The sequence below is a fragment of the Syzygium oleosum genome, unplaced genomic scaffold, assembly GCF_021117445.2.
Source record: "Syzygium oleosum isolate NSW1041296 unplaced genomic scaffold, Sole_v2.1 Sole_v2.03, whole genome shotgun sequence".
NCBI lineage: Eukaryota > Viridiplantae > Streptophyta > Magnoliopsida > Myrtales > Myrtaceae > Syzygium > Syzygium oleosum.
Window position 1 is genome coordinate 1,123,592 of NW_026607487.1, and position 122,155 is coordinate 1,245,746.

The window sequence follows — 122,155 nt, forward strand, 5'->3', positions numbered from 1 at the left end:
GATTTAGTTCTTCGGCTGAAACTTGTCTTGTGTAAATTAAGACATCTAAAGTGAGAAATGTAATAGCTATCAGGCATCTATAGTGTCAAATATTATTATTTATTTTTTGACATTCTTCTTTGTGACTTTCCTATAATATAAATTTGCATTGGCATTTTTCTTTCGCATTGAATTGGTGTTGTGTAATTGATTGATTTTTCTCGTATTAACCATATGTTTATTCCTGAATGCTCATCAAGTCTCCCTCCGGGGGAAGGATCAACATTGCCACACAAGCTTTACTCATCGTAGATGCGCACAGTGCTGGTACATTGTTCATCTTATTCTTTGTCAAAAGGAAAGCAGAATGTATGCGCTATAGATCCGTGCTCGTCTATTGCGCAGTCTAATGACGACGACCCAAGAGTAATATTCGAGATCAAAGCTAAGCGCCACATCCGAAAGAAGTTCATCAGGCGGTTCCACATCCCCATCAAGGAACTTCTCGAAGAATGCAGCCACATCGACAACAAGTTGGAGAAGCCGGCCATCCAGGCTAGCGTCGAGATGACCTGCCGTGTCCTGGAGTTCTCTTGCGAGTACATGAAGAAGAACGCATTGAGCAAGTTGGGAGTTGGAGCCGGCCTTTACGTCGTGGTCGCCGAGTCCGCGCAAGCGCTTTGCTTTGTCCCGTTCACCATTCATTTTCTACTGAAGTTGTCGCTCCGACTTTCTCAGTTTAGAATTCAACGCGTGACCAAGTTCACAAGGCACGCGGTTTAGTGGCACGGGAGACATCCTCATGGGCGAGATCTTAGTTCGAAACTCAAAAGGCGAAATAAAGCAAAAAGAAAAGGAGAGAAGCAAATGGGGTTGATTGGCAAGAGTCGCTGAGTCACTGGCAGTTAGCATAACAATGAAATGGGAGAAATTATCAAAAAAATCATAAACCTCTTGAATTTGTGCCAATTTTGTTTCAAACATTTCAATCTGGTCAATTGAGTCATAAACTTTTTGACAATTTGTCAATTCAGTTCTAAGTCTTTCAAATTGTTAGGGGAATTGCACGAAACCCTCTTCTCAACTTTTTTAACCATCGTGTCCTTTAATTTTAGAAACTTTGCATCTCAGACTAAAATTCATTCACTGAAAAGACCAAATCGCCCGCGTTTAGAAAAACCAATCCTCCAAATCACCCACAAATCCCAACACCCTCTCTCACTTGCAAACTCTATTCTTCCAAACCATCGCTCTCGACCTTCGACCACGGTCCTTGTCCTCGGCAGCGCATGGGGGCAGCCCTCCAAGCCTGCTCCTTGCTACCACACACTCTACACTGATCTGCTCTCACTCGCGACCCCTCATTGGCCCCTCTCCCCTCTCTAAGGCCACTCTCTGAGGCCACCTATGAGCATCTACGACCTCGGCGAGGTCACCAAGGTCATGGATGACCACAGATCGAGGTCACCAAAGTGGTGATGCTTGATCTAGATGATTTTTGGAATTTTTCGTGTTAATGTTGTATAGTTTTTACCTCTCAATGTTTTCCCCATGACCTATATACCTCTTTCGGTGGTGAACGTGAATAGAAAGATCGGCTACATTCACATCCCTAACTCGATTCAAACTCGATTACGATTCTGCCGGTCCCAAATCTCATATCTCCCCTTATATATTTTCACGAATTGCGTTATTTAAGTGATACGAACTTTATGATCCGATTCAATGCCATACCTATTAAACAAACAACGGAAAGAAAAGAGCCAAAATGAAGGTTAGATCCCAATTTTAGTCCCCAAAACAAATCCATTTCATTTCACTTAAAGAATGTTGGGGAGAATCGGGCAACAATTCACCAAGAACTAACCTAATCCATGATCAATTTCTTCCCTAAAACTAAACCAACCAAAATCGACTTAATCTCAGCAACAACTAGCTGTCAATCCCAAAATAAGTAAATATAATGCTAAAATGTTAAAGAGATAATCCTTACCAAAAAAAAATTGTTAAAGAGATAAGGCGGCAACAACACCAGGATTTTTCGTGGAAATCCCAATGACCGCTAAAAATACCTCACTAATCACCAATAATAGTAGGATATACAAAGGTTTTTCTCTAACCTCAATAATACTGGAATATTTCATCACCACAAAGAAGCTTGATCAACACAAATAGAGCAAGAAACCCTAACCGAGATTGGAGAAAATGAGATACAATTTGAAGAAGGTTTTCAACGAAAGAAACCGATCAACTCGTAGTTCTCAATCTCACAAATAACGTATTGAAATTTGAGCTAATTCCGACAACGTTTGGCTGTTGAATCTTTGCCGGAAGTCGTTGCCCTCACTACAAAAAAACAAGGATTTAGCCATGAAAATTAGCGACGAAAAATTATTCGTCGCTAATTTGCAACGAAAAGAAAATTTGTCGCTAATTTGCGACGGAAACTAAATTCGTCGCTAATTAGCGACGGAAAAAAAATTCGTCGCTAATTTGCGACGGAATTTGTGACGAAAACTAAATTCGTCGCTAATTTGCGATGGAATTTGTGAGGAAAACTAAATTCGTCACTAATTTGTGACGGAAAAAAAAATTCGTCACTAATTTGCTACGGAAAAAAAATTCGTCGCTAATTTGCGACGGAAAAAAAATTCGACGCTAATTTGCGATGGAATTTGCGACGAAAAATAATTCGTTACTAATTTGCGACGGAATTTGTGACGAAAAAGAATTCGTCGCTAATTAGCAACAAACCGTATTCGTCGCTAAATTTTTTATTTGCTGAATTTTTAATATAATAGGTCCGTCGCTAATTAGCGACAAACCGTATTCGTCGCTAATTAGCGACAAATGATATTCATCGCTAAATTTGTCGCTAATTGGAATATGCCCACCCTCACCCCTAATTTCTCTCTCTCTGTGCTTATTCCTCATATCCCCTCTCGCTGTTCTCCCTCCCTCTCCCTCTTTCATTTCTCTCGATAAACCTCTCCACGCGCGCGCAAATCAATCTCGATAAAGCTTTTCTGCCGGTAAGTGTCGTGGCTAATTTCGTCGCTAATTGGCGACGAAGACGGTTCGTCGCAAAACTATTCATCGCTAATTTCGGATTTTTTTATTTTTTTTTCTCTTTCTTTTTTTTTCCTATCTTCTTCTTCCTCGGTTGCCGGTTGTTGACACCTAAATTTTGGCGTATCATTTAGTGTAATTTGCATAGAAAATTAGGGATTAAATTTTTAACCCCTAAATAAAGATATTTAAATTGCATAAACATATAGTTTAGGTCCATTTAATTTAATTGCATTTTTTGCATCAGATTGGCAGTGGCGAATGAGCTTAAAATTTCATCGAACGAGACTCGGCTCGCTCGGAAGGCAAGGGCCGGGAATTACAAGTCAAACGGGCTCGGTTGTTTTAATTTGAGTTTAATTCAGCCCATTATGCTTAATTAAATAAAAGCCCAAGTTAAATCAGCCCATTTAAATTAAATTAAACCTAAGCCCAAGCCTAAGCCCATTAGGACTATTGAGCCCATCTAATTGACCTAGGTTAGCATTATATCAACATGTTTAGGTCAGATTTCAAAGAGAGGGGGGGGAGAAAAATTTTCAGATCTGATTTTGAGAGCTCAAGTGCGAGAGTGAGAGCTCAAGTGCGAGAGTGAAAGAAAGGGAGAGAAGGGAGGCCGGCAACACCACCACCCGTGGTCGTGCCTCCCATCGCGCGTCACCACCGCGTCGGAGGACCGCCGACACCGTCCCGGTCAGCCACCATCACTCCTTCCCTGTCCGCAAGTTATAGCCGTTGAAAGACCATCGTCGCTGCTTTGCCTCGCCGAACAGCCTGTCCCGAGAGGCTGTCGCTGCTGTATGCTTTGCTTCTCCATGCACCAGCCACGTCTTCTCCAGTCAACCGAGGAGCTTGTCAACGCCTCCTCTCCATCCTGTTGGTCCACGAAGCAGCAGCTACAATTTTGAAGATTCCCCATGCGGCGTGCATAAAGACGTCTTCGTTCAGCCGCTTTCCCTCGCCAAGCTAAAGACTCTTCCTGTCCGGCCAATCAACGAAGGCTGCGGGCGGTGCACGTCGGTGAGGCCCACGGCAAGCACCGTCCGGCGCAAGATCGGTACCACATCACCCGGAACCGTTCGTGCATCGCTGTGAGCCCCCGCCAAGTTGCTGTTCAGCCGTGTCGCGACCTCCCCGAACCGGCCCAGCCGCCTAAGGGGTTTTGGCTAATGGATTACTAAGTTAAACCTAGCTCGAGCTCTCCCAAGCACATACCAATTCGCGACTTAAGTTTAAGTTGTTAACCTGCAAATCGATTTTATCTAGGAGTCGCCACTAATCGATTTTTGGTGGGTCGATTAGACACCCAAGTAAAGCACGGGAGAAATGCTTTACTTCTACGAACCAGAGATTCAATGGGTACGGGGACTTGATTACACTAATTGACTAATTAGTGCCCTTTCGATACCTAATCTTGCTCAATTCACCACCTAACGTGCTCACACTAATTGGGAGTCTCAAAATTCCATTCCTAAATAAGCTAAGGGAGGCAAAAATTAATACCTAAACCTAACATGCATAGTTGACCACATGTGAGATTAAATTAAACGCGCAATTCAAGGCGTGTGAATCAAACGAGGTGCAATCAAACATAAGCTAATCACACAAAAAGGGAGAAAAAACAATTTTAAAACCGAATTTCCAATTTTTAATTTTAAAAAAAAAAGCTACCCCTCTTTGAAGGGGAGCTCGAAGAGGTTCATTTCAAAGATAAGAGACGCCTAAATTTTGTTGACAGAGGGCACGGGACGATGCAATGCAAGGAAGAGGAGAAAATAAAACGAAAATCATAGTTTAAAGAAAAATGTGGTTTAAGGTTGGACCACAAACCTTTGAGAAAGAGTGGTTTAAGGTTGGACCACAAACCTTTGAAAAACGTGGTTTAAGGTTGGACCACAAACATTTGGAAGCGTGGTTTAAGGTTGGACCACAAACCTTTTGGAAAGCGTGGTTTAAGGTTGGACCACAAACCTTTGGAAGCGTGGTTTAAGGTTGGACCACAAACCTTTTGGAAAGCGTGGTTTAAGGTTGGACCACAAACCTTTGGAAGCGTGGTTTAAGGTTGGACCACAAACCTTTTGGAAAAACGTGGTTTAAGGTTGGACCACAAACCTTTTGGAAAGCGTGGTTTAAGGTTGGACCACAAACCTTTGGAAGCGTGGTTTAAGGTTGGACCACAAACCTTTTGGAAAGCGTGGTTTAAGGTTGGACCACAAACCTTTGGAAGCGTGGTTTAAGGTTGGACCACAAACCTTTGAATCGTATCTGGGTTTACATACCTGTAGGTTGGATCGGATTGCTCAGAGGCTCTTTGCCAGCGATGCTTGAAAAGATTCAATGAATGAGTATACGGGGTTCCTCACCCGAGGATTTGATAGATTGTGCCTAAGTTTCTCACGAAGGACTTGAGGTGCCTAAGTTTCTCACAAAGGATTTGACATAAGGAGCATGGCTCAGGGACATACCTGTGAAGGCCTTATTTTTCTTTTTTTCTTTTTTTTTTCTCTTCTCTTCTTCTTTTTCTTTTTATTTTTAAAGAGAGTAAAAATACTTACCTGATGTTTACAAGAGAAATAAAGGAAATTCCGGGCTGCAAAAGTTCACCGTGCAAGGAAGAAGACTCTGGGCTATGAAAGCTTGCCAGGTCGAAGGGGTGCTCCGGGCTGCAGAAGCTCATCGTGCAAAGAGAAAGACTCTGGGCTGCAAAGGCTCGCCAGGTCAATAGGGTGCTCCGGGCTGCAAAAGCTCACCGTGCAAAGAAAAAGACTCTAGGCTGCGAAAGCTCGCCAAGCCAATAGGGTGCTCCGGGCTGCAAAAGCTCACCGTGCAATTCTGAGGCTGTAAACCTATCAATCAAGAAGATTCCGAAATGGCCACTGCACATCTAACGGAATATGTTATAATAGATGTCCTGGTAGGGAAAGCATACCGGGCGAGATTGATGTTATTCGAATGTCATGAATGACACTATCAAAATAATACATTCACTGAGAAAGTGTTGATCGCATGAGCGAATCAAACTAAATTCAATTGTTCGGAAAACATTCAATATCATTCAATATCACAAGATTGCCATCAGGCTTGAGAAGTGTCATTAATCATCAAACTCCCTTAGGAGAAAGTTTTTTTTTCAAAATGATCTTAACTCGTGAAAAGGGCTTGTTAAACATGCCAAACAAGAGCTGCATAGTCGGAAAGGGCTTCTCATAACTCTCAATAAGGCTGTTTGATCCCATCCATTAATGTGGGAAATAGTATGATCTCTCTGTATACCTCACATTATTAGTGTCGGAGGCTTCGAGAATCATTCGCAATAAGCACACATTGACCAATCCAAGAGGTCTTTTGTAAGGACTATAATGCGGGCTTGGTCATGGTTTCAACAACGGATAAGCATTGACGGCTAAGAAATGAAATAATCATTGATCATCATTTTCGCCCGGTTTACAAGTCAAGAAACCTTTAGATAAGATATGACAACATTGCCTCCACTTCTTCAAGCGACAGCTTCTTTGTAAAGTCCTTATTTTCACTTGAATCATCCCAATCAGAAGAGACTTTGGGAAATTGTTGTAATATTGGTTCAGTGAAAGTCTCAAAAGGCTCAGAAATTCTCAAATGGGATTTAGGAGTTGGTGATTATTATGACATCATTACCATATCATCTAATCTTTTTGAAGGCACTCGACTTTTGAAATCCAACTTGTCTCGAAAGTCCATTGACTAATCATTTTAATGTAAGAGCTTTGTTCTTTTCTCTAATGACTTTTGCATTTGCAATGATTTTTTTTTTGCAAGCATTTTGCTTTTGACATTCCCCCTTTTTTTTTTTTTTGAGAATTTTCCTCTTGATGCAACTTCTCTTTTTTTTTTTTGCTCTCTTTTTTTTACAATGGGCATTGGCCTTGCTTTTACCAGGCACACTGCTTTTTCATGCCCCCTAGTTTTCATTTGACTTTTGCTCTTTTCATTTTTTGAGCTTTTAAAACTTTCGAGATGTTTTTCACGCTGTCTCATGAGTACCAATTGTCTTGATAAATCACGTGCTTTGCCCCAGTGTAGTTAGATAATCACCATTCGGGCTTTAGAAATGAATATTCAGGCTCAACTTGGCTGAACAAAGCGTATGAGTGTTTGGATAGAGAAAGAAATGCTCATCTTTATTTTGGGATGTTTCAAGCTTCCATAAGGACTCACCTGAAGTTATCACAAAAAGATTAATACAAGTAAGGGCAAAGAAGTCTTTCTCATCTTTTCCTCCAAAGAACATCAACCAAAACCTCCAAATTTGCCCCGTTGTGGGGTGGTTCTTGATAGGGGTATTTTGTAGAAGTTCTCCATATGTAAAAGCTCAAATGGGTTAACTATGGTCACCTGTAGTGTATAGGATAGAAGAAGAAAAAGCCTCCTTTCATTTCGATCCATGTACCACTTGCGAATGAATCTCTTGCCCTTAAACAGCACGAGTTTCTCTTTTTCACTCCACTCTCAAAGTGTTCATAGGACGTGTTTAGGAATGGCTTGCCTTTCCTCATCCTAAGTGTTTCTCGCTTGGCATAATTAACATCTCCTCTCATTTTGTTGAGATCATTCGAGTAAATTAATCTCCATGGGGAATTTTGATTCAAAATGAATGATTCACCAAGCACAAAGACGATTTTTGAATAAGGATGATATTCAAAATTTTTGTGAAGAGCTTGCTTTCTCAGTCTCCACTTTAGTACTTGTTTTTTCTCAAAAGCATCAAAGACTTTTTCTTTGTGATGAAAATATCCATTTGATTTCCATTTGAATTTTGGAAGAATGGTACTTACCTGCGTCATGGCGACTTGGTAACCCTATAAAGAGTAAAAAAGAATGTGTTAGTTAAAGACCCTTTAAGGATTGAAAAATTGGGAACGATACATCATTACCCTTCACTTGCATTTGTCCTTCATGTTTTTGATGCTTCCTATCAAGGGAAGAGAGAATCATGTCAAGAATTGTATTAAAATGGACAGTTGGAAACAATACAATTTACCCTTCATTTGAATTCGCCTTCTTGGGTTTTTGACAACGCCCCTTCATGCGCTTTTGTTAACATTTCCTAAATGAATGATTTGGCCTCATCGTGTTTCTTTTGTTGGAGATGTTGCTCATGTGGTCAATGCACGCCCTTTTTGTGCTGAATTGAATGACTCCGCTTTATCATGCATCATGGATGAGGGTTACTGCCCTTTCAGTGACCTGCCCTGTTTATCACCCTGCAAAAAAAAGAAATGGAATATGTTATCTCCATTCTCGATTGAACTTAATTTAGGAACGATACATCCTTTTGTGCTAAGTTGGATGGTTTTGTCACGATTTGTTGACGGGAGGCGTTGCCCCTATGATCAGATACACTCCCCTTCAATGTGTGTTGCCTCATCATGCTTTCTTGGAAGAAGTTGTTGTCGCCTTTTCTTTTGGGATGGCGCAATTATGGACTAAGTTGTCCTCCTCATGCAATCCTGTCGATTCCCGGGAATTTGCCTTACATCAACTCTTTTTGTCCTTACGAATTCTGCACAAGGGGAGGAACAAGTCATTCTTTAAATAAATCGAATTTAACTTGGAACGATTACAACCTTTTACTCGGGGGCACCATTTGATGGTTGATTCTTGCTCGTGTACATCCATGCCTTGAAGGATCATTTCGCGAACCACCAATAATCATCTCCACGCTGGATTAAATGCCGAGAAGCTATTTGAAGGCGCAAAAATTGCAGCTACTAATGCTCAGCAATTCCAAATGGATCATAGCTCATTCCTCTTCTTGTCTTTTGACATTATCGTTTGGATAGTCCGCATCCATATATGTGGACCCGTCAAAGAGCTTCCCATGAGTTATAGATGTCACTAAACCAGGAAGTAGCCTTGGTGCCGAGGAATCTTTGCACATTTCTTCTTTTGATAAGGTTGTCAAATTGATGTGAGATTCTCCAAGATGAGAAATTTCTGTGGACTCTGCTATGAGAACAATGGGGATTACTTGAAGCACAAATTTTAAGAGCATTTTTTCATCCACGTTGACGATTGAAGAAAGAAGTGGATTCACAAATGTGACCCTAAGGTCAAATTTTAAATTTAGGAATGTTCTGATGTCATCCGTCCTCGGTCTCATTCCCGAAAATGGTGAAGCGTAAAGGTTAGTGGATTCTTGAAATGGAGCTCTTTATGAACACTAGGGTATCATCGTCTATGCCAAGAGCCGCAAGTCCTTTCATCCTTCATCAGTGGGGGACTAGCCTTTTCCATATTGCTTCAAGGCAAGCATGAGAGATCGTGATGATCTCCTACCCTCGAATTCTGGAAATATAATCAAGTAAAGCTGGTCTTCACTTGTGTCGGGGATCCCTATCAGGCGCAATGTCGTGGTACGTATCAGACCTTCATGCCTGAGAAGCTTTCTTCTAATGTCCACGATTGCTAGTAGCGGAAAGTTTCCCCGGTTTACAATGTCCAGAGAGACCTCAACAATGAAAATTATTCCTCCAATCTCGTGGTTCTTTGCAACAAAATGAGAAACTTTCTAATGAAACCATCGTGGAATCTCACTCCCAGCGATATTCAAGTTGTCCAAATGCTTTGGAGCAACCTTTTCAATTCTTCTCTTCACTGCTAGGATGCATGCCTTATGGAGTTTGAGAAGACGGGCAGTATACTTTGAAACTTCAAGAAATTGTGTCTTCTAGACCTGCCAATTTGTACTCTCTATGACGCAATTCCTTCGACGCTCATGCCTTGCTGCATGCGCCTCGAGTTCAAAGGGCCCACACTTTGGTTTTGTAGGGAAAGTGAATGCCAGTCTTGAACAACCCTTTCATTTTACCTGTTTTCATGAAGAAAATGGAAAACAAGTCAATTGCTGCATGAGAAGTTCTTATTGGAACGACGACATTTTACCATCCCAGAATGTTTCTCCCAAGTCTCCGTGGAAATTCAATCCATATGGGTGGATTGCAGCATCTCCAATTGGACCCAAGGCAAAAAGCTACTTATGACCTTGAATTTGAGTTGCATGATTTACAAAAACATTCAATTGGGTTCACAATCAATGCCCAAAACGCGAAACACGATTCCTACTAAGAATAAAGACGATGACAAAGTACAAAAAACTCTTGCATAGAAGAGTGCAAATCTCGTCCTAGCTTCTAAGTCCCACTTCTTGGCGTGATCGAGCGAGAAGATTCCAAAGAAGGGCCGTTGCGTATAACCTTCAAAAGGAAGACAATGTTAGTACGTGAATGAAAAAAGTGATCTTTCAATGAAGCCGCCTCTTATAACGAAAGCAAGGCGACGATACGTGCCCCCATGATCCCTATTTGCGAGGATTTGGTATTTCGCCAAGGTTTCGTAGTAAGAGGAGACATCATTAAAAGATCAAATCGTGGCTATCAATCGAATGCCCATTCTATTCCAAAAGTTTAATGTGCAAGATGTGGCATCAATTGTGAAAAACTGATTTGTGATTTCGGATTTTTGGAAAGACGAGACAATTCTTGTTTTAAGAAAAATACATAAAATGTGATTTGAATTCCAATTCCGGAATGTGAACAAGAAATAATTTTGTTGAAAATGTGATTTCAATTTTATGCCCCAAAATACAATCTTGACTTGGAAGAATTTCTATACAAACTGTGATTTTAAACCCATCATTGAAAATTTAGACAAAATCATTTGTTTTGTAGGGCCAAATCAGAGATGTTTGAGATTCATGCTCCAGGCTCACTATCAAGAGTGATTGCCCGAAATTTTCAATTATGAGCTTAGATCACCTAGGGCACTCGCTTGATTTCCACGAATTTCGAAAATGAAAGTTTCAACCAAAAGTGAACAAGTAAAGAGAGAAATCATACTTACAGTGGATGACAAACTTTCAATCACATAAACATGCGAATGTAACGTGCAGCTCAACTTCTACTCTAGATGGCTTAACAAATTGGAGTTACGAGGGTGGGATGACTAGTCGCGGCCTCGCGCACTAAGCCAAGTCCTCGTAACTCCGGCTCGGTCAAGAATGATACCCCGATGCGACGCGGCCTCGCGGGCAAAGGTAAGCATTCTTGACACCAAGAAAGAAGCTTTCGGGATTGAGTTGGGCAACCTCTACTACGCGGCCTCGCGGTCGAAGTCGTATCCAACTCAATACCATCCTAAACATTCCTAGTGCAGCCCAGGTCCGGCAGCATGGTTGTGTGTGCAACAGTGTAGTGCTAAAACATTTAAAGCATGCACAACAGTTTATAAGCAAACAATGCTTCAAGCATCCGAAAAAATAAACATTCATTCTCCAAATCCCAATCCTGCAAAATAAGGGGTCAATAGCAAAAACATTCACGTTAGGGATGTATTTGAACAAGATAAACGGCCTAAGTCCTCTAAAAAGTCCCCAGTGGAGTCGCCAAGCTGTCGCGACCTCCCCGAACCGGCCCAGCCGCCTAAGGGGTTTTGGCTAATGGATTACTAAGTTAAACCTAGCTCGAGCTCTCCCAAGCACATACCAATTCGCGACTTAAGTTTAAGTTGTTAACCTGCAAATCGATTTTATCTAGGAGTCGCCACTAATCGATTTTTGGTGGGTCGATTAGACACCCAAGTAAAGCACGGGAGAAATGCTTTACTTCTACGAACCAGAGATTCAATGGGTACGGGGACTTGATTACACTAATTGACTAATTAGTGCCCTTTCGGTACCTAATCTTGCTCAATTCACCACCTAACGTGCTCACACTAATTGGGAGTCTCAAAATTCCATTCCTAAATAAGCTAAGGGAGGCAAAAATTAATACCTAAACCTAACATGCATAGTTGACCACATGTGAGATTAAATTAAACGCGCAATTCAAGGCGTGTGGATCAAACGAGGTGCAATCAAACATAAGCTAATCACACAAAAAGGGAGAAAAAACAATTTTAAAACCGAATTTCCAATTTTTGATTTTCGAAAAATAAAAATTTAAAAATTTTCTTTTTTTTAAGAAAAATTTTTCGAATTTTTTTATTTTAATTTATATATATATTAAAATAATAATATAATGTTTAAAATAATATGAAACGGATCCGGGTCGGATCTCCACATCCGACCCGGATCAGGACTGACCCGGGCGCGCCGGCCCGGGTCCACCGCCGAACCAGGCTCTTTTGTTGAGCCCGGTAAGGCAAAAAAAAAAAAAAAAACTTTTTAAGAACAAAAGAAAAGGCCCAACCCAAATTTTTTTAAATAAATAAAAGCCCAAAACTCTAAAAGCTCCGGCCCACAACCTATTCGGCCCATTCGAATAAAACCCTAGAGCCAAACCCTACCCGGTTTCGACCCGTTCGCCCGACCCGGTTTGCGGCCGCTGACCCGGATCGCGCAAAAACCTACCCGACTACAGCCCGTATGCCCGACCCGGCCACTGGCCGCCGACCCGGCTCGCGCCTCCCTTTCGAGCTTGCGGCCGGCCATAACGCCGGCGACCGACGCCTCACCCGCCCGCGCCACCGCCGTGGTGACCGGCGACTGACCGGGACCGTCCAAGCCCTGACGAGGGGCTGGCTGGTCGCGGGTCAGCCAGATCCCGGCGAGGGACTGCCTGTCGTCGGTCGCGTCACCACCCCGACGAGGGGTGGCGGGCATTCTCCGCCTGCGTCACCTCCGCGGCGATCGGCATCCGACCGGGTCCGTCCGAGCCCCGACGAGGAACTGACCGACCACGGACCGAGCAGATCCCGACGGTGAACCGGCTAAACCGAGCTCCGCGCTCGTGTTGCCTCCCCGTAAACCTCCTTCGGTCGTCGGAAAAAAAACGAAAACGACTCAGCCGACCGGAAGCCGGCGACAGCTCAGCCAACACACCGCGAGTGAAGAGGACACAGCCAAGGCTCAAGAACGCATCATATACTAAGGGAAGGAAACCGGATCTCACTCATGCATAACATCGAACGGTTGGAGAGCGCAACGAAAACGGGAGATTTTAGGTGCGATCGGGGCTCAAACGTGTCCGGGATTCTCACAGAAAAACGCATCAACAGGCAGGATCAAGCACATGGTATCACGGGCCGGAACTCGCGCGAGCCGAACGGCCGCGAGCTCCGGCCAGTGAACCCGAAGAACAGGGGACGCCGACCAGCAAACCAAAAAAAACAGGGGAAGGAGGGGCGGCCTTTGTGGCGCTCCCTATCCGGCTTGGGGGGCGGCGAACGACGGCGAACTTGATGAATCGGACTACGTTCGGTCGCCTCGCACGCCCCCAAGCCGGAATCCTCGGGAAATTACCCCGAATCAAACCGAACAAGAAAACCCGACGAAGCTCGGAGCCGGGACCTACCGCGAGAATCGTCGGAGCTTCGCCGGCCGCGGTCGAGGCGCGACGGTCGTCGACGGGAGCCGGCTCGGCCTCGAATTTCTCTCGCCAACGCTCTCGGCCTCCCTCTCTCCCTCGGATCTCTCCCGGTTTCTGTTGCCTCCGGACCCCCGCTTGGTGTCGGTCGGTCTCTCGGCTTTAAGGCCGGCCAGCAGGTGCGCATGGCCTCTGCCACCGCCAGCCTGCTGCGGCCGGCCGATCGCCTGACCCGCGGATCACGCCGGCATGCCCCGCGCCTCTGGCTTCTGTTCCTCTGCTTCCTCTGGCTTCTGGCTTCTGTCCCGTTTCTGCTTCCTCCCCCCGTACGCTTCAGAAATGTTGACTGGGGAGGGGGGAGGTTGAACGATCTTGCGGGCCGGGCCATGGGAAATGGGCCGGCCCGCGCGAAAATAGAAAAGAGAAAACATGGGCCGCGCGGAATAAAAGAAAAAAAGGGGGCAAAAGGAATGGGCCGACGAACTCGGCCCGGAGATCTTTTTTTTGTTTTTGTTTTTGTTTTTTTGTTTTTGTTTTTGTTTTTTTGGTGTCCTAATAGGCCCTATTAATGCGAATGCACCTAATGTTTATATGCCATGCAAACTTAAAGAAAATATTTTTTTGTTTAGTGGTTTAAAAATTAAACCCTAAAATTTTTTATACGATAAAACCCTGAATGATTTGAGCAAAATTTAGGTGTCAACAAGCCGGTCATCGCCCCCGCCGTCTTCGACGCCCGTGAGCCACCGTGTCGTCGCCACCACCGCCGTCTCGATCCGCAAAGCCCGATCCCGATCCACAATTCGAATTTGGAAGTTATCTGCAAATTAGGTAATTCAACATTATCCGATATTTTCACAATATTTAATTTCCTAATATGGGTGTTTGAATATTTCGTGAATATCATGTGGATATTTAGATATCTTAGGATAATGTTCGATATATCCGCAATATTTTTAAATATTCAAAATTAGGAAAACTTCCTAATTTAGCAACGTATCTGGACGACTATCCGACCTTATCCCTAAGGTTCGATACGCGGCGATACGGAAAATTATTATCTTATCCATAACCACTTGGGTACGATAATGATTTTTATCCGCTTTCCAAATTTAAATAATCGGCTTTCCGTCGATATCTATAACCCTATAGATATGACCGATAGTTTGATTTGTATGCCTAATCCGAGTTTGAAACAAATATGGCGAATCGCGTGGACGTTTTGAATGTGGCTGCTATCCTTGTTTATTTAATTGCTTTCCTTTTTCAAATAAACAGAAAATTAAAAAAATATTAATTAGATTTGAATTAGAGTTTTTGCATGTCTAGGAATCCTAAATATATCTAGAAGATAGAGTAGTTATTTAATTTAAATTAGGACTTGAGATGATTTATTTCCTAGTTTAAATTAAGTAATATTATGATCTTAATAGATTATTCAGGTTATTTTATTATTTCGAATTTCCATGAAAATCCCAAGAAAAGAAGAATGAATTGTTTTAGGATAGATTAGGATAGATTGTATTCTTAATTTAAGTAATTCATTATTTCGAATTTTAACAAAAATCCTAAAAAGAAATCATGCTAGGGTAGATTAAGTCATCATAGTTTGCATGTTAATTTAGGCATTTTTATTATTCCGAATTTAAATTGAGAAAATACCAAAAATAATCATTCGTCTTGTCATTAGAAATAGGTCACGTCGTCGCACGACATATAGTTTGCATGCTAGGTTGCATTAATCGCATGTCATATTCGCATGTCATTGTATATAGGCCAGATTTCATTTAAATAAGTGAAAATCCAAAAAAGAAATTGAGTGAATTGCTTGTTAATTAGAAATCATATTAGGGTGTCAATGTGATTTTTTAGCTAACAATGCAGATGCTTACGTTGCTTCCAGGTAAGTAATTCTTCCAAACTTGCAATTTATTTGATGCTTTCTGGGTGTTAAATTGGTGGTTTGCGCACCCGCATGATCACCTCACATGCTAGTGACTAAGTTAAAATGAATCCAAACTTTCTGCCAAAACATTTTTTTTTTTGAAAAGAAAAGATACCGAAAGGGCGTTAGACTAGACCTAGCGTAACCAAGTCCCCGAGCTTAGAATCTCTGGTTCGTAGGAATAAAACATATCTCCCTATGTTTTATTTAGGTTTCTAATCGACCTACCACAAATAGATTAGTGGCGACTCCAAGCATGAAAATTTTTGCATGTTAAAAATTTAAACCCTAAGTTGCGAATTGGTAGGGCTTGGGAGGGCCCGATTTAGGCTTAGTCTTAACAATCCATTAGCTGAGAGAAATTTTAGGTCGTGATGACTTGGCGACTCATTTGGGACTTGAGTTAAAACTCTTAGTGGACTTAGGCCAGTTTTTCTTTTCAAAAAATATTTTTGTTTGGCAGCGAGGATCCCAGGTACGTCCCTAACATTTTAGGTGTTAAATGTTTTTGCAGAATGGGAGGTATAAGGGGAGGTGTGATTGTTAACCCTTGTTTTGCAGGGAGGTGTTTGGATGTATGGTTTATTTTATGCATGAAGCGCTGTTTGATATAACATGTTGTGCATGCCTTGCATTTACACTACACCGCACACACTACCCGCTGCCGGACCTGGGCGGCACAGGTTTAGGATAGTACTGAGACAGCGGACACCCCGACCACACCCGCGTGATACGGGTCGCCCTCCTTGGTCCCGAAAGTTCTTTCACGGTGTCATTGAGTTCCTACCACGGTTGCACCCTTTGCAACCCGGGTCGGCTCCTTGACTAAGCCGGAGTAAAGCGAACCCCGGCCTAACCACAACCATGACTGGTTTAGCCCGGTAATCCTTGCGTCTCCATTTTGCAAGCCAGAGTCTAGATAGAAATCGAACCTCACATTTCATGCGCATGTCTATGTGATTGCCGTGGTCCTATCGGGTAAAGTAAGTTTTCTGAACCTTTATTTCGCAATTTATTTATGTTCCGTATTTTCTTTGGTCGGTCCATGACATTAGGTTGGTCGTGAGTCTTGGTCTATACACTATGGGAGGAGCAGACATCCGGATTCTTGATGCTCCTAAGGACGAGCTCCGTGCCTGGTGGAATCTACTCAGTCCGACCAACCGCAAGCTAGTTGAGGGCCACATCGGGAGGCTGCTCCCCCTACTGGAGGTCAAAGTCCGTACCGGCCTCGTTCGAGCATTAGCGCACTTCTGGTGTCCCGAGACCTCTACCTTTATATTCGGTAAGCACGAGCTCACCCCGACATTGGAAGAATATAGCGTGCTCATTGGAAAACCATTGAGTCGGAGTTAGTCACACCACCTTTGGGAATTGATTCTACTTTAATGTTGGCTGAATTTTTGAATGTTGGAAAAGATGAATTGGGAAAAGTTTTAAAAGCAAATCGCGGCACATGTCCTTTTTCATTCCTGAGTCAGTGTTTTGAAAAAGCCACATCTTTTCAAAAGGGCAAAATCTTTTTGTTAGCATTTTTCGGGTTCTTGATTTTTCCTCACTGTAAGAATGCATGTAGTCCGTCAATCGCATGGTTGGTCCAACAAGTCTGTCTTGAAAAGAATTTTGGCAACACCATTTTAGCCGAGACTTTCATTTCACTCACTAAATTTAAGTAACATGTTGACAAAACGTTTCATGCCCCCTCGAACTTTTGCAAATTTGGTTTTTGTCTCACATAAAAGGATGTGGCGATTTACTCACAATATCCGAGCTTAGTGATTCTAGCTATCCCATTTTAAGCTATAAAGGAAAACAAGGAAATGCACATGATTATCATTATTCCGAATGGATCATTTTCATGAAAAACGCTAGACCCTAAGGTTTCCATTGGCATGCTAATTGGTTCAAGGTCGAGGAAGCTCGACTTACGTGTAATGGTGTTGGACCGGTGCCACTTTTGGGCTTCACTGGCGCAATCGAGTACTACCCTGCCAGAGTGTCCCGACAGTACCAAATTCTCCAGGGACTCCTCCGGCGTTACAACCGGAACTCCTCCGGGTCGACTTCGCCGATGATGATAAAGACCACGAAAGGACCGTAGCTCAACTCAATAAGATGTGGAAGAAGTGCCGTGTGTTAAAGATAGCTCGGCCCGAAGGAGAACTAAAGGGAGAGCAGAAGTCCTATTTCGCGACGACCCAGTACATTCGACGGCACAGAATCCCGCAGGATTTGCTCCCGAAGATACCCAAGGTGCCTCTCAAGTCCGCCAATCGCTCAGAGAACAATCGCCTCAAAAGGAAGGCCGAAGAAACTGAAGAAAAGGCAGCCAAGATAGCTCGAGCTTATGAGCAATTGAAGAAGGAAGTCGCCTCCCATATGTCTGTAGATCAAGCTAACTAATAAGCTCGAAGTTCTTTTCTCATTTCAGTTTCAGTTTTTAAATTTGTTTAGGAATTGAGTCATTTGTCTTTATATTCAGTTCAATTTCAAGTCATTAATTGGTGTAAAAATTTTCACCATTTCAATAAAGGGGTCTTTTCAATTCAAAGCGTTTAGACCAATGTCATGGATCGGCGTATGATTTTGCTTGGCACTTATGTATGCCTGTTTCGTTCCGAAATTAGGTAACTACGAACCGATCACGATCGCCCATTCGTACACGGTCGAGAGCCAGAATGGCCGATCAAACCGACTTGCAAGAGCGTGTTGTTGGTATGGAAGACCAGATGAAGCAACTTGTCATCGCGATGCAACAAATGTCCGTTGAGATCAAAGCTCTTTGGTCGATCCCTGTTCCGGCATCCCTCGAAACATCAGTCCCAAAGCAGAAAGTTAGAAAAAGTGTCGATGTTGACGGAGATGACGATATTCCTGATTTAGAAGATGACCCCGTCCAGATTATCGACAACAAAGACAAACCTGACAAACAAGTCAACAAGCTTGAAGAAAGAGTGAAGCAGCTGGAAAGTTCGCAGGATTCACCTTCGATCGATATGTCCCTGTACTCACAGATCAAAATCCCAAAGAAGTTCAAAATGCCAGATTTTGACAAGTACAATGGCACCACATGTCCAAAAGCCCACCTGCAGCTCTATCATGTACAGATGACTTCGTATGTTGACAACGAACTCCTAATGATCCATGCCTTTCAAGCAAGTTTGACGGGTCCTGCTTTGAACTGGTATCTCATGAAGAAGATAAATGGCCTCAAAACTTGGAAAGAAGCTAGTGAAGCATTCTTAAAGCAGTACAGATTCATAACGGACATCATTCCTACCCGTGATGATCTCGAACATGCTCAGATGAAAAAGACTGAGTCCTTCAAAGACTATGCTATCAGATGGAGGAATTTAGCTGCTCAGGTTGTCCCAGAACCCATAGACAGTGAGTTGAAGAGGATGTTCGTAAAAACTCTCCCGTTCGAATACCGTAATCGGATGGTTGCCATTCCGGCTGACAACTTCAACCAACTCATCCCCATAGGCGAACAGATTAAGATAGGGCTGAAAGATGGATGGTTTGTCGAGCCATCCTCCTCGACCAGAAGATTTGGTGCGAGAAAAGAGAAAGAACCGGCAGCTGAAGTGAATGTGGCTTATAACCAACCGAGCCGGCGGAATACTAACTACGCCCCAGCAATCCAAGTAGCGGAAGCTCAGCAACAAAACTCGGGTCGTCAACCTTTTCAAAGGAGGAACAACAAGAGGCAATTCACCTCCCTCCCCGGGTCGTTATCTCAAGTATTGGCAGTACTTCAGAAGAAATGATTGCTTACTACTGAGCCAAAGCGGCCCAATCCTGAGCGGTTCTATAACTTCGACCCGTCAAAGAAATGTGATTATCACATGGGTGAGTTGGGACACTCAACCGATAATTGCTATGTCCTCAAGCACCGAATCCAGAACCTCCTAGACACGAGGGCTTTCTCATTCCAACCCGCTAAGCTGAATGTTCAGAATAACCCACTCCCCGATCACGCGGGCAATGTGAATGCCATTTTTAGCTTCGATGCTGGTCGAATTAAGAACGTCAAGGTGTATACTACGGACGTCTATGGCGAGTTGGTGAAAGCCGGTTATTACCCGAGTAACGAGACTCTTCCCATTGTCATGAGAGAAAGAATCTCAAGGATGGTAGAAGCCGGGATGATTGTTTATGCTGACCACACTGGCATTGTTTCCACTATTTCTGAAGTGGTTATTAATTGGGAAGAAGAGTTTGCTACATTGAACACCGGGAAGGACAAGTTCGACCCTTCGACCCTTTGCTTGAAGACATGCCTCCGCTCGAAGACGCGTCTGATGATGAAGAGATTGTAGTAAGCACGCCTACAGCTGATGAAGGGATAGTGATCGAGATACCTCAACCACATGAGTACAGTGATAATAAGGCGGTCCCTTGGTCTTACAGCCTCGATGTCGACTTGGTTACTAGATCTGGGCGTACCTATAGCCAAGCTAATGCCCAACCCGCAAAACCCATTCTCGATGAAGAAGCCAAAGAGTTCCTAGGCGTGATTAAGGCTAGCGAATACAACATAGTTGAACAATTGCGCAAGATGCCCGCGCAAATCTCTCTCCTTGAACTACTCCAGACATCTGTCAAGCATCAGAAGGCCCTAATGAAGGTGTTAAGTGAAGTCCATGTGCCAGAAACGATCGATCATGATAAATTGAAGGAATTTGTCGGTTCTATACTCCTCAAGGACCTCATAGCCTTTTCAGATGAAGAGTTTCCTCTGGAAGGGAGGGGGCATACCAAGGCACTTTACATTTCTGTCAAATATAAGGCCTCGCATGTAGCCGGGTACTCATTGATAACGGATCAGCCTTGAATATCTGTCCTTTGGCGACTTTACACCGCCTCAAGATAGACCCTTCTAGGATAAATTCTGCAAAGACCTCTGTGCGAGCCTTTGATGGAACGAAGAAAGAAGTAATGGGAGAAATCCACCTTGACATACAGATAGGACCAACGATGTTCAACATCCTATTTCAAGTTATGGACATTCCCACTGCATTTAATTTTCTGTTGGGTCGTCCATGGATTCATACTGCGGGAGCTGTGCCATCCAGTCTACATCAGAGGGTGAAGTTCGTTGTGGAGAGAAAATTAGTCACAGTCCACGGTGAAGAGGAGCACCCAATCTACCACGCAACGGCTATCCCCTATGTTGAGCCGGATTGCAAAATAGAATCAAGCTATCAGTCGCTCGAGCTCGTATCAACCATACATGCATCGAGAGGATCATCACCGCCCATTCCTGAGGTGTCAAATGCTGCAGTCATGGTTGGAAGAGTAATGGTGTCCCATGGCTTTATTCCGGGTGAAGGTCTTGGTAGGAATGGTCAAGGTATCCGCCAACCGGTGGAAGTCTCTCGAAGGCCCCACACTACTGGGTTGGGATACCAGGGGTCAAGCGGGCCAAATAATAGGGGACGTGGACATGAACGTGGACGCGGCCGAGGTCGAGGTCGAGAAGATGGATATAATAGACAGCGATCCGAAGAAGAGCCGAATGGAATTACCCACAACAATGGAGAGCTTGGGCATAGTAGGTTGCTTCCACATATCCGCACCACATTTCCGGGCCCTGCAAGAATGATGCATGAAGAGAAAGAGGTGATCGACACTTTGGGGCAACCGAGCGGCAAGTTCGATTTTTATGTGAAATACTTGGCGCCCCCGAGCTTCTATGTTAACCCCTGTGACATTGTCCCGGATGGATGGGGAGGTATGGATGATCCAACACCTCTAATGGCAGAAGATTCTGATGATGCAACGGATGGAATCACTGCCCTGTTTGATGATTTCTTCGTTGGAGCTATCGAGGAAGGACCGTTAGAGGGAATGGGCACAGGCCCACAAGAGGGCAATCTTATGACGCGTGAAGGTATGGGAACGATCCAATCTGATGAATTATGTGCCGCCGAGCCTGATCTTGATGACACCAACGAACTCGAAGATTGCTCGGATCTTCAGCGCGATCTAGAGCATCATGAAAGACCTAAAGTCCTGACGGTAGACCAAACTATCACCGTCAACCTGGGTGATGCGGAGGAAACCAAAGAAGTGAAGAGAGGGGCACATCCCCCTGAGAGTGAGACGGAACGCTCGATCCAGTTGCCGCATGAGTAGGTAAGTCTTTCAACCAAAAAGTGCGTCAAAGACACTTCGAGGTAAATGATCTAGTCCTAAGGAAGGTATTGCCAGTCTTTCCTGCTCCTGGGGGTAAATTTGCCCTAAACTACATCGGCCCATATGTGGTCAAAAAGGTGCTTCCTGGAGGTGCCCTGGTTCTCGCAGAAGTGGATGGTCGTGAGTTTTCCATGCCTGTTAATTCTGATGCTGTGAAGATGTAATGTATGCCTTGGCTTTAAATTTTTGCGGCAAAAGTTTTCAAGTGTTTGGTTTTATACTCTGAGTCACAAACATTTCACTTATGAATGAATGGTTTCAATCAATTTAAAGATGGAATGTGTGCATTGGCTTTAAATTATGCTTGATCATTTTGTCAGTCTGCATCATCGATTTCAAAAGGGGAATCTATTTGGACAATCTGATAACTCATGTGGAATGAATTAATGTGTTGAATGAGGTACATCGGGATGATAAAAGGCAAGCCCTATCCTATATACAGTCCCATGCACTAATCCCCAGTGAGTTGAGCGGAAAAATTTCATGTCTGTAAGGTAAAGGGTTATCTCGCAAAAGGTACGGCAACCGAAATGACGAGAGGCGGTTCATTTCTCTATCCCAAACACTACAGGTTATCCATTGTTTTTCCACTTTGAGCCTAAACACTTGGAGAAATTCTTTCAAATTACCCCTGTCAAGAATTACCCCACATTGGGGCAAACTGGAGGTAAGTCAGTATTATAAGGTGAAAAATGAGTAGAAATTTTCTTGCTCTCACTTGCATCAATCTTCGAGTGTTGCTTTTTTCAGATGAATTCACACGAAATTCAAGTGCCTTAGGATGACGAAGAGCATTTCTTTCTCTATCCTATACACACTTTATCCTTTGCTAAGCCCAATTGAGCCTGCAAATTTGTTTCTTAAAACCAGTTGGTGATCATCCCCCACATTGGGGCAAGGTAAAAGTCGTCACCGCCGAGCAGCATATTCAGAATGTCAATCGAAGGCAATTACCCCTGGAAGTATAATGTTGAATCATTCAGTCAGAGTATAGTTGGCCAACATATGCATTGTAAACGGCGTATGTCAAGTGTAAAAAAAAAAGAGCTCAGTGGGCAAGAAAGAGCAGTGTGCCTGGTAAAAACAAGGCCAATGCCCAAGGATGAAAGATAAGTGTATCAAAATCATCCCCAGTGGGATAGTCATAGTCCTACAAATTTAAAGAAGTGGTGAATTCAAGCCCAATGAAGCATTCGTTGAAAAGACAACTCCCAAGAATGAACAAGAAGACCGGTGACAATGCCAAGATGATCACCAACTTATTCACCCCAATTATACACATTTTGAGCCTAATGATCTATTCATTTCTCAACCCATGAGCCTAGCCTACGTTACGTCCCTTGTAAAGTCTCTTCAGATTAGGGCACTTGAACTAACGAAGGATTCAGATGTTTATAAGCTTAGCTCGAAGAAGTGCGAGCAAGTCCATTTCTATCTCATTTTGCAGGGTTCTTGACTTGTAAACCCGGAGACGATTGCGGAGTATTGTTCTTTCAATAGCCTTATATCGTACCGCTTGCGAGAATACTCGGACCCTTGTCCACATGATGAAGATGAGATGGAGTGATTCTCATAAATCAGCCTTTTTCAATGAGAATGAGAGAAAGCCCTTTTAGATCGGAAGTCCCTCATTCGGTATTTTCAAGACACCCACTTGTAAGTTCGGATTGTCTTGTCATGATTGTTCCCCAGCGGAGTTTGTAATACCGATTTGACAAAACCATCGTGTATGAAAATCAGTTGAAAATCATAGTGCATGTGTATATGTGTTCTTGACAGTGTGCGAATGCATATTACATGTTACTTAAATCCGTGTCTAACAGGAGACATACCTTCAGAGTTGGAGATATCGCCAGGTACGTATATCTCTATCCCTAGGATGTCTATGACTATCTAGGTGTCCCTAACCTGTTCGAGCAATCGTCAAGACCCACATTTGATCATTTTTGCGATCTCTAGATGCCTTTGATGATGTTTAGGTGTCTATTGATCAAGCTTTTTCAGGTACCTCTGATGATATCCAGGTACTTTGTCAAGGAACCCTTGAACACTTGGGCTAGCCCCTTTGTTCACCAAATCACAGATTTTCATACAATCTCGAGAAGATTCCCCCGTTACTCACCTATGAGCAGGTATAGGTGAGGCGGCCAAATCCTTGCATATGAGCAGGTATATGTAAAGGTCGGAATTCTCCCCAAATCTCAGGTATTCCCCCGCTACTCGCCTATGAGCAGGTATAGGTGAAGTTGCCAAATCCTTGCATATGAGCAGGTATATGTAAATGTCGGAATATTCTTTCAACCCCAAGTGTTCCCCCGCTACTCGCTTATGAGCAGGTATAAGTGAGGCGGCCAAATCTTTGCATATGAGCAGGTATATGTAAAGGTCGGAATATCCACTTGACTTCAAAAGTTCTCCCCACAATTCACTTATGAGCAGGTATAAGTGAAGCGGCCAAATCTTTGCAAACACCTATGGAGATGTATAGGTAGTTGGTAAAGATCGGAACTGTTCTCACGAATCCAGATGATGATTGGATACGTCGAGCTTTCTTCGTGTGTTTTGACTTAACTACAGATCACCGAAGTTCATCAACGTATATCAGGCAATACCTATGGAAATGAGCCCAAACATTTGCCAAACAACATACAAAGTCCGAGTCGTGCCTCGAATTGCGCTATCTCACTCCTGTCAGGTAAGTAATTCCAGGTATGTTTTCCACTCATGTTAGCATGCATCATTTCTTAATGCATTTTAAAATGGGACTCATAATCCCGACAAAAACAACATTCATTGCATTTGCATGGTTGAAATTTAGGTATCATTTAGTCTTTGAATGCAACCTCTACGAGCTCACCTTCAAAGAGGGGCAGCTGTCGACACCTAAATTTTGGCGTATCATATAGTGTAATTTGCATAGAAAATTAGGGATTAAATTTTTAACCCCTAAATAAAAATATTTAAATTGCATAAACATATAGTTTAGGTCCATTTAATTTAATTGCATTTTTTGCATCAGATTGGCAGTGGCGAATGATCTTAAAATTTCATCGAACGAGACTCGGCTCGCTCGGAAGGCAAGGGCCGGGAATTACAAGTCAAACGGGCTCGGTTGTTTTAATTTGAGTTTAATTTAGCCCATTATGCTTAATTAAATAAAAGCCCAAGTTAAATCAGCCCATTTAAATTAAATTAAATCTAAGCCCAAGCCTAAGCCCATTAAGACTATTAAGCCCATCTAATTGACCTAGGTTAGCATTATATCAACATGTTTAGGTCAGATTTCAAAGAGAGGGGGGGGGGGGGAGAAAAATTTTCAGATCTGATTTTGAGAGCTCAAGTGCGAGAGTGAAAGAAAGGGAGAGAAGGGAGACCGGCAACACCACCGCCCGTGGTCGTGCCTCCCATCGCGCGTCACCACCGCGTCGGAGGACCGCCGACACCGTCCCGGTCAGCCACCATCACTCCTTCCCTGTCCGCAAGTTATAGCCGTTGAAAGACCATCGTCGTTGCTTTGCCTCGCCGAACAGCTGTCTAGAGAGGCATGTCGGCTCGGCTGCTGCTTCTCCATGCACCAGCCACGTCTTCTCCAATCAACCGAGGAGCTTGTCAACGCCTCCTCTCCATCCTGTTGGTCCACGAAGCAGCAGCTACAGTTTTGAAGATTCCCCATGCGGCGTGCATAAAGACGTCTTCGTTCAGCCGCTTTCCCTCGCCAAGCTGAAGACTCTTCCCTGTCCAGCGGCCAATCAACAGAAGCTGCAGGCGGTGCACGTCAGTGAGGCCCACAGCAAGCACTTCGTCCAGCGCAAGATCAGTACCACATCACCCGGAACCGTTCGTGCATCACTGTGAGCCCCCGCCAAGTTGCTGTTCAGCCGGTCATCGCCCCCGCCGTCTTCGACGCCCGTGAGCCACCGTGTCGTCGCCACCACCGCCGTCTCGATCCGCAAAGCCCGATCCCGATCCACAATTCGAATTTGGAAGTTATCTGCAAATTAGGTAATTCAACATTATCCGATATTTTCACAATATTTAATTTCCTAATATGGGTGTTTGAATATTTCGTGAATATCATGTGGATATTTAGATATCTTAGGATAATGTTCGATATATCCGCAATATTTTTAAATATTCAAAATTAGGAAAACTTCCTAATTTAGCAACGTATCTGGACGACTATCCGACCTTATCCCTAAGGTTCGATACGCGGCGATACGGAAAATTATTATCTTATCCATAACCACTTGGGTACGATAATGATTTTTATCCGCTTTCCAAATTTGAATAATCGGCTTTCCGTCGATATCTATAACCCTATAGATATGACCGATAGTTTGATTTGTATGCCTAATCCGAGTTTGAAACAAATATGGCGGATCGCGTGGACGTTTTGAATGTGGTTGCTATCCTTGTTTATTTAATTGCTTTCCTTTTTCAAATAAACAGAAAATTAAAAAAATATTAATTAGATTTGAATTAGAGTTTTTGCATGTCTAGGAATCCTAAATATATCTAGAAGATAGAGTAGTTATTTAATTTAAATTAGGACTTGAGATGATTTATTTCCTAGTTTAAATTAAGTAATATTCTGATCTTAATAGATTATTCAGGTTATTTTATTATTTCGAATTTCCATGAAAATCCCAAGAAAAGAAGAATGAATTGTTTTAGGATAGATTAGGATAGATTGTATTCTTAATTTAAGTAATTCATTATTTCGAATTTTAACAAAAATCCTAAAAAGAAATCATGCTAGGGTAGATTAAGTCATCATAGTTTGCATGTTAATTTAGGCATTTTTATTATTCCGAATTTAAATTGAGAAAATACCAAAAATAATTATTCGTCTTGTCATTAGAAATAGGTCACGTCGTCGCACGACATATAGATTGCTTGCTAGGTTGCATTAATCGCATGTCATTTTCGCATGTCATTGTATATAGGCTAGATTTCATTTAAATAAGTGAAAATCCAAAAAAGAAATTGAGTGAATTGCTTGTTAATTAGAAATCATATTAGGGTGTCAATGTGATTTTCTAGCTAACAATGCAGATGCTTACGTTGCTTCCAGGTAAGTAATTCTTCCAAACTTGCAATTTATTTGATGCTTTCTAGGTGTTAAATTGGTGGTTTGCGCACCCGCATGATCACCTCACATGCTAGTGACTAAGTTAAAATGAATACAAACTGTCTGCCAAAATAATTTTTTTTTTTTGAAAAGAAAAGATACCGAAAGGGCGTTAGACTAGACCTAGCGTAACCAAGTCCCCGAGCTTAGAATCTCTGGTTCGTAGGAATAAAACATATCTCCCTATGTTTTATTTAGGTTTCTAATCGACCTACCATAAATAGATTAGTGGCGACTCCAAGCATGAAAATTTTTGCATGTTAAAAATTTAAACCCTAAGTTGCGAATTGGTAGGGCTTGGGAGGGCCCGAGTTAGGCTTAGTCTTAACAATCCATTAGCCTGATAGAAATTTTAGGTCGTGACACCGGTCCAGCAACTAGCGAGAGGCTGAGGCCGGCGAGGACTGGGCGAGGCCTGGGCGAGGCCGCTGGACCTCGCACAGATTTGGGGGAGGCCAAGCGACCTCGCCATGGCCGCCGCTCGACCTCGCCGTTGGGCGACGGCCTGGTCGAGCGGCGGCCATGGCGAGGCTGCTCGGCCTCCCCCAGATTTGGAAAAGGTCTAGCAGCCATGGCGAGGTTGAACTTGTCGGCCTCAGCTGGTTGTCGGTCGCCAGACCGGCGACCGGTGAAGAATATAGGAAAAAAAAAGAAAGAGAAAAAAATAATAATATACAAAATTATTAAAATATTGCCATGTCAGCGCCGACCAACCAAAAGTGGCCGGATGGATTGAATTTGCCCGCTCTCTTCTATCTTCTCTATTCTCATTTGTGTCTTATGGTAATCATAGATTAAATTATTGTTTATTTCTCCATTTTCTTCTATCAATTGCCATAAGCCTCATGAATCTTAAGTAATTTTTCTTTTTTTTAGGTACGTGTCCATTTGAAGGTCCCGCAATCCAAGTGAACGTTGCAATTCTCATCAAATTGACCACTTTCTACTATAAAGATTTCAGGCAAATATTTGAGTAAGGTTTATTGACGTGGTAATTTATTCATTTTTTTTCAATTTCAAAGTAATTATTTCGTCAAAAACAAAATTTTAATTTTTAGATGGTTTTAATTAAGACTATTAAACAGTAGATATGATATTTTTAAGAATTTATGAGATTTTTAAATTTTTATGCATACACAATGCAAAGAGACAGGGCTTGGATGTATAATAAGAACTTACTTGGACGTCAAGGATTGACCGATGAGTTTCATACTGGGTTGGAATAGTTTTTGGACTTTGCTAGTAGTAAATTTGAGTTCATGGATGGAAATAAGTTAAGGTGTCCGTGTAAAAAGTGCAATAATAGTAAATTTCATGTGTGTGATAAAGTTATAGAACATCTTTGTAGATTTGGGTTTACTCCGAACTACTATAATTGGACTTGCCATGGTAAACCATTTATATCTGATGAAGGATATCGAAGAAATGACCAATTTTTAGTTAGGGAAAAATATAGCTATTATAACCAATTGAACCCATACCAGAGGATGGTGATTAATGCAGCTGGTCAGAATTTTGTTTCAGAAGTGAACCATGCAAGTACTAGTTTTACTCCTCCACTTGAACAAGTGGGTATTAGTCATGCATCACAGTTAGAAGAGATAGGAGTAACAGGTTTTGATGAGAATGTGTGTAATATAACTTTTTTATCTAATCAGTTCTGGGAAGTGTTGAAAGCAGCAAATGAACCTTTATGGGCAGGTTGTGACAACCACACTAAGTTATCAGTGACAACAAGACCGTTAAATATCAAGGCGGAGCATAATGTGTCTGAAAATTACTTCAACTCTTTTGTTGAAGTAATGCGGAAAACAATGCCTCGTGATAACATCATGCAAGTGATTTTTACGATATGAAGAAGCTAGTAGATAACTTAGGTCTTCCAGTTTTGAGGATTGATGTATGTAGTAGAGGTTGTCTGTTATATTGGTGAGATGATGAAAATGCAGAATCTTGCAAATTCTATAGCCAACTTAGGTACAAGATTAACAGGAGGCAGGGTCGTAATCAGAAGCGTAGACCATGCAAGCAAATGTTTTATCTGCCCTTAATCCCTAGATTGCAAAGAATTTATGCGTCTCAAGCCACTGCTGAACACATGACTCGGCATGTAAATCATGAAATAGAAAAGGGTCTAATGTGTCATCCTTCAGATGCAGAGGTATGAAAACATTTTGATAGAACATACCCTGATTTTGCGATAGTGCCTCAAAACATCAGGTTAGGTCTCTGTGCTGATGGATTTGCCCTATTTGGGAAATCAGAAAAAAGTTATTCATGTTGACCAGTTATCTTAACTCCGTACAATCTTCCACCTGGTATGTGCATGAAGACACCTTATATGTTTTTGACATTGATCGTGACTGGCCCGCAAAATTAGAAAAAGTTGATAGATGTTTATATGCAACCATTGATTGAAGAGTTACAATGGCTATAGGATGAAGGTGTCCTTACGTATGATGTTTCTACTAATCAAACATTTATAATGAAGGCTGCTATTCTTTGGACGATAAATGACTTTCCAGCTTATGGAATGTTATCTGGATGGTGTACAGCTGGGATCTTAGGATGTCTGATATGTTCGGAGAGATCAAAGTCATTTAGATTAAAACATGGTAAGAATGTTAGCTATTTTGATTGTCACAGACAATTTTGCCGATAAATCATACATTCAGAAGGAATAAAAAAGAGTTTATTAAGAATAGGATTGAAAGAAGACCTCCACCATTGACGTTGACCGGTGATCAAATTTGGGAGCGAGTGCATGACTTTCCAACTGTTGTTGAAAACCCTAATGGCATACTATTGCGTACGGAAGTACACATAAGTGGACTAAACGCAGTATATTTTGGGATTTACCAAATTGGAAGGCCCATCCTATTCATCATAATCTTGACGTCATGCACATAGAAAAGAATGTTTTCGACAATGTCATAAATACTGTGATGGATGTCACTAGAAAAACAGAAGACAATTTGAATGCAAGAAAAGATATGAGAGATATTTGTGATCGGCCAACACTAGATGTGGATGCAAGCAGCAAGGGACCAAAACCAAAAGCAGTTTATACATTGAACAAGGAGCAGAGACGGGTTATTTGTCAATGGTTGAAATCTGTGCGGTTTCCTGATGGATATGCTTCGAACCTCGGGAGATGTGTTGATTTGAATGAATGCAAGTTGACAAGTTTGAAAAGTCATGATTGTCGCATATTTATGGAAAGACTAATTCCAATAGCTTTCAATGAACTTCTACTAAACTTTGTATGGGGCGTCATTACAGAGTTAAGTAATTTTCTTCATGATATTTGCTCAACTGTGTTAAAAGCATCACACATGGAGAAACTAGAGAGAGATCTTCCAATTATTCTTTGCAATTTAGAAAGGATATTTTCTCCATCGTTTTTTTATTCAATGGAGCATCTCTTAGTTCACTTGCCTTATAAGGCCAAAGTTGCAGGTCCCGTCCAATTTCGATGGATGTATCCATTTGAGAGGTAAAATATTTTTTTAATATATTTCAAATTACTTTATTATATATTATGTTATGATAAACTTCTTTCTATTGCAACTAGATTCTTATATCATTTGAAGAAAAATATGAAGAATAAGACATGTATTGAAGCTTCAATTCGTAATGCATATATTGTGGAAGAAGGATAACATTTGCATCATATTATTTTGAGTCGCACGTGCAGTGCAAGAGGCGGAGAGCAGGAAGAAATGATGAGGGCCCCATTGATCCCAATTGCAAATCATTTTCTATTTTCAATTATCTTGGTCAACCAAGTGGCGCATGTAAGTTTCATTACTTAACATGCGAAAAATGATAGGCAGCCCAAACATATATTTTACTGAACTATCCAGAAGTAGAGCCATACTTTGAGTAAGTGTGCATTTGTAAATATATGTATTGTGTGTCAAACATTTGCTAATAAATAAATGGTATTTGTTAATAGGATTTTTCAAACTTCAATGTATAGACTACCACCAAATAAGTTTGACCGTTTGTGTGACGAAGAATTTGCAGCATAGTTCAAAACATATGTAAGTTGCCTATGGACCAAAACCAAGTTATTAATATTTTATACATCATTTATTAAAATATATATTATTGACTTTGCTTGTGTGACCTTAAATTCACAGTAATCATGATCAAGTTGAAGAGCAAGGATTGCTATATCATCTGTCATGGGATCCAAATTCAAGAGTACGAAGTTATCCAGCATATTTCATAAACAGGTATAATTTTCACACTCAAGAATATGGAATGGGAAAAGCCACAATGAATAGTGGTGTGTGTGTTCGGTCATCCAATGGTGGCAGTTCAAAAGATGATTTTTATGGCTTGTTGGATGAAATCATAGAGATAGAGTACCCCGGACCATTAATGCGGGTTGTGTTATTTAAGTGCATGTGGTTTGACCCCGTCAAAGGAATGAAGGTGCATACGAAGTTTAATTTGGTTGAAATAAATCACAAAAAAAGGTATATGAAATATGAACCATTTGTCTTGGCACAACAAGCAATTCAAGTACATTATGCATTATATCCTAATTTGAAACGTGACAAAGTTGATTGGTAGGCTGTATGTAAAATCAAAGCACGAAGAAAAATTGAGGAACATTGGAAGGATATAGCATATCAACAAGACGAAGTTTGTAACACGGTTAAAACTGAGGAATATAACATTCCAACTTTACGAGATCCATGTGGAGCAATGATAGATATGGATCCAACTGAAATTCGCGAATCAAATTTAGAAGGTGTTGAAGAATCTGATTTTGAGACAGAGGATGAAGATGATGCTCATAAAGAAGATGAAGATCAAGACGAAGACGAAGATGAAGATGAAGATGAAGATGAAGATTATGATTTTTGAGATTTTTTACTAATTATGTGTAATTATTATTATTGCGACATGTGTTATTGTTGTTGTCATAATAATAATAATAATAATAATTATTATTATTATTATTATTATTATTATTATTATTGTTATTATTATTGTTGTTGTTGTTGTTGTTGTTGATTATTATTATTGTTATTATTATTAATGTAATAGGTTGTTGGAAAATTCGTCGCTAAATGGCGATAAGTCAAATACTATTTGTTGCGATGACATTTATGATATTTTATTTTTCATTGGATTTGGATCGTCGCTAATTGACAAAATTAGCGACGAAAGTCATAGCTAATTTCGTCGCAAAAAAGTCATTGCTATTTTTGCGACGAAAACTTATTCGTGGCTAATTGACGACAAATAGTGTTCAACGCAAAATTAACGACGATATTTGCGACATATTCATCGCTAATTAGTGACGAAATTAAAAATAGTCGCGAAAGTTTATTTTCGTCGCTAATTCCGTCGCTAATTAGTGATGGAATTAGCAACGAACTAGAAAAAAGTCGCGAGAAAGTTTATTTTCATCACTAATTCCGTCGCTAAATTAGCAACGGAATTAGCGACGAACTAGAAAAAAGTCACGAAATTTTATTTTCGTTGCTAATTCCGTTGCTAATTAGCGACTAACGACGGAATTAGTGACAAACTAGAAAAAAGTCGCAAGAAAGTCGCTAATTCCGTCACTAATTAGCGACGGAATTAGCAACGAACTAGAAAAAAGTCGTGAAAGTTTATTTTCGTCGCTAAATTCCCGCCACAATTTTATAGCTCGACGCTAATTTGCTGCGACAATTTTATAGTTCGTCGCTAATTTCGTCGTTAATTAGCGACGAACTATAAAAATAGTCGAGAAAGTTTATTTTCGTCGCTAATTAGCGACGAATTTTAATCCGTCGCTAATTAGCGATGCAATAAAATTTGTCGCTAATTTGCAAAACGACGTCGTCTTCATTTGGGGGTAGAATTAGGACCTCTCTCTCTCTCTCTCTCTCTCTCTCTCTCTCTCTCTCTCTCTCTCTCTCTCTCGATTTTCCACGGCTTCCGACGAGTCAGCGACCGGCGGCCAGGCGCTCGTGTTCCCGACTATTCTTCGGATTCAGCTCGATTCTCCATGGCTCTCTCTCGATTCTCCACGGCTTCCGACGAGTCAGCGACCGGCGGCCAGGCGCTCGTGTTCCGGACTATTCTTCGGATTCGGTTCGATTCTCCATGGCTTCCAGCGAGTCGGCGACCGGCGGCTAGGCGCTCGTGTTCCCGAGCATTCTTCGGATTCGGCGTTCTTCAGCGCTTGTGTTCCCGAGCTGGGTGAAATTTCGAATTCCCAAGCTGGGTGAACGAATTTCGTGTTCTAATCGGTCACTCTGATCCCTTCGTCGCAGGGATTGATTCAGTGCAGCAGGCGTTCTTCAGCTGTCTTGGAGAGAGGAACCCCTTCGGCAGACGCTAGGAAGATCGTGGAGAACAAGAGGAACCTCAAGCGCGAGGACCCATCTGAGAAGGATCATCGTCCGAGAGTTTTAGAGGAGGTACGTTCGCGTCACGCGACGAAACAAGCTTCTGAATTTTTTGCACTTTTGGTCTCGGGCGCGCGTTAGTTTTTAGATGGGTAGGGCAGAGATTGTTGGGTTTTGGATTGGGTCTGCTACTTCTGTTTTTAAATGCTGTTTGAAGCCATTCTGTGGTGCTACACTTTCGGTTCTTGTTCAGTAGCATGATTAGCTTTCAATTTGTGACAAATTGGATTCGACTTATCTCGAGTTGAATGTACTGTTCGTGGTTCCATTCTGAGATGTCAGCATGGCTTTGAATTCCATTTATATGTTGTTTTAAGCCACTCACTGTATTCGACTCAATTTTAGCCAAGTAAGTACCTAATTGATCGGCTGTGTGGAAATTTGGCGAACTCGGAATGGGCTGAAATTTGGTCGGCTGTGTGGAAACGGGCTGTTGAGAAATACTCACAGATTCACCATGATGAACGTCGTTTTTTTTGCGTTTCGGAGTCGTTTAGATGGGTTTTCAAGCAAAAACATGCTTTGTTTCATAGAAATTCTAAAAATTGTGACAACTTTACCTTTCTTGATGTTCTTCAGGAACTTTATCTGCATGAGAAATATAAATACAAACTACATTTAGTAGATGAGAAATGTCAACAACAGATTAAGTGTCCTTATTTGATAATTTAATGGTTGTTTTGCCAAAAGACAAAGGGAAATGCTTCAATAAACAAGGCTTAGTGACCTGTCTAATGTCTGGCTTTTGCTTTGTAGCTCGTGAGGTAACTGCTTCAAAGCACAGCTTTTTAAGTTCTTTTTCAGTCATTGACTTTGGTAAATTATATATAACAAGTCTAGTCCTTGAAACGTGAAAATTTGGAGATTGCAGCTTAGTCATCTTCTCCCTCTCCAACCTGGAAAGAACCAAAATATCACTAACACAATTGCTGAAGACACATACTGAAATAAAATGGTAAGCTTCATGATGTACGTCATTATGTCTTCCTTATACATGTTCATATTTTTTAAGATATTTGTCTAACATTCCTACTTGTCAGTATAAACGTGGAGGTCACATGCATGATACAGTTTCACAAAGAAGACCAACCCCTTCCCCTTCCCCTTCCTCGTCCCCGTCCCTTTCCTCTTCCCCTGCCCTTTCATCTAAGCCTCAACCAGTACATGCTAATGTACAACATGGACACATTGGCCCTTCCTCTGACCCTCAAGAACATATTAGGGGACAACATGGACACATTGGCCCTTTCTCCGACCCTCAAGAACATATTAGGGAACAACTTGGACACATGTGAACTGAATTTTCTTCGGTTCCACCTTCTTTAGTGCAACACTCAAATGATGAGGGAAACACAGGTGAAAAAGATAGCCGATTTATGATATGCCCATAAGGAGATTCGTAAGTACTTCATTTTTTTAAGTATATGTAATTTTTAGGGTTTTAGATATGGATGTCAATTGAATTGTCTATGTTTCAGAATTTATTCAATCCTAGTTGCTGATTAGCACTGTTTACTTACATCTCCTTTTTATTTCACTGTTTCATTGTCCATATCGTTCTAACATGTTTGCAGATTCACGGATGCTACTTATGTTGTGAGGCAACTTAATAAAATAGTCAATAACTCTTGGAGGGGGCAGTATATTAGTTAGAGCAGCGCTTCAAAAGAAGTAAAATATTTATGGTGGAATGAGTTCGGGGTAAGTTTTGTCCTCCTATTTTCTTACAAACTAAGTTCGGTGTAAATAAAATCATTTGTTTTTCTATTGATTGCAGTGGAAGTTCAGGTGGGATGAAACGGAAGAGGATGAAGTTAAAAGAATTTTTAAGAAGAAAGCCAGTGATCACATACGAAATGTGATGAATAAAGCAAAGACAAGTCAAGTAAAGCTAGATTTTATTACATGTGACAATTGGACGGAAATTAAGAAAACTTGGGAAACTGAAAAGAATAAGCAAATAAGTGAACAGAATGAGAAGAATCGAGCTTTTAGTTCTAGTGAAGGGTCTGCCACATATGCTGGGGGCTCTATCAACATTGGGGAGCATAGAAAAAGAATAGTAAGTGTGTTAAACATGTTGTAAGTTACTTTAATTCAATTACTCATTTATGTTTATATTTTGTAGGTAGATGAATTGGGGACGAAACCAACATATACAGCTACATTTGAACGCACATTTCAAAAAAAAAAGATAAGACATAAACTGGCGATCGAGCAAAAACTATTAAGGTATGGTATGTAAGGTTATACTTTCGATTTTATGTAAGCTATTAAGCGATCGATAGGAACTATTTGGCGTCTGTAGGTATTGATTAGAGTGCATCATTTATGTTTTTGGGGACCAATTTGCCTGTGAATTTTTAATTCCTGTTAGCTTCGCGACTCACCTTGTTCTCTATTCGGCAAATTTTTCATGTCCCATTGATTTCATGATGAGAGACCAGCAGATTGTTAATTCGTAGTTCTTCTTCGACATGTTGTTTGCAGCCCAATGAATTTAAGCCTGGGTTCCACAGTTTCATCCACTTGGGGATACAATACCAGCAAAATGCCTGTGTCATGGTTAGAAGTGATGAGACTCAAGATATATGTTTGTTCGGTTAAGGCGATAGTTCATCGGAACTATTCTGCCTACTCACCCCTAGTTCTGCTATGGTAGTACTACTACCTCACAATGTCAAAACTTATTGGCAAATGATCTAGGTAACTTAGCGATCATTAGCAAAGTAGACATGGGCTTGTCTATATTGACTTTTACTTTTTACCTTCCGCTACTGCTTAATATTTATGGTAGTTATATATATGAAGTTATTTTATTTTCATTTATATTGTTAATGTAGGAAAGATATGATGAACTTTTAATGAGTACTGCTAGTGGTTGTGACGGTGTTGGTGGTGATGGTGTTGTTGCATCTGAGCCATCAGTTGATAGTATGGCATTATAGGTAGAGGCATCGGGTGGGATGAAAAGAGGAAAAATATTTGGGATGAGATCCTTGTCAAGGGTATACACAACGAAGGCTGCTGCAACTTCATCCTCCAATGTGGCTGGTTCAAGGAGGACACGACTTGAGGAGCAAATAACCCAAGAATTGAGCCAACTGAAACATTTACTTGTAGAGAAGGATGAAGAAATAAGGGTGGTCAAATAACAAATGCAATTGATCATGCGACACCTTCACCTCGATCACGATGAGGTTCCTCTTGTATCTCCCACTAATCCAATAGGTGATGGGCACAATGATGATGAGATTGCTAATGATGATGATGATGATGATGATTTTGTCAGTCCTTGCTAGTTAAAGATTTCCAAACTCGGGTTAAGCTTGCTTCAGCATCTTCTGTGCCATAAGTGCAGTTGGCCCAATAGGTTCTCTCATTATGTGTACTATAAAGACAAATATTCTTGTGGAAAATGTTGATGAATGTATTTCATTTTCATATCATTATAATATTTGATGTTATTAAGTGCTTAATCAATGTTAAATATAAATTCTAGAAATTAATTTTGCTGTTAATTAGATTTAAAATCGAAATTTGCGTGGCAAAAGTTAAAATTTTTCGTGGCAAATTAGCGACAAATTTTGCCACGAAATATAAGTTCGTCGCAAATTACTGACCAAAAAAAAAATTACCGACCAAAAAAAAAATTCGTGGCAAATTAGCGACAAATCTTGCCATGAATAATTAGCGACGAATAGATTTCATCGCAATTTAGCGACCTAAAAAAAATATTAGTCCAATTTAGCGACAAATTTTGCCATGAATAATTAGCGACGAATTTTGCCACAAATAATTAGCAATAAATTTTGCGACAAATATATTTTGTCACTAATTTTTGGGACGCCGAATTGGCGACGATTTTCGTCGCAAATTCGTTTAGTGACGAATTTTGCCAAATTTTTCGTCGCTAAAACCTAATTTTTTTGTAGTGCCTCTTTATCTTCTTCTTATGTGTTCCTCTCAGTGAATGCTCTCTTTCCTCGTTCTTCTTCTCCACGAACTGCCCCTTCTTATAGAATTTTTTTAAAATTTATGTCACAAGTATACCAGTTTGAATTTTTTTGTGATAAAAAAATTAATTTAAGGTAAATTTATTATATGTATACCAGTTCGAAGTTTTTCATGATATTAACCCAAAAAAGGGAAAATTAAATGGTACGGAGTGTTGCCATTGGGGGCGAACAAAAGGAACCGAACCGGGAGCCACCCAAACCGGCCGGTTTTGGGTGGTTCCCGATTCCGAAAAATTGGAGTTGTGGGTATCGGTCTAATTCGCGGTTCCGTATGTGAAATCACTCACCCAGATCACTCGGAATATATATATATATATAAATTTTTATTATTACAAATAAGAACCATAATTACTAAAATTACCCAATTATTCAACTGATTGTTCCGACGTTCTCTTCTCTCTCTCTCTCTCTCTCTCTCTCTCTCTCTCTCTCTCTCTCTCCTCTTTGCCCTAACCTTGCTCGTTTGCTCCTTTCTGCGATCACGCGGTCACTCTTTCTCTCGCTCGCTCGACTCGCGACCTCCCTGACTGGCAGCAGCCTCCACGCTCGTCGCTCACTCTCGGACCTCAGTCGCACTCACTTCTCAGCCTCGACGGTTTTTCAGGTACCCATTTGCCTCTCGCATCCCGCAGCCTCGACCCCTCTTTCTCTCCCGATTCTTGTTCATCTTTCACGCGGACGCCTATCTACTGTTGAGCCTGTTAATGGGACCTATCAAACAAGAGAGCATGGAATGTTCGTATCGTTTGAGTTTGTGCATGTCGAGAGATTCGGTGTGTGGAATGTTGTTTTTGTTTTCTTTTCTGTTTTTTCGATAGCTTTGCGCTGCGGTTTGTGAAATGTTGCTCATGTTTGTTCACAAAAAAAAAAAAAATCTTGCTCGTGGTTCTTTGCTGTTTCGCTGTTATTAAGCTAACTGTGGCGTGCATTTCGCTCCTATTGAGACCCCTAAGTCTCGGAGTCTCGGATTTTCATTGCCCTAGGTCTTTGTTGGCGGTCAACATTTACATGTTGCTCCTGTTGCACCGTGAACACTTTGAAAGAGCTCTCGAAATTGCATGTACAGGACAGCCAACTCAGGACACGGCCGGTTCCATGGACCCACCTGAGATCCGGACTGGTCCAGTTCCTAGGCGGTTCCAAGGAAATAGGGGGCGGTTTTTGGTTCCCAATTTGTGGGACCGGAATTTCGTTGGTGGTTCCCGGAACCAAGAACTGACCGATCACCCCGGTTGCATCTACCAGTAACAACCCCAATTGCCGTCGAATCTTTGCCGGAAGCCGTTGCCCTCATTATCTTCTTCTTGTGCATTCCTCTCAGTGAATGCTCTCTCTTTCCTCGCTCTTCTTCTCCACGAACAGCCCCTTCTTATTGAATTTCTTTTTTAAATTTACGTCACAAATGTATCAGTTTATGGTTTTTAGTGGTCAAAAAATTAATTTATGGTAAATTTGTTATACGTGTACCAATTCGGAGTTTTTCGTGATATTAATCCAAAAAAAAAGGGAAAATCAAATGGTATGGAATGTTGCTATTGGGGATGAGCAAAAGAAACCGCCTAGACCAGGAGCCATCCAAACTGGCCAATTCTGAGTAGTTCCCGATTCATAAAAATTGGAAGTTGTGGGTATCGATCTGATTCTCGGTTCCATATGTCAAATCACTCACCCAAATCACTCGGAATATATATACATATAAAACCTAGCAAGCAAGAGAGCGCGGAATGTTCGTATCGTTTGAGTTTGTGCATGTGGGGAGATTCGGTGCGTGGCATGGTTTTTTCGATAGCTTTGCACTGTGGTTTGTGAAATCTTGCTCATAGTTGTTTGCTGTTTCGCTGTTGTTATTAAGCTAACCATGGTGTGGATTTCGCTCCTATTGAGACCCCTGGTCTTTGTCGGCGGTCAACATGTAAATGTTGCTCCCGTTGCGCTGTGAACACTTTGTGGTTAAAAAAGAGCTCTCGAAGTTGCATGCACATGACAGCCAATTTGTGGTTTCTGGTTCCCAATTTGTGGGATCGGCTTTTCGTTGGTGGTTCTCGGAACCTGGAACCAATCACCCTCGTTGCCATCTTATGGCGAAGTTTAAGCGTGGCTTGAACTTGAAAGAAGTTTGTGAAGGGAGCCTATCTGGGTCTTTGGAAGAGTAGCGATGAGGTTCAGGTTTTTATAGAAGCGGTTGTGACTTGGCTATAACGTTGAGTCAAGGTGGAGATTATTGACAATATTCCATGAGTTTGAGCCCGGAAAGGAAACTTTCCTAATTTGAATAGGTTTTCTAGTTAGAGTTAGTTTCCTATTTGAGTGGTTATCTAATTTGAGTAGGTTTCATATTTTGGATCTACTCTTATCTATATATAAGTAGTATCTTATTTGAGAGGCGGCTTATTTGTGAATTACCCTGAATCAATTTGAGAATGTTGAAGCCAATTAATCTTGTGGTATGATTTGTATAATTCTTCGATGAGATTAAGAAATTATTTCGCGAGGTACTGTAAGGGCTAAACACTGTGTGACTATTTAAGTAACTCGAATGTGGTTGTAATCTCCGTTGTATCGCTTGATTTATAGTGATATTCATTGTCCTAACCGAATCACATAAATTTGAAATCCGATTTATTTTCTTATTTTATCTATTTAATTGTTCGATCACTTGCTTCCGCAACACATGTTAGTGCTTGTGGACGGTCTTGTGCTAATTAGATATTGCTGCATTAGCACACAACACAAACATAAGCTAGATCGACCAGAGCCACCTTGCCTTTCAGTTTTCCCCTCGTCATTGTCTTGATTGGCTTTTGAAACTTTGAAGTGCTTATGGACGGTCTTGTGCTGATTATTGCCCCATCAGTACATAACACAAAACATGAGCTACAATTACACGCCACTCTTTCTCTACTAGCTTTCTCTTCTTGCTAAGCTAGGGAAAGCTAATCCAAACTGTGGCATATTCATGTATACCGGTAAAAACAAAAGTTTTAATTCTGTCGGTCCGTTCCTCATCACTCTTTCACTAATTTTATGTCTGCTTAAGTTCCTCATCGCATGTTATGTCGTGTACGATGAACCGGGGGCCTTTTTGAGTTTGTAATAAGCAAGACCTTTCGAAAGTGGAAGGGATAATGACACAAACAGTTTTTAAATTTTGGCTCAATATGCAATTTGGTCCCTGAACTTTTAATTTATTCAGTGTATAATTTGCCCCCTGAACTTTTAGTTAGTTTAATATTTTTCTACTTGTAATTAGCTATATTTTGGTATTTAATTTTTTTTCTTTTTATATTCAAGAAATTTCGCTTACTGGAATCGATGAGGGTTCCCCTTTAGATTGGTCCTTCTTGCGCCTTTTTAAATCCTTTAATCTTAAATTAAGCCAAGAAAAAAAGAGTAACAATGGAAAGACAAAAAAAGCTTAAACCGGACAAAGCAGCGTGCAAGTTTCCTCCGTTAAAATTTGTGGCTAGTATTGCACCGTCAGAATTTTTTTCTTACGGCACCGTTATGGTAGCCGTAAACATTTCTTAAATCAAAAAGTGTTTGGTTGCACGAAATGAAAATTACTTATTCAAGATAATCTTCGATAAACAACATTACTCAAGTGTAATGAAATATAAAAGCAACACATATTTTCTTAATGTCTCAAGGAAACCGGACAAGCTAGTCATTCGGTTTCCTTACGAAAATGAGTGATGCAAACTGCACCGTTACTTTTGGAATAGTAACGGTGCCGTTATCTTATCTTTTCATTTTCTCCTTCTAGTAGAAGTTACTGAAACTTGCAAACGAAGGAGGAGGTCACGTCATGTTATTTTCTCCTTCAAAATAAACAAAATTAATTCGTGATATAAGCTTTTCCTTCTTCGAAAGAAATTTCTGCTTTTTTTCTTTTTCTTTCTTGTCCTTTACTGATGAGTTTCTATCGAACTTTCCAAATCCCACTTCAATCCCTCCTTTCCTTTTCCACAACCAAAGAGCCGTCGGTAGTCCGTGCGGGCTACGTCAATGGAGTCGCTCTATATATCGCCCCTCTCCTCAGTCGCTGCTGTCTCTACCACTCCCAGGTCTCTCTCTCTCTCTCTCTGGTGTTTTTTGAAGCAACGCAAAAATGGGTGGAGAAACCTCTTCAAGTTCTCCAGAACCATCTTCAAGCGCAGCCATGGAGTTCTGGACTCTGATGATAACCATGATCTCGGCTCCGAACCCAAAGGCCGACGATGTCTACCTCTTCGTCTCTCTCTCCGGCGACGAGAGCAACCCGAAGCAGCACATCCCCATCTACGAGGACCCCAGGTGGGCCTACACCTTCTTCTTCACCGTTGACAAGGCCGTGGCTCCCTCCTTCTGCCTCAAGTTCCAGATCGAGAAGGCCAACAGCACCTGCCTCGAGAAGGACGTCGGCAAGGTCGATGTGCCGGTCGGGGATCTGTTCGTGAAGGGCAGCGCCGGCGGTGTGAAGCCGGAGGCACTGAGCTACGAAGTGAGGTCGTCATCGGGGGAGACCAAGGGCGTTCTCCGATTTTATTGCCAGCTAGTGCCCCTGCAGCCAGTCACGAGTTATCCAGCTGCAGCAGCGCCGCCTGCCTCAAAATCAGTTGCTGCATACCCACCCCCAACGCACGGGGCACCACCGCTGCCTTCAGGATATCCGCCGGCGGGATATACGCACGGGGCACCGCCGCCACCTTCGGGATATCCGCAAGCAGGATATCCCCCGCAGGCGGCATATCCCCCTCCGCCGGCATATCCGCCCCTGCAGGCGGCATATCCCCCTCCGCCGGCATATCCGCCCCCGCAGGTGGCATATCTCCCGCCGCCGGCATATCCGCCCCCGCAGGCGGCATATCCGCCGGGGGCATATCCCCCACAGGCGGCATATCCATACTGGTACCCAGGCCCACCGCCAGTGGGCTATCCACATGTTGGTTATCCGCCGCCGGGATACGGGTCGGGCGTCGGCAAGCCCTTCGTGCTGGGGTTTCTGGGCCAGTTCCTCGGAAACGAGATATCGGATGCGTTGAACTTTTTTAATGGCGCCTGATACGATGCCGGGTTCGATAACGGTTTTGATATGTAAATGAGTTTTCTTGTTGTCCGTCTTCCTTCCTCTACGTTTTCCATTATATTGATGTCTTGAGCTATGAGACTGTCATTTTCCTTTGTTGGCTGGGTCGGGGGCACAGCAGGGGGGTGTAAGAGAGTGTGGTGTTGTGGTGCAGTGGGCGACGTGAGAGTGGCATGTCTAAATGTGAGAGTCAATTGTATGTTTTTGTGAGTAGTGTAATTAAGAGTGCTTGTAATATTAAGAGAGTGTTTATTATAGTCACTCTTCCAAAACTTTACATAGTTATTGCTGGGGTTAAGTCGATTTTGATTGGTTTAGTTTTGAGGAAGAAATTGATCATGGATTAGATTAGTTATTGGTGAATTATTACCCGATTCTCTCCAGCATGGATCCGTTTTAGGAACTAAATTGGGATGTAACCTTCATTTTGGCTCCTTTTTTTTTTCCGTTGTTTGTTTAATAGGTATGGCAATGAATCGGATCATAAAGTTCGTGTCACTAAAATAACGGATCATAAAGTTCGTGTCACTAAAATAACGGATTTCGCAAAAAATATATAAGGGGAGAAATGGGATTTGGGGCCGGCAGTACCGTAGTCAAGTTTGAATCAAGTTAGGGATGTGAATGTAGCCGATCTTTCTATTCACGTTTACCACCGAAAGAGGCATGTAGGTCATGGGGAAAATATTGAGAGGTAAAAACTATACAGCATTAACATGAAAAGTTACAAAAATCATCTAGATCGAGCATCACCGCTTTGGCGACCTCGATCTGCGGTCATCCATGACCTTGGTGGCCTCGCCGAGGTCGTCGACGCTCACACGTGGCCTCAGAGAGTGGCCTAGAGAGGGGAGAGGGGCCGGTGAGGGTTCGCGAGTGAGAGCAGATCAGTGGAGAGTCTGTGGTAACAAGGAGCAGGCTCGGAGGGCCGCCCTCGCGCCACCGAGGACCAGGACTATGGCCGAAGATCGAAGGCGACGGTTTGGAGGAATAGTGTTTGCAAGTGAGAGGGTGTTGGGATTTGTGAGTGATTTGGCGGATTGGTTTTTTCTAAACGCGGGTGATTTGGTCTTTTCAGTGATTGAATTCTGTCTAAGATGCAATGTTTCTAAAACTAAAGGACGCGATGGTTCAAAATACAAAAGTTGGGACGAGGGTTTTGTGCATTTCCCATGACAAGGACAAAAACCAGAAAGCAGTATCTTTCTAAGAGCATAAGAACCAGACCAAATAAGATGCTAATTACTCAAAACCTCTCTCCTTGCGGCGTTTCATTCGACTACAACAATCAAATCTGTTACAGTAGTATCCAAAAATACAGTTCCAATCAAGACTCGAATATAGTGAATTGGAACCCTAACGCGCGATGACATAAACATCATCCTAATTGACGGCATACGTTCACATCGTGCAAGATACTTAAGAGCTGTTTGCATATGCATATTCAAATGACCAAACGTCACAATATCAACGGTGTGCAATTCGCTAATGATTCGGAATCCACCTTATCGATCAAACCATATGCGCCCCTTTCATATCAACTAAATTGGTTGAGCTTCTTCCCCACTCATACAAAAGCCCCGGATCATCCGACTCTTTACAAGAGAATTATTATACATTGCATGCCTCATCCAGTTCCGTTGAGCAATTATTAGTTGTTCCAAGCCCAAAAGTTGATGATGGTCTGAAATTTTCGGAGTCCGCGACAATATCGATGGGTTTTACCACAGTTTCTTTATATATGAAGAGAATAAAAAGGTGATGCCTAAAATTCCTGCATGAATTTGTTGTAGATTTAGTTCTTTGGCTGAAACTTGTCTTGAGTAAATTAAGAAATCTAAAGTGAGTAAATTAAGTGAGAAATATAATAGTTATTAGGCATCTATAGTGTCAATATTATTATTATTACTATTATTATTTTTATTATTACTATTATTTTATTTTTTTTGGTAAGGAAATTACTATTATTATTTCGACATTCATCTTTGTGACTTTCCTATAATATAAATTTGCACTGGCATTTTTCTTTCGAGTTGAATTGGTGTTGTTTAATTGATTGATTTTTCTCGGATCAACCATATGTTTATTCCTGAATGCTAATCAAGTCTCCCTCCGGGGGAAGGATTAACATTGCCACACAAGCTTTACTCGTCGTAGATGCGCATAGTGTTGGTACATTGTTCATCTTATTCTTCATCAAAAGGAAAGCAGAATGTATGCGCTACAGACCCGTGCTCGTCTATTGCGCAGTCTAATGACGAAGACCCAAGAGTAATATTCAAGATCAAAGCTAAGTGCCACATCCGAAAGAAGTTCATCAGGCGGTTCCCTTGATCCCCATCCCCATCAAGGAACTTCTCGAAGAATGCGGCCACATCAACAAGAAATTGGAGAAGCCGGCCGTCCGAGCTAGCGACGAGATGACCTGCGGTGTCTTGGAGTTCTCTTGCGAGTTCATGAAGAAGAACGCATTGAGCAAGTTGGGAGTTGGAGCTGGAGCTGGCTTTTACGTCGTGGTCGCCGACTTTGTCCCGTTCCCCATTCATTTTCTATTGAAGTTGTGGCTCCGACTTTCTTAGTTTAGAATTCAAGGCGTGACCAAGTTCACTAGGCATGCGGTTTAGTGTTACAAGAGACATCTTCATGAGCGAGATCTTAGTTCGAAACTCAAAAGGCGAAATAAAGCAGACAGCTAAAAAGAGAAGTAAATGGTGTTTATTGGCAAGAGTCGCTGAGTCATAGGCAGTTAGCATAACAATGAAATGGGAGAAATTATCAAAAAAATCATAAACCTCTTGAATTTTTGCCAATTTTATTTCAAACATTTCAATTTGGTCACTTGAGTCCTAAACTTTTTGACAATTTGCCAATTCAGTTCTAAGTCTTTTAATTGTTATGGGAATTGCACGAAACCCTCTTCTCAACTTTGTATTTTAACCATCACATCCTTTAGTTTTAGAAACATTGCATCTTGGACTAAAGTTCATTAACTGAAAGGACCAACTCGCCCGCATTTAAAAAAACCAATCCTCCAAATCACCCACAAATCCCAACACCCTCTCTCACTTGCAAACTCTATTCTTCCAAACCGTCGCTCTCGACCTTCGACCACGGTCCTTGTCCTCGGCAGCGCATGGGGGCAGCCCTCCAAGCCTGCTCCTTGCTACCACACACTCTCCACTGATATGCTCTCACGCGCGACCCCTCACCGGCCCCTCTCCCCTCTCTAGGCCACTCTCTAAGGCCGCCTGTGAGCATTGACGACCTCGGCGGAGGTCACCAAGGTCATGGATGACCACAAATCGAGGTCGCCAAAGCGGTGATGCTCGATCTAGATGATATTTGGAATTTTTCATGTTAATGCTGTATAGTTTTTACCTCTCAATGTTTGCCCCATGACCTATATACCCCTTTGGGTGGTAAACGTGAATAGAAAGATCGGCTACATTCACATCCCTAACTCGATTCAAGCTCGACTACGATTCTACCGGTCCCAAATCCCATTTCTCCCCTTCTATATTTTTCAAGAACTGCGTTATTTTAGTGATACGAACTTTATGATCCGATTCATTGCCATACCTATTAAACAAACAACGGAAAGAAAAGAGTTTCGCGACCTCCCCGAACCGGTCCCGCCGCCTAAGGTGGTTTGGCTAATGGATTACTAAGTTAAACCTAGCTCGAGCTCTCCCAAGCCCATACCAATTCGCGACTTAAGTTTAAGTTGTTAACATGCAAATCAATTTTATCTAGGAGTCGCCACTAATCGATTTTGGTGGGCCGATTAGACACCCAAATGAAACACGGGAGGAATGCTTCACTTCTACGAACCAGAGATTCAATGGGTACGGAGACTTGATTACACTAGCGATCTACTAGTGCCCTTTCGGTACCTAAACTTGATTACTTGCAAATTAACGTACTAGGCAAACCTATCGAAAAAGCTAAAATTCCGTCTAACCATGCTAAAAATAGAAAATACCAACCAATAATTTAAAGACGCGCAACCAAATAATCACAAGGAAAACAAGCAACCAGGTGACCTAAGATCGTCTCTAAAAAAGAAAAGGCAATCAAAAGCCCTAAAGTAAAGCCCTCATGGCTTATCCGATTTTTGGGAATTTTTTATAGGGTTTTTTCTCATTCTTTTCATTTTTTTTGTTTTGAGTTTTTAACCTAAAATCTAGTGAAATTAAGCCCAAACTGATTTCTGAACATCTCCTAATTTTCTGATTTTTTTTTGAATTTTTCTGAATTTTTTAATATTTTTTAATTTTCTGAATTTTTTAATGTTTTTCAGACTTTTAATATTTTTTTGGGTTTTTAAATATTTTCGAATTTTTTGGAATTTTTAATATTTTAATATTTTTTTGAATTATTTAGTATTTTTTAATGTTTTAATATAATAATTCCGGACCGGGTCCCCTGACCCGATCCGCCCGACACATGACCCGGGATCCCCATTCCCTGCTCCTTTCTATTTTTTATTTATTTTCCCCTCTTTTCCTTTTCTTTTCTCTTTTTTTTGTTTCTTTTTCTTTTTCTATTATTTCTTTTCTATTCTTCATCCCCTACGTGCTTTTCCAGAACTTCTCCCCTGTTCTTCACCGAGAGCTCTTCAACACACCACGCCGGGCACGCCGCTCGGCCTCCGACCGACGACGCGCGTCGCGAACGCCGACGACCGACACCGGGCTCCCACTCTCACCACCGACATCCACATCCGCCGAACCGACAGCTAGTACCGAGCACGAGACGACACCGCCGACCAAACACCGATCTCGACTTCTATTTTTTTTATAACTCCACATCTCAACCAGATCTAAAACCCTAAACATATACTCACATAAAACACATGATGCAAGGTTGGGAAAAGAACTACGACGGCCTCCAACTGCATGCGTGGATCCGGCGACAAGAATGGCAACTCTGGCAAAGGCTTCATCAAAGGCCCACTCGGACACACGACCAATATGCCATCACAACAAAACAACACAGAATCAATCACCAAACACTAATATCAGAATAAACAAACGTGAATCTAAGATTTTTACGGGTCAACGTGGTGACTGCGGTTTAGGTTTTCATTCGGGCATTTCATCGAACAAGTGGAATGTGCCTAAAACTAAGGGTTCCTAAGTGGATTTCAGCGGGATTCAAAGGTTTTTCTTGATAGAAATCGCTCAAGAACACGTCCTGAAGGTGAAAAGAAGCATTTTCCTCGTCTTGCGGTGCTGGGCGACCACCGAATAGGCTCGGTGTGCCCGGCACCCGAGAGGCAGGGGAGGGGGAAGCGAAACGGGGGATGAAAAAGAGAGACCCACCTGGTTCAAGGCCAACCGGAGCAAGGCGCGACGACCGGGGGAGTTCGCCAACGGCTCAGGCGGCCCTCCGGCGAGCGGGCGAGACTCGGGTCTCCCCGACTCCCCTCAGCTCGCTCACGGTCTCCTCTTTCTCTCTTCAAACTCTCTCTTTTTCCTCCTTTCTCCTCTCTGTTTCCTCCCCGTTTCTCCTCTTCTCCCTCTGGAACTCTCCCTCTCCCTCTGGAACTCTTCCTTCTCGCTTCTTTCTTCAAGCCTCTGCACCCCCCTCTGAACGTCTGTCGACTGAGAGGAAGAAGAAGAGCTTTTTTCCTATTTTGTCTCTTCTGGTCAGCTTTACCCCTTTTTTTTTCATGAAAACACGCCAAGCCCTTTCTTCTGTGTCCGCTCTTCCTTTTTGCTTCTTTTGTGAAAGTGTGGGTAGAATGCCCGGAGGGAGAGGGAAGAGATCGCATTTTTGTCTTTCTTTCTTTTTTTTTTTCTTTTTTTGTTAAATTTTATAATGATAATTTTTTTACATAAAATAAAAAAGAAATAAAATAAAATGAAAATATGTTTCACTAAATTCTACTAATGCAAATACGCCTAACATCTATATGCCATGTAATTTAATGAGAATATTTTTGGTTTAGGGGTTAAAAAATCAATCCCTAATTTTTCATGCGATAAAACCCTAAATGATTTGGGCAAAATTTAGGTGTCAACAAAGAGCCGAAATGAAGGTTAGATCCCAATTTTAGTCCCTAAAACGTAATCCCAACAACAACTAATACAATCTCAAAATAAGTAAATATAATGCTGAAATGTTAAAGAGATAAGGTGGCAACAACACCAGGATTTTTTCGTGGAAAACCCAATGACTGCTAAAAATACCTTGCTAATCACCAATAACAGTAGGATATACAATGGTTCTTCTCTAAATCACCACGAAGAAGCTTGATAAACACACATAGAGCAAGAAACCCAAACCGAGATTGGAGAAAATGAGATACAATTTGAAGAAGTTTTTCAACGAAAAAAATCGATCAATTCGTAATTCTCGGTCTCACAGATAGCATACTAAAATTTGAGCTAATTCTGACAACATTTGGCCGTCGAATCTTCACCGGAATATCTTCTTCTCGTGCGTTCCTCTCAGTGAATGCTCTCTTTCCTCGCTCTTCTTCTCCATGAACAATCCCTTCTTATTGAAATTTTTTTTTTAAATTTATGTTACAAGTGTACCAATTTGAGATTTTTAGTGGTCAAAAAATTAGTTTAGGTAAATTTGTTACACGTGTACCAGTTCATGGTTTTTCGTGGTATTAACCAAAAAAAAAAGGGAAAATCAAATGGTACGGAGTATTGCTATTGGGGTGAGCAAAAGAAACCGCCCAGACCGGGAACTGCTCAAACTGGCCGGTTCTGAGTAGTTCCCGGTTCATAAAAATTGGAAGCTGTGGGTATCGATCTGATTCTCGATTCCATATATGAAATCACTCAACCGGATCACCCGGAATATATATATAAATTTTTATTATTACAGATAAGAACCCCAATTACTAAAATTACCCAATTATTCAACTGATTGTTCCGACGTTCTCTTCTCTTTGCTCCTTTTTCTGCGATCACGCGGTCACTCTCTCTCTCTCGCTCGACTCACGACCTCGCTGACGAGCAGCAGCGTCGACGCTCGTCGCTCACCCTCAGACCTCAGTCGCGCTCACTCCTCAGCCTCGACGGTTTTTCAGGAACCCATTTGCCTCTTGCCTCCCGCAGCCTCGAACTCTCTCTCTTTCTCTCCTGACTCTTAATTGTTCATCTTTTGCGCAGACGCCGATCTACTGTTGAGCCTGTTAATGGGACCTAGCAAACAAGAGAGCGTGGCATGTTTGTATCGTTTGAGTTTGTGCATGTGGAGAGATTCGGTGCGTGGCATGGTTTTCTCGATGGCTTTGCGCTGCGGTTTGTGAAATCTTGCTCATGGTTGTTTGCTGTTTCGCTGTTGTTGTTAAGCTAACCGTGGCGTGGATTTCGCTCCTATTGAGACCCCTGGTCTTTGTCGGCGGTCAACATTTAAATGTTGCTCCTGTTGCGCTGTGAACACTTTGTGGTTAAAAAAGAGGTCTCGAAGTTGCATGCACAGGACAGCCAACTCAGGACACGGCCGGTTCCATGGACCCACCTGAGAACCGGACTGGTCCGGTTCTCTGGGTGGTTCCAAGGAAATAGTGGGCGATTTCTGGTTCCCAATTTGTGGGACCGGCTTTTTGTTGGTAGCGCCTGGAACTAGGAACCGACCGATCACTCCGGTTGTCATCTACCAGCAACAATCCTTATAGACGCAATCCTGTACCCACTGTCGTAGAGAGGCCGGAGCAACAATTTTTTCATAGCTTTCTGGGAATTAATGTCTGAAACTATTTAGACATATTTCCATCTCTATCCAAGGTTTAGAACGCGCATCTTTCTTTTCTGAATTTTGAAGATGAGCCAGAAGGTTTTGTGGGTTTAGTCTCTGTGCAAATCAGGTCCTATTGTTTTGCCAACCTAAACGCTTCATCATCGTCAGCTGCCAAAGGCAAAAGCTTGAAGAATCCTCCTCCATACATGGACAGGATCGATCTCTCTGCCAATCGAAATCACCTACCGAAACGACCACGACCACCTCTTTCTTCTGATCGAGATGAAACCCGAACCCAGTGGATTACATCAGCCAATTGTCCGACGACCTAATCCTTCATATCTTCTCTTTTCTTGACCACAAAAGAATCCATCAAAACCAGTGTATTGTCCAAGCATGGCATTCCACTTGGACCTCTAATCCATATATTACTCTCTCTCTACCCGCCGGCAGTAGACGGAAGAACTTCATTGCTTTCATGGACAAGGTGCTGTTATCCTGCACCGCAATTAACGTAAAAAGATTCCTCTTTGATGCTCCTTTCCACGCCTCGATGCAATCAAGCATTGATAGGTGGCTCCACTTTGCTGTCCGGCACGACCTCGAAGAGGTGTCCATGACCCTGCATAGCTGGCGCTTCGACATTTATGCGTTGCCGCAGTTCTTGTTTCTCTGCACTACACTAGCAAGTTTTCATGTGTCCCGTTGCTGTTTTTCCATGATTGGTGCTGTGAACTGCTCTTCGCTGAAGAGATTGCACATTGAACATGCGGAGTTGAGGGAAGATGTGATGATGAGAGTTTTGAGTGGCAGTCCTGTTCTAGAGTTCCTTGAGTTGAAATGTTGCTGGGGCTTCATGCACATCATGATTGAATCAAGAGGTTTGAGAGAATTGGTGATTGATTCTCATGAATTTCGTCGAGTTCACAATCAGATATTGAGAATTTCAGCTCCTCATCTTCTCAAATTGCACCAATTGGGCGATTTTTGGGGGGGAGAGTTCGAACTAGACGGAGTATCTTCCTTAGTTGAGGCCGAGTTAAATTTCAACGTGGAAATTTTCACAATCAATCATTTCAAGGCTCATGGCGATCTTGTCAAGGGGCTTCTCCAGAGACTGCATCACGTCACGAAATTGGTGATGGGGAGCCTGCACCTTCAGGTGCGAGCTAGTTCTGGTTCAAGTAGCAGACGGACATTACATATTGTGCCATTTGCTTAGGATTGATTGGGGTATTGTTTGTTGGCTTGAGGATACCATAGTTCGTTTTGTTTGTGTAATAGGACTTGTACACATCTTAACCTGATATTGCCCATCATCGATCCAGCAATACATTGAAACTTTGATAAGACTAGCTTCTGCTGGTTGTTTGCTCATTTGTTTGGTCTGTCCGCTGTTGTGAGAGATTGGTGGAACTGCAAGCATGTCTTATATATGATCTTCTTTAATGCTTGAAGAAGTAAAAGCGATTAGTTTCTGCTGCTTAACCACGACTGACATGCTTAGGTGCTGTCGTTAATGGAGGCGAAAGAAGTGTTTCTTCCATCCTTAGAATGTCGGCATTTGAAGTTCCTCGTCGCAGCAGACCATGAGGGAGTTCCCGGTATAGCAAAAATACTCGAAAGTTCGCCGCACTTGGAGAAGTTGTTCTTACAAATGACTTGTACACCTAGTGCTGTGGTACACAACTGCTAGAACCCTCCCAGCTCACTTTTAAAACCAGATTTGCATGAACATACAATGATTGTGAATTTCAGCCTTAGGCTGCATATAAACCTGCCATTTCTTTTCTTCTCGTGATTGAAAATCGTCTTTGTACCTCTTTCATTTTAAATGACATTCCGTATTCTCCATTGACTTATATTTCTCTTAACGTAGCAACCGCTATTTTATCCTATCAACCTCGATATGTTTTTTTTTTTTTTTTGGGTAAGGAACCTCGATATGTTTATCTCATCTAGATCCAATGTAAAGCTCCTCGTTTGTCATAATGTTCTATATCTGCAGACACGGTTCATTGTGGAGAATGTAGCCCGTCGAGACTTTGATGCAGAAGAATTTCGGAATTCTGCAAAGTGGAGGATCAACCTGTGCCCGACGCATCTCAAGCATGTTGAGATTGTTGATCCCAGTGCCGATTTGATGGCGTGGGAACCTGTTCTTTCAATGCTCAAATTTCTCCTCCAGAATGCACCCTGTCTGGACGAAATACTGATCAACAGTGCCAATTCCAAGTCGTCCAAGGTGATTGATCCATGGGGTCTGCTTGAAGTGGCCCAGACAATTCTATCGCACCCAAAGTGTTCTCCGACCGTGAAGGTCATTCTTAAGTATCCTTCCCAAGGATGTCCTTCTAAACGTGCAGGTAAATCCTGATTTTTTTCATCACCCCCGACGACAGCTTTTCCTCCATTTTGTACCCCAGTATTTTAGCCTAAGATTTACAGGAGTTCTGATTGAATGGACTTAGTATGACGGCCTGGCGCTAATATTTGAAACATTATCCCTTTGTGTTTGTTCAACTGGACTTTTGGCTCAGCTTAATATAATTTCATGAAGTTGCAATGTGTCTCTGTCTCGGAAAGCAAGGTTGTTCACCTGAGTGAATATGACAGGTTCACAAGCACTCTCTCTCGTCTTGCACCAACAGCCCAAAAGTCACCCTAACGATGAATGGCAGACGGGCCCTTTGACTTTTGATTAATTAACATTCTTTGTAATGATGTCCGCTTTTCTTTAATCGATTGGAGGTCAAATTAGGCTTAGTGTTCATCGCATTGCACTGCCTCAGTCCTCGACCACCTCCTTCACCAGCTCCACACCATACACGCCACCATCAACCACCTCATGCGCCACCAGCCCCCCCTCCCCACCCTCCACTCCCACCACCACAAACCCCACCAGCACCATCCCATCCGATCTGCTCCTCCACTCCCAGCTTGGAGGCGAAGGATCTGGCCTCATATTTTGCTCCACACAAGATTGATTCCTTTGATGACTTGGGAAGGCTTTGCCCTGGCCCTGGCCTGCCCTCGAAGGATCTAGCTCAGATTTTGTGTGGTAGTGCTGGAGGATGGTTGGGATTTTTGTGGTGGTCTTGAATGAGGTGAACCAGAGGAAAGGTCGGAACGAAGGAAGGAGGAGGAGGAGGAGGAAGAACCGACCAAAAAAAAAAAGAATACCGAAAACCTGAACCAAACCGAACCATGTTTCGGTTTGGGTTCTTCACAGTTTGGGTCACAATGACCATGTATCTTTCATGTTCGGTTTGGTTCTGTTATCAGTGGGAACCCGAACCATTGACACCCTTAGCTCGTCGCCACACACTTGCCACTCGCCCCCCTCCACATCCGACCATGCTCTGGAGTTGCATCACCTTCAATTAAGGCTAGCAATTTTCGAAATGATCTTTTTACACGATACCAAAGTAAACATGTTTTGTTGAAGTTTAATCAATTTCATGTCATGAACGGGACAACCCATTTAGACACAAATAATAAACATGTTGTTCACGGATTGAACCTTTCGACGCTCTTCTCACATTCTTAGACACCTTTAATTAAACAAATTACCATTTATCTGGAACAACACCACATGCTTAGATACGTTTAGACAGGTCAATATACGCTCAAACACATTTTTGCACATTTATACGAGAATTGATTTCTTAAACGTGTTATGCAAGGTTGGGGGCCTTAAATTTGTTTGTGTGTGTGAGAGAGAGATTAATGCTAGCAACAAAAACAGATGGTTCGGATTGTATAAGGTAGAAGAAGGGAAAAGACGGGAAAAAATAAAAAGCAGAGGGAAGCTAACATACTTTTGGTTCTTTGCTCGTGCACTAATCACCTCTACATATTACTTTATAAATCAAATTTACAAATCAGTCTTTGAGCTAACATTACTCATAAAGATCTATAGTAATTTTCACATTTTAATATCTCCACATAACATGAAAGAAAGGGAGGATTGAACATCTCATGGTAAAGCGGATTATACTCACTACAAAAAAACTGGATTTTTGCCACGAAAATTTGCGACGAAAAAATTTTCGTTGCAAATTTGCAACAAATTTTCCAACGAAAAGTAAAATTCGTTGGAAATTTCAACAAAAAAAATTTTTCGTCGTAAAATTCGTTGGAAATTTCCAACGAAAAAAATTTTCATTGGAAAATTAGTTGGAAATTTCAACGAAACAAAATTCGTTGGAAAATTCGTTGTAAATTTCCAACGAATTTTTCCGTTGGAAATTTCCAACGAATTTTCCAACGAATTACAAAAACCCGATCTTGTTCGGCATTTTTATATTCGTTGGAAAATTTGTTGGAAAATTCCAACGAATTTTCCAACAATTTCAATTTTCCGGGCAATTATTTCAGTTTGTGCAATTTTCCAACGAATTTCAATTTTCGGGCAATTATTTCATTGTATACAATTTTCGTTGGAAAATTCGTTGGAAATTTCAACGAATTTTCCAACGAATACGAAAAAACCGATACCGTTCGGCATTTTTAAAATTCGTTGGAAAATTCGTTGGAAATTTCCAACGAATTTTCCAACAATTTCAATTTTTGGGCAATTATTTCATTGGCGCCGGAGGCCGAGCTCGCCCGATCGGCGGGCTCGGGCCGCCCGAGCGGCCGAGCTCACCCGGAGATCAGCGGGCGAGCTCGAGCTCGCCCGGCCATGGCGAGCTCGGCCTCGCCATGGCCCGCGAGGCCGCCACCCATCCCGCCTCACCGCCACCGTCCAATCGACTGATCTCTCTCTTCCTTTCTCGGCCGCGTGAGTGCTTGGAACCGCCGCTCGCCGGTCCGTGGGCCTCGCCGGCCATGGCGAGGGCCGAGCTCGCCATGGCCGGCGAGCTCGAGCTCGCCCGGATCTGGGCGAGCTCGGCCCTCACGGCGACGAGGTGGCCCTCGCCACCGGCGAGGGCCATTTTTCGGCCAAAAAAAAATTTTTGAAATTGAAATTTTTCGACCAAAAAAAAATTTGATGGAAAAAAACTTTCCACGATTTTTCGATCAAAAAAATTTGTAATTTCCAACGAAAAAAATTCGTCGGAAAAAAAATTCGTTTCCAACGAATTTAGTCACGAGTTTTCCAACGAAAATTAAAATTTTTCGTCGGAAAATTTTCCAACGACCTATTACCAACGAAATTTTTTCGTTGGAAAATTAGTTGGAAATTCGTTTTCAACGAATTTTCCAGAATTTTTCGTTGGAAATTTCGTCGGAAAAAATCAGTTTTTTTGTAGTGACTTTTAGTCAAAGATAAGTTCGTCATTACAGAAGTAGAGTATCGCCATATTCAATTACGCAAAAGAAGAACACACAACAAATTTCTATAATTTGGTCATCGCAGCTTGTAATTTGCCCATCCATTTTGAATTTTTCAAGCATGCTCTGTAAGTCTTTGGTAGAATAGTTTTTACTGAATCATCGCGTAACGGCGAAGGCATGACGTAGACTGATATTCAACAAAACGATGGCACGACGTGGACTGATATTCGGGCGTACTTCTTAATCGAGCAACTGAAGCCCTAAATCAGCCCATAATCCTCAAATCCCCAAATCAGTCCCTCCCCATTGGAGCCCTATTCTCCCTGAGAAACCTCAATTCCGGTCTTGGCAGCAAAATTCGGTGCCAAGACGAAGATGAAACTCGAGATTCTGCAGCAGAAATGACAAAGGGTGGTCGTGTTAGACTATTAGGTTCACAGAGAATCGATCAAAAGTATAACTCTGATTGTGGTCCCCTCAAGAGGATGTTGTCTTTTTATAATCTATTTGTATCGTTTGCGTCGGTTTCTTCGCACGTGACGCGTTAGTGGTCTCTCAATGAAAAGATATTCTCTCTTACCTTTCCATATAAAGGCTAAGAAGCTCGACAAATCGGCATTGGTCTCCATATTCAATGGTGGGAATTTTGTCCCATCCCAATTGAGGGGGATGTGTGTCTGTAAATCCAATGAAAAAGAGGCACTTGATCAGATTGGCGATACTACCACTCGTATGCCGTATATGAGATGTTATGTAAAGAATTTTCTCCAACACGGTCGGGTCGGGGCCCCACCACACACGGGTATCCGTTTGCGCGTCTTTCGCTTTTGGCTCATGGAACCGGCCCAAGTGTCGAGTCCCGGTTTAAAGGGCGGTGCAAGGGACACGTGGCGAAATGGGTTGCGTCCTTGGAGTCTCTTTTTTCCACCCTTTTTTTTTTTTCAGTTATGTTAGTTGATCCGGGGGAGGGAGGGACTAGGGGTGAGCAACTTGGACCACCCAAATCGGGACCGGACCGGACCGAACCGGACCGACGAGTTTGGTCCGGTTCTCGGGACTATCGGTCCGGTTCCCGGTTCCTAAAAGCGGAACCGGTTTCCGGGCGGTCCGGTTCCCGGTTCCAAGGGGGAACCGGACCGGACCGACTATTTAATATATATTTTTGTAATTTTTTCTTTAAAAAAATAATAAAATATGAACTAAACTCTAAGTGAACTTCATTATCATAAATTCATTGATAAAAAAATAGTAAAATGTGAATTAAACCCTAAGTGAACATCATTGACATAAATTTATTGACAAAAATTAGTAAAATGTGAACTAAACCTTAAGTGTTTGACAAAAAAAAAACCCTAAACTCTAAGTAATCGGTTCCATTGGACCGGACCGGACCGTCGGTCCGGTCCGGTTCCCGGTCCTAGAACCAACCGGTCCGGTCCGCGGTTCCCAAAATTGGGAACCGGTTCCCGGTTCTACCTTGGAACCGGACCGGACCGGGAACCGCTCACCCCTAGGAGGGACCCATCTTTCACTTTATCCCAAAGGAATTGTACACGCTAATGGCAGCTTAAAATCAATAGATTGGTGACTAAATTGTCTTCTTCGAGAACTTTGTTGACCCACGAAAAGAGACTTTTGAAATTTTTTTTAAAGATGATGATCTTTGAATATGGTATTACGAAAGAATATAATACTTTCATAACTTCAACCAAAAATCTAGAATTGATTTGCTGTTATGTAAAGTGACTATTGGGCTATTATTCTTTTAAAGAATGGCATCCCCCTTCATTAAGATCAAGTAATCCTAGACATGGATTTGATATTAAAAATTGATTTTTGAAATAAGATGACAGACTATAAAAGATATTTAAACCAACGAATAATGTATCGAAACATGAATTAAATAAGTATATGTTACTTTATAAACCAAGTCTACAAACGAGTCTCTTAGCTAACATTTTCTTTAAAGATATTAAGTAAATTTTCATATTTTGATATCCTCGAATTGGATGAAAATAGTGGGAGGGCTAAACATCTCGTGGTACAACGAATTATACTTTTAGTCAAAGATAAGTTTGTCATTTTAGAGGAGACGAAGTATTATTACATTCAAATAGGTGAAACCGAGCACACAACGAGTTTCTATAATTGATCATTGTCGCGACCGAACTCCCGAGCCCTTTTTTTTATCGAACATGCAAAAAGAAGGGGGGGCTCGCCTGGTACGTGCTAAGTCTAGGTTCGGGACTTAACTCGGGCTCTCCCAAGCCCATACCATATCGCGACTTAGGGTTTAAGTTTTTAACATGCAAGTGGTTTATATCGAGGAGTCGCCACTAATCGATTTGGGGTGGGCCGATTAGAAACCCAAATAGGGTGATGGGAGAATCACCCTATTCCTACGAACCAGAGATTAACTGAATTCGGGGACTTGGTTACACTAGTTGAATAACTAATGCCCTTTCGGTACCTTTTTACCTTGTTCATTTCTGAAAGCATTTGTCAGGCAATTTGGATTGATTTTAGGACCTTTCTCCTAACATGTGAGGTGATCAAGCGAGTGCATAATCAGAAACGATTAGCAGTCAGGAACACAACAATGCATGCAGCCTAAGGTTCTAACCTTAACTAAGTCAGATGACATTCAAAACACAACAGCTCATGCAATTGTATTAAAAAAACATACATAATAATACAGCGATAATAAACATAACATGCAAAATATTACCGCGCAATCTCAAGCTTGTCTAATTTAAACAAGACAATAACATGCATAATAATACAAAAATAAATTAAAACACTTAGATATAACATAATTTTAAAAAAACTTTTTTTTTAAAAAAAATTGTTTTTTTTTGAATTTTTTTTTTCGAGAAAAGAAAAAAAATATATATATATATATACATATATAAATAATAGTACAGAAAAAAAAAAGGAAAATTTTTTTAAATTTTTTTTTAATTTTTTTTTAAAATAAAATAAAAATATAATATTAAACCGGGTCGGGTTGCGGATCCGAGCCGGGTCGGAACCGACCCGGGTCAACGGATCCGACCCGGGCGTTGACCCGGGTCGGATCGGCTGATCCGGGTCGGTTTCGACCGACCCGAGTCAACGGATCCGACCCGAGCATTGACCCGGGTCGGATCTGCTGATTCGGGTCGAGTCTGACCCGAACTCGCAGACCCGCAGGGGGAACGCCGGCGGAGCCAAAATTGGCCGCCCGCCGGCCGACCCAGACCGGCGCCGCCCCCAAAATGACCCCCTCATACCACCATTAAGCTACACCACTCACCTGAGCCGCCGTCGGACCGTCGTTCGCCGGCCGGCGACGAGACAAAAACCGGCCTCATTGAGGCATTTTGTCGAACACTGGGCGTGCGCGGTGGAAACAGCCGGTTTCGACCTCCTCCGGCGGCACGGTCAGCTCCGACGGCTGCGGCTGACGCTCGACTGCGAGTGGGGACCGGGACCGGCGACGGCATGGGCCGGGAATCGCGCGACTCGGCTGGCGCGAGTCCCGGCCGGACCGCGTGCAAAAACAGGGGAGGACAGAGGTGATCGGGACCCGGGGATGCTCACCGGTCGACGGCGCGGCTGGGCGGCTTACGGCGGGTCTGAAGGCGACGGCGACGCTGCTGGTTCTGTCCTGTTCCGGTGGTTCGCTCTCTCTCTCTCTCTATTCTCAGCTCTCTCTGTCTTCTCTCTTGCTCTGTTTTTCTCTCCCTCCGGCCGACCGGGGCGGCTTTGGCTCTCTGTGTCGCCGCCGTCGGCTCGGCGGCGGGGATGGATGGCTGAAGCTGAGGCGCGGTGGCCGCCGGAAGCCCTCTTTCTCTCTCAGCTCACACTCTCACGCTCTCTCTGTGTTTTCCTCTAAAATGGCCGACCGGCCTCTCTCTCTCTCTCTGGCTATTATAGCCGGCGACGACGAACCTGTGCCTCCCCGCGTCGGCGTGACGATGGCTACTGCACCGGCCTACTGTCCCGCGACTTTCGCGGCACATGCGGAGCCGGTGCGGGCGAGCGAGCGGCGAGAGGAAGGGCCGAGAGGAACAGGGAGGCGAGAGGGAGGAGGGGATAAGGGAGAAGGGAAATGGGGAGGACGGGACTGGCCATTAATGCCAGTCCCGTCGGCGTGCTCATCCGGCCCTCCTCTGGCCAGACAGCGACGGTGAGAAGCGGCGCCGCCGTGCGTCACGCTGCCGTCGGTGAGCAGAGACGAACAGGGCAGCGAGAGCGACGGGGGAGAAGGAAGAGGGCAGCTGGGCCGGGCCAGGCCCAGTCCGCGCGGAGGAAAAAAGAAAAGGAAACGGGCTGGGCCCGCGCAGGAGGAAAAAGGAAGAAAAGGGCCGGGTCGGCCCAGCCCCGACCCGGCCCGAATCGATTTCGATTTTTTTTTTTTTTAAATTTTAAGAAAATATGCTCTAATAGGCCTTATTAATGCACATATGCCTAATGTCTATATGCAATGCATTTAAATAGAAATATTTTTTTGTTTTAGGAATTAAAGAAATTAACTCCTAAATTTTGCAATTAATTTTGGGCAAATTAAAAATAGGTGTCAACAATCATCACAAGAGTGCAAGTGCACCTCATATCTTACCACCAGCTCCCCCCCTTCCTTTGTGATTTTTTATTTAGTCTTTTTCCGAAATCTTTCTTCTTCTTTTTTCACGGTTACTTTCTATCAACTGTTTTTGGCGATCGAGTTTACTCTTCTCCTAGACCTTTTTTATAGTGCCTTGCCTTCGCTCTACCAAAATCAGATTATAGAAAATTTGATGCTATTTGTTTTCGTAATCCTCCATTATATTCATATAATAGTCTAAGAAAAGGTATCCATCGAGATTAAAGGAAAATTCTACAACAATAGATAACACATATTAATTTGAAATTTCGTTTAACATAGATTTGTACACCACTCAACAAAAGAAAAGCCAAAAATAATAATTAACAGAAATCTTTATCTTCAAACTCAAAATGAAGGAAATGAAAGGGAATATAAAACCCTTCCCTTTCAAGGAAAAAATAAATAGAGCTGCCAGTTCCAATTGTAACTGACTCTATGTAATTGCTCTACACACTTATGAAAAAAACCTTAATTACACACAACTAGGCTGCGGACGGGGCGGTCATGAAGCGGAAAGCTCCAGCCTCCGCCAACGCCGCGAGGAATCGATCCCATTTCGATTGTTTGGCCGCTTCATCTCTAGCAACAATGTTCTTGTAGTCCAAGGACTCGTCATCGTAGATATCCCACCACTTCTTCACCAGCATCTTGATGTCGTCCCGGTCCATGTTCTCTTCCTCGCCCATGTACCGCCACGGCTTTGACCCCGCAGCACAATAATGAACGACCTTCACCTTTTCCAGCTTGACGTTCTCGGGGTGACGCCACAGCATCGCGAGCACGAGGTTGTACACATTAGGAATCGGTTTGTAGATGTCCTTGAAGTACTTGTTCAGGAAGTCTTGTTCAGCAAATGGAGTCGGAGGTGTGATCTTGAGGGTTTCGAGTAAATCATGGTAAGTGTCGAGGCTTGGCTCGTACACGAACATGCCGGCGTTGAAGTAGAGAGACGGCTTCGGGCCAACGTGGTCCGGCCATTGGACCTTGTCGGGGCACTGTTGGCAGTATCCGATTTCGTACTGAGGGGTGTGACTCCATGTCTTCTCGCAAAAGCAGTCCATGACCGCGTAGAAGAAGCCGTTCTCGAGGTCGAAGAGGTGGTCAATGTTGTTGAAGACTTGGATGTCTCCATCCAAGTAGATCATCTTGTTGTACTCCACAAACTGCAATTCAATAAGCAAGATCAATAACTGAATATTACCAGGCTCATAACCTAAATCTAAGATACAAAGAGATATAATCAAGAAACAAGCATACCTCCCAAATTCGGAGCTTGGAGTAGTTGATCACATAATAGGCCATGGCAAACTGAGTTTGGTTCTCCGGTGGATAGACGGGCTCGATCTCCCTCACGATGCAACCCTGATCCACCAGGATCTTCCGGTGATCCGCCGGCACGTCGGGCAAGATCGCCACCACGAGCGGGTACTTGCTCTTAGCCTTCCTCAGCCCCTTGGCCAGCCCGACCACGCCTTTCACGTAATCGCCATTTCCGGCCAAAAACGTGACGTAGGCACAGCTGGGCTGGTTCCCGGGCTTCGGTTTCACAACACCATTAGCAGCAGCATCGGCAGCGATGACAGGAGCCATTTCTTTGGTAGTAAAAGGTTTGACTGTGTGAAGAAAGTTTGTCAGAGGTTTGGAGAGCGTGTGTTTGAGAAGGTTTTGCGATTTGCTTGGCTGACTGTGAGTTGATGAACTTGGCAAGAGGAGGATGCACGATTTATATAGAGTTGGAGAATTAATTTTTTAATTAAGGTGACTAAATCTTGGAGATAATGTGGCGATTGATTTCCTAATTCCTGTGATCGGGACATTGGATGGAAGCTGCTTGAATCAAGGAGTTTCGTACCGACAATTTAGACAAACCAAAGATCTTGTCGGTCCAGTGGGGGCGAAGCTAGGTCATTTCTCCTTAAACGAGATCGTTTTGGAGCTCCACCAATGGATCGAAGTCCACGTGGGTCAGTGTGAATCGATCGGACGGTCGATAAGCAGAGATCTGGAGTCGGTGGACGGTGCTAGAATATTGCGAGAGAGATAGTTAATGAATGTCGTTGGGTCTTTTGGAAGACCAAAAAGTCAAGACCACACCAAGGTATTATTGTAAATTTAAGAATATTCCAAGGGTAATTATAATTCAAATGTACATTTGAGTTTATAGGGTGTCGTGGTAGGGCCGGTTTCCGAGGATAACGTTACGCACTTTGCCCAAAATTGGGAGTCCACGTGTCTATGGTCGGCTCTCATAAGAAGGTGCTACGACTCTTTTTGACTAACCCTATATATATATATATATATATACCAAATGCCCAAAAAGAATAAAGTTGTAGAAGTGGTAACATATATTCGGAAAAACGAACCCACCCCCACAAAGAAAAAAAGGCAAAAAATAAAAAAAGAGTATATTGATCGAACAAGTATGTGCTTTTATCGTGCTAACTCGTCGATCCTATTGAACTTTGGTGTGGATCATAGTTATCTTGATTATACAGCATATATTTCGATTGTAATTTAGACATAATTGGTAGGATCTGAAAGACCGATCTCTGATTTCCGGGCTGAGAACGACGTGACACCTCGACCGATTATGCCAACCTTTGAGGGCGTTAGAAAATCATCTTTTGCATTAGTCTTTCGCCAATAAATTTCACAGAAAGCTCGTGTTTCACGCTGAATGGATAATAACTTTATAATATCAAAGGAGGATCAAGATTGTGATTTCAAGGTGAGCTATATCTCTATTGCATGAATCACGATCCTTTAAATCTATCTGATGATTTTCAAATCAAATCATCTATTTATTTTAGGTTAATTAAACCATTTTTACTTTGCTAAAAAGATGTTAAGCTTATTTTCCTAAACATGCATTTGTATTATCCACACGCGAAAACGTGCCCTCTTCAACTTGATTGTACAATCATACAGATAAAATACTCGACTGTACACACTCGCTATACTCGATGCGTTTTCACTCGTTCTCGCTCCATGATGCACTTGAGAGATAGCTTCTCTTGGCGTCGACGAGGAAACTCGACGGACCAGATGCTGCGGCTCCACGCGAGCAGCACCGGATCGTGCGCTCTGGAGAAGGAAGGTTCCTTTCGATTTCGCACAAGTTTTGGTAAAAAAAAAGAGAAGGGATTTATAATATTAATTCACTAGTAAATAGTAATACCCACTTGTTTATTGTTTAACCACCACCGCAGGGCACCGTCCAGCGCCCAGAATATTCCCCGCATTATTTATTTATTTTATGTTATTTTCCCTTTTTCTTTTCCTTTTGCATGCATGAATGAATCATAAGAAACCTGTCGGAAGCTGCATGGGGCTACGTTTCGGACACGTGGCGAGCCCTTACACGTCTGTCGGACTTCGGGAGTAGTCGTGGGTCCCCCTTTAGCAAATAAGAAATCGACTGAGCTATACGGAATTCTTGGACCTAGAATTGAGATTCCTCAACATTCCACGTGTCTGTTCCTCATTGGACGTGTGAGGACACGTGGCGGAAAAGGGCGCCTTCTTGGGGGGAGGACTCTTTTATTTTTTTTATTTTTCCACTTTTTTCCAGTTATGTTAGTTGGACCAAGAAGAGGTGACTCCACCGAAATCTGTTAATTCAATAAGCGATAAATCGAAATGGTAGCTAAAAAATTGGAGAATAGTTTTACTAAATCGGCCATCAATCTTTCCTTTAGCATTACCGTTAATGGAGAAAATTGCGCAAGTGCTCCTAAATAGGGGTGTCAATGAGTCGGGTTGGGTCGAGTTTCACGATACCCGACCCGATCCAAATACTAGACATTTGTCTACCGACCCGGCAGACAAGACCCGAATAAGATATAGCCAAGTGATCGGTCGGTCGATCCGGTAAGGTTCCATGTTTCAAACTCAGCCAAACGATTCTGTTCTTGCTTTCTCATCATCTCAAAAACCTGCCAAATTCATTCCACGCCCATTTCATATCTGCTCGCCATCAACCAGTCTCGAGTTCCTCCACAACCGAGCCGAAGACAACAATCAAACAACAACAAAAAAGAAAGACCTGCTTCGCATGAGGAGAGCTGTTGATTTCGCAGAGGGCCTTAGGCCGCCATTTCCGGGCTTCAATCCTGACCATCAATGGCTTCCGTAGGAAAAGGGGAAGAAGAACGGGCAGCACGAATCGAGATTGGTGCAAGCCGAGCATAAATCCCTGCACCATGGCGCCGCCGGGGCTGGTCATGTCGTTGGTACGGTTGCCGTCGGACTCGATCGGGAACTCAATGGTCTCGCTCTTTGCGAGGCTGTGGAAGCCATGGATGGAGGACTTAGAAATCGTAAAAGAGATCGCAAAAGAGGCGAGAGAGTGAGAGAGACGTGGAAGAGAGATCTACAGCGTTTCCTTGTTTGGGTTGTGCTTGGGTACCCGAGCTCAATAAATTCAAAACAATACCCAATTATCTTTATTGTTACCCAAACAAGTTGAGGCCTAACCCGACCCAATACGAAAATTTTCGGGTCGGGTCAAGTCGGGTCGGATCGGTTCGGATCGGGTCGTGTTTGATCATGTTATTTTGACAGCCCTACTCCTAAATCTATTGCATGAAATTCAATGGAGTCTTCAACCTTCGAATTAATCTTATTTCGCCTAAAACCTTTGAGAGAAAGTACAATCAAGTTTTTTTCAGTCAAGTCTTACCTGATTTATTCGATATATTAGTCCAATCATCACTAAAGTCCAGTGGGGGAAAATTTCAAATCAATACCCAAAGTGGGGTCATTTTATTAAAAAGGGGTACAAAGTAGATATATCAAATAAGGGCCTGAAGTGTCCAATTAGTCTCAAATAGGAGCCCGAAGTGTCCAATTAGTCTCAAGTAAGGGCCTGAGTTTACCGGTCGGTCAAATGCTCACCGGCGGGCAAGCACGTCACTGTTTCGGCGATCGGAACAAGGGCAATTTCGTCTTTTACTTTTTCTATTTTTTTCTTTTCCTTTTCCTCTTTTCCCTCCGCCGGCCCTGGTGGCCGACGGAGGTTGCTGGCCTCGAGCGGAGGCTGCCCTCGCCGGCATCAGGCGAGGGCCGCCTTCATCAGGGCTAGGCGGGCGAGGGTGACCCTCTCCAGATCCGGTGAGAGCATAGGGCAACCCAAGGTCGGGCGAGGGTCGCCCTCGCTAGCGTCGGGGGAGGGTCGCCCTCGCACGCCCAGCCCAGGCAAGGGCGACCCTCACCCAATCCTGGGTTGCCCTCGCCGGCGTCGGGCGAGGGTCGCCCTCACTCGCCCAGCCTAGGCGAGGGCCGCCTTCGCCGGCGAGGGCAGCCTCTGCCCGAGGCTGGTAACCTCCGCTAGCCCTGGCTATGGCCGGCGGAGGGAAAAGAGGGAAAAAAAAAAGAAGAAGAACAGGAAAAGGAAAAGAAAAAAACATAAAAAAGAAAAAAAATTAAAAAATAAAAGACGAAATTGCCTTTATTCCGATCGTCGAAACAGTGACGTGCTTGCCGGGTGGTGAGCATTTGACCAACTGGCGAACTTAGGCCCTTATTTGAGACTGAATGGGCACTTCGAACCGCTATTTGAAAGTGATTGTGCACTTCAATCCAAGGTAATTGATCCATGAGGTCTGCTTGAAGTGGCCCAGACAATTCTGTCGCACCCAAAGTGTTCTCCAACCGTGAAGGTCATTCTTAAGTATCCTTCCCAAGGATGTCCTTCTAAACGTGCACGTAAATCCTGATTTTTTTCTTCACCCCCGACGACGGCTTTTACTCCATTTTGTACCCGGGAATTTTAGCCTAACATTTACAGGAGTTCTGATTGAATGCACTTAGGGTACGACGGCCTGGCGCTAATATTCGAAATATCATCATCCCTTTGTGTTTGTTCAACTGGACTTTTGGCTCAGCTTAATATTATTTCATGAAGTTACAATGTGTCTCTATCTCGGAAAGCAAGGTTGTTCACCTGAGTGAATAAAACAGGTTCACAAGCACTCTCTCTTGTCTTGAACCAACAACCCAAAAGTTACCCTAACGATGAATGACAGACGGGCACTTTGACTTTTGATTAATTAACATTCTTTGTAATGATGTCCGCTTTTCTTTAATCGATTGGAGGTCAAATTAGGCTTAGTGTTCATCACATTGCACTGCCTCAGTCCTCGACCACCTCCTTCACCAGCTCCACACCATACACGCCACCATCAACCACCTCATGCGCCTCCAGTCCCCCCTCCCCACCCTCCACCACCACCACCACAAACTCCACCAGCACCAACCCCTCCGATCTGCTCCTCCACTCCCAGCTTGGAGGCGAAGGATCTAGCCTCATATTTTGCTCCACACAAGATTGATTCCTTTGATGACTTGGGAAGACTTTGCTCTGGCCCTAGCCTGCCATCGAAGGATCTAGCTCAGATTTTGTGTGGTAATGCTGGAGGATGGTTGGGATTTTTGTGGTAGTCTTGAATGAGGTGAAACAGAGGAAAGGTCAGAACGAAGGAAGGAGGAGGAGGAGGAAGAACCGACCAAAAAAAAAAAGAATACCGAAAACCTGAACCAAACCGAACCATGTTTCGGTTTGGGTTCTTCACAGTTTGGGTCACAATGACCATGTATCTTTCATGTTCGGTTTGGTTCTGTTATCAGTGGGAACCCGAACCATTGACACCCTTAGCTCGTCGCCACACACTTGCCACTCGCCCCCCTCCACATCCGACCATGCTCCGGAGTTGCATCACCTTCAATTAAGGCTAGCAATTTTCGAAATGATCCATTTACGCGATACCAAAGTAAGAGTGTTTTGTTGAAGTTTAATAAATTTCATGTCATGAATGGGACAACCCATTTAGACACAAATAATAAAACATGTTGTTCACGGATTGAACCTTTCGACGCTCTTATCACATTCTTAGACACCTTTAATCAAACAAATTACCATTTACCTGGAACAACACCACATGCTTAGATACGTTTAGACAGGTCAATATACGCTCAAGCACATTTTTGCACATTTATACGAGAATTGATTTCTTAAACGTGTTATGCAAGGTTGGGGGCCTTCAATTTGTTTGTGTGTGTGAGAGAGAGATTAATGCTGGCAACAAAAACAGATGGTTCGGATTGTATAAGGTAGAAGAAGGGAAAAGACGGGAAAAAATAAAAAGCAAAGGGAAGCTAACATACTTTTGGTTCTTTGCTCGTGCACTAATCACCTCTACATATTACTTTATAAATCAAATTTACAAATCAGTCTTTGAGCTAACATTACTCATAAAGATCTATAGTAATTTTCACATTTTAATATCTCCACATAACATGAAAGAAACAGAGAATCGAACATCTCGTGATAAAGTGGATTATACTTTTAGTCAAAGATAAGTTCGTTATTACGGAAGTAGAGTATTGCCATATTCGATTATGCGTGGAAAGAAGAACACACGACAAATTTCTATAATTTGGTCATCGCATGCTATAATTTGTAATTTGCCCATCCATTTTGAATTTTTCAAGTATGCTGTGTAGGTCTTTGGTAGAATAGTTTTTACTAAATCAATCATCGCGTAACGGCGAAGGCATGATGTAGATTGATATTCAACAAAACGATGGCACGACGTGGACTGATATTCAGGCGTACTTCTTAATCGAGCAACTAAAGCCCTAAATCAGCCCATAATCCTCAAATCCCCAAATCAGTCCCACCCCATTGGAGCCCTATTCTCCCTGAGAAACCTCAATTCCAGTCTTGGCAGCAAAATTCAGAGCCAAGACGAAGATGAAACTCGAGATTCTGCAGCAGAAATAACAAAGGGTGGTCGTGTTAGGTTCACAGAGAATCGAACAAAAGTATAACTTTAATTGTGGTCCCTTCAAGAGGGTGTTGTCTTTTTATAATCTATTTGTATCGTTTGCGTCGGTTTCTTCGCACATGACGTGTTGGTGGTCTCTCTCAATGAAAAGATATTCTCTATTGCCTTTCCATATAAAGGCTAAGATGCGCGACAAATCGGCATTGGTCTCCATATTCAATGGTGGGAATTTTGTCCCATCCCAATTGAGGGGGATGTTTGTCTGTAAATCCAATGAAAAAGAGGCACTTGATCAGATTGGCGATACTACCACTCGTATGCCGTATATGAGATGTTATGTAAAGAATTTTCTCCAACACGGTCGGGTCGGGGCCCCGCCACGCACGGGTATCCGTTTGCGCGTCTTTCGCTTTTGGTTCATGGCACCGGCCCAAGTGTCGAGTCCCGGTTTAAAGGGCGGTGCAAGGGACACGTGGCGAAATGGGTTGCGTCCTTGGAGTCTCTTTTTTCCACCTTTTTTTTTTCCAGTTATGTTAGTTGATCCGGGGGAGGGGCCCATCTTTTTACTTTATCCCAAAGGAATTGCACACGCTAATGGCAGCTAAAAATCAATAGATTGGTGACTAAATTGTCTTCTTCGAGAACTTTGTTGACCCACGAAACGAGACTTTTGAAATTTTTTTTAAAGATGATGATCTTTGAATATGATATTACAAAAGAATATAATACTTTCATAACTTTCAACCAAAAATCTAGAATTGATTTGCTGTTATATAAAGTGACTATTGGGCTATTATTCTTTTAAAGAATGGCATCCCCCTTCATTAAGATCGAGTAATCCTAGACACGGATTTGATATTAAAAATTGATTTTTGAAATAACATGACAGACTGTAAAAGATATTTAAACCAACGAGTAATGTATCGAAACATGAATTAAATAAGTATATGTTACTTTATAAACCAAGTCTTAGCTAACATTTTCTTTAAAGATATTAAGTAAATTTTCATATTTTGATATCCTCGAATTGGATGAAAATAGTGGGACGGCTAAACATCTCGTGGTACAACGAATTATACTTTTAGTCAAAGATAATTTTGTCATTTTAGAGGAGACGGAGTATTATTACATTCAAATAGGTGAAGCCGAGCACACAACGAGTTTCTATAATTTGATCATCACAAGATTGCAAGTGCACCTCATATCTTACCACCAACTCCCTCTCTTAGTGATATTTTATATCTAGTAATATAAAATTTTATATCTAGTATTTTTTCTGAAATCTCTCTTTTTATAGTTACTTTCTATCAACTGTTTGGCAATGGAGTTTACTCTTCTCCTAGACCTTTTTCATAGTGCCTTGCCTTCGCTCTACCAAAATCAGATTATAGAAAATTTGATGCTATTTGTTTTCATGGTCCTCCATTACATTCATATAGGTATCCATCGAGATTTAAGGAAAATTCTTCGACAACAGATATACAACAAAAATAACACATTAATTTGAAATTTCGTTTAACATAGATTTGTACACCACTCAACAAAAAAAAAACAAAAAATAATAATTAAGAGAAATCTTTATCTTCAAACTCTAAATCATGGAAATGAAAGGGAAAAAAAAACCCTTCCCTTTCAAGGAAAAAATAAATAGAGCTGCTAATTCCAATTGTAGCTGACTCTATGTAATTGCTCTACACACTTATGAAAAAAACCTTAATTATACACAACTAGGCTGCGGACGGGGCGGTCATGAAGCGGAAAGCTCCGGCCTCAGCCAACGCCGCGAGGAATCGATCCCATTTCGATTGTTTTGCCGCTTCATCTCTAGCAACGATGTTCTTGTAGTCCAAGGACTCGTCATCGTAGATATCCCACCACTTCTTCACCAGCATCTTGATGTCGTCCCGGTCCATGTTCTCTTCCTCACCTGTGTACCGCCACGGCTTCGACCCCGCAGCACAATAATGAACGACCTTCACCTTGTCCAGCTCGACGTTCTCCAGGTGACGCCACAACATCGCAAGCACGAGGTTGTACACATTGGGAATCGGTTTGTAGATGTCCTTGAAGTACGTGTTCAGGAAGTCTTGCTCAGCAAATGGAGTCGGAGGTGTGATCTTGAGGGTTTCGAGCAAATCGTGGTAAGTGTCGAGGTTTGGCTCGTACACGAACATGCCGGCGTTGAAGTAGAGAGGCGGCTTCGGGCCAACGTGGTCCGGCCATTGGACCTTGTCGGGGCACTGTTGGCAGTATCCGATTTCGTACTGAGGGGTGTGACTCCATGTCTTCTCGCAAAAGCAGTCCATGACCGCGTAGAAGAAGCCGCTCTCGAGGTCGAAGAGGTGGTCGATGTTGTTGAAGACTTGGATGTCTCCATCCAAGTAGGTCATCTTGTTGTACTCCACAAACTGCAAGTCAATAAGCAAGATCAATAACTGAATATTACCAGGCTCATAACCTAAATCTAAGATACAAAGAGATATAAACAAGAAACAAGCATACCTCCCAAATCCGGAGCTTGGAGTAGTTGATGACATAATAGGCCATGGCGAACTGAGTCTGGTTTTCCGGCGGATAGACGGGCTCGATCTCCCTCACGATGCAGCCCTGATCCACCAGGATCTTCCGGTGATCCGCCGGCACGTCCGGCAAGATCGCCACCACGAGCGGGTACTTGCTCTTCGCCTTCCTCAGCCCCTTGGCCAGCCCGACCACGCCCTTCACGTAATCGCCGTTTCCGGCCAAAAACGTCACGTAGGCACAGCTGGGCTGCTGGTTCTCGGGCTTCGGTTTCACAACGCCATTAGCAGCAGCATCGGCGGCGATGACAGGAGCCATTTCTTTGGTAGTAAAAGGTTTGTCTGTGTGAAGAAAGTGCGTCAGGGGGTTGCAGAGCGTGTGTTTGAGAAGGTTTTGCGATTTGCTTGGCTGAGTGTGAGTTGATGAATTTGGCAAGAGGAGGATGCACCGTTTATATAGAGTTGGAGAAATAATTTTTTAGTTAAGGTGACTAAATCTTGGAGATAATGCGGCGATTGATTTCCTCATTCCTGTGATCGGGACATTGGATGGAAGCTGCTTGAATCAAGGAGTTTCGTACCGACAATTTAGACAAACCAAAGATAGTGTCTGTCCAGTTGGCCATTTCTCCTTAAACGAGGTCGTTTTGGAGCTCCACCAATGGATCGAAGTCCGCGTGGGTCAGTGTGAATCGATCGGACGGTCGGTAACCAAAGATCTGGAGTTGGTGGACGGTGCTAGAATATTGATAGTTAATGTCGTTGGATCTTTTGGAAGACCCAAAAGTCAAGCTCTTCGCGGATTTACTACTATAACCCTGGCAACCGACTTCATAATTGCAAGACCACACGAAGGTATTATTGTAAATTCGGGAACATTCCGAGGGTGATTATGATTCAAATGTACAAATTTAAGTTTATAGGCTGTCGTGGTAGGGCCGGTTTCCGAGGATAATGTTACGCACTTTGCCCAAAATTGGGAGTCCACATGGCTATGGTCGGCTCTCATGTGAAAGTGCTACAACTCTTTTTGACTTACCGATATGTAGTTGAAGGATAAGCTTAGCCAAATGCCCAAAAAGAATAAAGTTGTACAAGGGGTAACATATATTCGGAAAAACGAACCCAACCCCACAAATATAACTAGGCAAAAAATGAGTTTATTGATTAAATAAGTATGTATGTTTTTGTCGTGTCAACTCATCAATCCTATATAACTTTGGTGTTGATCATAGTTATCTTGACCATGTAGCACATGTTTCTCAATTTCTTTTTATCTAGGGGCATGAAAGCGAAAACCTGGCTACTAGTAGTTGTGGAACACCCTACAAACCTGATGAACCGGTTAAGTTCAGACATTTGACATATACAAGCGATTATAACCAAAGCAGTTTGGACGCAGTCGGTAGGATATGAAAGAATGATCTCTGGCCACGACACCTCAACCAATTATGCCAACTTTAAGGATTTTAGAAAATCACTTTAGTATTAGCCTTTCACAAATAAATTTCACGAAATCACGCGTTTTACGCTAAATGAATAATAACTTAATAATATTAAAGGAGGATCAAAGTTGTGATTCCAAGGTGAGCTATATCTCTGCTACGCGACTCACGATCCTTTAAATCTATATGATGATTTTCAAATCAAATCATCTATCTTTTTTAGTTTAATTACATCATTTTTACTTTGCTAAAGAGATGTTAAGTTTATTTTCCTAAACATGTATTTATTTTATCCACACGCAAAAACGTGCGCTCTTCAATTTGATTGTACAATTATACAAATAAAATACTCGAGTGTATACACTCGCTATACTCAATACGTTTTCACTCGTTCTCGCTCCATGATGCACTTGAGATAGCTTCTCTTGGCGTCGATGAGGGAACTCGACGGACCAGATGCTGCCGCTGCACGCGGCGAGCTACACGCGAGCAGCACCGGATCCGGCGCTCTGGGGAAGGAAGCTTCCTTTCAATTTCGCACAAGTTTTGGTATAAAAAAAAGAAGAGGAATTTATAATATTAATTCACTAGTAAATAGTAGTACCCACTGTTTATTGTTTAACTACCACCGCAGGGCACCGTCCAGCGCCCAGAATATTCCGCGCATTATTTATTTTATTTTATTTGCCCTTTTTCTTTTCCTTTTGCATGCATGAATCATAAGCAACCTGTCGGAAGCTGCATGGGGCTACGTTTCCGACACGTGGCAAGCCCTTACACGTCTGTCGGACTTTGGGAGTAGTGGTGGGTCCCCCCCTTTCGCAAACAAGAAATCGACTGAGCTACACGGAATTCTTGGAACCTAGAATTGAAATTCCTCAACATTCCACGTGTCTGCTCCTCATTGGACGTGCGAGGACACGTGGCGGAAAAGGGCGCCTTCTTGGGGAGGCCTCTTTTATTTTATTTTATTTTTCCACTGTTTTCCAGTTACGTTAGTTGGACCAAGAAGAGGTGAGTCCACCGAATCCGTTAATTTAATAAGCGATAAATCGAAATGGTAGCTAAAAAATCAAAGAATAGCTTTACTAAATCGGCCATCAATCTGTCCTTTAGCATTACTATTAATGGAGAAAATTGCACAAATGCTCCTAAATCTATTGTATGAAATTCAATGGAGTCTTAAACCTTCGAATTAATCTTATTTCATCTTAAACCTTTGAGAGAAAGTGCAATCAAGTTTTTTCAGCCAAGACTTACTTAATTTATTTGATATATTAGTCCAATCATCACTAAAAGTCCCATGGCATAACATTCAACAAAACGTGGTGACGGGGATTTCTTGATCGAGCAACTAAAACCCCGAATTAGCCCTATATTACAAAGTCCCAATTCGATCCCTCCCATTCGAGCCCACAAAAGTCCATCGTCTTCAATTTTTGACAAAACACGACGAGAAAGGCAGAGAATTAGTCAAACATATAACTTTAATCTTGGGTCCTTTCAAGAAGTTGTTATCTGATATACCGATGTAATGTCATTTTTAAGATGGCTTTTTTCTTTTAATTCTTTAATGTATGACTGTAAATCACAAATTAAAAAGGACGCATTCAATTAGATCGGCGACATTGCACTATAGTATTAGAATATTAGCACATCGACCGGTACGTGAGATGTTAAGTTAGAGTTTTCTCCAACGCGCGAGGCCCCACCACACCGGTCCACGTGTCAACTCCTGATACAAAGGACGGTGAAAACGACACGTGGCGAAAAGGGGCGCGTCCTTGGAGTCACTTTTTTCACACTTTTCCAGTTATGTTAGTTGATCCGAGGGAGGAGGGTCCATCTCTTACTTAACCAAAGAAATTTACATACTAATAGCAGCTAAACCCAATTAATTAGTGACTAATTGTCTTCTTCTTCGCGAACTTGTTGACCCGAGAAACGAGAATTTTGATATTCTTAAAGATGATGATCTTTGAATATTGTTAGAAGAAAATAATAAATCATCAGCTTTCAACCAGTATCCCGAATTGATTCAATGTTGCGTGAAGTAAAAAGTAAATGTCGAGCTATCATTCTAAAGAACCCATGGCAAACAAATATTTCTATTTTGTTCTTTTAACCAAGAGCATCCCCTTCCATTAAGGTTGAGTGATCCTGGACACAAAAATTTGATTTTAAAAATTGATTTCGAATTAATGGGAAACACCATAAATGATATTTAAACATGAAATAAATAATACATATTACTTTATATAAACCAAGTTTACAAATCAGTGTTCGAGTTTCTAGCTAATAGTACTTCAAAGATCTAGACTAATGTTTCTCTTTTTGATATATCCAAATTACACGAGAAAAAGGGATGGCAAAACATCGGTGGTATAGCGGATTATGCTTTAATCAAAGACGAGTCGGTCATTTTAAGAGAGATGGAGTATTGCTACATTCGAATAGGTGAAATGGAACACACAACGAGTTTCCAAAATTCGGTCATCGCATCTGGAACTTGCTCATTCATTTTGGAACTTTTAGAGCATGCTCTGTACATCTACGATATAACGGTTTTAATACAGCAATACGCACCTTCTTTTAATATTACTGTAAATGCAGAAGAGTGTGTTCTTCCACTATCTATTTGTGTTACTCGTATTGATTTCTTCGCATGTAGATGCGTTGGTGGTCTTGGTCCGTCAATGAAAACGATTCTATATTACCTTCTAGAATAGATTCCAAATGAATGACAAATCAACATCGGTTTACATTTTCAAGGGTGGAAATTTTGCCCATCACCCAATGCACGACTTTGTGAGGGGAAAGACGAATTTAATACAGAGTTAACATCGGTACAAGATATCGGTACGATGACATGTACCGAGGTTTCGCGAGTAATATTGTTAAGTGAAAAGTGGTAAAGTGCAAGTTCGGAAAGCTGTATTTTAAGAGGTGTATTCTTACAAAATATATCATAATATCTCCGCTGCTCGTGCTACGGTGAAAAAGAGATTTTCCTTTTGAGAAAGTAAGAAGAACATGTGCAAAAGAGTGAAAGTGCAGCTCGTATCTTTTCACCATTATCTTCATATAATAGTCTATCAAATTGTGTCCATTGGGAATTAACCGTACTTAAAAGAAAAATTCCACTACTATAGATATACAACAAAAATAATATATATTAATTTGAAATTTCGTTTAGCATATATTTTTTACACATCACTCAACAAAAGAAAAAAGAAAAAAAAAATTGAGGGAAATCTCTATCTTCAACCCCCAAATCAAGGAAATGAAAGGGAAAATAAAAACCTTCCCTTTCAAGGAAAAGAAAAAGAGCAACGAGTTCCAATTGTATTTAACTCTATAATTGCTCTACACACTTGTAAACACAACCCTAATTCCAAACAGCTAGGCTGCGGACGGGGCGGTTATGAAGCGGAAAGCTCCGGCCTCCGCCAACGCCGCAAGGAATCGATCCCATTTCGTTTGCTTCGCTGCAACGATATTCCTGTAGTCCAAGGACTCGTCGTCGTAGATATCCCACCACTTCTTCACCAGCATCTTGATGTCGTCCCGGTCCATGTTCGCTTCCTCGCCCGTGTACCGCCACGGCTTCGACCCGGCGGCACAATAATGAACGACCTTCACCTTGTCCAGCTCGACGTTCTCAAGGTGACGCCACAGCATCGCGAGCACCAGGTTGTACACATTAGGAATCGGTCTGTAGATGTCCTTGAAATACATGTTCAGGAAGTCTTGCTCAGCAAACGGAGTCGGAGGTGTGACCTTGAGGGTTTCGAGCAGATCGTGGTAAGTGTCGAGATTTGGCTCGTACACGAACATGCCGGCGTTGAAGTAGAGAGACGGCTTCGGGCCGGCATGGTTGGGCCATTGGACCTTGTCCGGGCACTGTTGGCAGTACCCAATTTCATACTGAGGGGTGTGACTCCATGTCTTCTCGCAAAAGCAGTCCATGACCGCGTAGAAGAAGCCGTTCTCGAGGTCAAAGAGGTGGTCAATGTTGTCAAAGACTTGGATGTCTCCATCCAAGTAGATCATCTTGTTGTACTCCACAAACTGCAATTCAATAAGCAAGATCAATAACTGAATATTACCAGGCTCACAACCTAAATCTAAGATACAAAGAGATATAATCAAGAAACAAGCATACCTCCCAAATTCGGAGCTTGGAGTAGTTGATGACATAATAGGCCATGGCGAACTGGGTCTGGTTCTCCGGCGGATAGACGGGCTCGATCTCCCTCACGATGCAGCCCTGATCCACCAGGATCTTCCGGTGATCCGCCGGCACGTCCGGCAAGATCGCCACCACGAGCGGGTACTTGCTCTTCGCCTTCCTCAGCCCCTTGGCCAGCCCGACCACGCCCTTGACATAATCGCCGTTTCCGGCCAAAAACGTCACGTAGGCACAGCTAGGCTGGTTCTCCTCGGGCTTCGGTTTCACGACGCCATTGGCGGCGGCATCGGCGGCGGCGATGACGGGAGCCATATCTTTGGCAGGAAAGGTTTGCGGTTTTCTGAGAGTGTGGAATGGAGAAGTTGTGTTTGAGAAGGTTTTGCAATTGCTTGGCTGAGTTTGATGAGTCGTTGATGGATTTGGCAGGAGGAGGATGCACGGTTTATATAGAGATGGAGAAATAATTTTTTAATTAAGGTGACTAAATCTTTGGAGATAATCCGGTGATTACTTTCCTAATTCCTATGATCGGGACAATGGGATGGAAGCTGCTTGAACCAACGAGTTCCACTGCCGACAAGCCAAAGATCTCGGGCCATTTCGCCTCAAACGCGGTCGTTTTCGGAGCTCCACCGTTAGATCCGAGTCCACGTGGGTCGGCGTGAGTAGATCGGACGGTCGGTGAGCAAAGATCTGGGTTTGGTGGAGGGTGCTAGAATATTGCGAGATCATACAGTTAATGCTGTTGAACCTGTAGGAAGACCAAAAGAGTCAAGTTACTTTTGCGATTTTACTAATGTAACCCCGGCGACCGACCTCACGATCACAAGACGGGGCTAGGGTATTCTCGTAATTTTGTTTTTCCTTAGGATAACATTACGCGCTTGCCCAAAAGTGGGGAGATGACAAAGTCTATGGTCGCTCTCATGAGAAACTTCCACACCCTCTTTTGACTAAACGACGACGTAGTAGGAGGATAAGCTTAGCCAGAAAAAAAAAGCACATGGATAAGAAAAGAATGTGTGAAGTATAATGTATAGTTGAAAAGCAAACCCCCTTCCAAACAACCAAAAAAATAAGAGGCGAAAAATTGGCTATGTTGATCAAATAAACACTTGGATCTACACCGTGCAATCGTAAATTATAAATTTATAATCGAGAAATATATATCATGATCAAGACTGCCATGGTCGACACCAGAACTCAACTAGTATTTACAAGTTGGCACGATATAAATACATATGTTTATTCGATCGACATTGTCATTTTGTTTTTGCATTTTTTTATTTTGTCGGGTGGGATAGGGTTTAATTTCCTGACTTTTTCTTTTTTATTATTATTTTTGGGTTTATATATGTATTATATCGGTTAGTTAGAAGAGTTGTAGCAGTTTTCTCATGAAAGCGACGATCGACTTGTTGACTCCCACTTTTGGGCAACTGCATGACATTATCCGTAGAAACCGCACCTTCCACTGTGTCTTACTGACTTAATTATATAATATTTAAAACAATAACCCTTGCAATATTCCTCTAATTATACGAATACGTCAGTACAGTCTTGTAATTATGATGTCACAAAAGCTCTTGTTTTACACTAAAATGAATAATAATATAAAACTACGAAACGATGATCAAATTGTCTTTCAAAAGTGAGCTAAATCCCTTGTACGTAAATCGCGATTCTTTAAATATTCGACACTTTAAAATTGAAACCGTCTTTTTAGGTAAGTTAATTAAGTCATTTACATTTTCACAATAAAAAATTAAGCATATTTCCAGTGAGTAGATCGAATCATACTAAAACATATTTATCTTTTTTATACGGGCGTGCTCTTTAATTTGCTTGTAGACAATACAAATAAAAATACTCGAGGATACGCTATACCTATACTCAATATATTTTCATACATACTTGCTCCATGCATTTGGGAATTTTTTTTTCTCGGCATCAGTGATCAAGAGATCAGATGCTGCGGCTCCACGCGGCGAGCTACACGCGAGCAGCACCGGATCCTGCGCCCCCCTTGGAGAAGCTTCCTCTCAATTTCGTGCAAAGTTTCGGTGAAAAGAGAAAAAGAAAAGAGGGAATTTATAATTTCTTTTAATTCGCTAGTAAAACGCGCCGGTTAACCACCGCCGCACCGTCCACGGCCGAGAATATTCCACGTGTCCTCTATTTGTTTATTTCCCGCTGCCCCTTTTATGCATGAAAGCGTAAGAACTAAGAAGCCCGTCGGGAGCCGCGTTGCGGACGCGTGGCAAGCCCTTACACGTCTGTCATACTTTAGAATTTGTTCGTGGGTCTCTCTCTCTCTCTCTCGCATAATAATAGTAAGATATCGACTGAGCAAGTTGTGCTGCACCAATAGACTAAACTTTACTTAGATGAGCAGTTTTTTTAGGCCATTTTGGTTTGGTTTAGTAGGTTGTGAGGTTTATAAGTATGATTTTAAGTAATGACTTTTATGGCAAGTCAAATGAAAACGATATTTATCTATCGAAATCTAGTCACAGGGAGAACGATTGACTCAAAATTAGCGTAACGTAATGATCTGACTTATTTTTAACTTTAGGGAGTAAACGTGCAGCGCATGTTCTATATATCGTATCAATTAGTGAAAATACCACTTCTTTTTTAAACATAAGATTACTTACATAGGGATGAGCGATTTACATATTTAGGGCAAGTTTTCTCTTGTAGCGAGTAACCTAGCGCAAAATTACTCAAATTTTGCTACATAAATCTTCCAAACACCAAGTGTCATAAACTTAGGCAAGTTGGACTTTGCATACACACTGCCCAATAAAAAAAAAGTTATCAGTAAGATAGTGGAGAGGGACGACCGACGGTATAATTAGGGCGTTATCATAAAGGTCTCACAGGCATGCTAATAACTAGTCGATTTGAATCATACCTATTCAGTCCCTCTATAAGTGTACGAGCTGATTAGAGATTCGCTCGTGACACCATTTGAACTTGTGATTTAATAAATAATGCTACAATCTCCTTATTATAGGGGCTACCACGCCAAGTGGTGCCCCTCAATGAAATTGAAAACACAATGTGGCGTCTTGCTCCCGTTGTTGCGGAATCCCGCCGGGGTCTATGGAAGTCCATTGCCCCTGCCGTCTCCACGTGTCGGCTCCTCGTTCAAAGGACGGTGCAAGGACACGTGGCGCGAAAGGGCGCCTCCTCCTTCCTTTTTCCAGGTATGTTAGTTGAACCAAGAAGAGGTGGGTCCACCAAATCCGTTAATCTAATAAGGTGATTAATCAAAATGCAAGCTATAAAGTCTTCTCCAAATCAAGAATATTTTAAGTCCTTCTAAGAATAATAAACACTGAATTGAACATCTCTAAGGGGGATAACATTCCTTATCTTAGACCGACGTATCACTGTACATGAAGCGACTTTGACTTACCAATCTAAGAATCTCATATGGAATATTCTTGATTCTTTTGAATATTCAATCCATTATTCTTCTAGAGGAGTGTACCTCTAATCTCCAGCTTTGCTAAGATTATATTAGAAAAAAGAATCCGTGCTAACGTGCAAGAAAAACAAAATTTCACGAAATTACAATGAAATGATCTTTTTCGCATTCTACATAGATGTTGCAAGTCATTGACGCATCGTAATTTATTAAAATGAATTAATTATATTTTAGAGATGGCATTTCGAAAGAATAAAAATGAATTGTCGTGCTCTTTGATTCTATAAAAATGGCTTTTGATCCGTCCGACAGTTGCAAAACACTAATGACAAATTAATCTGTCGATCGTTTGAGAGGCGGATCATCTATATATGTCGGTGCTCGCAACCTTAAAATAAAGGAACAAAAATAATGGGAGAAAAATGAAAGGAAATGCTCAAATAGGCCACGTAGCTCAATCCCTGTTGTTCACCCTTCTTTTGCTTTTAATAGACGAAGAAATAGAGGAAATTTCCATGTTTTCTTTTATGACCTGAACTCTCACACCGGTCGCACTATAAAAGTTCGACCGACCAGGCACTAATCGAGAAAGAACTAGCCAAACCCACATACTAGCCTCCATGTAAGTTAAGGATATGATAAAGTGGATGGCAGAAAAACTCAAACTTGAGATCAATTGCCCACAAGTCCAAAATCCTTATCACTCTACCAACCTCTTAGAGGGTTAGGAAATTTCCATGTTGGCACGTTTAAGTTATCATAAATAGTAATTTTAGTCAAAAGTTGAACTTGTCGAGGTTTCTTGACAAATCGGATGCCCTAATGTCATTTTTTCCGCCTATGATTTTAGCCACATCCTACTCTAGTCTTCATGTATTGTCTTTTCCGTGGGATCGCGATGTGCGTGTCTATCCAACTTTGTCGTAGGTAGGATCGTGATGCATGTCTAATCTAAGTTAATGCCAAATTCACACAACAGATCTCTCTCTCTCTCTCTCTCTCTCTCTCTCTCTCTCTCTCTCTCTCTCTCTCTCTCATTGCCATCCTCGTTATCGAGTCTAAAGGTCATTTAAGAGTCATCGCCTCCAGATCTGGAGGCCCGACAACTCAATGGAGAGAGAGAGAGAGATGGGGGATAACTCGTTGTGCTGGATGGTGGTGAAAACAGTGCGGCGTGTAAGGATTGCTAGATTAATTAAGATTATAATTTACCGTTTTGCGGTATTGATCTAATAAGGTAAGATATAAAGATTCTTAATTAGATCCAATGTGGGACAACATGGCGAGGCCGACATGAAAGCAAAAACATGTGCGGAGGAGGCACTAGAGATGCCCTGTGGTGGGTCAGAGAGAGAGAGAGAGAGAGGAGGGGGGGCTATTTTATTCATGTGTTACGCACATCAATATACGTATACGTGGTGTAACTTATAATAACATTACCAGAGTGATGTGTGTTTCTATTTCCGGATTTGAATTTTTAAATCTTGCTTTTTATGGGCAACATGAAAGAAAATTTGCCCAACCTCCATTTTATAGGTGATTTGCACATTCTTAAGAACTTTGAATTATTATAATGTCTCCAATTTAATAGTGATATACATTGATGAAAGGTCTGATGGAGATCCAATAACGTGTAACTTGTTACTTCAAGTCAATTGTGAAAACTTATTGCTTCAAACTTATGCAAAGCTCCAACGGACTAGCTGATTAGCATGCAGAAGCATCGAGCCAGAAAGTAATAAAGGATAAGCACTTGTGCCTTATAAATCAAATTCGATTATTGTCGCTTATGAAATCAAAATGATAATGTTTTATGCTACTGTACGAACTGGCGCGAATGGACAAACACGATTGTGACATGGTAACACGAGTTGCCACCCCCCCACGGTCTTTCTTATGGACTCTACTAGCAAGAAATAGAAAGCCGCAGTAATATGTGAGCTTATGTACTCTTGATCCGGAATGTATGAAAAATTAGATACATCTTTATTTCATATTTGAATTTTGAAAATCTTACTATTTATGGGCCGGTATTTGCACGTGTCGGTGTCGAATGGTGGCCATCGAATCGTAAACTTGTCACGAAGAAGTATCCTTCGTGAAGGATTTTTACATAACAATCAATCGACAGCCATAAGTGTAAATGGCGCAAATCCCTCTTCTTCTTCTTCTTTTTTTTTTTCCGATTACACTATCGTAGATTCTAGCTATTGAAGATCTTTGGTGCCGTTTTCGCAACCAACACGGCGAGGCCGACATGAAAGCAAAAACATGTGCGGAGGCGCTAGAGATGCCCACTAGTGGGTCAGAGAGAGAGAGAGAGGAGAGGGGGGTATTTTTAAATCTTGCTTTTTATAGGTGATTTGCACATTCTTAAGAAGTTTGAATTATTATAATGTCACCAATTTAATAGTGATATACATTGATGAAAGATCTGATGGAGATCCAATAACGTGTAACTTGTTACTTCAAGTCAATTGAACAAACTTATTGCTTCAAACTTATGCAAAGTTGCAGCGGACTAGTGATACACTAACTGAACGCACGATTTTTCTAATCCTTAATGAGCCAACGAAATCGGACAGCAGTGACACGATACGGTATGCTTAACCGATATATCGATACGAGTTAATACGTTCTAATCGTAATTCGATTATTGTAGCTTATGAAATCAAAATGATAATGTTTTATGCTACTGTACGAATTGGCGCAAATGAACAAACACGATTGTGACATGGTAACACGAGTTGCTACCCCCCTACGGTCTTTCTTATGGACTCTACTAGCAAGAAATAGAAAGCCGCAGTGATATGAGATCGGTCAACTTACCCTAGCTAGTTGTCACCACTTTTTGTATATGGATGTATTTTAGATCAGATCAAAGGAGATTTTTCATATCTCTCGGGATTATGCATCATGATTGTGCATATCATTGATTGATCCCGATCGATTGTAACCGAAATTATATTAGCTTCTTGCCTTTCTTTATCACCTTAAAAAAATTATGTTATAAAGCCTATAAATAAGCTTATGTACTCTTGATCCGGAATGTATGAAAAATTAGATACATCTTTATTTCAGATTTGAATTTTGAAAATCTTACTATTTATGGGCCGGTATTTGCACGTGTCGGTGTCGAATGGTAGCCATCGAATCGTGCAAAATATTTCACGAGAAAAGAGAGAGGAGAAAAGGTTTAGATTTGAGGGTTTTCTTTAATTGTGAGTGAGCACAGATTAAAGTGTCCATCTCGATAGATTATCGAGACTTTGTTGAAGTGGATGGAGGTTGGGCATGCTGTTCATAGCCCTGAAACTTGTCACGAAGAAGTATCCTTCGTGAACGATTTTTACATAACAATCAATCGACAGCATGAAAGAAAAATTACACAAGCTCCATTTGACCAAAAAGGTGATATGCGTATTCTAAGAATTCTTGCACGATCGAGTTCTTATAATATCGTCCATCTAATCTCAATTTACATTGACCGAAGATCTAATAAAGATCCATGAATGTGTAACTTGTTACCTCAAATCTGACCGGCGAATGCATCTCGCCACATACTTAATTAACCTCGACGTGCGAGCTCAAGTGGGCCGGTGCCCTAATTGTATACCGTAAATTTTCTAAAGAAACGGGCCTAAATAGGCCGACAGAACTGGAACACGGTGACTCGACACGGCGTGCTCGGCCAATACAACGACATGAATCAACGTGTCCGACCGTAGTTTGATTATTTAGCTTATGAAATTAAAATGACGTCGTATAATTCAAATATACGAGCCGATGCTTATCGCAGGCGCGGTTATGACACGATAACACGAATCGCCAGCTCTACGGTCTCTCTTATCGACTCTACTTTTCCAAGAATAGGAAGGTGTAGTAATTCGAGATGGGTCAACTTAGCCTTGTCAACTGTCACCACTCTGTTTTTTAACATAAGGATGGGTGGGTGGATGGACAATGGTTCCATTCATTCCCAATAAAATGGGCCTAAAGCCCAGGCATTTGGTCTAGTCATATTACTCCTTAGTGATAGCCCAAAGCTCAGGCTATGAAGCCCAATCTCCCACCCCAAGAAAAATAGAAACTTTTCTCGTATCGAACCCGCTCGATTTCGCGGTCGTCTAATTTCTCGTTCCGGGGTCGTAAAAGTCGCGCGATCTTCGGTGCTCCGCGAGTCCACGCTCCAACTTTACGCGTCGATTACCCGAGAAAAGAGTTGCGTGCCGAGGTTCCAAAGAAAAATGTACAAAGCCTTCATGTACCGGCATCGATAACTATTGGGCCTTGGCTTCCAGAAACCGGCACAAAAAGGTCGGGCCAGTTTCAGGTTCTTTGGGCCTTATTGAAGAATGGGCTAAATTGCAAAATGAGTAAAAAAGGTTGGGCCATTCTCGTAAGTTTTGGGCCTATGCTTTAGTCCCGTTCTGTACTCAGCTAGGAGAATGGGAATAATTGCAAAAGACTAAAATAGCACTTTTGCCCCCAAAATGTTCCTTGAATCTGCTTTGATCTCAGAAGTTCATTGGGTCTTACTTTTACGTCCTCCGCAACCACATGCACGACATTTGTCGACTCTCGATTCACCCTAAGTTCCTGCCACGGTGAATTTTCTTCGCCATCGATTCATAGCTCGAATGCACTTGAGTCAAAAGTACATTTGGCGCTAATCTTTTATTTTTTCGAGAATATCCGTAATGCCATTGGTTCTATGCTAATGCGAAACAGTGAGAGCTCTCGATCGTTATCGGCCAAATTCATAAGATAACTATACACCCATCCAATCATAATACTATGCCATATGTATTTTTCATAGATAATTTCTCATAATAACAATGCTAATACGTATTTTTCATACGTGATCTTTTATAATAACAATGAGGAAGCTTCCTTTTACACCTAAAGAGCTCCTTGGTTCATGGACAAACAAATCAAAAGTTGCAAAACTATGGTTAATGATAAAGTATATATAATTTTTAAAAAGCCCACATAGCACCCTATTAAATAAAAACCCGACACCTTAAATCCGCCCAAGAACGGGTTCGCACCCAATCATTATCCATAGAAAATTTCTTTTTCGCTCACAAATGTGGAAATCGACGTGCGTAAAATCGCACTATTAATATCTATAGAGAAAGACACGATAATCAGAATACTCGTCACCGGTGCCATGAAAAGAAATGAAGTGACAAAGAGAAAGCGGGGTAAAATAATCTTTAGAGGTGTAAAGAGATGCAGAGGGTGAACTTCCCTTGGATATCATGTAATAAATCCCCATAATAAACAGATAAACCAGAAAAGGATAGAAAAGAGAGAAAAGGATGAATTTGGGACTCGAACGGAATTTCGCAAAAGATTAGGGGTCGCAATCGCGAAAGCGAATAATTCCCGTTTTCATGAAAATTTAGCCAATAGATCCGTCCATCCACCCACGACTGCCGAGCTATACAATACGAACAACAGAAAAGACTTCTTGAAAACCTTCACCCCCACCCAAAAACCAATCCATCCTCTCTCCTTCCTCTTCAAGATCACGAGATTTGTTCATGAAGATCGCCGTCTGACCTGGAATTCCTCCGCCACCGCCGCCGATCCACCTCGTCCGCCGCCGCCGCCGCCGCATCGTCCGCCATGGATCCCAGCCAGGTGAGTCCGTCCTCTCGTTCTTTCGCCGAGTTCGATTTGGTCGATTTCTGTGGTTTTTGCCCCGTGCTTGGTGTTCGACCGTCGCTGTAGGACGTCGTTCGTGCTTGTTCGTGCTTTGGATGTTGTCGATTGGCTCGGTTTTGCACGGCCGCGAGATCTGCCTGCGTTGGGCCGGGTCGTTGAGTTGGTCGTTGAGTTGAGTTCGATTTTGAGTTCCGTTGTATCGTTCGGGATCTGGTGGAGGTTAGGTCGTCATTGTAGACACGGGACATTCGATGGATCTTGAATTGGGAGTGAGAATGGGGAGACGAAAATGGCGGAAGATTTCGCCCGACTTTGCTGACCTTTCGGAGTAGGAGTTGATTGCACGGGTAATTTGTGGGGTTTCGGAGTGGATTTATGGGTTCTTATTGGTTCTGCGGGTAAATAGATTCTGATTGTTGCCTCTTCCTGTATGTGGAGGAAGCTCCTTACGATGAGAACTGAATTTAAGCCCTTTGATTAAGTATGTTGTTGGTGATGGAAACAAAATTTCTTATGGATGGATCTTGGGTTTCCTATGTGGGCTTTGCCAAAATGTGTTTCCTCCAAGGGTAGTCCATGATGCTGGATTATTTATCTCTTACTGTGAAAGTATTCGATGTGATTGTGAATGGGGCATGGCACTGGCCTGCTGCTAGGTCTGAGGACCTAGTTCGTATTGAATCTGCGTTATGTGGAATTCAGCCAAATGTTGAGCAGTCTGACTTCATTTGGGTGCCTTTTTCTTCTGGAGAATTTCCTACTATAATAGTGCTTGGGGTAAAATTCAATCTTCAGCTGGTAAAGTGCCCTGGCATAAGCTGGCTTGTTATTTTGAAAAGCTTCCTACTAGAGATAGATCAAAGAAAATCCTTCTTTGAACGATGTTTGCATTCTCTGTGGATCATTCGCTGAATCTAGGGTTCAGTCATTTGTTGAATGTACTGTGTCTTGTGAAGTCTGGAGCTTAGTTTATAGTTGCTGTGGTATTCAAAGAGTTTGGCAGAGTTGAAGTGATGAGATGCGATGGACTTGTGCTAGTTGGAAGGGGAAAGCTATAGCAAATGTTGCTTGCAAGATTGCATGTTGTGCTGTTACTTACCACATCTGGCTTGAGAGAAATAACAAGCTTTATGATGATAATTTTCTTGTTTTTAGTAGGTGTACTATGCCAAGAGTATAATGTGAAGTTTTGTATTGGCTTGGCAGCATCCAAACATGTAATTTTTTAGTACAATATCAGAGAAGACAAATCTGCAGTAATAGAGTCATGACTTGAGTTGCTGTATTTCTTGAGTCTTGGTTGTAATCCGTTTTGTCATTTATAGCAGGATAATCCTGCTTTGTTTATTTGAATAAAACTCATTTGCTTACCTAGCAACAAATGAAAATAAAATTATGGAATGCTAATTTTAGTGAGCTAGATCATTTGTGGTATAGAAGAATTGTATTGCTTAGAAAATAAGTGAACTTTACATTTTAAACTTCGTATGAGGTCAGGACGCATTGAACTTTTTATCCTTTCATCAACCAAAAGTTTAGCAGTTGACAGGAGATCCCTGAAGGAGTAATAAAGCTAGATATACTCAGGAGTAGTGAAGCTTTATCCCATCTTTCTGGCCTTGTGCTATAGAGCATTGTGATTGATGATAAAAATAGGAAAAGGGTAGATTATCGTGCTGTAGGTGCTTGATGGAGCTTGAGTTGTTTTCACTTATCTGTAGTCTGACAGTGGAGTGGACAATATGATTCTTTTGAAGAACTCATCTGATAAGACTTTCTTTGCTATAATCACTTATGTCATAGCATAATCTTTTGCTTCTTCCTGCAGCCTGTAGTAGAAAACTACGCGAACCCAAAGACATGTTTCTTTCACGTTGTCTTCAAGGTAAAGATAGAAGAGGATCTGTCGGAATTGTTGATAATTTCTAAATCAGGACTTTGGAGTTCTAATGTTCAATATTTCTTTGTCTTGGCAGGCTGCTGCTTTGGCGTTTTACATATTATCTGCTCTCTTCTTCGATAATTTTGTCATCATTTTTGTGGTGACGGTCTTCCTTGGTGCTCTAGACTTTTGGGTTGTGAAAAATGTGAGTGGGCGTATCTTAGTGGGTTTGAGGTGGTGGAATGAGATAGATGATAATGGTGAGAGTGTTTGGAGATTTGAATGCCTTGATCAGGAGGTGAGATAAGTGATGTTGATATTCTAGTTTACTTGCATTGTTTTTGTTCAAAGAATTATCTTTGGAAGATCTGATTTGTGTCCTTCTAAATGCATTTCCTTACTTTGGTGCTAGTCAATGGCGCGGATGAATAAGAAAGATTCGTGGTTGTTCTGGTGGACTCTTTACCTTACGGTAAGTTCACATATCAACGTAGTGACTTATGCTCATTGATCTTCCCTCCGAAATAAAAAACAAACAGCAACAATGAAACCAAACTCATTTTCTTGCACAGAGACACCATATAGAAAGGTCTTGCCATACTCACTCTGAAGCTTCAACTTTTTTGAAACAAGGAAATACCAAGGAGTGCTTTGGTGTGCTTGAAAATGAACTGCAAACAACAATGGTGTTAGGAAGTTTTATGATAATTAGTATATCTTTTAAACTTATTGATGTTTAATCCTTAACTTGTAGTTGTCCTATTCTTTGCGTTGGGGTCATTGTTTGGCCCTATTGCGGGTGCTTGGAGTCTGTCTTTCAACTTCGATTATTTTCATTATCTACATCCAAGGTTATTCTTATGTATGCAGGCAGTCGCGTGGACTATCCTTGGTATATTCTCACTTATAAGGTTCCAGGCTGACTATCTCCTTGTAGTTGGCGTTTGTTTGACTCTCAGCATTGCAAATATTGTGGGCTTCACCAAGTGCCGCAAAGGTGGGCAGTAACTCTCCTTCTAACCTTTCTGGTGGTTTGGTTCATGAGATATCTTGAATGCATAGTGATTACTATCCATCTGCAGATACATCCACCCTGTGCTTAGTTCTTTGAAGAGACGATTTGTCATGTTAAGGCCATTTGATATAGGAAATCGTTAGGTGAAGTCCTGGTCGAGTAATTACTAGCTTTAGGTATACAAGCTTAGATGGACCCTGCACCCTTCTAAATCGAGTAGATATTTTGATTTAGCTTGCGTTTCAGGGCTGCTTCTCATCTGGCATTCTATGGCCTTGAGACATTTTAGTTGACTCTCTTGATTTTGAAATCAGATTTGTCGGTTTATGAAGTTTTTCTGTGTGCTGATGAGATTGTTGGCTGTACTTCCCAGATGCCAAGAAGCAGATTCAGGCATTTGCTACCCAGACGATTGCCTCTCGATTTTCTTCTACGATACAATCGGCATTTAGCGTCGTTTGAACCGCATATACCGCAAAGTAAACCTCGAGGGAAGAATTCGCATGAAGGTGAGACGTGAAATGTGGTAGCAACTTGTGTAAAGATGATACCGATGACTGTACTGGCCAGTTTTGGATACGATTCTTTCTAATGGGAAAAAAGGGAAGTCTTGGGTCGAATTTCTGTAGGATACATAAATTTTACACTGTGCTTATTGTATCTCTCCCTCTCATAGTACCATGGACTTTGTAATGAGCTCTTAAGCTGAATGATTTGAGTGTTCTCTGCGGTTTCTGTTTCGAGTCATCTCTCCCAACACATGTTCTGCTGTGGTAGAAAAATGAGTATCATATCTAAGTATGCTTCATTTTTCGGGGATATCTATGCACTATGGTCACATGCTTGCGACATTTATCGGGACAAAGACTGAGATAGGAGTCCCAGCTGCTTAAAAATGAGAAATTGCAGGTCATGCGTTTGGCTCTCACTCTGTGTGTAACCAGTGAAAGCTATCCGACCCTTGTCCTTTGAGAAGGGGATGTCTTAAGTTTATGCCAGGAACTGATGAAATTCTGCTTTCGGATCATGATTTTTACTATGAAGTTTCAAAGGGTGAAATTTAGGTAGGCTCTCTCTATATTTGTCTTTGAAGACACTCGGGACCATCCCAAATTTGAAACTTTACTCAGCTTACAAATCTGCACAATCAGATTCTCCTACACGCCTTAGAGCAAGATCTTTCGAGGAAATCCCTTAAGAGTGTCTCAACCCAATTCGACCAAATCTGGTCAATTGAAATTATGCGTTTAGAATACGTCGAATTTGTGACATTACTTACCTGTTATATAAATCCTTGAAATCAATACTGAATTAGTATTTAATTCATTTCTCTCGATAAAAATTTCACAAGACGAGAATATGACTTGCTAACATGATTTGTCGGATCCGTCCATTTCTCTACAATCGACGTATGTATCAATAAATGCTATTAGCATGCCGTACTTCTCCTGCGCGAACCGGGTATTTAAATCATAAATTCGAAATTAATATTCAATTCTATATTTTAATAAAATATATAAATATGCTGACGCATTTCCGATATTATGAACTTTTGCTGTGCCTGGGCACTTCCCTCCACGAAAATTTCGTTCTCCTCCATTTTTTCTGGACACTGAGCCCAGAAGCAACCGACGACGATGTCTCCCCGACCACGACGACAGGGACGACGACGACCGCCAGGAGAAGAAGATGAAGGAGCACAACGACGACAACGGCAGCAACCCAATTTCGAAGTGGGCGCGCTTGTCGAGGTCGCCTCCACCGACGACGGCTTCCGCGGCTCCTGGTACGCCGCCACCGTCGTCCGCCGCCCTTCGCGGCGGTCCTCCTCCTCCTCCTACGCGGTGGAGTTCCAGGATATCTACGAGGACGAGGAGGGCACGCGCCGGGTCACCGAGGAGGTGGAGGAGTCCCAGATCAGACCGATGCCTCCGGAGGAGCCGAGCGAGAAGCGGGACTTCGAGGTGGGTAACGAGGTCGAGGCCCGTCACAACGACGGGTGGTGGGAGGGCGTGGTGGTGGAGAGGCTGAGGGGCCGGAGGTTCGGGGTCCTGTTCAGGGAGTGGAGAGAGAGGGTGGTGTTCAAGGTCCAGGATTTGAGGGTGAATCGCAAGTGGGTTCATGGGTCTTGGTTGCCTCCTTGTGCTGCTGCTGTTGAAGGTCGACAGGTTTGACACTCCGTTGTGATTTTTTCTTGAACAAGTTGGGGGTTTTTTACTTCGATCGTTTAGCTCTATTGGGCGACTGCGGTGCGCAAAATTGTACTTTGAGTGGATAGAAAGTGAATGACCTTTTGTTTTGTGTAGATGTGGACGATTAGGAGTGTTCTTGGTGCTGAGTTAGGCTGCTAGTTCAGGTGTTCGAGTGAGTCCAGCATGAAAAGGAACGATCTTTATGTCGCATTAGATGTTCCGGACGGTCAAGAACAGTTAATCACGTGTTTTCATGAATTATGCGTTGGAATTATATGTCGAAGCAAGTGTAAAGTTCCTGGCTTGATGAAGCTCCTGTTTTGGCTGGCATTTTGGGTTTAGGGCGGATGAGATTGTAGCTCAGTGGTTTTGTGCTTTGTGCACGTTGATTACGATACAGCAATCAACTAATACATAATGATCCCTGGTTGGTTGATAGAGCTGGTCGAAGAGGCATTTTCATCTTCTTTATTGAAACTATGCAAATATATGAAAGATCAAGGATTGAAAATGAGAGGAGAAATGTAGGGAATCAAGTATTTGTGTTTTTTGTGAGGCATCTAATAATTCCACAACCCCGTCTCACAGTGAATATAGATTGTGTTTTCTTACTGACACATGGAAAATTGTACAGCAGAAAGCACAATCACAGATGGAGACGAAGGTTGCCAAAAAGATGAAAAGTTACGAATTCACTAAGGGCACTCCAGTTGAGGTGAGCAGCGATGAAGATGGATATCGCGGTGCCTGGTTTGCAGGAGTGGTTGTTGAAGAGGTATCCAAGGGAAAGTACCTTGTTGAGTTAAAGAACTTCAGGACGGAAGACGATTCCGAGTTTTTGAAGGAAGAGGCCGATGCTTTGCATATCCGGCCCTGTCCACCAGAAATTGTAGTTGCTGACCATTTCGATTTGTTTGATGAAGTAGATGCTTTGTATAATGACAGCTGGTGGGTCGGTGTGGTCTCTAAGGTTCTCAGCAAATCAAGGTATGTCGTTTACTTCAGAGACACCAAGGAAGAATTGGAGTTTCAACACTCTAACTTAAGGCTACATCAGGAGTGGATTGGTGGAAGATGGATGACTGCTTCCTTGCTACAAAAAAACACGCGCCTAGTGTAAATTCTCTTTGATGCTGCTTAAGGTTTGTTTGGAAACTCAATTGGTTCTAGGGCATGTGGGAACTGTAAATTCTATTTGCTTCCATTGGCTTAAAGTCAAACTTCGTGAAGTTTTCACAAAACAAAAATTTTACAACTATAAGTAAATTCTATGATTGGAAACTTCTGAACCTCACAAGATCAAGCATTTGACTAAATTGGAACTAAACTTTCTTAGATTTGAGAGTTCCTTCTTTATCAAGAGGAGCCATGACTAAGTGTCGTCAAATTCATTATACTTAAATGCCCTTAAATTACTTAATCTGAGTCTATGGAAACTGTAGGCTGGATGTCCTGGGAGAACAGTTGACTGATTATTTCATGAACTAGAGAGAGACCTGATCTTTTTCCCCTGTTAAGTGAGAGACCCAATTATGCTTTCTTAATTTCCCTAAAATCGCCAGAAAACCTACTATTGTTGTCGACTGCTGATTATGTGGAAAACGAAAGGTTGTTTTGAGAAGTCAAAACTTAACACGGATCGGTTTGGCTCATCCGTGGGGTTTAGTTGTTCGTGGGCTTTGCCTATATGCATGTAGTTTATTTCTTCTCTAACGGTGGATTGGTAGGTTAGACATTTTGAATAGCACTTATCCTCTCTTCTTCTGATGTTTCCAAGCCGGCCAACATAGAATAGATAGGCGAAGCAGCCAATAGCTGTTTGTTCTTGCCTATCGACAGATAGCAAGTTGCTTCCAAGGTCAAATAATTTGAAACTGAATTGCTACTTCCTTCTTGTTATTGATAGAGTGGTATTCTCTGCTCTTATAAAATAAACTAGAGGGAGAGAACTGGAACAGAGAGGGATGTGGCTGGGGAAGGAAAATGCTCTTGGAGATCGAGATTGGATTTTTTAATTGAAAATGAAGAAGGCTGAGGCAAATGTTTGCACTTGAACTTAATCAGTTGACGCATGTCAGAGGATATGTGGATCTTGCTGTAGATGCTGGAATAAATGTAGCTGGATTTGATAGAAGTTAGACTAAAGAAAGCCTATGGTGGCAATTGATGTGTATTATTGACACGGATGTAATCGATTCAGATTTTCTGTATGGATCATATGTGAATTAGTATGCACCTCATGGTACATCAGTTGGCCTTAAGAATATTGTAATCGGCATCTTCTGGGCCCGGTAGTTCTTTCTATTATTCTGTGATATAATGGAAAATAAGATCTACTTTTTAACGGTAATTATCATGAAAAAACTTGCATTTGCATTTGATAGTTGTTAACCAACTATCAACTAAATCTTGAATTTACAAATGACCATAGTTTGAAAGTGTGATTAAAGGGGAATTCAGAGCATTTGCAATGAGAACTGGCATGGTACTGTGTGCTTATTGACACCTTACTTGGCATGCCAACTCAAAATGCTCGAAAGGTGCTGCAATTGAAGCATCCTCACTTTTTGCATGATTTTCTCGTTCCCTTGCGTCGGCAAGACGTTTTAAGTATCTTCAAATCGGTGACTCCCATCAAGTTATTCGTGACTATGAAGTCTTTTCTCTAGAATGTGGAGCGAACTAAGTGATGGATCATGGATAATGTTGAACTGACTCATTGCCGGTGCACGCTGCTCACGAGAAAGATTTTCTGTTGTCTGTCAAGCATAGATAAGGGACCTTGTGCTCAGTCAGGCCTTGAATGTAACGGTGGATGACTGTCCTCAGTGGGATTTAGATAGTATAGTTCTAACATGAATATTTATTTGTCTCATACAGAAAAAGAACGTATGGAGGAGCAATTCAATAATAGAATGTTGTACTACCTAGATTTCCAAGACTTATGAGGATGTCATCACCATCTCCCGCGAGTTGCTAGTTGGTACCATTCATTTTACACTGTCAACATTCATTGACATTGATCGGTATCGCTTCAGTTGTCATTGTTCATACAGTGGCACAAGAACCCCTGCTGTCATCACCTTTAGCGGCAAAATCTACCACCTCGGCGTTGGTCGTATACGCGAGTTACAGCAGTTTCGGGACTTTCTTCATGAAGGGCAGATTATGGCATTTGGAAGCCAATTATTCCTCGCGAATGGTTGACCTGGGAGGTGATCTCAGGTGCCCAAGGCCTGAAAAGACATGCGCTCTTTCGACGCCTCAGTCTCCATTTTCTTCCGACAAAAACCGAAATTTAAGCTTGGAAGGCTCTCCCTCAAGAAATGTGGAGTGAACACTATGGTGAATGTATACACCTATGCTCAGTCACACTACAATCACACTAACTGTGCATGGAAGTTACGGCTAGTCCTAGCACTGATACTTCATGTAGTTCAACAAAAAGGGGATGAGGAAAATTGTGGGTACTAATTAGTAACTTAACTTTTTAGTTTACTTGCTGGGTTTCCAGGACTCGGCTGATGTCTTTTCTTTATTGAAGCTTATTTACTGAACTTCTCCGACAGTCCAGAACTGCTAAATGTGACATATACTCACCACAATTTATAAGGTCAAGGCTTTAAACCTCGGGTTAAAATTCAATGACAGCTGTCATAAATCGCTACCCGACCTAAGCCGATCGAGCAGGCAAGAACTTAACCCCGTCTAACGGCACAACTTATATCATGTCTTGGCCCTGTGGCTAAAATCAAGTATCACATTTTTATGACATCTGTTGTAGTGTGTTGGAAGTGTTCGGAAATTGGAAAAAGGTTGATGACTAGTAGCGCTTTGCCAACACAAGATCTAAAAGCAAATATACTAGTTACAATGATACAGTTTGCGCTATTAAAACATATCGTGCATTTATGGCTTCAATCATCATTCTTGTTTTACAAAGCGGCATCATGAGGATGTGAGGAATCTCTCATCCACTTGACAAATCCATGAACATAAGTCATATTGGCCCTAATTGAGAGAAAAATCCAGAACGAGGAAAATGGCATCATTTATATATAAATAAATGAGTTCAATTACATGATACAAGTGCTGGCCCACATTACTACTTTCGACAAGCGCTAAAGTTATTCAGGTGCCAAAGGCCGCCCAAAACGATCTTGCGATGCCTTATGGTGCAATATGCTCGACAGCCACATGGAATAAGCTCTGGAATGATGGCTTATGGTGGAGGGTCTATGAGATGCATCATTCGCCACATAGAACTAGAAGACTCGGTGAAAGGAAACTTCTGAATGGGGTAACATAGATCAACTCAACACAACTATGGAGACTGGGCATCATTAGATCTCGACGTATAATTGACAAAAGATGCATCAAAACCACAGTTGATGCACAGGTACTTCCATGCACCTATAGGCCCAAGAGAGGTCAACACGCTGGAGGGATAGTAAAAGTGTCCTTGGTAACTAACCAAAATTTTGGCTCTTCTAAGAATGAGGAGATCGTTTAAATGGACACATCTCTCACACCATTCCAGCCTCCCACCTGCGCTGCAATGTTGCAATCATTCAGCAATGCCGCGATGTGTTTAACTTCTTTCGGCATTGAACCGGTGAGAACCTGTGTCAAATGGTGGAATATAAGGTTACGCGAGTGAGAGAACATGTAAACCATGAACTTTTACCTCGGATGCGACAGAAGGCATACCTACTAACCTTTCTGCCAAGATAATGGAATATGCAACATGCAGGCAATGCCTTTATGGCAAAGCTAAAAGAGTAAATTAGGAATTCTCCTAGTCAAGCTTGCCAGCTTAAGGTCAAGAAGATGAATGTATTTCAACATAGAAACAATAGCCGGAAATGAAATTTGAGGTGTTTTCATGACAATGTGACCTAAAGCTAGAATCAGTAGATGAAGGTCCCACAACAAGAGCAAAGCACCACAAGCCTCGTGCCAACCATGAAAAGTTTGTGCTCATACCTCATATCCTGCATCTGTAATAAGGACCTCATCTTCAATCCTTATCCCAATCCCTTGGTACCTGCAATTACTCTAGGATATGTAAGTTGAACTAATGACAATGTTAGAGTCTAGTGTTGGTTATAATCTAGTGCCATTACTAGACTGCAGTCTCAGAGTTAATCCATTTAGTGTTCTACTCGGAAATTTCAGTTTGACAATGCCATGACTAGACTGCCCATTTTGAAAGAGAGTTGTGATGCCAATTTTCTTCTAAATACTCTCGAAAATTAGCTTTGCATACAGGGTGGCAGGGATGCATACTGTTGCTGCTTCTTTATGAACCTCTACTTATCAATAATTTGTATGAATAACATAACTGGGCAGGAAATTCACGGTGTTTTTTTTTCTCACACAACTTCTGAGAACTTCAATAGCCATTCGGAATTGTTCCTGAGAAGAATCTTTTTAGAATTGGAATGAGAATAGAAGTGACTTTCAATTCTCTTTTCCAAGAAAAAGTATATATCAAAGTTTCAAACTTAAAAATAGTTTCCCTGGAAAAAAAAAAAGCATCCTCATTCAATAGTTTAGGTTGATAATTTGCATTTATAGTATAGTATCTAGATGTGCTTCCTTAAATGTTAGAACAAGTCAGTGAACAGAACGAACAGATCACTTCAGTATATTCACAGAGGTTTGCCCTCTGAAATAGATTTTAAACAAATGAAAACAGAGAGTTGACACACAAATCGTCATAATTTGGCATTTAGTTTAAAAAAGAACTTCCAAGCAAGGCCTGAGTCATTAGGAATTCGAGATGATATGGACAGTTTTAATTACATAAGCTTGATTCATACCACTCTGGACAATCAAGGTTGTATGGGATGTAGACTCCTGGTTCAATTGTTATCACCTGGACCCAAAAAAGCGCCCTGAGTAAACACCATGTAAACAAAACAAGGCAGCTACTTGGATGAAAACAGGAATCATACTTTCTGAACATATGTCATGGCATTTCAATTGCATGTACTTGTTACCCATGACCCGTGAAAGCCATAACAGTTGCGAAAGTCTACACATAGGGACCTACTGCATGCAACTGCACACTTAAGTCCCCATCAAGGACATCTCTTCTTAATAGGGGCTTAACAAAATATATTTGATGTCATCAAGTTGGTTTTGGAAAAGAAACACGTCTAAATTTGATACCAAAACATGCCGAAATATGGAAACAAACTCTAAATAAAGTCAAAAGGGCACGACACAACTGGACGGCTCTCAGATGAACTTTCAATAAATATGCAAATATATGACTAATAATTCCACCATCGACATGATATGAAGCAAAAAGAAAATCAAAGCTGCCAGGAAGTCAACTTACAACACCTGGCTTCAGAGGACGGTCATAGTTAACTGTAGAACAATCATGCACATCCATTCCGAGGTAATGACCTGTATGTTAATGAGGATAATTTACTAACCTTTCATTTGACACAACATACCCAATTTAATGAACTGAAAGTTCAAGAAACAAGCATCCACTGTCAACTGTCAAGCATGCAATTGATAATATTGGAGGAAGTACACTATGAAGTCATAACCCAAGCTTCTTAGAAAAACAAAATTACAATATCATTATCCAGGGATAGTCAAGTATACCTATAGAGGTTGGGTTCAGCTGATGGTAACTGTGTAAAATGCTCTGATCATCCTTCAAAAGTCCAATCTCCTTAAATCCTTTGCAGAGCATCTCAACCTGCGATACCACATGGCATGAAGACAGATGATTGATCAAACATCAGAGTCCACAGGAGCAACATATATCATGTTCCAAAGGCGTTGAAGCCATAGAGGTATCTAATACCCACTTTAAGACAAGTATTGCACCATAAACGGGGAGATAAAATTCATGTAATCACAATCAAACACGATAAAAACCTCCTAGTCCTGCGTTTACTGAAGTATAAAAAACTATTCCATTTTGACAGTATGCCAAGTAAAAAATTTGTTAATTGCAACAAAAACAGCTGTGATGTTCACAGGATCAATCTCATTTAGACTTCCACCAACGGTGCATAAAATCAAATTTGAATAAGAGCTATAAACACAAGCACAGGAAATCCATTTTACCACAAGCAATGATAATCTTCTGAAACAATGAAAAAGAGCATCTAGGAACATGATAATTGACCACAATTTGCTATGATGTTTGTGAAGAATCTAGCATCAAATACATCAGCAAACAATTACTGATAAAATGAATATCACCTATAATAGCAAACATTTTTTAGTTAAGGACTTCTCAAACCCAGATGAAATGAGTGAGGCAAACTCAGATAACAAAGCAAGACAGTATTTGTTTTCAGCCGTTTCAAGAAAGAATGTCAACAGGCAGTAGAAAAAAAAGATTCTTCAATCCACTCATGTAAGAATAATCTAAACATACCGAGTATTTGTGAATTTCTTGAATGGTTGTGCCAGGTTTGCATAGCTTGATGCATTCTTTGTTTGTTTGCAGTAAAAGGTCATAAAGTTCTTGCTGAAAGAAAAAAAAGATATCATGGTGATATGATACAAAAAGAATATAACCTCCTAACTATAAAATTATTGGAATATGGTGGAAAGCAGGAAAAACTGGACAGGATCATTGAGAGGTTCAATGGAGATGCACTTAATTGGACAAACATCGAAGGAGTCGGAAAAAATCCATGCACAAGAGATGAATGAAAGTGTGATGATTGAAGTCCCATGTAAACATGCAAATTGTGTCATGTCAATGATTTATAATTTAAGTGATGATCCCACGGGATGAAATATGCGACGGGATGGGTTCATCCTTATTTTTTAATAATGGCATCAACAGGAACAACAGCAACAACAACCAAGCCTCAGAGAGAGAGAGAGAGAGAGAGAGAGAGAGAGAGAGAGGTTGCTGTTGCATACTTGAGAAGGTGAACTTGAGAAGGTGAAAAGCTGCCACAGGGAGGCCAGGTGCGAGTTAGGTCACTGACATAACCATGCAACTCGCATCCAACATCCATCAAGACAAGATTCCCATCTGCAATCTGCAAAGAGTATTCATAATGTTAAAGGTAATTTCAGTAGAATGTTGGAGGTCTGGATTAACTGCTGGAATGGATCTCACTTTCTGATCATTTCGAGAATAGTGTATCACACTTCCGTTGTTCCCACCACCTACAACAGGGTTGAATCTGGAAAAGAGAAATTGAACAAGAATCTGTCAATCGCTTCACTTCATTGCACATGTTTCATATAATAAACACAAATTTTGACACCACTCTAATGTATGCGTTAGATGCTTTATAATAGAATATACAGAAGAGACATTATAGTGATAATAATAAGCTTCTTTTGATGTTAATGAAAATACTCACGCCATCCTTTGAGCGCCTCTCATTCTACATTCATATTCAAACTTTGCAGAGAGCATAGCCTCATGAGGGCACACTTTTGAATGCATCATTGTCTGCAAAAGCGCCTAGAAATAGCAGATATATATTAGTCATTAATACATGCGTGACAAATAATTTTTAGGCAAAACACAACTACCAACAAAAGTATTCTCTCTCTCTCTCTCTCTCTCTCTCTCTCTCTCTCTCTCTCTCTCAATTGATCGATAACTGGGTACTGTATTCATGTCATCCATTTACCTCATGGTTCAAGCACAAATTCTAGTGTAAGAATGACCCAAGCAGTACATCAATGTGCATGGCGAAATACAAACAAAGTTCAAGGATGATGTGTAGACACATCAAACAAAAAAAACTTAGATAGGCAGTATCACATATAATGATGTTTTTCTATGGACACTTCGAGAGCAGAAGCAAAACGCTATTAACAAGGATGAATGTACCAAGTCCTTCTGAAATAGCAAGTCAAAGCAAGTGATGATGACAAAGATTGCAATAAAGCTTCTAACAAGCGAGGAACGAGAGGTTCACTCACATTGGTGCATCTTCACAGAATCGTGATCAAGAAATTACTTTCTAAGTTTACAAGATAGATTGACTAGCCTTACTAATCACTTGGAATCAACAACTAGCTCTCATTTCATTAGGTCACATATTCAACTGAAATCTCTCAAGATAGCAATAATAAAAATCCAAAAAACAAAAGAATTTTGCCAAAGGATCATAATAGATTTGCAAGGTTTTCCTTTTCTATTTCTTGAGTATCTTGATGCATGGAAGTACCTGGCAAGCAATAGATGCCGATTCCCTCATCAACTTTAGCTCTGCAGATGATTTTGTCCACCGTAATTCGTGTGTACAAGCAGACAAGTTATTCACTTTGCCATTGCTGGCTGCCAATTGATATGCCTCTAAATTTGTATATGCTGATACAGCGGTATTCGCATTATGGAACAACCTAGAGCTTTGCCGAATCATCTCTGAGAGAATCTGCAGTCAGCAACTTATATGGTCACTAAAATAAGTTTCAATCATAAACAATTACACGCACTCCAGCCTGAGTCTGAGCAATGATGACAAAAGCAACCTCTCAGTTTACTAGTTTTTAAAATATACTACCTTAGGTAATCTGCTCATTGGGTATGCTGAGTCAGCTTTGAATATCTCCAATGCCACATCAACTCCGGCAACATGCCCTTGCCAAAGGACATCCTGAGGGTTTATAAGGAAAATCTCTCAGGCTTGAAACTGAATCCTAGTTCCCAACACAAAAAAGGAAAATCTATAATAGTTTTGAAATGCACATGATATGGTCCACTCCATCCTGTTCTCTCAATCTCAGTATCCACATATACACTAATACAGAAAAGGTTGATCAGAAATTACAGGAGCATGCTGAGTATCAAACAAATAGATGAAATGCAAATGAAAGAACAGCTCCGCCAGATGATGGCGATAAAAATGACATTTTAAACAAAGACTATTCTTATGTATGACATCATGCGTGATGATTGATAAAGATCCTAGCCAACCTAGGAAAAATAACAAGTGAAAAGGTACTAAGCCAATCCTTATATATAAAACCAGGCATACATGGGGTGTTGCTTCTGGCATGAACATGCATAAACCACACTCACGACCTAGAACCGCGATGCCACCTGGTTGTTGGCACCCAGTGATATATGAGTAATCAGCATCTTGTCGGAATGTGTACGGCACAACATCTGTCATCATCTTTACAGGAGCAGCTGCAATGATGGCCAAACCCTTGTCGGGGAGAAGATCCAGTAACCGGTTCCGTCTTGAGATGTATTCCTCTGCAGTAATGCCAGGTGTAATCTCTCCCTCATTTAGTAACTACATGTAGAACCGAACGATATTCTTAATTCTCATAAATAATAATAGTTTATAAACTTTTGACTGATGGGAGTCATTGTCAATACTGCACCTTCATTGCTACTTCATCCCCAAGAGTCATCTAACAACTCCCCTTATCTGGAGGTAGGAATTGACTCTTGGGAGTGTCATTCCATTGACGCACCATACACCAGACTGTGCACATGTGTCTGTGCTTGTCTTTGTGTGCATGTGCGAGCAAGTGGACGTGTATACATTCATGGTAGATGAGCACAGCGCGATATACTCCGCTCATTCTTTGGAAAACACACCCATGCATTGATGAAAGCAGCAAGAGTGCACGATTGACCATAGAGAAGTAAAGTAGAAGTACCTCAGGATGGGTTGCTGGAGTTGGCTGTCCAACATCAATCATCCTTTTGGAAGAAAATGAACGGGAACTGATTGCCTGAAGCTGAAAAGAAATTCTTGAGCATCATACTGATTGAATAAGCTAACTGATGAGTAAAAACAGTTGTATACTCGTGATGAAGTCCAAGAAAGTAAAAAATCGATTGCATTAATGGACCAACATAAGCATGTCCCGGAAGCACAGATCATTCCAAAAAGATTCTGAATTGGAATACCCAGTTGAGCCCTTAGACATTATGATAGTCCTTAAAGACCATTAGAGTGTAGATGATGAACATTTCAACTCTCAAAACTCATACAAGCGACACCAAAGACCTCAACTTGAAGAGGCATTTCACTGTCGAGACCCCACCAACATTTCATCAGACTACCTCCACAAATCTCTCTACTCCCCCATTAACCTTCACCAAAAGCAGCGCCTTAAAAGCGTCATCCCCCCATAGCATAGTCAACGAATAGCTCCCACTCCATTCTCATCACAAAAGCACAAAAACAACCGACCCGAAACCGCATACTCATTCAAAGAACCAAATCGAACGAACAGACCATGAATTCTTCGAGTTCCCGCGTAAAAACTCACCTGTCGGGGCGAAGCTCCCTGCAAGAACTTCCTCGCGAGAAAACGAAGCGCCATTGGTTGCGCGCCGGACCTCCTCTGAAGCGTACCGCGATCTCAAATCCGGTACGGATCGAAACCCAAATCACGTCGTCACGAAAGTTCAAATTTTGCTCGCTCGTTTCCACGGTTTCATCATCAGGCATGCATCCATTGCTTCCTGCGAAGCTAAAAACTCAGCAAGAACTTGAAGGGAAGCAATAAGGCAAGGGTTTAAGGCGGGGAGGGGTTGGGATTCCCGAATTCACGAAACTGCCACGGCTTGGGCCTCTTCCCGTTGCAGCTGCTATTTGGCCTACAGGCCCACTTATCGGGCCCATTTTCTTGGCTTTGAATGAATGATGGGCCGAAGCATTGTTACCCACACAAACACGGAAAAGTGTCGGAAAAGTGCCACGTAGGCCGGTCGGCACCCACATCAGCAATATCCGGCCAAAATTAACCAGAATGACTAAGAGCCCGTTTGGTTCAACTTTGCAAATAAGCTTTGAGGGAATGCAAATACTTTTAGATTAAAGACCCTTAGGGAAATGCACATTGCGTTTGGTAAAAGATCCATTGTGACACTACTTTTGCCCAAGTAATGTTTGACAAATCTTTTTTTGCAAAGGGCTTTAGGATTTTTTTTATTAAAAAAAAGCTTACCCTTCGCTGGTATGGCCGCTAGCAAGCTAGATTTGGCACAAGCAACCATCACCGAGGTCGGGCAACCCCGGCGCAGTCGCGCGACCCAAGCGACGAGGCTTGAGGTCAAGCGACCCCAAGCGCCGACTCCTCGCCGGCCCTTTGTTTGTCGTCCCAATCTGGCATCGTTGGCTCTAGCTGGCTACCCTCGGCGGCTGCCCTTGCATACAGAAGATGAACGGTAACAACGAGATGCAAAACTAGAATATTAAAGAATTAGTTTGGTTAGTTTTGGAAGAAAAAATTTGGTTTCAGCATTTGGCAAACGCTGAAAGGCCAAAGCTAGTCCAGACCGGCTTTGAGCTTTAAGCATTCCTAAAGCTGGCTTTTGGCTGAAAGCCTATTGAGAATGCTTGCCAAACGCCCAAGCAATTCCCCAAGGGGCTTTTGAGGGAATATTGAACCAAACGGGGCCTAAATTGGCATAATTAAAAGATTTATGACTAAATTGGTATCAATGTAATAGGTTTATGACTTTTCTAACACTTATCCCCACATAAACATGTACGGACATTTTTGTCATTAAGTAGGCCTATTAGAATAGGTCGTAGATCTGTTTCTTTACTCATATTTGATAAGCTGGATTATTATATGAGTTAGTTATATTCAGTAAATAGGTCATAAATGGGTTTAGAATGGTAAACCCAAATAATATGAGTGTTAAATGGATTCACAACTTATTTAGACCCAACCCACATTTGTGACTCTCTCTTCATTCTCTGTCATCCTCACTTGATCTCGTGCTTGTTAACTCCGCGCTCTCATCTCAATTTGCGTATGAGTTTTCGTAGATTGAGTTAAATGTGAAAATATTTTAGCGATATGGATTGGATTTGGTATGAGTCACTATATTTGTATTGAATGGATATGGGTCAAAACGGATTAGATGGATTAATTTGGGTTGGACCATTTTCAATTGGCGATTCACCCGTTTGACGGATTTACCATTAAGTAGCAGTTCGTAAGCATGTTGACGTCCAATGTGGCATCTGACATGGCATAACTGTGTTTAAAGGTTATTTTATTTTAGTTTAAAGAAAAAATAGGGTTTTGAAAAGAATTTGGGTACAAACTTTCAGTAATATGCGCTTTGCTCAAAGCAAAAGGGTGCTCATCGTGTTTTGCTCAAAGAATCTCTAGCGTGCTCTGCCAAGCCAGTCAGAAATTTTTCGATTTCGACATGCACCTAGTGAGATATATAGCCATTTCAGAAGTCACGAGCGAAACCTATAGATATACAGTTTAAATTTAGGAGAAGAACACTAAAAGTGCCAAAAGTTGTGTACGGTGCTCACTTTAGTACCAAAAGTTTCTTTTGGATCACTTAAGTGTCAATTTTTTTGAAAAACGATCTTTTCGGTGCCAACCCATATCTATTTGGCTGAAAATCCGATATGGCTTTTTTTATTAAATTCTTAAACCTAAGTGGCTCGCCAGAAGGTCTAGTTGGCATCTAAAGCCATAAACGACGTCGTATAGTAGCTTTCCCCCAAACAAGGACCCTAAATTGCCAAATCGAGAGTGAACCCCAATTTCAAAACCTAACTGGCCATTGAACTGAAAAATTTATGCACAGACTTGGTTCAATGATGAAAATAGCGCTCGACAAGCAGCAAGGGATTTGTAATAATGTGAATCCTGCCTATACGCACCTCAGAACAAATGAAAACCAACGTCGTATGTACACAGGCTGACTTGGGCATATTATCAAACATGTGGTGAGCATTTGGACTGAGGAGAAGGTATTGGCCCTTTTAGAGCTCAAGCTTAGAGCTAGATCCAACAATCATCGAGAAACATTCGAAATTGACCGTGTCAGCTCACTCAAACCCAGCACGCGTTTGGACTAAAAAACAAAGAATGAGTCTTCGTTTCCGGTTGAACCAAAACAAGGGGGAGCAGCAGGGTTCTTGGGAACGATCATTGAATACGAAGACCCATATCCAGCTTGAAGACGGTGGCTACAGGGCGAGTTCGAGACAATCGCGCAACAGCTGGGCGCCTCTCACTGTCTTCAAGCCAGGGAGAAAACCCGGGGCGAAAATTTTCTTTGAACTACGGTGACCCAGCACTCCCTTTTCGTGCAATGTTGTTTTGCTAGACCGAGCCATGTAGATTGTGCGACGTCGTTTAGGACGATCACCTGGACAGGAGCTTTTAAAAAATTTGCCAAGTCATATTATAATTTCAATTATAAATGCCACGTAATCAATTTGGCTGAAATTTCTCGTCATTGACATTTAAGAGATCGTTTTTTCCTCCGATTTGGCACTTAAGTGAGCCGGCAAAAACTTTTGGTACTAAAGTGAGCGCCGTACACAACTTTTGGCAATTCTAGTATTCTTCTCCCTTATAAATGCATAATTAGGGCATGGTAAATAAATCACATGTTTAGATTGATCAGCAAATCTGTAATATTAGGAAATTGTGTCTTGAATATCTGCATATTTAGAAAAAATCACGCTTGCTATAAGCGTATAGATAATTTTGTATCTCTTTTCATTATAATAATTTTCATGTTAGGAAAATTAGGATTCTCATGAATGTATGTTTTTGTAACACATTAGAATAGTTGAATTGCAGATATAGTGAACTTCCATAATTGCATATTCCTTCCCCTGATTGTATATATTTTTCTTCTTTTATGCCATAAAGAGAAAACAATAAAAGAGAGTATATCTTGCATGTTAATCACCTCAAACTGCATATTCACAAAGTATCACATAGATCTAGGATTGCACTTGCGTTTAGGGTAAAATTACATATTTCCATCATTTAGAGTCTGTTTGTTTCGCGAAAAATGAACGATTTGGAAAATATTTTCCCGAAAATAATCACTTATTTTGCTTACAAAAAAAAAGAATGAAAATCGTCATTATCGTCCACAAAAATGTTTAAGTATAAATTATTGTCAATAACGAAAATATTTTTATTGGCTAATTATTTGAAGCGATATGACCAATCATTTTTAGGAAAATGTTTTTCAAAACGTGTATTTTCCGCGAAATAAACGGACCCTTAGAGTAAATTTAGTTTCTTCTTATGCACAATTTGAGAATCACCAAAATAAAAAATTACCATTTTTACATTATAGGCTTAGGAATACGTTACACACGTAGGATACTAGTTAAATTATTTTTTTTCATGTTTAGAAGCTCATATTTAGAAATGTAATTTACTTCACGATGCGCTTTTGCATAGCATGTTACATCTGCATATTTAAATCTCCTTTGATACATTAGTTTAGTTTAGAAACTCGCATAGACTTTCCATTTACGGCTCACTTGAATTTTGTCCTGGGGAATTATAACAAGGTCTTTATAATTGTTGCCCGAGACGATTCGAGTATTATATTATGCCTTTTTTATTTTTTAATTTGTTCAATGCTTTTCATACATTTGTACTCGGTAACTTTTTAACTGTTTGAATGATTACCGTAAATGCATGAACATGTAGATGCATGCTCTCAAATTGTCACTCAAGATTGTATGAAAATTTTTCCATAAAAGAGAAAAAAATTACCAATCCATTGGTGTTAGTTTATTTTAGGTAACCAAGTCCCCGGACCCAATTTCTGGTTCGCAGAGGTAAAGTGATCTCTCGTGTTTCTACCGGGCTCTTAACCGGCCCGGTAAATAGTTAGTAGAGACTCTAAAATAATTACGCATTAATTATGTAAGCACGGTGGCATCTGATGTGGCATGACCTAGTTTAAAGGTTATTTTATTTTCGTTTAGAGGAAATATAGGGTTAAAAAAAATTGGGGATAAAAATTCAGAAATATGCGTTTTACTGAAAGAATCCCTGTTCTTCTATTTTGACATGTACCGAGTGAGATACATAGCAATTTCAAAAGAATCCCTGTTCTTCGATTTTGACATGTACCGAGTGAGATACATAGCAATTTCAAAAGTCGCGAGAGGAATCTATAGATATACATTTTAAATTCATAGTTAGGGCATGATTGATAAATCACATCTTTAGATTAAACCGGAAGTTTGCAATATAGGAAATTGCGTCTTGAATATCTTCATGGTTAGAATAATTCATATTTGCTAGTCTAATTGTGCTCACTTTTACAACTTTAAGCATATAGATCATTTTGCATATTAAAATATGATTTCATATTTCAATTGCAACTTAATAATTGGCATGTTAGGAAGATTAGGATTCTCATGGGATGAATGTTTTTGTATATATTTATTTCGTTTTTTTTTGCCATAAAGAGAAAACAATAAAAGAGATCATATTTTTTTTTGTATATATTTATTTCATTTTTTCTATCCAAAACTTTTTCCATCACAATTGTACTTACTTAATTATTAGGGAAAATTAACCACTAGGGTTTGCCCCAATGGCCACCCTTCCTATTTGGAAAGGGGGAGGTGGAAAGTTTGATTCCCTACCTTCTCTGAGGGGCTGGGGGTGGAGACGTTTAGTTTCAAATGTGGGTTTCGGCTCCTATGCTCCGCAAAGTGGCAGGACAAAAATCTAAGAGTGAGTTGAGACTTAGAGTATGACAGACCAAAACAAATTAGGGAAAATTCCAAATGAGGGCATGAAGTTAGACCTGTCTTTGAGACTCACATAGCACTTCATGCCCATATTTGAAATAGGGTTAATACCACGAAAAACCCTAAACTGGTACACTTGTGACATATTTACCCCAAACTATTTTTTTGAACATAAAAAAAACCCCTGTACACCTGTGACAATTTTACCACGAACTTACCACAAAAACCCAAAAGCGGTACATGTGTGATAATTTTACCCTGAATTAAAATTTTAATATTATTTTTTTCGAATTTTTATTTATTTTTTATTCTTTTTTTTTTTTTTTCATTTTCAAACTCTGGCCGGTCGCCGGTCCGGCGACTGGCCAGAGGCGGAAGCCGGCGAGGGTGACCCTCCCCTGCGTCGGGCGAGGGCCGCCCTCGCCTGAGTCGGGCGAGGGGTCGCCCTTGCCCTGGGCAGGCGAGGACGACCCTTGCCTGCGTCGGGCGAGGGCCGCCCGACGCCGGCGAGGACGGCCCTTGCCGAGCGCAGCGAGGGTCGCTCGCCGTCGGCGAGGGCGACCGCTCGCGCCGGCGAGCGACCCTCGCCGATACCGGCGAGGGTCGCCCTCGTCGGATCAGCGAGGGCGGCCCTCGCCGGCTTCCGCCTCTGGCAGGTCGCCGGACCGGCGACCGGCCAGAGGTTGAAGGTGAAGGAAAAAAAAAGAAAAGAAAAGAAAAGAAAAAAGAAAAAATTCAAAAAAATAAAAAATAATATTAAAAATTAGTTCGGGGTAAAATTATCACATGTGTACCAGTTTGGGGTTTTTTGTGGTATGTTCGGGGTAAAATTGCCACATGTGTACCAGTTTGGGGTTTTTTATGGTCAAAAAAATAGTTTGGGGTAAATGTGTCAAGAGTGTACCAGCTTAGGGTTTTTCGTGGTATTAACCCTTTGAAATAAGGTCTATTTCATACCTTTATTTGAAAAAATGAGAGCATTTCATGTCATTATTTTTCCTTAGTTAGTAATGACACTTGTAAATTTCAAAAGAGGTGGAAATTTACTAATTTATTTGGATTTTCGTAAAATTCCGGCAATATTGATAATTTCGAGGAAGTTGGCAATTTACTAAATTATTGGAATATTGGTAATTTACAAATCATGATTCGTAAATTTGTTGTACGGTTGGTATTTTACTTTCTAAACATTTTAGACAAGTTGATGAGTTGCTGAGTCGTTAAAGTGCCGGTGAATTTATTATAGTGTTGGTATATTTCTAACAATATTTGAGAATTCTAGATGAGTTAGTAATTTAGTAAATTATTGGAATATGTTGTAGGGTTGGGAGTTTCCAAATCACGATTAAATGCTCGAAAAAAAGTTGGTAACTTGCTTAACTATTAGAATGTTTATAAATTGCCGATAGTGTTTGTATTCACTTACAATATTGATAAAAATGTCAGAGGAGTTGGTAATTTATTACTTCACTAGAGATATTGATAAATTCTAGATAGTGTTGGTAGTTTATTTATGAGAGAAAATTATTCAATAAGTCCTAAACATATTGTACAGCGGCCAATTCAAACTCAAACCTTTCAATTATGCCAATTTAGTCATAAACTTTTGGGTTAATACCACGAAAAACCCCAAACTGGTACACTTGTGGCAAATTTACCACAAACTAATTTTTTTACCACCAAAAATCCCAAATTAGTATATCTGTGACAATTTTACCCTCCGTTAGTTTCCGTTAAATTTTACCGTCAAATTTCTAAGTTGTATGACATATGGCAGTTGACGGGTGTATCGGTTTGGGGTTTTACTCTTTATTTGTCACAGGCGTACCTATTTGTGATTTATCGTGGTATTAATTCAAATTTAACATAAGGTAAATTTATCACAAATGTATCAGTTTGTGGTATTTGGTGGTCAAAAAATTAGTTTGGAGTAAATTTATCACATGTATACCATTTTATGGTTTTTTGTGATAAAAAATTAGTTTGGGGGAAATTTATCACATGTGTACTAGTTTGAAATTTTTTGTGGTATTAACCCTAAACATTTTGACTATTTACCAATTTAGTCATAAATTTCTCAATTGTGCCAATTTAGTCGTAAACCTTTTTACGATTTGCCAATTTACATTTTGACTATTTATCAATATAGTCTTTCCGGCCAATTATCCAAATAATAGGTTTATGACTGAATTGGTGAATTTTCAAAAGTTTTAGGACTAAATTAACAAATTGAAAGGTTTGTAACTAAATTGATAAATCGTCAAATGGTTTAGCACTGAATTGGCATAATTGAAAGATTTAAAACTGAATTAGCCGTTATACAGTAGGGTCATGACTTTTTGGACAATTATCCTTTATTTACAACATTGGCAAACTTTATGAGAAGTTGGTAATTTACCTTTTCATTGGAATGCCATTAAGCTCCTGATCATCTTGGTAATCTACCGCCTATTTACCTAACAAGCAAATTACTGGTCATGTTTTTCTTACCAATAACGTCGAAAAAAAATTACCAGCAACTTTGAAATTGTACCGATGCATAAGAAATCTTCCAGCTTTTTAGCATACAGACAGTAGAGGGCATAAAAACAACGCAAGTGCCATAACTTTCGTACAGCACTCACTTAAGTGCCGTAACTTTTTTTTTCGCTCACTTAAGTGCAATATCGGAGTAAAATCGATCATTTGATTGTCATTTCCAACAAATCATCATACGTGGATTTTTTAATTAATTTTCCATCCGACATGGATTTTTTAATGTTATTTTTATTTTTATTCAAGGCTAGCGAGGGTCACCGATGACCCTCGCCGGATGCCTCGCCCTCAATCAAACTGGGCAAGGGCCGCCTTGCATGTAGCCGGCTACCTCGGTCACGGCTGCGAGGGCCCTTGGTGAGGCGACGAAGGTTCTCACCAAATCTGGTGAGGCTGCCTTGCCCCCGACCGCGACTCTCACTAGATCCGGCGAGGCCACCTCGCCTGTGGCCGCCCAGATCTGGCGATGATCTTTGCGGCCTCACCCACCATCGGCTAGTCAGCGATGGCCTCGCCCAGGGCCTCCATGGCCGAGGGCAAGGCGGCCCTCACCCAATCTGGGTGAGGCCTTCGTAGCCGGCGACCCTTGCCTACATTGAAAAAAAAAAGAAAAAATTCAAAAATTGAAAAAAAAATACTAAAAAATTGTCTCACGTCAGCTCCGGCGAAGCCACGTAGGACAATTAGCATCCACGTTGGATTTTCCGGCGAGGCAAACCGCCAATGACACTCAAAAGATCAATTTTATAAATTTGTGATACTCAAGTGAGAGAAAAAAATTTTTGGCACTTAAGTGAGTGCCGTATGAAAGTTATGGCACTCCTAGTATATTTATCCCAATTGTACAGTCTTTCACCCTCCACTTTCCAGATGATTGTGTACTTGCCGTGACTTTTTCTTCTTCTACAGCCTGGAAATCCTTAGCATCTTTGATCAAAGATTCCTCATTTTATTTTGTTCTTAATGGTAAGTTCAGGTAGCAGATCCCATTTGGGTTAGAGCTTAATAGAACAAGATTCAGGCAAAGAATGAGGCATTTTTGGTGTCGGAGTGCGTCGAATTCAATAGAAGATAAGCAAAAACTCACCAGCCGTAAACTTCGCGAGCTGTCTTTCTGATGAAATGAACATTCTTCTTTTGCTCTCAATTTGAGAAGGATAAGTTGCCATTTTAAGCTTTTGCTCGTCTGCTATAAGTGAAGTTGGGAGTGTGAGACTGCACAATGCAGTTTCACGATGTCTTCTTTCAAACTTGTCCTTCACCTGGTGATGGTTCTCCTGTCCATTTCCAATGCGTCGGATTCGCATGAATCTCGTCCCAATCGCCAAGTTCCGGAGACCACCATATACGTGGACCAATCGGGTTCGGGGAATTATACCTCGGTGCAAGAAGCTATCAACTCCGTTCCTGACAATAACGATGAGTGGATTCGTATCCTCATCAAACAGGGAACCTACAAGTAAGTCCAGGCTGAAATGACTCATCTTTCTGTTCTCCGCGGTTAAACACGTTTCGCGTCGACCGATAGCTTTTTAAGTAATGATCGTCTTGCTTGTGCCAGTGAAAAGGTAGAGATTCCTTCCGCGAAACAGTACATCTTCCTCCAAGGCGACAGTCGCGACACGACCACCATCCAGTACGGGGATTCTGGAGATGTCATCAACGCCGCCACTTTCCAGCTTTATGCGGATAATTTCGTCGCGTCGGACATTACCTTCAAAGTTAACAAACTCGATAACATCTCTATCTCGTTCTCTCTTTTGTTTCCCTTGACGATAACTACTGAGACTCTACTATAGTCCCTGACCTACAGTAGTTCATGTGAAATTTACGTGCAGAACAGCTACAACATCCAGATAGCGGACATAAACGGTACCCGTGTTACGTGGGCGCCAGCTGCTCTAATCACAGGGGACAAGGTGTCATTTCATAGGTGCGGCTTTCGCGGCATTCAGGACACTCTTGGAGACTCCCAAGGCCGACATTACTTCCAGAACTGCTACATCTCAGGAGTTATAGATTTCATCTGGGGCCGCGGTCAGTCAGTGTATAAGGTAAAACAAATGACATATTACTCGAAATTAAATAGAAGATTTCATCTAAATGTTCACTCTTGTACTCTAAGTCACAACCCTCCTGCTGATCGAACAACAGAACTGCCTTGTGGAGACCGTAGCCTCCTCGATTCACCGGGACGGGTATATCACAGCGCAAGGCCGAGAAAGCGCAGACGACCCGAACGCATTTGTGTTCATAAAAGGCCAGGTGACAGGAGAAGGCCACACGTATCTCGGGAGAGCGTGGCGGCAGTACTCAAGAGTCCTATTTTACGAAACGGACATGAGCGACGTCGTCAAGCCTGAGGGTTGGAACTCCTGGAACTTCCAAGGCCATGAGTAAGAATCAAGATCTGCTTCTTTTTTCACTAAATCCACTTTGGTCACAGAAAAATACACTTGTGCTTAACCAATTTGGATACAGACGACAAAAAATTATAAGCCCGTCTATATTGAATTCTAATCCGGACCTTATTATACAGAGACGATATCACATATGCCGAAGTCGGATGCACGGGAGAGGGTGCGAACCAATCCGGGCGTGTGCAATGGATGAAAAACCTGCCATCCGAAGAAGTGGACTACTTTATCTCGGAGGACTTCATTAGCAAGGATGGCTGGTTGAAGAAACAACCTTGATACATAGAGAGATTCAGACAACCCATTGCCGATAGGTTATCAGATTAAATGCAGAAGCGACGCAACTGTGCAGTCATTAGAATCCTGTACCACACGGGCTCTTCCGCACGGTAGTGCAGGTGTGGAGATCCTTTCGAATTGCGTATAAATAATGTGGTGTGTAGGTTGGATCCTTTGGCTTCGGTGTTTTTAAGAGTTTGCCGCCATTGCTGGTGTAAGTTTCTCGGATTATTTTTCGATCATCCGAGTGCCTGAGAGTTTGCATATGACGAGCCGCGGGGAAGGGTCGTTTGTGCCGACAAATAGAGCAAGGAACCAAGAGATAAAACTGCTTGATCGTCCGAATGAATTTGAGCAACCGGATCTTCTGTCCATCTTAATCGGTCCTAATTTCAAGTAAACCACAATAAATCATCAATCAACTCTATCAAGGAACTTGAATTAATGAAAAGATAATACTGAACATTTTCATATAGTTCAGGGATAAAGTTGAACATGAATAAAAAATCCAGGGACCACATTGAATAAATTAAAAGTTCAGGGACCACATTGCACATTAGGTCAAAATTTAGGGATCATTTGTGTCATTACTCCAATTTTTCACGAGCACTTAAAATCGTAAATGAAAGCGGGAGGTAAAAGTGAACACTTATTTTCTATTTTGAAAATGGAAGGAAAGGAATGCTCCTAATAGGCTAATACTATTGCTTTCTCCTCTCACTCTATAAGTAAAATCATTAGGTCCAACTTCTTTATTATTTTAAGAGTTAATACCATGAAAAATCCCACATTGATACACCTGTGACAAATTTATCCAAAACTAATTTTTTGACCACAAAAAATCCAAACTGATATATCTGTGACAACTTTACCCCAAACTAATTTTTTGACCACCAAAAATCTCAAACTGTTATATCCGTGTCAACTTAACCCCAAACTAATTTTTTGACTATCAAAATCCTCAAACCGGTACATTTGTGATAAATTTACCTCCGTTAGTTTCTGTTAAATTAAATTAATTCCATGAAAAATCACATACTAATACACATGAAAATCTCAAATTAGTATACCTGTCAACTACCACGGGTCATCCAACTCAACAATTTGGCAGTAAAATTTAACGGAAACAAATTGAGGGTAAATTTATCACAAATATATCAGTTTTGGGTTTTTGGTGTTCAAAAAATTAGTTTGTGATAAATTTATCACAAATATATCAGTTTGGGGTTTTTGGTGGTATTAACCCTTGTTTTAACCCAAAATTTTTTGCATTATACTTGTACTAAATTACTAATGAAACTGGTAAATTTCAGAATACGTGGTAATTTCTAATTCATTTAGATGTTAATAAAATTTTGACAATGGTGATAATTTTGAAGATGATGTTAATTTACCACACGAAGGATATTAGTTAGATTTTTGCTTAGACTCCTGTAGAGCGTGGGAGTCGAATCCCGCACCTGTAATACTAACATCCCTACCTCCCAATTCCTTTACCAGTAGGGTCGTATACCTATTGGCTTTTCATGTTTAGAAGCTTATTTTAGAGAAGTAATTTACTTTGGATGGGTTTTTGTGTAGCATGTTACATCTGCATTTTTATATTTCCTTTGATACATTAGTCAAAATTCGCATGGACTTTCCATTTACTGCTCACATGAATCTTTTCCCGGGGCATTATAATAAGGAATTTTTTAATTGTTGCCCGAGATGACTAGGTTATATCTTCTGCCCTTTCTACTTTTTACTTTGTTCATTGCTTAATATGCATCGTATGTATTTGGTAACTTTTTAAATGGATGATTTAATACCCTAAATGCATGAACATGCAGATTCATCATAGGAAATAAAAGTCACTCGAGATTGTATGAAAAATTTTCCTTAAAAGAGAAAAAATTCGCCAATCCATTGGCGTTATTTTAATCTAGCTAACCAAGTCCCTGGTTTACAGAGGTAAAACGATCTCTTGTACTATACCAAATTCCTAACCAGCTTAAGAAATAGTTAGTGGCGACTCTAAAGTAATCATGAATGAATGAAAGAAATAAAGCTGCGATTGTTAGGACTTAGGAGGGTTCGTGCAAAACGCAGGCTCCACTTCTCGAAAAGATTATATGGGCTTGCCTAGCCATCCATTGAACCTCTTCAAAGCCGTCTCAGAAGGGTTGCGATACTCATTAACTTCAGCAGCTTTCCTAATTAAGGTCTCAAAATTTATTTTGAGTAACAAAATATTCGAGGAAAGATGTCTTCGGTGTATGCAGAGAGATGTTGAGTTTTGCAAACGGTATGGAGTAAGCATGATTGTTAAGTTAGTAAGACTTGCTATTGATGAATGAGCTGCTTAAACTGATGTGTTCATCGACAAGTTTGCTTTTCTCTGTCTTCCCGCAAACTTCTCTCAGCTGAGCGTAGCTAACTTCACCGACTTCTTCTCTTCATATAGTTATCGCACAACTGATATTCTAATCCTTGATTTTGAAAGCTTAGAGTACCTAATCAACTGAAGTTTGGTGGTTGGTAGGCTATTTGACCAAGTAAGTCGTTCACATTATGGATGAAATAATCTCGGTTTAGACATAAAAGATTAATGTGATAATCGCCTTCGTGACATAAGTATAATTGAAAAATATGCGCCAGACACGTGATAACAAGAGATGTACTTTTGACCCATAAATTGCTTAAATTTATGAATTTTCGATATCAATGGACATATTGTGTGTTGGAAGCGCACAACAGATACCTAGTACATTTACTTGGGGAGACCGCCAAGAGGGAGTCTAAGTCTGAACCTTTTAACAGGTTCAAAAGCTTAAGCCAATGAGTTACGGGTCAACTAGGATATATTAACCGCTCTACACCACATCAATCTTTCGGAAAAAGTACCAAAAAAAGTCTTAAACCTATTGCGTTGGTATCAATTCAATTAAACTTTTTAATTGGATCAATTTAGGCATTTGTGCCGATTGAGTCTATTATGCCAATTTGGTCAGAAATCGCTAACGTGAACGCCGGCCGTCCTACTTGACATAACTGGCGCTGACTTGAATAATTTTTAATAAATTTTTTTTAAAAAAAACTAAAATTTTAATTGTTTTTTCTTTTTTGTTTCCTTCATTTATACAGGAAAGATACCAGTTTTGCCGAAGTCAGATGCACCAGGGAGGACGCCCACGAATGGATGAAGCACCTGCCAACTCAAGAACTGAACCGCAGTACCTTCTATCCAAAAGCTTTGTGAACCAGGAAGGTTGGATCGAGGCACAACCTCGATACATAGATGATCAGACAACCCTACTGATAAATCATCCGATTAGATGCAAAAACTACGCAACTGTGTAGTCATTAAAATCCTCTTCGATGCGGATTCTTCCGCACGGGAGAGATGGTTGGTTTCATTATCTCATGTAGAGATACTATCAAGTTCCGCGTAAATCATCCGGTATGTAAGTTGGATCCCTTCGCTTCGGTGTTTTTAAGTGTATGCCGCCGTTGCTCGTGTAAATTTGTCAATTTCACCTTTGTGCTGAGAGTTTGCTTATGACGAGCCTCAGGCAAGGGCCGTTCGCCCTGACATATAGCACCAAACCAGAAGGCAAGTCTGTGTCGGAATGAATTTGAGCAACCGGATCTTCAGTTCATTTGAATCTGTCCGAATGTAATTGGTAGTAAGAAATCTTCATTTTGACCCGCTCCCTTGCCGTTTTTTCAAGAAGCTACTTACTAAATGAAGGCATCCGCATTAGAGAGAGATTGCGAGTAATTAGTCTAGTAACTCGAATGTATGGCACACCGATAGATAATTACCAGCTATATCATGGATTCAAGAAGCAGTAACCTACCAATTCCTCTGAAATTTTATCTCCTAAATAGGGCTATCAAATGGATGAGTCGGGTCGAGTAAAAAATGGTCCGACTCATATTGACCCATTTAACCCGTTTTACCTTTTTTCAAGCAATGTAATTTAATGACCAATACCAGATCTGACCCAACCCATATTACCAAACACATTAATATTTAACATAATTTAGGAAAACCTACTCCTATCCATTTAACCCACTTTAATCTATTCACGTGTATTTTACGTGGATAAAAACTTCACATCAAATTAGAAAGTAAATTAAACAATAAAAAACGTAAAAAAAACCTATAAATTGAAATACTTATAAAAACACTCTTGATAAGAAAAAGTTTGATCAGCTAACCATTGACATGAAAATACCATTTGCTTATAATAACTCCTCTAAAATGTGAGAATGTGTAGCTTCTTAATTGTTAGTTCATCAAGTTAAAAGTTAAACTGTAATATTTAGAATTTCTTTTTCGATCTTGATTGAATTTCGATCTAGACCGTATCGAGCTTCCTCTTGAAGTACTGCTCCAATATGTATATGGATATCTATCTACCAAAAGACATCATATACGCAACAGTACGTGACCAAAACATGTGAAGCCACAAGTACGGAACACAGCCTTATTGCGAGCAAGTAAAGTAATGATGGAATTAACACTAGAAAATTTCGCATAGACATTTCGAAGGTGAGTATGCGGACTCAAGTTGTGACATTTTTTTAAAGTTGTGATGTTGACATAGGAGAATTTCTTCTGTATTCGCCGGAGATAGGCGACAGAGATGGCGGCGGTGACAATGGGGCAGGTAGTGGCCGTAATCAGATGGGATCGAGAAGGAGGAGGAGAGCTCACCCGGAGATTTCCCGATCGATAGATGGAAGGAGAGAGAGATAGAGAGAAGAGAGGAGGAAGGACTTGGACCTCTTCATCGGTTCAAAGTGGTTTCTGAATAACCCATTTAATACCCATTTATGTTTTTTGCTTTACTTGTCAAAATCCAATCATGACCCATATTCGCCTTTCACTTGACTCATATTCGCCTTTCACTTGACTCATATATAACCCATTTAACTATATGCGAGTCAGGATATGGATTTGACCCATTTTTTACGGCCCTACTCCTAAGTAAATTACCAGCACCATCATAAATTTACCGATATTCAAATGTAAGCAGTAAATTTACCAACTTTTTTGAAATGTTATCAGTATGGTAAGTAAATAACCAATAGCAGTACGAATTTACCAAATCTGCGACAAAGGGGCGATGGCAATGCCCCTGTTCTGCCCCCATGGGTGCACCCTTATCTCTTTTTTGTTTTGCACTGTTCTTTTCTTAATTTCTATAAGATTTTTTTGACATGGCACACAAAACGATGTCATTTTGTTCAAAATCCACGTAAGATAGGAAAAAAATACAAAGAATCACATGTGCGTTCTCGTCCATTTGAAATCGATGGGCTCGATGGAATGACTGAATGAAGTTGACAAGTTTTAAGACTTTGAGCTGTAATTTTTCCTTAAAAAAAACAAGTCAGTAATTTTTCCTAATGTTTAATTAGTTATACACGAGTTGTTTTTGGATATAAAGATATATGTTTACTGATATATGTGACAAATAAAAGTTCTTATAAATATGGTTCATAAGTTACAAAGACTATAATGAGTTTATTATTGTTTAAGTGATTATGATGAACTGGTTTTCAATATGTAAATAGTTATTTATGTGGTAATAATTATGTACTATAAAATTTAATTTATTTATGTGAAAGAACCAATATTAATCAATATAATCACACTAAAAAAAATCTTATTATTTGAAAATATGATAATTCTGAAAAATTCTCTCTTCAAATTGGATCAATCTTCAATAGCAAGAGGAGCCACTTTTCCATATGTACCCTTGGATTTTGCGCGTTTTCCTGCTTGTGTGCAAAGTCGAATAGACAGGCATGGGAGTTTTGTGGAACGGGTGTACCGGTTTAGGAGTTTTTGCTACATAAAAATCCGGGATAAATGTGGTATGGGTGTACCGGTTTAGAGTTTTTTGTGATATTAAACCTTTACTAAATTGTTGGAATATTGTAAATTCCTTATATTGTTGGGTGTTGGTAATTTACAAATCACGCTCGCAAAACTTCAAAAAACTCGGTAATTTATTCATTTATCAAATGTTGGTAAATTATTGGTCAATTTATAGGTTGGTCTATCGGTGACAATACTTGTCGAATTTCAGAGAAGTCGATAACTTACGAAATCATTGGAATGTATCGTAGCATTAGTAGAATACAAATCACGATTATAAGCTCGAAAAAAGTTGGCAACTTACTCAACTAGTAGAATGTTTGTAAACTTCTGACAGTGTTGATAATTCACCCACAACACTGATAAAATTTTCAGAGGCGTTGGTAATTTATTACTTTCCCGATCATTGTGTACTTACTGTGACTTTGTCTTCTTCTGCAACATGGAAACTCTTGGCATCTTCCATTAAGTTCCCTCATTTGCTCATATTTTGTTCATAATGGCAACTCCAGTAGATCCCATTTTGGGTTAGAGTTTAGCAGGATAGATTCAGGCAGAGTATATGGAATTTTGGTAGGTTGGACAGAAGATGAGCACGAACTCAGAGACTGTAGACTTCGCGCGCCATCCCGTGAGTAGCTGTCTTTCTCCTGAAAGGAACATTCTTGTTTTGCCTTCAATTTGAGAAGGATAAGGTTGCCATTCAAGCTTTTGCTCGTCCTGCTATAAGTGAAGTTGGAGTGCGAGATTGTCCGATGCAGTTGGGGCGTTGTTTTTCGGTATCTTCATCTTTTCTTCTCTCATGATGTCTTCTTTTAAACTTATCCTTCACTTGATGATAGGTCTCTTGCTCATTTCTAATGCATCCGGTGCACGCGAATCTAGTCCAAATTCTGTAGTTGTCCGAACCACCATATACGTGGACAAGTCCGGTTCAGGGAATTATGCCTCGGTCCAAAAAGCTATCGACTCTGTCCCGGACAATAACAATCAGTGGATACGTATCCACATCAAACCAGGAACCTATAAGTGAGTTTCGGCTAAAGTCACTCATTTCTTTTTTCCGTGGAAGAATATGTTTTGTGTCGAGTGATCGCTTAGGTAGTGATTGTCTTGCTTGTTCAGTGAAAAGGTGAAGATTCCTATTACGAAACAGTACATTTTCCTCGAAGGCGAAAGTAGTGAGACGACCACCATCCAGTACTTGGATGCCGGAAAAGCCACCGAAGCCGCCACTTTCCAGGTTTATGCAGATAATATCGTCGCATCGAATATTACCTTCAAGGTCAACAAACTCTATTGGAGCTCTATCGCGCTCTCTCCGTCTGTCTAATCTTTCACTTGATGATGACTAATGAGACATTGTTTATGGGAAATGTTCGTGCAGAACAGCTACAGTACCTTGAGAGGGTACGTAAATAATACTCGCATTACGTGGGCTCCGGCTGCTCTAATCACGGGGGACAAGGTGTCGTTTCGCAGGTGCAGCTTTCACAGCATTCAGGACACTCTTGCGGACTTGCAAGGCCGACATTACTTCGACAGCTGCTTCATTTCGGGAGCCATAGATTTCATCTGGGGCCGTGGCCAGTCGTTGTATAAGGTAAAGGAGAACGACATACCAATCGAATTAAATCGAAGATTTCATCAAATAAATTTTTAATTCTTGTATTCCGAGAGTTGTGACACTCGTGCCAATCGCACAACAGAATTGCGTGGTGAAGACCGTAGCCTCCCATATTGGCAGGGCCGGTTATATCACGGCACAAGACCGAGACAGACCAAACGACCCGAGTGCGTTTGTGTTCCAATTCGGCATGGTGGCAGGACATGGATCCACGTATCTCGGGAGAGCGTGGCGGCAGTACTCGAGAGTCCTATTTTACAGGACATACATGAGCAAGGTCGTCGTGCCCCAGGGTTGGTCCCCCTGGAACTTCCAAGGCCATGAGTAAGAATTAAGATGTGCTTCTATTTTGCTAAATCCACTTTGGTCACGCAGAAAAAGAATTTTGTGCTTAACTACTTTGGATACAGGGCAAAAAAACATTATAAGTCGGTCCAGTACCGTCTTAAATTCTAATTCGGACCTTATTATATAGGGATGATATCACGTTTGCCGAGACCGGATGCACGGGAGATGGCGCTGACAACTCCCGGCGCGTGAAATGGATGAAACACCTGCCGCCTCAAGAACTGACGTACCTTCTCTCGAAAAACTTCATGAACCAGGAAGGCTGGGTCGAGGCACAACCTTGATACACAGAGAATCAGATAACCCAGTACTGATAAATAATCCAATTAAATGCAAAAGCGACGCCAATAACTAGTCATTGGAATCCAGTCTAGTCATTAGAATCGTGTCCGACCTGGATTCTTCCACATGGAAGAGCTAGTTGGTTTCGATATCTGATATAGATGTTCTTTCAAGTTGTCTGTAATTGATGTGGTATGTAAGTTGGATCCTTTGGCTTCGGTATTTTGAAGTGTCTGCTGCCATGGTTTGTGTCAATTTGTCGGATTGTTCTATCGTCTGTGTGCTGGGTTTGCAAATGACAAACCTCGGGCATGGGTCGTGCGCCCTGACAAATAGCATCGGACCGGGAGATAAAACTGCTAATCCGTTCGAATGAATTTGAGCAACCGGATCTTCTGTTCATCTGAACCAGCCCCAATTAGGTAATGACGGTAAGGAAACGCCATGTTGAAGTGGGAAATTTTCATCTTGAACCGTTCTCTTGCCATTTGATCAAGAAGCTAGGTACTAAGTAAAAGAATCGGCCTGAGAGAATGAAAGCGAAATAAATTAGAGCTTTGGAGTACTGCGGCCGTGCCAATTCCTGGAACTGCACTCAGAGCTGTGAAGTATCGACTGATCATCTTCGCATATCAGATCGATCTATTTAGTATCAAATGTTTATTCCTTCTGAATGTCGGACAACATGGATAAAGAATAATTAGCACAAGGTGGGATCTGTTTAAGAATCTGGGCAATTGTACTAGCATATGCCTGATGATCACCTTGCGAAAAAACTCCAAAACGGGTCTGCTGTGTCTGGGATCTATGAACCAGAGCTGAGAAAGAAAAAATTAACATATTTTGGTACCTCTACTTATCAAATTATAATCACTAGTTACTACATATAATAAGATTCTATATCTTCTGATCTTGCAAGTCTGATATGAATATGAACGATTTATTTCTTTTGATATGATTTTCCAACCATAGCTGGAGATGAAGTCTATAGAGTATAGTGAAACGACGAAGTATTTAAATGGCAAAAAAAGAATGTTTTACTGTAATTTTCAACTGAATTGCAACATTAAGTAGGCGTGAGCATGGTTCCAAAAACTGAAACCAGAGAACCGAACCGATGGGGTGTTTGGCTCCAGGGAACGCCGGGTATGTTCCAGGTTCCAAAAATAAGGGAACTGTTTCGATTGGTAGGTTCTAGGTTCTAGGTAGGTGGAACCGGGAACCCGAAACTTGAAACCTGGAACAAGTTTGTGTTTTTCTTGGTCTATGTCGTCTCGTGATCCTACGGTATTTCATAGCGTCCGATGATTAGTGTATAATCTAGAACCACAAGTCAGAGCTTCCATTTCATGACTAAGACTTTTATTTTGTTAATATTTCATATTCTTCTTGTGTCTAGATATAATTTGTGGTTAGTGGATTATAGCAGCAAGTGGTAGTCATTAAATGTGATGATTTATTGCAAATGTTCAATTGATAATACAGGTGGAACCTTGATTCATTGCAATTGTTCAATTGATAATACATGTGGAACCTTGATAGACCCTGAAACTTGTGACAAGGAAGGTTCTAAGTTATGCACGAAGTTCTGAAAAATGAAGTACCTGTTCCAACGGGTAGGTTCTAGGTTTCGGGTGGAATCTATACGAAATCTGGTACTTATACGGAACTTGGAATTACTCACCCTTAACATTAAGTGCACTGATTTTGTTCAATTATACTATAAATTGCAGCCCTCCATGTCTGTTTCTTGTAAATTCCTTCACAGATTTTATCAAGAAAATAAAGAGAAACCACATAGAATGACTCTCGACCGTATGCGGAGGCCAATGAAGAATATGCAACTTTGCTCCCATACGTGCAATATTTCGTTTCCTTAATTTGCATGATGTGCGAAAATGGAAACGAGACTCCAGTATAATATCTCAAGTTCATAAGAATCCCGGACAATCTTCATATATGTCATCACCATCATTTCTTGCAGTTACCTGTCGAATTCATTGAGATCTTGACCCCCATACCGTAAGGAAGATAGAGAAGAAGATGCAGCTTCTTCTCACAGCTCTATTTACTACACCGCTCTTCTGTATCTTGCTTTCGTCCTCCGAATCGGTGGACTGTGGAGCCGGAAACGGACACAGCACCATCTCCGTCGACCAGCACGGTGGCGGACAATTCACCTCGGTTCAAGCGGCTATCGACTCCGTTCCCTCGGGAAACAACATGTGGTTTACCATCGGAATAAACCCCGGGACATATAAGTACAGTATTGTCTTCCGAGCCTGTAGTTTGAGTTGCATTGCTCTTGTTGCCTATAGGTGTCGGTGTGCGCTTTAGTTACAACATTCAAGTCTTGATAACATGTTGCAGAGAGATGGTGAC

The 122,155-nt window shown here is 41.4% G+C and overlaps 8 protein-coding genes and 2 long non-coding RNA genes across 24 annotated transcripts; 6 read left to right on the forward strand and 4 right to left on the reverse strand.

Moving 5' to 3' along the window:
* The first annotated feature begins 34,420 nt into the window (after positions 1-34,420).
* LOC115662591 (uncharacterized) lies at positions 34,421-35,315 on the forward strand. Of its 2 annotated transcripts, XR_004003275.2 has the most exons (4): positions 34,421-34,486; positions 34,662-34,788; positions 34,865-35,149; positions 35,216-35,315. It is a non-coding gene; the product is annotated as an uncharacterized LOC115662591 (long non-coding RNA). The 2 variants fall into 2 exon arrangements; XR_008816272.1 differs by lacking the exon at positions 35,216-35,315 and having other exon boundaries at positions 34,865-35,174.
* Positions 35,316-41,039: 5,724 nt separating this feature from the next.
* LOC115662587 (protein SRC2 homolog) lies at positions 41,040-42,448 on the forward strand. Its single transcript, XM_056310053.1, has 2 exons — positions 41,040-41,904; positions 41,944-42,448. Exons 1-2 carry the CDS (start codon positions 41,215-41,217, stop codon positions 42,145-42,147), a joined length of 894 nt encoding a protein of 297 aa, XP_056166028.1. The 5' UTR covers positions 41,040-41,214; the 3' UTR covers positions 42,148-42,448.
* A 506-nt stretch (positions 42,449-42,954) lies between these two features.
* Positions 42,955-52,252, forward strand: LOC115665233 (putative F-box/LRR-repeat protein At5g02700). The gene is made up of 4 exons (XM_056309235.1): positions 42,955-43,174; positions 50,175-51,037; positions 51,383-51,556; positions 51,884-52,252. The coding sequence occupies exons 1-4, from the start codon at positions 42,955-42,957 to the stop codon at positions 52,250-52,252; spliced, it is 1,626 nt and encodes a 541-aa protein (XP_056165210.1).
* Positions 52,253-59,831: 7,579 nt separating this feature from the next.
* On the forward strand, positions 59,832-69,655 carry LOC130137670 (uncharacterized). The gene is made up of 2 exons (XR_008816037.1): positions 59,832-59,993; positions 69,015-69,655. It is a non-coding gene; the product is annotated as an uncharacterized LOC130137670 (long non-coding RNA).
* On the reverse strand, positions 60,042-61,490 carry LOC115667406 (galactinol synthase 2-like). Its single transcript, XM_030588987.2, has 2 exons — positions 61,046-61,490; positions 60,042-60,951 (listed from the first exon to the last, which is right to left on the reverse strand). The coding sequence occupies exons 1-2, from the start codon at positions 61,376-61,378 to the stop codon at positions 60,271-60,273; spliced, it is 1,014 nt and encodes a 337-aa protein (XP_030444847.1). The 5' UTR covers positions 61,379-61,490; the 3' UTR covers positions 60,042-60,270.
* Positions 69,135-70,544, reverse strand: LOC115667097 (galactinol synthase 2-like). The gene is made up of 2 exons (XM_056309513.1): positions 70,078-70,544; positions 69,135-69,983 (listed from the first exon to the last, which is right to left on the reverse strand). The coding sequence occupies exons 1-2, from the start codon at positions 70,411-70,413 to the stop codon at positions 69,303-69,305; spliced, it is 1,017 nt and encodes a 338-aa protein (XP_056165488.1). The 5' UTR covers positions 70,414-70,544; the 3' UTR covers positions 69,135-69,302.
* A 4,283-nt stretch (positions 70,545-74,827) lies between these two features.
* On the reverse strand, positions 74,828-76,080 carry LOC115667096 (galactinol synthase 2-like). The gene is made up of 2 exons (XM_030588711.2): positions 75,705-76,080; positions 74,828-75,610 (listed from the first exon to the last, which is right to left on the reverse strand). Exons 1-2 carry the CDS (start codon positions 76,041-76,043, stop codon positions 74,942-74,944), a joined length of 1,008 nt encoding a protein of 335 aa, XP_030444571.2. The 5' UTR covers positions 76,044-76,080; the 3' UTR covers positions 74,828-74,941.
* An 8,550-nt stretch (positions 76,081-84,630) lies between these two features.
* On the forward strand, positions 84,631-88,480 carry LOC115693687 (Golgi apparatus membrane protein-like protein ECHIDNA). Its single transcript, XM_030620735.2, has 6 exons — positions 84,631-84,816; positions 86,669-86,725; positions 86,817-87,020; positions 87,135-87,194; positions 87,593-87,719; positions 88,111-88,480. Exons 1-6 carry the CDS (start codon positions 84,802-84,804, stop codon positions 88,197-88,199), a joined length of 552 nt encoding a protein of 183 aa, XP_030476595.1. The 5' UTR covers positions 84,631-84,801; the 3' UTR covers positions 88,200-88,480.
* Positions 88,481-89,257: 777 nt separating this feature from the next.
* On the forward strand, positions 89,258-92,201 carry LOC115693679 (protein AGENET DOMAIN (AGD)-CONTAINING P1). Of its 10 annotated transcripts, none has more exons than XR_008816280.1 (4): positions 89,259-89,905; positions 90,564-90,916; positions 90,987-91,075; positions 91,869-92,201. XR_008816280.1 is itself a non-coding variant. In XM_056310158.1 (3 exons), the coding sequence occupies exons 1-3, from the start codon at positions 89,375-89,377 to the stop codon at positions 91,942-91,944; spliced, it is 960 nt and encodes a 319-aa protein (XP_056166133.1). In that variant the 5' UTR covers positions 89,258-89,374; the 3' UTR covers positions 91,945-92,201. The 10 variants fall into 10 exon arrangements, 7 of the variants coding, with proteins under 7 accessions (XP_056166133.1, XP_056166135.1, XP_056166132.1 ...); XR_004007296.2 differs by having other exon boundaries at positions 90,987-91,071; XR_004007295.2 differs by having other exon boundaries at positions 89,260-89,905; positions 90,987-91,071; positions 91,836-92,201.
* Positions 92,202-93,960: 1,759 nt separating this feature from the next.
* LOC115693685 (intermediate cleaving peptidase 55, mitochondrial) lies at positions 93,961-101,420 on the reverse strand. Of its 5 annotated transcripts, none has more exons than XM_030620729.2 (14): positions 101,177-101,419; positions 100,559-100,633; positions 99,922-100,185; positions 99,448-99,540; positions 99,112-99,318; positions 98,293-98,396; positions 98,043-98,109; positions 97,855-97,962; positions 97,344-97,436; positions 96,557-96,653; positions 96,279-96,349; positions 95,755-95,810; positions 94,916-94,976; positions 93,961-94,552 (listed from the first exon to the last, which is right to left on the reverse strand). In XM_030620729.2, the coding sequence occupies exons 1-14, from the start codon at positions 101,228-101,230 to the stop codon at positions 94,439-94,441; spliced, it is 1,464 nt and encodes a 487-aa protein (XP_030476589.2). In that variant the 5' UTR covers positions 101,231-101,419; the 3' UTR covers positions 93,961-94,438. The 5 variants fall into 5 exon arrangements, 4 of the variants coding, with proteins under 4 accessions (XP_030476589.2, XP_030476588.2, XP_056166231.1 ...); XM_030620728.2 differs by having other exon boundaries at positions 100,559-100,639; XM_056310256.1 differs by having other exon boundaries at positions 99,922-100,076; positions 100,559-100,639; positions 101,177-101,235.
* Between the last annotated feature and the right edge of the window lie 20,735 nt (positions 101,421-122,155).

What these genes read in the sequence shown, in the direction of transcription:
- LOC115662587 (XM_056310053.1), top strand. Translation starts at nt 41,215, where the DNA reads ATGGGTGGAGAAACCTCTTCAAGTTCTCCAGAACCATCTTCAAGCGCA. An exon ending in CGGCATATCCGCCCCCGCAG is followed by an intron (nt 41,905 to 41,943) that starts GTGGCATATCTC and finishes CCGCCCCCGCAG; the next exon opens with GCGGCATATCCGCCGGGGGC.
- LOC115665233 (XM_056309235.1), top strand. Translation starts at nt 42,955, where the DNA reads ATGACCTTGGTGGCCTCGCCGAGGTCGTCGACGCTCACACGTGGCCTC. An exon ending in TGGGGAGCCTGCACCTTCAG is followed by an intron (nt 51,038 to 51,382) that starts GTGCGAGCTAGT and finishes TGACATGCTTAG; the next exon opens with GTGCTGTCGTTAATGGAGGC. An exon ending in CTTGTACACCTAGTGCTGTG is followed by an intron (nt 51,557 to 51,883) that starts GTACACAACTGC and finishes CTATATCTGCAG; the next exon opens with ACACGGTTCATTGTGGAGAA.
- LOC115667406 (XM_030588987.2), bottom strand. Translation starts at nt 61,378, where the DNA reads ATGGCTCCTGTCATCGCTGCCGATGCTGCTGCTAATGGTGTTGTGAAA. An exon ending in CCAAGCTCCGAATTTGGGAG is followed by an intron (nt 60,952 to 61,045) that starts GTATGCTTGTTT and finishes ATTGAATTGCAG; the next exon opens with TTTGTGGAGTACAACAAGAT.
- LOC115667097 (XM_056309513.1), bottom strand. Translation starts at nt 70,413, where the DNA reads ATGGCTCCTGTCATCGCCGCCGATGCTGCTGCTAATGGCGTTGTGAAA. An exon ending in CCAAGCTCCGGATTTGGGAG is followed by an intron (nt 69,984 to 70,077) that starts GTATGCTTGTTT and finishes ATTGACTTGCAG; the next exon opens with TTTGTGGAGTACAACAAGAT.
- LOC115667096 (XM_030588711.2), bottom strand. Translation starts at nt 76,043, where the DNA reads ATGGCTCCCGTCATCGCCGCCGCCGATGCCGCCGCCAATGGCGTCGTG. An exon ending in CCAAGCTCCGAATTTGGGAG is followed by an intron (nt 75,611 to 75,704) that starts GTATGCTTGTTT and finishes ATTGAATTGCAG; the next exon opens with TTTGTGGAGTACAACAAGAT.
- LOC115693687 (XM_030620735.2), top strand. An exon ending in GGTGGACTCTTTACCTTACG is followed by an intron (nt 87,195 to 87,592) that starts GTAAGTTCACAT and finishes TTATGTATGCAG; the next exon opens with GCAGTCGCGTGGACTATCCT. An exon ending in CTTCACCAAGTGCCGCAAAG is followed by an intron (nt 87,720 to 88,110) that starts GTGGGCAGTAAC and finishes TGTACTTCCCAG; the next exon opens with ATGCCAAGAAGCAGATTCAG.
- LOC115693679 (XM_056310156.1), top strand. Translation starts at nt 89,375, where the DNA reads ATGTCTCCCCGACCACGACGACAGGGACGACGACGACCGCCAGGAGAA. An exon ending in CTGCTGTTGAAGGTCGACAG is followed by an intron (nt 89,906 to 90,563) that starts GTTTGACACTCC and finishes AAAATTGTACAG; the next exon opens with CAGAAAGCACAATCACAGAT.
- LOC115693685 (XM_030620728.2), bottom strand. Translation starts at nt 101,230, where the DNA reads ATGGCGCTTCGTTTTCTCGCGAGGAAGTTCTTGCAGGGAGCTTCGCCC. An exon ending in AGGGAGCTTCGCCCCGACAG is followed by an intron (nt 100,640 to 101,176) that starts GTGAGTTTTTAC and finishes ATTTCTTTTCAG; the next exon opens with CTTCAGGCAATCAGTTCCCG. An exon ending in TTACAGATGCAGGATATGAG is followed by an intron (nt 94,553 to 94,915) that starts GTATGAGCACAA and finishes CATTTGACACAG; the next exon opens with GTTCTCACCGGTTCAATGCC.